Genomic DNA, 143,550 nt, shown 5'->3' with positions numbered 1-143,550 from the left:
GGAACAATGGCAAGGCCGGGGGATAAGGCAATGGCCCAGCTGAAGTGCATCTACACCAATGCACGCAGCATGGGTAACAAACAGGAGGAGCTGGAAGCCATTGTGCAGCAGGCAGGCTACGACTTGGTTGCCATCACAGAGACGTGGTGGGACCAGTCTCATGACTGGAGTGCTGCAATGCCTGGCTATAAGCTCTTTAGAAGGGACAGGCAGCACAGAAGGGGTGGTGGTGTGGCTCTCTATATTAGAGAGTCTTTCGAGGTTGTAGAACTCGAGGTTGGGAATGACAAGGTCGAGTCCCTTTGGGTTAGGATCGGCAGGGACAACAAGGCTAGTGTCCTGGTTGGGGTCTGCTATAGACCGCCAAACCAGGATGAGGAGACTGATGAGGAGTTCTACAGGCAGCTGACAGAAGTTGCGAAATCTTCAGCGCTTGTACTCGTGGGGGACTTCAACTTCCTTGACATATCCTGGAAGCACAACACAGCCCTGAGAAAGCAGTCTAGGAGATTTCTGGAGAGTGTGGAAGATAGCTTCCTGACGCAGCTGGTTAGTGAACCTACCAGGGGTGGTGCCCCGCTAGACCTTCTCTTCACAAACAGAGAAGGACTGGTGGAGGATGTGATTGTCGGGAGCTGTCTTGGGCAGAGTGACCACGAAATGGTGGAGTTCACTATTCTTGGCGAGGCCAGGAAGGGGACCAGTAAAACCACTGTATTGGACTTTCAGAGGGCTGACTTTGAGCTGCTCAGGACACTGGTTGGTAGAGTCCCTTGGGAGGCAGTTCTGAAGGGCAGAGGGGTCCAGGAAGGCTGGGCGCTCTTCAAGAGGGAAATCTTAATGGCGCAGGAACGGTCTGTCCCCACGTGCCCAAAGACGAGCTGGCGGGGAAGAAGACCAGCCTGGCTCAACAGAGAATTGTGGCTTGATCTTAGGAGAAAAAAGAGGGTTTATAATCTTTGGAAAAGTGGGCAGGCCACTAGGGAGGACTTTAAGGATGTAGCGAGGCTGTGCAGGGACAAAATTCGGAAGGCCAAAGCTCATCTGGAGCTCAATCTGGCTACTGCCGTTAAAGATAACAAAAAACGTTTCTATAAATACATCAACACAAAAAGGAGGACTAAGGAGAATCTCCATCCTTTACTGGATGCGGGGGGAAACTTAGTTACAAGAGATGAGGAAAAGGCAGAGGTGCTCAATGCCTTCTTTGCCTCAGTCTTTAGTGGCAATACCGGTTGTTCTCTGGATACTCAGTACCCTGAGCTGGTGGAAGGGGATGGGGAGCAGGATGTGGCCCTCACAATCCATGAAGAACTGGTTGGTGACCTGCTATGGCACTTGGATGTGCACAAGTCGATGGGGCCGGATGGGATCCACCCAAGGGTACTGAGAGAACTGGGAGAGGAGCTGGCCAAGCCACTATCCATCATTTATCAGCAGTCCTGGCTATCGGGGGAGGTCCCAGTTGACTGGCGGCTAGCAAATGTGACGCCCATCTACAAGAAGGGCCGGAGGACAGACCCGGGAAACTACAGGCCTGTCAGTTTGACCGCAGTGCCAGGGAAGCTCATGGAGCAGATCCTCCTGAGAGTCAACACGCAGCACTTGCAGGGCAAGCAGGCGATCAGGCCCAGTCAGCATGGGTTTATGAAAGGCAGATCCTGCTTGATGAACCTGATCTCCTTCTATGACAAAATGATCTGCTGGGTGGATGAGGGAAAGGCTGTGGATGTGGTCTACCTTGACTTCAGCAAGGCTTTTGACACCATCTCCCACAGCATTCTCCTCAAGAAACTGGCTGCTCTTGGCTTGGACTGGCGCACGCTTCGTTGGGTTAGAAACTGGCTGGATAGCCGGGCCCAAAGAGTCGTGGTGAATGGAGTCAAGTCCAGTTGGAGGCCAGTCACTAGTGGTGTTCCCCAGGGCTCGGTGCTGGGGCCGGTCCTCTTTAATATCTTCATCGATGATCTGGACGAGGGCATTGAGTGCACCCTCAGTAAGTTTGCAGATGACACCAAGCTAGGTGCGTGTGTCGATCTGCTTGAGGGTAGGAAAGCTCTGCAGGAGGATCTGGATAGGCTGCACCAATGGGCTGAGGTCAACTGCATGAAGTTCAACAAGGCAAGTGCCGGGTCCTCCACCTGGGGCACAATAACCCCAAGCAGAGCTACAGGCTGGGAGAGGAATGGTTGGAGAGCTGCCAGGCAGAGAAGGACCCGGGAGTGATGGTGGATAGTCGGCTGAATATGAGCCAGCAGTGTGCTCAGGTGGCCAAGAAGACCAACGGCATCCTGGCTTGTATCAGGAACAGTGTGACCAGCAGGGCTAGGGAGGTGATCGTCCCCCTGTACTCGGTTCTGGTGAGGCCGCACCTCGAGTACTGTGTTCAGTTTTGGGCCCCTCACTACAAGAAGGACATCAAGGTGCTTGAGCGGGTGCAGAGAAGGGCGACGAAGCTGGTGAGGGGCCTGGAGAACAAGTCCTACGAGGAGTGGCTGAGGGAGCTGGGCTTGTTCAGCCTGGAGAAGAGGAGGCTCAGGGGCGACCTTATTGCTCTCTATAGGTACCTCAAGGGAGGCTGTAGCGAGGTGGGGGTTGGTCTGTTCTCCCACGTGCCTGGTGACAGGACGAGGGGGAATGGGCTTAAGTTGAGCCAGGGGAGTTTTAGGTTAGATGTTAGGAAGAACTTCTTTACTGAAAAGGTTGTTAGACACTGGAACAGGCTGCCCAGGGAAGTGGTGGAGTCACCATCCCTGGAGGTCTTCAAAAGACGTTTAGATGTAGAGCTTAGGGATATGGTTTAGTGGGGACTGCTAGCGTTAGGTCAGAGGTTGGACTTGATGATCTTGAGGTCTCTTCCAACCTAGAAATTCTGTGATTCTGTGATATATCACTTGAATGCAGGCTGCTTTCTGTACTATTACAGCCAGGTCAGTTCCTGGTGTGGTGGTTAAAAATACTCCAAGTCTCCAAAAGCCTTCTACCTCTTCCTCACTCAACATCATTCGATCTCCTCCTTTAAGAGAAACTTGACACACATACTCAACTTCTGATCCCCCTGACCGCCTTGAGAACTTCTCCTGTATTTTAACCAATTCCGCCGGTGACCACGGAATTGTTTGCACAGTAGTGCGGATTTCATCATTATCACCAACAGCAGTCTCAGTCTTAACCAAAGGTCTCAAGGAAATCAAATGAGGTTCAGAATCAATCTCTTGGACATCGTCATCACTGTCAAACCAGATAGCACTGTCCCCGCTTTCAGGTTCTGCACTGTGCAGCGATCTACGACTCTGCTTGACCGGAGAGCAAGGCTGTACTTTATTTAACAGATGACTAACCCTCTCCAGAAATTGTTTAAGATGATTATTCTCACTCACAAGTCTATCATTTTCATCCAAAAGTTTAACCACTCTGATTCCTAATGTTTTTCCCGTCTCCCTTTCAAAGGCCAATGATGACTTCAATACCTCATTCTCTGATTTCAAAGCTGTATGTTCCGCATCAGAGATCAGTTTGGGAGCAGGAGTTTCCTTAGCTTCTTGCTGAGCACAAGACAAACAGGCTCCTAACATAGCACAAATTGCACCTTTATCCTTTCTTTGACCAATCTTTCGTGAAGCCTGACACTGCTCAATGCGCTCTACCACTTTCTCCTCATCTTTCCAAAACTTTTGGGCCCATTCCTTCCCTGCCTGGGAAGGGGCACATTTGTATTTTTGCAGCAGTTTATCCATAGCAATGCTGCCGACTACGCCAATTTTACTGTCTCATTAAGGGGTGTAGCTGATTAACCGTTATGGGCCCGGTCAGATTCAGGGTACTGAACCAGTTGGACATTCACCAACAACTCGTTAACCGTCTGGGGGTCTGTTCAGACATTCACCAACAACACATTAGCCGTCTGGGGGTCTGGTTGGATTCAGAACACTGAACTATCACGGATAACCACCCTTACCCTATAGTTGCACTTAATGAGAGATATCACAATGCAATCAAGTATGGTTTATTACAGCAACAGATAATTAGGTTCTTTTGGATTGCCGGTGATAGTGACTGTCTGCAAAAGCAAGCTAGTATGCATGAAATACACAGGTGTTACAGGTGCACAGCCTAGAAATAAACACGTTAAAAGGATCAAAGACTCTATAGAGATTTATAAGCAAGTATTCAGATCTCACCCAAAGGCGTCCCAATGGGGGGGGGAAGAGAGGCTCAGCCCGTCGACTGATCCCAGGAGTCAGGAGGTCCTAAGGATGTTGTATTTCCTCGGGATGGTATCTCCCCTGACAGTGGTATCTTCCCTGACATCCCCTCTCTCTTAGGCCAATTTATATTATTTTCTATCTTTTAGGTGGAGCTTGAGTGGCTCTAGTCAAGCATATCTTAGTCATGATTGGTGAAGAGTTCTCCCGTCTCCGTTTAGTAGGCTCCGAGAAATTCAGAGCGCATGCTCAGTGAGGTGTGGTCACACCTTGGAGGCAGGTAGCTTTTGGGATGGAGGTGTGTTTTGGTATTATAATGATATTATAATGAGCAAAAAGTACACTAGGGTACAGCATTTGTCAAAACATGACAGGTCTTTGGCTCAGGGTGGCAAAAAGTGCAGCTTTGTGCACAAGAACAATCGAGTCCCCACCTGGTTACAGAGCCTAGCCGTGGCGTCTCCACTCCACTCTATGCCCCGTGCTGTTCCTTAGGGCTAGCACACCAAGTTTCCCCAGCGTGATAGCATCTAAGGTTGGGAGCCTAGGGAATGCTCAGGTAATGCAGTTATGCCCTACCCTGAAAGCCTCTTCAATGCTGTACCTTTTCCTTAAAAATGTGAATGCTAGTTTTATTTTCCTAGTTACTTCAGGCAATTACACCACACACCTTTCTCAGGAACCACGCAGCATTCCAGCGACTTATCTTTCCTCCTGCTCTAAAGGCTATCTCAGCCCACCTTGTCTGTGGCACCTGATGAACAGGAGAGAAAGCAACCGCAGCAGCAAAAGCCACAGCACCCTTAGGACAGTTACTCTCATCCCCTCCTGTACCTCAGCCGCTCACCTGCCCCACGTGGCAGATGCTTCCATCTGTTCTCTTTACCCACTTAGAGGTGCTCTAAAAGAGAAACTGGAATTTTACTCTATTAGATGTAGGAAAATAACTGCAGTGACAACCACACCTCAAAAATTAACAGCTACCTCTGCTCATCACTCACCAGAGTCACTCCAGAGGCAGCTCGGGTCATGACATCTTGGACTGCACACTGCATTTCAGCCTGAACAAAGGAAAACACAGGCAGAAAATAAATATTCAGCTTCCAGAAGTGGCACTCAACAACATAAGCGACCCCATCTTTAGTTTTATCCTTTCAAAACAGCAGGCCACTTGCATCTGTACCTGCAAATGAGGTCCAAGCTTGAAAGGAGCAGCCAGCATCACCCACGCTACCTGGGAACACAAAAGGACAAAATGACCACTGTGCTTGCAAGCACCCACCTGCCATACTGCTCCTCTATCCCAAACAGCCTCACCTCCGACCCTCAGAGGGAAACACCTGAGCATCTTCCCTTCGCTTCGGATAAGGGATGACCAGGCTGACAACACTAACCTTCCCTCAGTGCTTCGTGACATGAGCATTTCCCTTCCCTGTCCACGACTGCACAAAGCACCTGCAAAGGCAAGAGGAAAGAATGCTTTGAGGCACCTCACAGCCACAGTGTACTTGCTGCAATACCTCTCTCTTCCCAGCTCCGGTACTTCAGCTGCTCACCAGCTCTAACTGAGATTCTTCGCTCACACTGCCACAGCAAACTCTGCCCAGGCCACACAACACACACTACACAAGCTATATTGATCAAGACACACAAGCTGGAACATTCCTGCCCAACAACCAGTCGCATCGCACAGGAAGGATGCCGCATATACCTAGAAACAAAACCTACCAGTCCTGAGCAGCTCCCCACCTCCTCCTGCCAACCACGCTCAGCACACACACTATTTGCCCCTCAAAAAAAACAAAAAGTTAGAACATACACACACACACAAAAAAAAAAAAAAAACAACTGAGCTCCACAAATGCCAAAAAGACGTGCACACACAGCAGCTCCGGCAGGGGTAATCAGACTTACCCTTTGCAGATGAAAGAGGTGACTCTGATACAACCCTGCTTAGTCTCTTGGTAATGCTGCATCTGTCCTGTCAAGCCACGTAGCATGTAATGAAGCTGGTTTTAGTCCTTTGGAGAATTACACAAGTGGATTTATACATCTAGAGATTAAAATACAGCTCAAAAATAGAAGAGTATCCCCCCCATCCCAAAAAACAGTGAGCCAGCAGCCTCTACTAAATATCCTTCTCTTAAGTGAATTCCAAGCACTTAGAAATCCAGAAATCCATACACTCCAGCCTGCCTAAAGAACCCTGCAGCTGACTGAAGGAAAATCAAAAGCACTTACCCCAAAGAGCAGCCCAGGCAGAAGGAGCTCTCTGATGCCATGCCTGGGGCTCATATAACTTTTGGCCCCGCTCAGCACCCAAACCCAATCACCTGGGAAAGGGGTGGGACAAAGCACAAGAAAGTAGGAAGAGGGCAGGCACAGCAGCAGCTGTTATGTTTTGGTTTTGTTTTTTTTTTTATTTTTTTTTTTTATTTTTTTTTTTGTTTTTTTTGGTTTGTTTCTTTCTTTTTTGTTTGTTTCTTTTTTTTAACCTGCTTTAGCTCAAAAGTATGCAGAGAGCAGACAAGAGACCTGGGGTGTTTCTAGAAGCATAAATCCCCGTGCTTTTGGTGCAGCTTTTAATATTGAACTGACAATATCAACAAGCAAGTATCTGAAACTTCTTCAACTGGAATTAATTTAAACAGGCCCACCATCATCTGCAAACACAGAGAACCAGCATTCACTAGTGTGCCAGCCCTAATACCCACCTCCTCCACAACACTCACTGCTACTGATACAGCATTCCGTTGTGCAATAACTTTCTGTTCCCAACTCCTTTACCTCACCTAGCTCCAGCTGAGAAACGTGCCTGGGTGGAGCCACGCTTTAAATGTGCCCAGGCGCATTATTTAGTGCCCATAACCCTAATCCTAACCCCTAACCCTAAACCTAACCCGTAAATAACTGACCAAAAATAAAACCCTAAGAACCTAACCCTAAGCCCTAACCCTTACTCCTAACCCTAACCCCAACCCTCACCCTAAACCCTAACTCTAGCCCCAGCCCTAGCCCCTAACTCGAACCCTAGTTCCCGAGAACTACATTTCCCGGCATTCTCTAGGCACTCAACATGGCCTCCCGGAAGTCCGGAGTCCCAGAACTTCATTTCCCGGCATGCTCTGGGCACGCAACATGGCCTCCCGGAAGCCTGGTGCCGGAAAACTACACCTACCAGCATTCCCCGGACAGCCGGCATGGCCAATTAGAGGCCGAGTTTTCGAGAACTACATTTAACAGCACTCACTGTAACCCTAGCCCTTACCGCCCTTACAAAAAAAAAGCCTCAAGCCATAACCCTAATTAACCTCGAAACCCCTACAGACCTAACCCAAACTATTTACCACACTAAACCTCTGAAGACCTATACCTAAAACCCCTAACCCACAAAATTAAGATGCTCAAATCCCAAACCCACAAAATTAAGACACTCAAATCCCAAACCCCAAAAAATAGGACGCTCAAAACCCAAACCCAAAAAATGAGGACGCTCCAAATGATTAAGGAGGCATTGGGGAGGCATTGGGGAGGCAAGGACAATCCCCAGACATGGACTGTATATCTCGAAACAAGACACTGAAACTCATGATAAGGAAGCGGCAGACGGACAGAGAAACAAACGTAAGGACTATAAATCTCAAAACTGGACATTGGAATTCATTATAAAGATACAACAAACGGAAGAATTGGCAACAACCAGCTCTCGCAATTAAGAAACCTGCCAATTCAGCAGATTCCTGACCAAAGGTGAAAAGTACACTGTGAGGAAGACTCGGGGTCTTCCTCCCAAAGACCCCTGCCCACGTCCCAAAGACCCCTGCCCACAATTCTTGGAAGGCTCTGCGCAGGCGCAAGGTGCCAAAAGACTAATTAGCATGAGAAGCGAGGGAAGGCGGGGATAGGTAATGCATATGTATAGGTGCTTGTAGAATATTGATAGATTGATTGTATAAATTCAAGACTGCTTTCTGCTTTGAGTATGCACGATAGGTGGAGAGATCCCCCGTGCATCCAGCGCTGCAATAAAGAATATACCACTTAAAGGAATTTCGGCTTCGATCTTTGAATCACAAACACTAACCCAAAATATTAGGATGCTCCAAATCCTAAAGCAAAACATTAGGAAACTCAAAACCCAAACCCAACCCAAAACATTAAGACGCTAAAAACCCTAACCCAAAAAATTAGGATACTCAAACCCAAACCCTGGAAAACCTAACTTAAAAAAAGAATTAAGATCTTAAAACCCTAACCGTAAATAACGGACCAAAAATAAAACCCTAAGGCCCTAACCCTAAAAAACCTATCAACACTACAACCCAAAAAACTCTAAAACCCTAACACGCTAACCCTGAAACCCTTAAAACCCTAACCCCCAAATCCCTAAAATCCTAACCCTTAAAACTCCAACCCTAAAAACCTTAAAATCCTAAACATAAACCCTGAAACCCCTTACCCTGAAACCCAACCCTAGTGCCCAATCCCTGAAACCTTAAAACCCTGAATCAATCTGTAGCCAATAACATAGGCTGAATCGAGGATCTCAGTACAGTAGCATTATTATTTGATATTACAATGTCAGGCGTCCCGCAAGCAGGAGGGTGCCTACTAATTCCATACACAGTTTATACACTTTTTTTTTCTGCCGAGGACCGGGACCCTCCCCTGTCTTTCCATTAACTGTGCTATTCAATCTAGCTGGTGCTTCACAGAAAATACACAGCTGCTGGCCTGTTACAAGTCACATTTCTTTTGAGGTTTTTACTCTTTGAGGTGGTAATGTTTCTTACGCCGTGATTTCCACCTAATTGCTGTAAGGATTCTGGTTGTCTGCGTTTTTCAAGGTTGTCTGTTATAATAAATAATAAAAGTCCCAAATAGGATTACAATCAAAGTTTACAATTCACTGAATGAATAGAGGTAAGCAAACAGTGCTGGGTACGCCGGGAGTCTCTGCTCCACCAAGACGCGCACCAGTTATACACCAGTTACCTCCCTTAAGGGATATAGAGAAGCTCTCTCAGATACGTCAGTCCTACTTCTCATGCATGCAGCCGGAGGTCGGTCTAATTCTGGTGCTGTTGGTGGTGGAAGCAGGGACAATGGTGATACTGGTGGAGATACCACAGCCACCGGAGGGGGAGCCGCCGGGGGTGGATTGTTAGGATACGGAGGTGGTAGCTTATCCAACGGCTCACGTTTATCTTCTTTTTCTTTTTCCCGTTCTTCTTGTTCTTCAAATTTCTTATCTGCTTTTAGTGTAAATATTGAGGCTGGAAAAGGACGTGAAGTCCTCCTGATCCATAATCCTGCATAATCACTTTCTTCCTGGCTAAAAGGTTCCTTTGAATTAACATGGATATTTAAGGCCCGGCAAATCCAGTCTTCAAAGGATCCCAAAACAGGCTGAAAGACGTGGTCTTAAAGGCTCCTTTGGCCATTCTATCACACAATACTGGACTATTTTTAATTTACTTCTTCCTTTTCTGGGGTCCCTATCGTTCCAATTTCTAATCATTATTCCTAATGGACTTTCTGGTGGTATGTCTGGTAATTTGCTCCCTTTCTTCTGGTTCCTGGTCTTCGATTTTGTCTGACCCATCTAGGAATTTTACTATGGCAATTCCCACAGCCCTTGGTTACCTTAGTAAGAGTGTCTTGCAGGGGGTTTAGGACTTATCACCCACCCACAAATCCTATAGGAATTGCTTCGGTCCTTCACCAGCCAAGTCCCTCACGGGAGATTGGAACCGCGGTTAGAAGACCTCCACAATTGCTTCGGAACTAAGTTCCATCTCAGTCACACTCTTACACACACAGGCAACCTAATCCCACCCAACCGAACGGAGAGACAGGTCCCAAACCCCCGCCCCGCCAAGACATGGTACGCAGAGGTGTACAACCAACTCCCAACTCCCTCCCCCTCAAAGGGAGGCCCCAAAGACCCCCAAATGGAGGACCCTAGAGTGTACAAGCACCTCCCAACTCCCCCAGGCACAGGCACCCACCCCACCCCCAAACACAGGCCACAAAGGTGTACAAACAGCCCAGACACCCCCTCTGAGGCCCAGGCCCCTAAAGTGTACAAGCAGCTCCCAACCACCCACAGATGCAGGCCCCAACCCCTCTCAAAAGGGAGGCACCTAGAATGTATGAGCAGCTCCCTACCCCCCTAAACATAGCTCCAAAAGTGTACAAGCAGATCCCAACCCCCCTCAAATACAGGCCCAAAAAGTGTACAAGTAGCTCCCCCCCCCCAGAGACAGTCCCCAAAGGTGTAGAACCAGTTCCCAACCCCTGCCAGGGAGGCCCGTAAACTGTACAAACTGCTCCCAATCCACCCCAATGCAGGCCCCTACAGTGTAAAAGCAGCTCCAAACCCCCCTACCTGTTATAAGTTGCCCCCTTAATTAATTTTCAGAGAGCATTGCATTAATAATAGAAAGGAATTTATTGAGTAAGCAACAGCAAGCAAAACAGTGCTGGGCGGCCGGGGAGTCTTGGCTCCACCAACTGCGCGCACCTCACCCCTGCCAGGGTCCCTTTTTATATCTTGGTAATTCTGGGATTACGCAGCACATCCTGGTATATTCTGTGACTGCGCGCACTGTTGCTAGGGGGTCGTCTCTTTCCCTCTGGTGGTCGTGAAGATGAAGGCCGTAGTCTTCCTCCGCGTTGTGGTTCAACTTCTTTTTTTTATTTGGTCATGTTGGCCCAGCGTGAGACAGGAATGCAGGATGTTGATACACTAGTTTAGCAACTTATCAGGAGATGGTTACATGAACTTTGCAGCAGTGTCTTTGAACAAAAGAGGCAACTGAGATGCAGAAGGAGAGAAGGGGAGGGGGTTCTCTTTTTTGTTACATTAAGCAAAAGAATTTTCATAGTGTCTAGCCAAGTATTATACATCTTACTTCAGCAGGGAGCTTTTGCAACTCCTGCTCCTCAAACGGAACTCCTCGTTTTATAATACAAAAGACAATGAACAAACATTTATTGTGTATTACACTACCCACCCCAGATACAGGCTCCAAAGGTACACAAAGAGCTCCCACCCTTCCCCCAGAAGCAGGCACCTACAGTGTACAAGCTGCTCCCAACCCCCCCAAGGCAGGCCCCTAATGTGTATTACCAGCTCCCAAACACCCCCAGATGTAGGCCCCAAATGACATGCAGAAAAGACTCCACAACCATAGGGTTGTAAAAGGTAAACTTTATTGCGGCGCACCAAGGGCACTGGGAATAGCTTCCCTCAAAAAGTGTGCACCTGCCCAGTTGTCTCTCACAATTTTATACACGAATACTGTTACATATCACATGAGTTCTAATACATATTCATTATTTTCTCCAAAAAGGTGGACCTCTTCCAAGTATTCATTTCCATACTCCCCACCCCTAGCTCCTTCCGGTTGCGCGTGCGCAATGTAGTTCGGTGGTCGTGGGCAGGGGTCTTTCAGGATGAAGGCAATAAGGAAGAGGAGGTTAAGCTCTCTTTTCCTTTGTGGACTTTGACCTTCTGTTGGACAGTTTAGGCCTTTTTTTGCTTTGTTTCCTGCCAACAAGTTGTTCATTCTTCCCTCATCCATTAGCCTTTGATTCAAAGATCAAAGCCAAAATTTCTTTAAGTGGTATATTCTTTATTGCAGCGCTGGATGCACAGGGGATCTCTCTGCCTATCGTGCATACCCGAAGCGGAGAGCAGTCTTGAACTTATACAATCAAGCTATTAATATTCTATAAGCACCTATACATATTCATAATCTATCCCCGCCTTCCCTCAATTATGATAATTAGCTCTTTGGCACCTTGCGCCTGCCCTCAATTATGATAATTAGCTCTTTGGCACCTTGCGCCTGCGCAAAGCCTCCCAAGAATTGTGGGCAGGGGTCTTCAAGACGTGGGCAGTGGTCTTTGGGAGGAAGATCCCAAGTCTTCCTCACAGTGTACTTTTCACCTTTGGTCAGGATTCTGCTGAGTTGGCCCGTTTCCTAATTGCAAGAGCTGGCTTTTGCTGATTCTTCTGTTTGTTGTTTCCTTGTCATGAATTCCAATGTCCTGTTTCAAGATATATATAGTTCTTACATCTGTTTCTCTGTCTGTTTGCTGCTTCCTTATCATGACTTTGGGGCTTGCATCTGTGGGGGTTTGGGGCCTGCATCTAAGGGGGTGGGGTTGGAAGCTGCTTGTGCACTGTAAGGGCCTGCGTTGGAGGGGATTGTGAGCTGGTTGTACACCTTTGGGGCTTGCATCTGGGGAGAGGTGGGAGCTGCTTATACATAGTAGGAGCCTGCCTTGCGGGGGTTGGGATCTACATGTACATGCTAGGGGCCTGCCTTATGGGGAGTGTTGGGAACTGCTTGTACACGCCAGGGGCCTGTGTTTGGGGTGGTGCTGGGAACTGCCTGTCCAATGTAGGGATCTGCATCTGGAGGGGCTTTGGAGCTGCTTGTACAACTTCCGGAGTTGCATCTGAGGGGTGGTTGGGAGCTGCTTGAACCCTGTAGGAGCCTGGGTTGGGGGGGAGGTTGGAGCAACTTGTACGCCTTTGGGGCCTGCATCTGGGGAGCTGGGAGCTCCATATACAATGTAGGGATCTGTGTCTGTGGGGGTTGGGAGCTTGGGAATTGCGTGTAAAATTTAGGGGCCTCTGGGGGGTGGTTGGGAGCTGGTCATACACAGTACCAACCTGCCTTGGAGGGGTTGGGAGCTGCTTGTATGCTGTAGGGGTCTGTGTTTGGAGTGGCTTGGGGTGTGTGTCTCAAGGGGGTTGGGAGCTGGTTGTACACCTTTGGGGCCTGTCTCTGGGGGGGGTGGGAAGCTCCTTTTACACTGTAGGGGCCTGTGTCTTGGGGGGATATGGGAGCTGCTTGTACACTGTAGGGGCCTGGGTCTTGGAGGGGGAATTGGGCTGTTTGTACACCTTTGGGGACTGTGTCTGTGGGGGGCGGGTGCCTGTGCCTGGGGGAGTTGGGTGGTGCTTGTACACTCTAGGGGCCTCCATCTGGGTTTTTTTTGGGGCCTCCCTTTGTGGGGGAGGGAGTTGGGATTTGGTTGTACACCTTTGCATCCCATGTTTTGGGGGGGGGGGGACCCGCCTCTGGGGGCAGGTTGTGAGCCGCTTGCACATCTTTGGGACGTGTGTCTGGCGGGGGGGGTTGGGGCCCAGGTCTGGGGCCTGTGTCTGTGTGGGGACCAGTTCTGGGGGGGGGGGATGGTTAGAGATTGACAGTGGACAGTTGGGGTCTGCATCTGGGTGTGGTTTGTACCTGCTTCTGTGGGCAGTTTGGGGCCTGCATCTGAGGTTTGGGGGCTTCTCTGTAGCATTTGGGGTCTGCATTTTGGCTGTGGGGTGCGTCTTGAGCTTTTGGGGCCTAGCTGTAGTGTTTGTGACTTGCGTCTGGGGCTTTTCTGTAGCGTTTTGGTCACATCATTGTGCTTTGGGGCCTATATCCAGGGTTTTGCCTCTTTTGTAGTTTGTGTCTGTGCGTTTGTTTCATTGTTGGTTGTCTGGGGTTAGGGGCAGTTTGGGGTTTGGATTAAGGTCAGTGTCATTAACGTTATGGGGTTGATAATAAGGGTTAGAGTTGTGGTTAGAGTTGTTAGGTTTAAGGGGAATACGGATTTTAGGGTAAGGGGATCAAGGTTGTGGGAATAAAAATGTTGTTTTTGTGCAGTTACATCGTTTAGAGGGAACGAAGGTGGTATTGAGGTCTGCTTGCAGTGATAAGAGAGCTTAACAGACAACCTTGTAAAATGCAGACAACCAGAATCCTTACAGCAATTAGGTGGAAATCATGGTGTAAGAAACATTACCACCTCAAAGAGTAAAAACCTCAAAAGAAATGTGACTTGTAACAGGCCAGCAGCTGTGTATTTTCTGTAAAGCACCAGATCGATTATGAACCTGGATTACCCAGTCAATGGGAAAACAGAGGAGGGCTGTGGTCCTTGAGAGGAAAAAAATAGTGTATAAACTGTGTGGAATTAGTAGGCACCCTCCTGCTTGTGGGACACCCGCCATTGCAATCACAAATAAAAAGGCTGCTTTACTGAGATCCTCGACTCAGCCTATGTTATTGGTTACAGAGTGTTTCTAACAGGGTATTACAGTTTTAAGGTTTCAGGGCTAGGGCAGTAGGGTTGAGTTTAGGGTTAGGGTTTTAAGGGTTTCGGGGTTTTGGGGGGGTTTAAGGGTTTGGCGGCCTTACATTTTTTTTTCATGTTAGGTTTGATATTGTATAAACTCACTTTAGGATAGAACAAATCTTGTAGTTAAAAATGTAATGAGAACAATATATACGACATCTTGTTATCTGTCGACCTTCTGTTATGTTGAAGCATCTTGTTAATTGAAACATCCCATTATCTTGTCGACCTTCAGTTATGCTGAAACTTGAGCTAACTTGAACCAACTCAGCATTCCTGCAACTTGGAAAACAACTGATTCAGCCAACTTGGCATTCTTTAGCAAAAGGTGAAAAGTACATCATGAGGAAGACCATAGGTCTTCCTCCCAAAGACCACTGCCCACGTCTTGAAGACCCCTGCCCACAATTCTTGTGAGGCTTCGCGCAAGTGCAAGGACTGATAAGCTAACTAGCATACAAAGCGAGAGGCGGGTTTAGGTAATGAATATGTATTGGCATTAATTGAATATTCATTGTTTTTCTGTATAAATATGAGATAGTTTGTTACTTTGAACATGCACGTTAGGTGGAAGGATCCCCCGTGCATCCAGCACTGACGATAAAGGATACTTCATCACTTAGAAATTTCGGCTTCGATCTTTGAATCAATGTGGCACCCCAGATGGGACACCCTCTCTGCTGGACTGCAGGACCCACTGGGAATAGGACTACCTAGGGTACCCCAGGGATTTCTCAGAGGGACTCCTTGACTCAGTGGATCACTGTGGAGGCAGACAAGGACCCCATCGCTGTAAGTGACAGTACTCTTTATTTTGTTTTTGTTTTGTTTGTTTGGTAGACCAGTCATTTGAAACTGCCCATAAGTCAGAAGAAACTTCTGCAGGGTGGTGTATACTTTTGTAGCTAGCACCTTAAGTATACGTTTGATTTTGTTGGCAATCAATTGCCGTTTGGAACCTGGCAAGTTTGCTTATAAGGTTCATTTGTTATAGTGTTACTTATTTCGGTTTTCTGACTTATTGCATATGGAATTTGACTCTGATTATTGTTATTGTGATTTTGGCTATATTCTTGGTAATAATAGTAGGTTCTTGGTGTTGCTATAGAAAGATACCTGCATGCTGCATTTTGTAAGTGTTAAGTGTATTCTGAAAATGTGAACTGGGAAAATGGGAGGAAGGCAAAATTTTAAAGGGAATCCCTTTAGGATGTGTTTTGAGTCATTGGAAGGATATTGGAGGATCTGCTGGTGGAAATGTGAACAGGAAAACATTGATAAAATATTGTAATCAATGGAATGTGGAGAAAAGTGGCCTTTTAATGGAACTTTAAACTGTAATACTTTGCTACAGTTAATGTTGTTCCTACGGGGAGAAGGAGAACAGGATGAAATGTTGTATATTGATGTTGTTTCAGCATCTTGGAGGGAAAAGGTACGGAATTAAGTTGGCCCCTGACTGAGCCTTCGATGTTGGCATTAGAAAAGTACAGGCTGGAGAAAGATGAAGGAAGTGTTAAAAGGGTTGTTGAAAGTGTTAAAGGTGTTTGAAGTTGAATGAGCAGGAAAAGAGGATGTAGGAATGGTAATAGTTCTGCCTCAGCCCAAAGCTGAGATCTCAAAATCACAGGTGTTAGCCCTCTGGGGCAAAGGGATCATGATGGGTCCGAGAGAGTTGTCATGGAAACAGAAAAGCAGTTAACTCTTAAAACAACCTGAGTTCATATGCGAGCTCCAATTGCCAATGGGACCACTCAGGGAACTGTGGACAACTGCATTCCCCTGACCGACCCCCACTGAGACCATAATCATTCTGAAAATTATGATCGGTTAATTAAATACTAAAATCTGGTTGAATTGGGAATTGAGAATATGCTTCCAACAAGGTCTAAAAGAAACCCCTATGGAATTTTTAGACCAACTCTGAAATGTAATGGAAGAAGAAAAAAAACTATTTGGACCTGGCTTCAGAGGACAAATTGACTAGCCTTTTCCTAGGGTAATCATTGGCCCCTGATTTCAACAGGAATAACGGGGACCTGGGGAATCTACCCTAGCGGATCCTTCACTGGTTATAATGAAAGTACGGGAGGAATGGAAGGAAGTACGGGAGGAACGGGAGGAAGGAGGAACGGAAGTGAAATTTCTTGTTGATATGGGGGCAACATATTCAGTTCTAAATCAAGCATTAATGCCTTTATGGAATGATTATGTTAGGGTAAAAGGTGCAACTGATCAACCTGAAAAGACTTATTTTTGTGAACCTTTGAAGTACTAGTTAGGGAAACTGCTCGATCTGCTTGAGGGTAGGAAAGCTCTGCAGGAGGATCTGGATAGGCTGCACCGATGGGCTGAGGTCAACTGCATGAAGTTCAACAAGGCCAAGTGCCGGGTCCTGCACCTGGGGCACAATAACCCCAGGCAGAGCTACAGGCTGGGAGAGGAATGGTTGGAGAGCTGCCAGGCAGAGAAGGATCTGGGAGTGATGGTGGATAGTCGGCTGAATATGAGCCAGCAGTGTGCTCAGGTGGCCAAGAAGGCCAACGGCATCCTGGCTTGTATCAGGAACAGTGTGACCAGCAGGGCTAGGGAGGTGATCGTCCCCCTGTACTCAGCTCTGGTGAGGCTGCACCTCGAGTACTGTGTTCAGTTTTGGGCCCCTCACTACAGGAAGGACATGGAGGTGCTTGAGCGGGTGCAGAGAAGGGCGACGAAGCTGGTGAGGGGCCTGGAGAACAAGTCCTACGAGGAGCGGCTGAGGGAGCTGGGCTTGTTCAGCCTGGAGAAGAGGAGGCTCAGGGGCGACCTTATCACTCTCTATAGGTACCTCAAGGGAGGCTGTAGCGAGGTGGGGGTTGGTCTGTTCTCCCACGTGCCTGGTGACAGGACGAGGGGGAATGGGCTTAAGTTGAGCCAGGGGAGTTTTAGGTTAGATGTTAGGAAGAACTTCTTTACTGAAAGGGTTGTTAGACACTGGAACAGGCTGCCCAGGGAAGTGGTGGAGTCACCATCCCTGGAAGTCTTCAAAAGACGTTTAGATGTAGAGCTTAGGGATATGGTTTAGTGGGGACTGCTAGCGTTAGGTCAGAGGTTGGACAGAGGATGATCTTGAGGTCTCTTCCAACCTAGAAATTCTGTGATTCTGTGAAATAATGGGGCATACACAGATTTTTATATATGGTTAACTCCCCATGGGCACTCTTAGGTAGAGATTTATTAGAGCAATTAGGAGCAGAAATTGTCTTTGAAAAAGGGAAAATGGAATTAAGAACAGGAGAAGAACAACTAATAAATGTGTTGAGCTTGGCGCTAATACAAACTGACCCTAAAAGTGAAATACCCTTAGAGATCACAGATCAAGTATATCCAGGAGTTTGGGCCACAGAAGGCCCTGAAAGAGCTAAAAATGTGACCCCAATAATTATTAAATTAAAGCCAGAAGAGAAACCCATTAAGGTTAAGCAATATCCTTTGAGGATAGAAGATAGGAAAGGAATTAAAGAGATAATTGATAAATTTCTACTGGTTGAATGCGAATCAGAATACAATGCACCCATATTGCCAATTAAAAAGGCAGATGGAAAAAGCTATAGGCTAGTTCAGGATCATAAATAAAATCACTGAGGATATACATCCAGTAGTGGCAAACCCTTATACTTTGCTGACTCTATTAAAGAATGGTCAAGTTTGGTTTACCGTACTGGATTTAAAAGACGCCTTCTTCTGCCTAGCCTTAGCCACAAAAAAACAAAACTGTTGAGGGATTTCTTGAAACAGCAAAAATCCCATGGCTTGCTGTAGCTGAGCAAACCAAGCTACCAGGGCAACTATGAGAAGTTCCCATGACAGTGTTCCCACATCGCCCAATTGAGGAATTCAGGAAAATATTGTTACCAGTAGCTGGCCTCAAGGACAAGGTCTATGTGACTGCTAATCACAAGGGGGTTGTTTTCTTGCAGGTGGGCTTGTTTTCTTGTAGCTGTTTGTCTGAGTGCTTTTGACCAATAATCTTGTGTGAAACACTGTCCACCCCTGTTAAGTTCTCTATAAAAGTTAGGCTATTCGGGCAATAAAATGGAGCATGATCTGACTCTACTGGTGTCTGTCGTGCTTTCGGCCGTGCTTCCTGCAACACAAAACCTATTCGCCTTTGAATGGGAAAACCCTGACTCAGGCAGAAAGACACAGTTTATGTGGACAGTACTACCTCAAGGATTCAAGAATAGCCTCACTATTTTTGGAAACCAATTAGCAAGGGAACTCGAGACTTGGATACCTCCGGACACTGAAGGTGCTTTGTTACAATATGTAGATGATCTCTTAATAGCTACCGAGACTAAAGAGAGTTGTATTCAATGGACTATAAGTCTCCTTAATTTTCTGGGTTTAAATGGATATTGAGTCTCTCAACAGAAAGCCCAGCTGGTTCAACAATGGTAATATCCAAACTGTATACACGAACCAAAAGCCAAATTATACAAAAGAAGACTTAAAACTAATTGAAGATTTGAAAGGTAAAATGAAACCAGATGGATGAGTATATTTAAAAGGTAACTGCGTAATAATACCCTCTAATTTGACAAGGCCCATAGTTCTTACAGAACACAGTAAGACACACTGGGGAGCTGACACATTGTATAAGAGCCTGAGTCAGACATTAGTGGGACAAAATTTATATACAATGATAAAACAAGTAACTCTACAATGTAGCATTTGCTTACACAATAACCCCAATACCAAGAATAGAATAAAATTTGGAATAATCAGTAAAGGAAATTATCTGGGGCAACAGTGGCAAATTGATTTTTCCAAACTCCCTAGAAAAGGGGGGTATCATTATTTACTGGTTCTGACTGACACATTTTCAGAATGGCCCAAAGCCTTTCCCTGTCGAACAAACAAAGCAAGAGAAGTGGTTAAAGTCTTGTTAAATGAAATAATACCATGCTTTGGGATTCTAGTAGCAATGTCTTCTGATAGAATTTCACATTTTTGTGCGCAAGTGGTACAACAGAGAAGTAAGATTCTAAAGATAGATTGGCAACTACATACTCCTTATAGGCCACAGGCAAGTGGACAGGTAGAAAAAATGAACCATTTAATTAAACAACAAATAGCTAAAATCGGACAAGAAGTTAATTTGTCATGGCCTCAATCCCTCCCTTTAGCATTACTTAGAATCAGAGTTAAACCTAGAATAAAAGAGAATTTGAGTCCCTTTGAAATCTTATATGGAAGGCCATATCAATTTTTATTTAGTAGAGAGGACCTAACACATTTAGGATCAGAATATTTATATGCTTATATAACTGAACTTCAGAAACAATTAAATAAAGTACATAAATTTGTTTTAGGGACCAGGGCTGGAGGGTTGGATCAACCAATCCATCCCTTTAAGCCCGGGGATTATATATATAAAGACTTTTTCAGGACAACCCCTACAGGAAAAATGGAATGGACCATATCAGGTGTTGCTGACAACTCATACTGCTATCAAGATTAGAGAACAAGCCTCTTGGATCCACCATTCCCGAGTGAAGAAAGCTCCAGAAGCCCCCTTGAAAGTAACGCCAGGTGACGATGAACTGAAACTAAAGCTTAGTCGAACAAAATGAGGACATTACAGTCGGGAGTATTTAGTAATATAGTTGGCAGAAATTTAGTTGATAGAATTGTTTTGTGTCTATGGCTTATAGTTGTAATTGTGATTCAAGAAGGTGCCTCTATGATAATAGAGAATGGTGAGTGGCCTTGGACCAAAGCCGTGACAACAGAGGATAAGAGCATTAATGGAAAGTTAGCAGTTATGGTCATCTGGTGAATAAATGGTAACCATTTATATACACCATCAGAATGGCAAAAACTAGGGGAAGAGTGGACACACCAAAGAACCATAGGGGATGAAATTAAAATAGGGTGCCAAATGATTAATGGAATGACCCACAAGAAAGTAACGGGGATTTTAGTAAAACTGATTTCCAAAAATGGCCATCAAGAAGGTTGTATCCGCCCAGGTAAATTAAATTGCTGGTATAATTTTACATTAATAATTTTACATTACATACATTTACATTTACATAATATAATTTTACATTATACCACCCCCAACCAAGCTGGAACCCAAAATTTATGAAACAGGCCCATATGTAGTAAGGAACACAGGACAACAACAATTGTTATTTAATCCAGAATGGTCTCTCACGCATGTTGAATTGCTAATACAAATTAACATCTCAGCAGTTCAACCAGCCTGCTCTCCTTTCCTAAAGACATCATTTGAAGACTGGACAATATGGTCACAAAAGCAAGCACACTGCAGGGGCAGGACACGAAGAGACTTAACTGGAATGCTAGGAACAGGGTTAGGAGTTTTAAACAGAATGGATTTGAGAGAACAAAATATACGACGTATGAGTGGGTGTTGCATATGGCAGCAGACACCCACCTCAGCGGCTAGTGACCCCTGGCAGGTCCCCCAGTGCGGCAGTGGCCCCCAGCTGGATACCCCAGGCAGGCCCCTGAGGGCTTTGGCACAGCCCTGCTGGCGACCCCCAGCAGGCCCCTGCGCAAGGCAGCACACCCCCACCAGCGACAGCCGGCGGGACCCTGGGCGCTTTGAGACACCCCCACCAGCAAGCCCCAGTGGGTCTCTGGGTGCGGCAGTGGACTCGCTGGGAATCGCAGGGGGTGTCTACCACCGGCGCACCCGGGTGGCCCGCTGGGGCTTGCCCGCCGCTGCTCCCGGGGGACTGCCAGGGTCGCGGGGTGGGGGGGGAGGCGCCACCGCGCCCAGGGTCCCACTGCTCTCTGGGTTCTCCCAGCAGTGGGTGTCTGCTGCTGCTCCTGGGGGCCCGCCAGCGCTCGCAGGGGTGTGTACATGGCTGTGCCCGTGGGCCTCCTGCTGCTCGCGGGGGGGGGGTCCACCACCATGACTGGGGGTCCGCCGGGGCTCACCGGGGGTTCCACTGCCCCACCCTGGGGCCCGTTAGGGCTTGAAGGGTGGGTTTCTGCCCATGCGTCTGGGTGTCCGCTGGGGCTTGAAGGGGAGGGGTCAGCAACCGCGCCCATGGGCCTGCTGGGGCTGGGGGGAGGGCCCACCGTCGCGGGTGGGGAACCGCCGGGCTCAAAGGGCCCACCGCCGCTCCCGGGGACCTGCCGGGGAGGGGGATCAACAGCTGCACCTGGTGGATGGCACAGCTCACCAGTGGGGGTGCGCTGCCGTGCGTCGGGGCCCACCAGGGCTCGAAGCGGGGGGTCTGCCGCTGCGTACGAGGGACCACTAGGGCACAAGGGGGGGGGGGGTCCTGCAGGCCCGCCGGTGGGTGTCCGCTCCCGCGGGCCTGCCAGGTCTCACGGGGGTGGGCCACCATCACGCCTGGGGGCCCGCCCCCGTTCCCAGGGGCCCGCCAGGCCTCGCGGGGGGGGCCTGCCGCTGTGCCCGGGGGCCAGCCACGGGTTGCTGGTGGCAGTTTGCTGCTGTGACTGGGGACCCACCGGGGGGCCCCGGCTGGTGGGGGCTGCCATGGTGCACGCTGGCCCGTCCAGGGTGGCCAGCTGGGGGGTCTGCCATGGTGCGCTGCAGCCCACTGGGGACTGGCCGGCTGGGGGGGGGGGGGGTCTGCTGTGGTGCTTGGGGACCCACTGGGAGTTGCCAGCCAGGGGGGTCCTCTACAACCCCCAGTGGCCCTCCTGAGGTTGCTGTCCTGGTGGGAACACCCAGGTGCCCAGCAGCCTGTCATGAGTTCACCATCTGGGAAGTCCACTGCGGCACCCAGCGGCCTGCCATGACTTGACCCACCAGGGGGGGTCATCCGGGACATCCAGCGGTCTTCCAGGGGGTGGCTGGCCGGAGGGGTCTGCCATGGCGCCTGGGGAACCACTGTGGCTCAGCAGCAGTGTCTGCCGCCACACCCGGGCACCTGCTGCAGGCCCCTAACCGGGGGGTCTGCCACCTTTGTCAGGGTCAGATGAGCAGGTCTGAGGAGCCAGTCTGGGGACCAGCTCTGGGCACCAACTCTGGGGAGCATATCTGGGCACCAGATCTGCTGAGCAGGTCTGGAGACCAGGTCTGGGGACATAACTGGGAGAGGGTGCCTGGGGTCAGCCGTGGGTCTTGGGGACCAGCGGCATCACTGCCCAGGGTCCACCATGGGGCGAGTGGGGCCTGGCACGAGTCGCCACCCTGGGATGGACCCGTTGCGGACCACAGGCAGTGACCCCCAGGGGGTCACCTGACCTGCTGCCCGGAGCTGGTACCAAGACCTGGTTCCCACACCTGCTCCCCTGGGCTGGTCCCCAGAGCTGGTTCCTAGATCTGGTCAAATGAACTGGTCACCAGGACTCGTCAGCAGATATGATCTCCCAGACTTGGTCCTGAGACCTGCTACCTACACCTGGTCTCCAGCTCTTCTCCCAACATCTGGTCCCCAGAGTTAGTCCCCAGAACTGGTTCTCGGACCTACATGTAGTTCACTCCAAAACTTGCTTGTAGGTCAGGGGACCAGATCTGTGGACCAGGTCTTTGGACCAGTTCTGGGGACCTGTCCTGGTTTCAGTTAGAACAGAATTAATTTTCTTCCTAGTAGCTGGTGGAATGCTGTGTTTTGGCTTAGGATGAGAAGAGTGCTGATAACACCCCGATGTTTTAATTGTTGCAGAGCAGTGCTTATACCAAGCCAAGGACATCTCAGCCTTTTGCTCTGTCCTGCCAACAGGCAGGCTGGGGGTGCAGTAAGAGCTGGGAGGGGACAGACCCAGGACAGGTGACCCAAACTAGCCAAAGGGGTATTCCATACCATATGACGTCATGCTAAACAATATATAGGGGTGGTTAGCCGGGGGGAGGGGGCCGGACTGCTCGGGGTTAAGCTGGGCATCGGTCAGCAGGTGGTGAGCAATTGCATTGTGCATCACTTGTTTGTACATATTATTATTACTTTCCTATTATCACCATTGTAACATTATTATTATTATTGTTATTATTATTTTGTTATTATTATTTTCCTGTCTTATTAAACTGTCTTTATCTCAACTCACGGGCTTCACTTTCCATTTCTCTCCCCCGTCCCAGAGAGGGAGGGGGGAGGGTGAGCGAACGGCTGCGTGGTATTTAGCTGCCAGCCGGGTTAAACCACGACAGTCTTTTTGGCGCCCAACGTGGGGCACGAAAGGTTGAGATAACGGCAGATCTGACCACAGTGTGTTAAACTAAAATTGGTGTAAGTATTAGACCTGCTTAATAGTCACTTGTCATAATGCTGATCGCTTTAATCTCAACTCTGCTGCGCCTGTTTTCCAAATTGAATATTATAGTACATTATTTTCCGTACTTGCTCTCTGTCATGTTGTTTATCCTCTCCGGGCCCTGGTTTCAGATCATTATGGTACTGAGTGTTGTAGCAATGGCTTATGAGACGATGAGATACCTGGTCATGACTCTAACTTGGTATTTGTACTCAGTAACATCGTCGACTCTGTATTTTGGAAACTGTATCTTGGAAACTATTAGCAATTATACCTATTGTTTTTTTCCATTAGTGAGTCAATCTGTGGAGGGGAAAGGGGAAGATATTTTTTCTTACTTGATTACTCTCCCTTTCTCCTTCACCACCCCTGTATCCTCCTGGATCACTATGCCTTCCTCCTTCACCACCCTCTTACCCTCCGAGCTTGCTACAATAGCTCTCCAAGATATTGAATATCCTTGGGATACTCAGACCAGCATAGTCTTGTTGTTCTGCCTCCTGAATGCACTTCAGGTTCTGCTTAAAGTTAAACAACTACTTAGGAAGCTCATCCGGAGATCTGCCCGGAGGCAGTATAGTTGTGGGTGGCAGGGAGTATGGGAGGATATGGGCAGGCATCTAGAGCAGTTGGCACCCCCAGTGTTTTGGAAATTCACCCCTGAACAACTGCAAAATCCTCAAAAACTGGCAGAATGCTTGAGAAAAAGGTGTCATGATTCTGGCAGTTCCAAAGTAACACAAATCATTGTAACATGCTGGGGCCTGGCTCATGCCTATCGAGCTGCCATTGATACTGCTATCAACTTAGTGACAGACCCTGCGGCCACTCCAAGCCCTGTGACAGATCCAACGGCCACTGTGACCCCTACGGTGGACTCTGCAGCCGCTCCAGTCCCAGCTCCTGCAGCCGCTCCAGTCCCAGCTCCTGCAGCCGCTCCAGTTCCAGCTCCTGCTGCTACTCCAGTCCCAGCTCCTGCAACTGCTCCAACTCCAGTTCCTGCAGCCACTCCAGCTCGGTCTGGAGAAATTAATTTTAATATTAAAATTTTAATTTTAATAACAGAAATTAATTCTGTTCTAACTGAAACCAGGACAGAACCAGATCTTGGTAGCAGGTCTGGGGCCCAGGTGAGAGGACTAGACTTGAGGACACGATGTGGGGAACAGATCTGGAACCAGGTTTGCGGACCAGGGCTGGGGAAAAGCTCTGGGGACTAGCTCTAGGAACCAGCTCTGGGGACCAACTATGGGGAGCAGGTCTGGGGAGCAGCCCTGGGCACCAACTCTGTCTTGGGACCAGGTCCGGGGAACAGGTGTGGGGACCAGGATTGGGAAGCAGGTCTAGGGACTTGATCTGGGGAGCAGGTCTGGGGACTCAGTCTGGGGACAAGGTCTGGGGACAAGGTCTGGGGACCAGCTCAGGACATCATGTCTTGGGATGAGCTCTGCAGACCAGGTCTGGGGACAGGTTCTTGGGAACAGGTTTGGGTACCGGATCTGGGCACCAGGTCTTGGGATCATGTCTGGGAACCAGATCTTGGGAAGAGCTTTGGGGGACCCTGTCTGGGGACAAGGAATGGGGAAGAGGTTTGGGGACCAGATCTGGGGAGGACATCTGGGGACCAGGTCTTTTGACCAGATCTGGTGAGAAGTTCTGGGGACCAGAACTGTGGAACACGTGTGGGTAGCAGTTGTGAGGAGCAGGTTTGGGTAGCAGCTCTGGGGACTAGCTCTGGGAACCAGCACTGGGGCCCAACCGCAGGGAGCATTTCTGTGGAGCAGGTGTGGGGACCAGGTCTCTGGGGAGCAGGTCTGAGGACAAGTTCTGGGGACCAGGTGTGGGGATCCAATCTGGGAACCAGGTCTTGGGACCAGCTCTGGGGACCAGACCTGTGGACCAAGTGTGGGGACAAGATCTGGGGAGCAGGTCTCGGATCCAGCTCTGGGGACCATCCCAGGGACCAGCTCTGGGTAGCAGGTCTGAGGAGCAGGTCTGGGGGACCCAATCTGGGGACCAGTTTGGGGGATCATGTCTGCGTACGATGTCTGGGGACCATGTCTTGGGACAAGCTCTGGAGACCAGGTGTGGGGATCAGGTCTGGGGACCAGGTTTGCGTATGAGGACTGGAGACAGCTTGGGGGACCAGCCTTGTGGACTACCTCTGAGAAGCAGAGCTGGGGACTAACTCTGGGGGGATTTTCTGTGGACCAGGTGTGGGTACCAGATCTGGGAACCAGTTGTGGGGACTATATCTGGGGATCAGATCAGGGTAGCAGGTCTGACCAGGTCTTGGGACCAGCCCTGGGGACAATTTCTGGGATTAAGTGTGTGTGTTCAACATGTGTGTGCGTGTTTCTAGGGGTAGGGGTGTGCAGCAAGGGTGGGGGTCTGTTTTTCTGGGGCTAGTGGCCACATGAGGCTTGCGTCTGGGGGGGAGAGGGGAGCTGTTTGTACACTGTAGGGGCCTGCGTTGGGGGGGGGTGGGAGCTGTTTGTACAGCTCTAGGGACCTCCCTCTGGGGGGCTTTGGGACCTCCCTTGGTGGGGGGAGAGTTGGGAGCTGCTCGTATACCTTTGGGGCCTGCATCTGGGGGGGTTGGAGTCTGGTTCTGGGGGGGGGATTTGGGAGCTGCTTGTGGACAGCTGGGGTCTGCATCTGGGTGTGTATCCTGGTTTCAGTTAGGATAGAGTTAATTTTCCTCCTAGTAGCTGGTAGGGTGCTATGTTTTGGATTAGGATGAGGAGAGTGCTGATAGCATGGTGATGTTTTAACTGTTACAGAGCAGTGCTTGTACTAAGCCAAGGACTTTTCATCTTCTTGCTCTGTCCTGCCAGCGGGCAGGCTGGGGGTGCAGCAGGAGCTGTGAGGGGACAGACCCAGGACAGCTGACCCAAACTGGCCACAGGGGTATTCCATAGCATCTGATGTCATGCTGAACAATATATAGGGGAGGTTGGCCGGGGTGGGGAGGCCAGCTGCTCAGGGATATGCTGGGCATCAGTCAGTGGGTGGTGAGCAATTGTATTGTGTATCACTTGTTTCATACACATTGTTTTTAGTAGTACGGAAGCCAGGGATAGAAGAATGTGACTCACAGAAAGCTGACTCCACAACCAGTAAGATTGTAAAGTAGGTGTGTTTATTCAGCGCTGGGCAGCACGGGGGGTAGTCCTACCAAAGTCATGCGCCCCTAACACAGCAACTTGCTTTAGTTATATGCAGTAAAGATTTACATATGCATGAGGTTTTCCAGTATGCCTATACATACTCATAACCTGTTCCCGCTTAGTATTAAAATTAGCTCCAAGAAGTCATTTCCATAAACTCCTCCAAACTCCTCCCCTCTGCGCTTGCGTGGTGCCTTCTGGTGGTGGACACTGAGGGTCATGAGGATGAAGTAAGATGTCTTCATCAGGGTTGAACTTTTAACCTTGTCTCCTTGCGCATGCTCTCTGAGCCCTTGGTCACAATCTGGGCCATAAGGTTGGTTTGGTCTGGTTCTTGTGGTCCCAGGGCCTCCTGTTATCTGGAGGCCTAAGCGCAGCACAGGCACATCACAAATGTAGCACATGTTAAGCAATCAGTGTTGCTTACATATTCATGCTTAATCAATCGCTCTCTAATTCCTAATCCCATGTTTCAAATGGGGGCTCGCTTAAAAGTATTAATGATTTCTAAATAAAACAATCATAATTATTAAAGCCAGGAATGAAAGAATGGGGGCTTGCTTAACTGCTTTAAAATAGATACTGCTGAGTTTCTTTGCTTACTACTGTGCAAATTAACACAGAACCCACACCGCAGAAGCAGCACTACAAGACAGATGGGAACTGTCCTGCTTGGCACATGCACTCATGCTACAAAATACCCCTGCTCCTTTTATTAGCCTGGTTGTGAGAAACACTCTGTAGCCAATAACTAAGGCTCAGGTGAGGATCTCAGTAAAGTAGTAATTTATTTGAGATTGCAATGGCAGGTGCCCCACAAGTAGGAGAGCGCACCTGCTAGTTCCAAAAGACAGTTTATATACTTTTTGATGACAGGACCCTCCCCTGTTTGCCCACTGAGTGGGTAATTCAGATTCACAATCTGATGCTTCACAGACAATGCATGGCCTTCAGTTGCCAGCCTGTTGAATTTCAAATTTCTTTTTACATTTTTACTGTTTAAAGTGGTAATGTTTCTTCACTTATCTGACTTAACACTGTGATTTTCACCTAATTGTCCTAAGGAGTCTGGTTGTCTGCATTTTACAAGGTCACCTGCTAAGCTTTCTTATCACTGTAAGCATATCTCAACACCACATTCCTTCCTTCTAAACAATGTAACTCTGCAAAAACAACATTTCAATTCCCGCAATTCCCCCCTTTTCTTCTTTATAAACTGTTGATTTTTGCAAAACTTTTCTCTAAGGTGTAATTTGGTAGATACCTTCCTCTTCTTCACTTTCTTTGTTTTCCATTTCCTCTAATATCATCATCTTATCTGAGTAGGGTGGTGGATCCATGGTCATTTGTTTCAATAGTGCAGTTTCAATTAACTGCTGGACAAGTCCCCTTACACAGGGGATAATGCAACAACTAATGGCTGTCAAAACTCCTGCTACTATGATCACGGCTGTAAATATGGACACTCCCATCCCTTTCCATTTACCAAACCAAGATTCCAATCGTCCACTGGTGGAAGTGTCTGTTCCTAAGTTTTCTGCCAATTCACTGGCAAGGGTGGTAAGCCCTTGCAATGCTATAGTTAACTGTGCAATTTGGAGCAGTATTGTTGGGTATAAAAGTGCAACAATGGTTACTCAGTATCACACACACACACCTCCTTCCTCTGCAAGCATCATATCTAATGCTATCCTGTTTTCCCAGGCCATTTTGCTGATGGCATCTAGTTGTTCAGTGATTCCTCTTATCGCATCGCTGGTATAATTAATGAATCTCTGCTGATTATAATAGATATAATTAATCCAATCCACATTTTTATTGATTGTTACCCACCAGAACAGTGACTCAAACCCTGCAGCAATTTCATTTCTGGCTTTATGTTCATCCGGAACTCCTCTAGGTACCCCAATAGAATCTATGTACACTCTATCATCAAATGATACTCCTAAGTGTCTTTTACTTCTTCTGGGTATTTGTGATGCTTCTCTTTCAAATGCCAGGGTGAAGGGTATAGCTGTTTGAACTGCACAAGTGCCTCCCCAGTTAGAGGGTAGGGTGGACTGTAAGATCTTCCCTCCACAGTACCACCAGAGATCTGCCCTGGGGATCTCTAGTCTTGAGCAGTTTCCCATCAAGTCCTTGGTAGCACAAGGCAAATTCTCCCAGATGCTGGGTAGCACTCACACCCTGCCGTGAGAGGCAAGCTGTATGGTTATCTATAGCTGTAGAGAATGCAGGGGGAGCTCTGATATTGATATCATGCAAGGAAGGGAATAGCAAAGAGAGAGACTTACAGGCATCACTTCCCCAGGCCGTCTTTTCTTGGTGCAATGCAATCATACATCACATCCCTTGGGAGTCTTTGGTCCACCCCCATGGGAAGGGCACTATCTGGGCAATTGGTCGTCCCGAGGCACAAGCATAGCAGTAGCTACAGTTGAGACTCTGGACCCATTCTATCCAGGCATTCACATCCCCATACTGATTCAAAGATCGAAGCCGAAATTCCTTTAAGTGGTATATTCTTTATTGCAGCGCTGGATGCACGGTGAATCTCTCCACCTATCGTGCATACCCAAAGCGGAAAGCAGTCTTGAATTTATACAATCAATCTATCAATATTCTACAAGTGCCTATACATATTCATTGCCTATCCCCGCCTTCCCTCGCTTCTCATGCTAATTAGCCTTTTGTCACCTTGTGCCTGCGTAGAGCCTCCCAAGAATTGTGGGCAGGGGTCTTTGGGACGTGGGCAGGGGTCTTTGGGAGGAAGACCCCGAGTCTTCCTCACAGTGTACTTTTCACCTTTGGTCAGGAATCTGCTGAATTGGCATGTTTCTTAATTGCAAGAGCTGGTTGTTGCTAATTCTTCCGTTTGTTGTATCTTTATAATGAATTCCAATGTCCAGTTTTGAGATTTATAGTCCTTACATTTGTTTCTCTGTCCGTCTGCCGCTTCCTTATCATGAGTTCCAGTGTCTTGTTTCGAGATATACAGTCCATGTCTGGGGATTGTCCTTGCCTCCCCAATACCTCCTTAATCAATCCCCCCTTTTCTTTTCCCATGCAAATTTTTTTGCATCAGATACTTTCATTATTTACAGTAACACAACAAAGCAGGCATCTAAACAACATGCACACAAATATTCCTAACACTACTAATGCGATTAGAGCAATAAACACTTGTTTCAACCATTGGAAATTGGGCAACCAGGAGGTTAACTTATTCCATAGTTCGCTAAAACTCCATGAAAGATCATCTTTACTGATCTCATGTAGGACCCTTGTCTGCTTCCATATTTCTTCCAGGTCGGTAGAGATCCTTCCACTCTGATCTACATACATACAACAACTTGTGTTTATTACTGTACAGACTCCCCCTTGAGCGGCCAGTAACAAGTCTAGGGCCATCCGATTTTGTAATACTACCTGTGATAAACTAGATACCTCTTCTTGCTGAGCCTTTATAGCATCCAGAGTCTTGTTTTCTAACTTCTCTGTAATTGCAGAAATATTAACTATCGCCTTTTCCAATTCACTCACTCCTAACCATGGGATAAACCATCGAACAAAACTATGAAAAGCAGTGTGTCTCTCTATCAATGGATTGTTAATTTTTCGTCTGATTCTCCAGGTATGATTTCTCAAGTAGGCTCGAGGCACTACATCATGTACTGTCATATTGGGGACTACCGCTCCAAGAGTGCAAGTTCCCTTCCAATTCTCAGGCAAGACCTTACGGGCTGTATCATTGCATAGCCAATACCACCCTTTTCCTTCTGGTACTGGCCAGCTGGTTGAATTTGCCCAACTGCTAGTTGTACTAATATCAATTGTTCGATTACAAGATGTCTGATTCCCCACATAAGTAGTACCTGTATTTATACAATCCTGTTTTCCCATACCCTTAGGCGGGTTACACCTTTGTACACATACATAGTAAGACTCCAATGGCACGAAGCTACTAACTTCTAGTTCCAAAACTTCTTCATATTTTCGACCCCAACATGTGTTTTCCCACTAATTAGTCCAAGATAAGTTTGCATGCAAGGGAATCCCGATTAACGATACACCCTTATTCCCATGCTGTGGCAGATGGGTGCATACCCAACAGTTCGTCTTATTAGTTACTTGAGAAATTGTTTGTATTAAGGTCAGGTGTAAGTTCTCATCCCAAGTTGCCCACCCCGAATCCGAGAACCGCACCCCTGCAATCATTAGGATCTGGAAAACCGTAATTTTGTTGGTCCAATTGGAGTGGTGGTCCATATCCTCGCCAGGGCCTTCTTCACCCTTGAATTGTGGATCCAAGCTGCTTGCTCCTTAGTTTTAATAGCGGTATGTGTTGTCAGTAATACTTGGTATGCTCCCATCCACTTTCCTTCCATTTTTCCTGCACGGGTTGTCCTGAAAAAGTCTTTATATATATATAATCCTCGAGCTTAAAGGGGTGGATTGGTTGATCCAACCCTCTAGCCCTGATCCCTAAAACAAATGTATGTACTTTATTTAATTGTTTCTGAAGTTCAGTTATATAAGCATATAAATATTCTGATCCTAACTGCGTTAGGTCCTCTCCACTAAATAGAAATTGCTACGGCCTTCCATATAAGATTTTGAAGGGACTCAAATTCCCTTTTATTCTAGGTTTAACTCTAATTCTAGGTAATGCTAAAGGGAGGGATTGAGGCCATGGCAAATTAGCTTCTTATCCAATTTTAGCTATTTATTGTTTAATTAAATGGTTCATTTTTTCTACCTGTCCACTTGCCTGTGGTCTATAAGGAGTATGCAGTTGCCAATCTATCTTTAGAATCTTACTTATCTGTTCTACCACTTGTGCACAAAAATGTGAAACTCTATCAGAAGACATTGCTACTAGAATCCCAAAGCATGGTATTATTTCATTTAACAAGACTTTAACCACTTCTCTTGCTTTCTTTGTTCGACAGGGAAAGGCTTCAGGCCTTCCTGAAAACGTGTCAGTCAGAACCAGTAAATAATGATACCCCCCTTTTCTAGGGAGTTTGGAAAAATCAATTTGCCACTGTTGCCCCAAATAATTTCCTTTACTGATTATTCCAAATTTTATTCTATTCTTGGTATTGGGGTTATTGTGTAAGCAAATGCTACATTGTTGAGTTACTTGTTTTATCATATCGTCCCACTAATGTCTGACTCAGGCTATTATGCAGTGTGCCAGCTCCCCAGTGCGTTTTATTGTGTTCTGTAAGAACTATGGGCCATGTCAAACTAGAGGGTATTACTATGTGGTTATCTTTTAAATATACTCATCCATCTGGTTTCATTTTACCTTTCAAATCTTCAATTAATTTTAAGTCTTCTTTTGTATAATTTGGATATAGTTTGGATTTTACCGTCTGGTATCAAAGACAATGCCTTCACCTCAGTTATTTCAGCTGCCTGCTTAGCCTCTGCCAATCGATTTCCAATGTCAAAATCGGTGTTCCCCTTTTGGTGTCCCTGACAATGCATGATAGCTACCTTTTCTGGTTGTTTTACAGCCTCTAACAATTTTAAAATTTCTTCAGCATACTTTATGTGTTTTCACTGAGCGGTCAGCAATCCATGTTCTTTCCAAATTGCTCCATGAGCATGTACCACGCCGAATGTATATTTAGAATCTGTCCAAATATTTACCCTTTTTCCCGCTGCCAGTTCCAATGCTCTCGTGAGAGCAACTATCTCCGCCTTTTGAGCTGATGTTCCAGGGGGTAAAGGCTTAGACTCAATTACCTGCTGAGTAGTTGTTATAGCATATCCAGCTTTACGTTGTCTTTGCGTAACAAAACTGCTCCCATCCGGGAACCAAGTTTCTTCCGCATCTTCCATGGGCTCCTCCTAAAGGTCTGGTCGGCTGGAATACACAGTCTCTATAGTTTCTAAACAATCGTGAATCACAGGTTGTGCCGGAGCATCACTAAGAAAAGAGGCTAGATTCACAATATGAATTATCACAATTTCCACGTCGTCCTGTTCTACCAATATTGCTTGATATTTCAAAATCATCAATTCTTGTTTAAGTTGTTTAAAGACTTTTTGTGCTTCTCCAGTCCAGACTAACTTTGACTGGTTAATCTTTATCAATTCACATAGAGGCTTTACCAATAGTCCATAATTATAAATCCAAAGGCGACACCAACCTGTCATTTCTAAAATGGTTTGTAGCTCCTTTACCATTTGAGGTTCTGGAGTCCGGCAAATGACTTCCTTATGTTCAGTTCCTAGTTCTCGTTGTCCTTCCGAAATTTCAAATCCCAGATAGGTCACACTTTGTTGAGCCAGCTGGACTTTCTGTCAAGAGACTTGATATCCATTTAAACCCAGAAAATTAAGACGACTTATAGTCCATTGAATCCAACTCCCTTTAGTCTCGGTAGCTATTAAGAGATCATCTACATATTGTAACAAAGCACCTTCAGTGTCCGGAGGTATCCATGTTTCGGGTTCCCTTGCTAGTTGGTTTCCAAAAATAGTGGGGCTATTCTTGAATCCTTGAGGTAGTAATGTCTACGTAAGCTTCGTCTTTCTGCCTGAATCGGGATTTCCCATTCAAAGGCGAATAGGTTTTGGCTTTCTGTGGCTAAGCCTAGGCAGAAGAAGGTGTCTTTTAAATCCAGTACGGTAAACCAGACTTGACTATTCTTTAATTTAGTCAGCAAAGTATAAGGGTTTGCCACTACTGGACGTATATCCTCAGTGATTTTATTTATGGCCCTCAAATCCTGAACTAGCCTATAGCTTTTTCATCTGCCTTTTTAATTGGCAATATGGGTGTATTGTATTCTGATTCGCATTCAATCAATAATCCATACTGTAAAAATTTATTAATTATCTCTTTAATTCCTTTCCTATCTTCTATCCTCAAAGGATATTACTTAACCTTAACGGGTTTCTCTCCTGGCTTTAATATAATAATTATTAAGATCACATTTTTAGCTCTTTCAGGGGTTTCAGTAGCCCAAACTCCTGGACATACTTGATCTGTGATCTCTAAAGGTATTTCACTTTTAGGGTCAGTTTGTATTAGTGCCAAGCTTAACACATTTGTTAGTTGTTCTTCTCCTATTCTTAATTCCATTTTCCCTTTTTCAAAGACAATTTCTGCTCCTACTTGCTCTAATAAATCTCTACCTAAGAGTGCCCATGAGGAGCTAGGCATAGATAAAAATCTGTGTATGCCCCATTGTTTCCCTAACTTGTACTTCAAAGGTTCACAAAAATAAGCCTTTTCGGTTACACCTTGTCCTGGTTTCAGTTAGAACAGAGTTAATTTTCTTCCTAGTAGCTGGGAGAATGCTATGTTTTGGCTTAGGATGAGAAGAGTGCTGATAACACCCCGATGTTTTAATTGTTGCAGAGCAGTGCTTATACCAAGCCAAGGACATCTCAGCTTCTTGCTCTGTCCTGCCAACAGGCAGGCTGGGGGTGCAGTAAGAGGACAGACCCAGGACAGGTGACCCAAACTAGCCAAAGGGGTATTCCATGCCATCTGGCGTCATGCTAAACAATACATAGGGGTGGCTAGCCAGGGGAGGGGGCCGGACTGCTCCGTTAGGCTGGGCATTGGTCAGCGGGTGGTGAGCAATTGCATTGTGCATCACTTGTTTGTACACATTATTATTATTATTATTATTATTATTATTATTATTATTATTATTATTATTATTATTATTATTATTATTATTTTGTCTTATTAAACTGTCTTTATCTCAACTCACGGGCTTCACTTTCCATTTCTCTCCCCCGTCCCAGAGAGGGAGGGGGAGGGTGAGCAAACAGCTGCGTGGTGTTTAGCTGCCGGCCGGGTTAAACCACGACACACCTTTTACCCTAACATAATAATTCTGTGAAGGCATTAATGCTTGATTTAGAACTGAATACGTTGCCCCATATCAATCAGAAATTTCACTTCCATTCCTCCCCTAGCTTCATTATAACCAGTGGAGGATCCACTAGGGTAGATTCCCCAGGTCCCCGTTATTCCTGTTGAAATCAGGGGTTGATTACCCTAGGAAAAGGCTAGTCAATTTGTCCTCCAAAGCCAGGTCCAAACCGTTTTGTTTTATTTATTTATTTATTTATTTATTTATTTATTTATTTTCATTACATTTCAGAGTTGGTCCAAAAATTCCATAGGGCTTTCTTTTAGACCTTGTTGGAAGCATATTCTCAATTCCCAATTCATCCAGGTTTTAGTATTTACTTAACTGTTCATAATTTTCAGGATGATTCGGGTCTTAGTGGGGGTCGGTCAGGGGAATGCAATTGTCCACAGTTCCCTGAGCGGTCCCATCAGCAATCTGAGCTCGCACATGAACTCAGGTTGTTTTAAGAGTTGACTGCTTTTCTGTTTCTGTGACAACTCTCTTGGACCCATCGTGGTCCCTTTGCCCTAAAGGGCTAACACCTGTGATTTTAAGATCTCTGCCTGTCTCGGGCTGAGGCAGAACTATTAACATTCCTACATTCCTCTTTCCCTGCTCATTCAACTTCAAAAACCTTTAACACTTTCAACAACCCTTTTAACATTTCCTTCATCTTTCTCCAGCCTGTACTTCTCTAATGCCATCATCAAAGGCTCAGTCAGGGGCCAACTTAATTCTGTACCTTTTCCCACCAAGATGCTGAAACAACATCAATATACAATATTTCATCCTGTTCTGCTTCTGAAAAAAAAAACATTAACTGTAGCAAAATATTATAGTTTAAAGTTCCATTTAGGGGCCACTTTTCTCCACATTCCAGCTTATAAAGCGGCCACCACTGATTACGATATTTTATCAATGTTTTCCTGTTCACACTTCCACCGGCAGATCCTCCAATATCCTTCCAGTGACTTAAAACACATCCTAACACACTTTTCTTTAAAATTTCACTGCTTGTTTGCCCCCCCATTTTCCAGTTCACACTTTCAGAATACACATGTTACTTACAAAAGCGTATCACAGAACGTATCACTCACAAAAATACAGGCACGCAATATCTTTCAGTAGCGATGTCACGAAACTATTACTATTACCAGCAATATTGCCAAAATCACAGTAACAATAGTCAGAGTCAAATTCCACATGCGATAAGTCAGAAAACCGAACTGTGTAACACCGTAACGATATCTTTCTTACAACAATGCCACGAACCTACTATTACCACCAGGAAAATAGCCAAAATCGCAGTAACAATAACCAGATTTATATACCATACTCCATGAGTCAGAAAACCGAAATAGACAACACAATTCCAGATGGACCTTAAAGCGAGCTCCTTCCTTAAGGTCCCCAAACATGTACTTATGGTGCTAACCACAAAGTATATACCAAACACTGCCTCGCAGAAGATCACCTTCTGACTTACAGACAGTTCCAGATGACCGGTCTACCAGAAAACCAAACCAGAATAAAGAATATACTCACTTACAATGATGGGGTCCTTGTCTGCCTCCGCAGTGATCCGGTGAGTCGAGGAGTCCCTCCGGGAAATCCCGGGGGTACCCTAGGGAGTCCTGTTCCCAGCGGGTCCTGCGGTCCGGCAGAGAGGTTGTCCCATCTGGGTCGCCAAATTGATTCAAAGATCGAAGCCGTAATTCCTTTAAGTGGTATATTCTTTATTGCAGCGCTGGATGCACGGGGAATCTCTCCACCTATCGTGCATACCCAAAGCGGAAAGCAGTCTTGAATTTATACAATCAATCTATCAATATTCTACAAGTGCCTATACATATTCATTACCTATCCCCGCCTTCCCTCGCTTCTCATGCTAATTAGCCTTTTGGCACCTTGCGCCTGCGCAGAGCCTTCCAAGAATTGTGGGCAGGGGTCTTTGGGACGTGGGCAGGGGTCTTTGGGAGGAAGACCCCGAGTCTTCCTCACAGTGTACTTTTCACCTTTGGTCAGGAATCTGCTGAATTGGCATGTTTCTTAATTGCAAGAGCTGGTTGTTGCTAATTCTTCCGTTTGTTGTATCTTTATAATGAATTCCAATGTCCAGTTTTGAGATTTATAGTCCTTACATTTGTTTCTCTGTCCGTCTGCCGCTTCCTTATCATGAGTTCCAGTGTCTTGTTTCGAGATATACAGTCCATGTCTGGGGATTGTCCTTGCCTCCCCAATACCTTCCCAATACTTCCTTAATCAATACCCTGTTTCAATCTCAGATGTTTGAACTATCACATTTCAAAGAGGGCCTCCTGTTATCTCTCCTTTTTTCTCCTTGAGTTTCTCCCTTTCTCTGATGGCAATAGAGGATTGTTTCCATACAGCTATTCTCAATCTGGCTGTTGGGTCTCTCCCAGTTATTTGTTCTCTCTTCTCAGTTGTCGTTGGCCATTTAAATCTCCACAAGCTAACACCTCACAAGCATCAAACGTGACAGATTGGGGTACATAACTCTCTGTCACAGTCATCCATATTTTGACGGGGTATCCCATCTTACTATTATCTGGTCATGCCTTTTCCAAGTTGCCAATTGACCAAGGCCTTCTCTAAGGCCAACAATTACTAGAAACAAAATTAACAGCTGAATTTTCCCTGTCATTATTTTTAACCTGTAGGTTTCCAAATAATTATCAATACAAAGAATAAGATATATGTACTGCTAGAACAAAAACCCCTTGGGAGCACTTTGATTTGCTATAGGCCAGTCCCTTCTCTCAGTCGCAAACCACACTCATTAGTTACCTGTGAAAATAAAAGTTTAGTTTACAACTGTAAGCTTTTATCCTGCTCAGAGTGCACTATGAGATTTTTCTCTTCGATTTCAACTTCCAACAAGTCTTCTGTAGGAACAGTTTCCCAGGTACTAGTGTCGACGGATGCCTTCACTCGAGTATAGCGAGTCCAACCTTTTTCTGCAGTTCTTACCGGTTGTTTCAGTTGTTAGTAATGGTCCTTCCATTCAGGCTGGAGTTGATTCTTTCCAGGTTAAAATCAGAAACCAATTTCCTGGGTGATGGTGCTGAATAGGGAATTCCAAAGGTGGGGTTTGAGCCACCAGACCATGGGTCCTGAGAGATGACAAAGAAGAGGACAACAGGAGCTGACCCTGAGCCTGAAACAGACCTCGGACACGACCCTGGAGCTAACCCCAAGCACCAAACCTGAGCCCCAATCCTGAGCACCAACCCCAGACCCTCGACCCCAAACCCTTGACCCCAGAAACACTACCCCAGAGCCCCCGACCCCCAGAGCTGGGCTCGGCCCCGAGGCCCAAACCTGAGCACCAACCCCAAGCCCCAATCCCAGACTCTCAACCACAGGGCTTGGAGTATAGGCTCAGGGTTGGGGCTTGGGTTTGGGTCTCCGGGTGTGAGCTCGGGGTTGGGGGTTTGAGGTTAGCTCCAGGTGCGGGGTCAGCTCCAGGGTTGGGGGCTCAGGGTCAGCTCCAGGGTCCAGCCTTGGGGCCACCTCCAGGTCAATCCAGGGCTTGGGGTCAAAGGTCTGGGTCTGAGGCTCAGGGCTGGGGCACCACAGTCAGGTCTGCAGTGGGGGCTCTGGGGTTGGGTGCTCCTTGGTCAAGAGTTTGGGGTGGGGGCTCGTTATTGGGGCTCAGGGTTGGGCCTGGGAGTTGAGTCCGGGTCAGGGGCTCTGGAGTCAGGTCTGGGGACAGGGGCTCTGTGGCCAGGTCCAAGTTGGGTGCTCCAGGGTCAAGGGTCCGGAGTCAAGGGTCCAGGGTTTGGGCTCAGTGTTGGGGCTCGGGTTTAGCTCCGGGTCCGGGGTCAGCTTCAGGTTTGGGGGCTTGGGGTCAGCTAAACTTTGGTGCTCTGGGTTGAGGCTTGGAGTCCAGGGTCTGGGGTCCAGGGTCTGGGGTTGGGGTCATCTCCAGGTCTGGGTTCTGTTCCGGCGGTCGCAGGTCAGGGTCAGCTCCGGGGTCCAGGGCTCAGGTCCAGGGCTTGGGGTTAGCTCCAGGGTCAAGGGTCCAGGATTGGGGCTCTGGGGTCGAGGGTCTGGAGTTGGGGCTTGGGCTTGGGCTTAGCTCCGGGGTCAAGGGTCTGTTTTGGGGGTTGGGGTTTGTGGTCTGTTTCAGGGGTCATTTGGGGGTTGGGGTCGTCGTCTGGGGTCAGGGGCTTGGGCTCAGCTCCAGGTCTGGGACTTTGGGTCAGGTCTGGGTCCGGGGCTCAGGGTCAACTCCGGGGTGGGAGCTCTGCGGTCGAGGGTCTGGGGTCAAGGGTCCAGTGTCAGTTGTCCCAGGCTGAGGCTCAGGATTTGGGCTCGGGGTTATCTCTGGTCCGGGGTCCACTCTGGGTGTTGGGGGTTCACGGCCCTGGGCTGTGGGCTCTCCACGAGCGCTCCAGGCAGCCGCCGCTGAGGGATGGCTGCGCGGGGGGGGGCGGGGTCCCCAGGGCCGGGACCGAGCGCTGCAGCTGAGCCGGGAGGTTCCACCGGAGCGGGGAAACGGCAGCCGTGGCCCGCGGCCAGCCGCCCCCGCGGGAGCCCAGCGCCGCGGCGAGGACTCCGCGAAGCCTCCGGGAGCCCGCCCCGAGCCGCGGAACCCACGCGAGGCGGAGGCGGAGCCCCGCCCCCACGGACGCCCCGCAGCTCTCTCAGGCCCTCACCGCCCGCCCCTCGGGCCGCCGGGCGTGCGCTCGGAGCACGCCGGGACTTGTAGTCCGGGCGCCCCGGCCGCGGCTCTGTCGGCTCCGCGCGTGCGCGGATCCCGCCCGACTTCGGAAAGTCGCTGCCTCGGATCGGGCCCGGACCGGCTGCCATCTTGGCCGAGGGTCGGAGGAGCCGCCGCGCCCGGTGAGGGGAGCAGGTTCCGCGCCGCGGGCAGCCCGGGAGGGCGGGGGCGAAGGCGGCGGGGAGGGGAACTGCGGGTGAGGCGGCCTTCGGGGGAGGCGCGGCGGCCGCGCCGCTCCCCGGGGCTCCGGGCGGCAGAGGCGGGGGGCGCGGGGACCCCGGCGGGCGCGGGCCTGGCTCCTTCAGGGGCTCCGGCCCCCCCCCCCCAGCGTCTCGCCGAGCGGCGGCCCCGCCGCGCTGCCTCCCCCCCCCCGGGCGCTGGGCGGTCGCTGCCGGGCCGGGGGCCGGCCGGGGCCGGCGGTGTCGTTCCGCCTCCCCAGGGCACGGGGCGGCGGTGCCGGGCCCCCGGCGCTTCCCTGCGGGACTGCCGGGCTGTGTGCGGGGCCCTTCCCGGCTTTTGCTGGTGGGGCCGCCCGAAGGCGGGCACCCCGGCTCCAGCGTTTGTTTCCCCTCCCCAGTCGTCCCCTGCCATCCTCTCCAGGCTCCCTGTGGCAGAGATCGGCCCGTGGACCTTCGCCCTTTCGGGGCCTTGGGGGTTGCTCCCGTCACAGGCTTTGCTTTCCAGCAGCCGCTCCGTAGCACAGCCCCTTCTGCAGGTTTTGTTTTTAGTCTCCTCTGAGGATCTCGTGCCCTCTCTTCTGGGTTGTTATCCAGCTAACGCTGCTGCAGCCAGTTCAGGAGGGTTTGATGTATTTGTCTCGTCAAGATACAGCCGTGCTATAAAGTAATGTTACCCAGTGATAAAGCACGAGTTTGGGTGGTGTTTATGGTGAACCTTGTTACCTCTTGCTGGTGCCACTGCTGTATTTTGGAAACATCGATAAGTTCTGGCTATTAACCCTCCTGTTGCCAGATAGGGGTTTTTGGTCTTGTGTGGTGATAATATCCAAGTGAAAGTCGAAAATGTTATTTGAGATTATGAATTGGCTCTGAAATCCAAGCATTCAGCTTGTTTTGATACGTGTAATTTGTGATGTTACATTGGTTAAAGAACTCTGTATTTGCATATAATGCAGAGAGAGAGGACCAAGCATAGCACTTAGCACTTATGAGTTGTCATTTGTGTAGTGTTCTTTACCATTGAAGATTTGGAAAACGTCCCTAGTGAAACTAATCTGTTTATCTTGGTTAGAATTAAAGACATCAGAAACCAGGGGGATTTAAACCATCTTTTCTCAATATGTGATTTTTTTTTTTTAAATGAGTTTCCCATTGCTTTGTTCCATCTCTGCTACCTTACTACTTGTACTTTTTGCAGAGGAAAGCAGAGAAATCTGCACCAATTCCAATGATGACAATCAGTATTGAGAGAATGACAATAGATCCGCCTATTGATTACTTGAATTGATCTGAACAAGGCATATAGAAGAACGAAAAATCAACTGCAGTCTGTCATCAGCTCAGAATTTTATTGCTTTAAAAATCATCTTGTTTGGAAAAAAAAATCACTTCTCCTTACAGTGAAGGACGAAAACAGTTCTGATTTAATTACAATTATATTGCTCTTTGCTACAGCTGTTTAAATCTGAACTTCATCTAGTGTGCATTCTTAGTTATGATTTGACGGAGAGTTTTAATCACTGTCCTGAATGTATTCACCTCAAGTGATCATCAGGGTAATATGCACGGTTCTGATCTAAAGTGAGTTTTCTTGTGTTTAAACAAAGAACTGATACAATACACATGAAAGATGATGTTGCAGTGGAAGATAACTGAGACTTCTGAGTGCTAACTCTGAAAGCTTCTTACAGATTACACAGTTATTTTGGGTCTTAAGAGAGGTTGAGAGAAGATTATTCATATGAATTTATCGGTTAAGCAACAGTATTTTCTGCAGTCAATTTTCTCTCCCTTTGTAAAGTTATGTTTGTTCTGTGATGAGGCAGGCCTGAAATATTAAGTTGTCTTGTTCCTTTGGATCTAAGTTTCAGAATAATTTGTGAAAGTTAACTACTGAATAGATAAGCTAATAGGAAGACAGGTGTTAAAGTAGTATTATATTTCTCATGTGGAGTTTACATTTGTCATCTCTAACAAAGCTTGCAAAAACGTTAAATGAGATTTTAAAAATTATTTTTCTTTTATTTTGTGGCACATACAGTAGTTAAGTCCGTTAACAACTTTATCTGTATAAGTCGATGACAACGTCTAAACAAACATCTGTAAATATGGACTGTATAACCAGAGTGGTAAACATTCAACCCTGGCAAAATGCTTCCTGTGCTGCAGCTGAAACAGTTTGATTTCTCCTTAAAAGCAAGGAAAAGGCATCTGTAGGGTTAGACCAGAATGAAAACCTTGGAAAGGATAATTATGAAGCTTCTGGGATTGCTATCACCAATGCTATTTATTTTTAAGGTTTTCTGTTTGGCTGTCCAGTTAAGTTCATATAATACTCCAATTTTTGTCAGTCTGCTCTGTTTATACATAATCGGAGGAACTGCTTTGTGCCCTTACAGCTAAGGAGAATGAACAGGCATGCATAACTTGGAGGAGAGCACTGGCCTCAGTTGCGTGCTGTAACTGCACTTTGCTCAACTGCTGATGCACTTTGAAGTGTGTGCTCACCTCAGAAGAGGAAGTAGACAAGCCATGATTACAGTCTAGCTTGGGAGCATTCTGTTTGTAAAGTTACTTTTTTACTGTCTCATATTTTTAAAGGTTTTAGCCAATCAACTTATTTGTTTGTATTCTTGGGCTGTGGTTTGTCTGTTACCAGAGCTAATTCTGCGCCCATGTTTTGGAGAGAGAAAGTTTGTTTTTCTTCTTCATCCCTCTTGCATGAAGAGTAAAGCAATAAGGATTGGAGAGTTTTCTGCAAGTGGCTGGCATTCAGCTTTTACTTATTGTGCAGAGTTCTTGCAGCTGAAAGATTGATCATTTTCTTCATCAGAATTGCAAATTGCACTTTGATGAAATGAAAATAGTGCATCAAACTGGGAAAGAACATTTTAAAGAAACCAAGGCTTCGTTTCTTATGACCAGTTTTTAAGTTATGCCTGGAATTCCTCTGTTTACTACAGTGGGGCATAGAACAAACTTCCTGATTAAAACATCAAGGACAGATTTTTTTTTTCTTTTTTTCCTCTCTGAGGAAACGTGATACTAGATGTTGTTGCACTGGTTATTCAAATATTTTTATTAAATAAAAAAAAAAACAACTGGCAGTATGTTAATACACTGTTTTTTTTTAATAATAAAAAAGATCCTCCTGTTTAGTAACTGATAATGCCTGCCTTCCACCCACCTGCCTGAGCTATTCTAAACTGTGCTCATAGAAGATGCCTATTGTTTCAGACGGCACAGAAGTACTTAACATCTTTGCGTTTAGATAATTGGTTTTGAAGTTCAGAGTTCGCGTTTAAAGAGTGTGGCCATTGAGCAGAAAAGACCTAATTTCTTCAGGTGGATTACTAAAGTATTACCATGTGCAGCCCTTCTTCTTTTCAAGAGAAGAGAATGGTAAGTGACTTAGCTTTTCTTGAGCTGCACAGATCTCAGGCTTTAGGTTAGGCAAATTATGGTAGGGAAACTGGAGTTGTCAAGGAGAGGCTGTTGATATTGGCCTCTGTAAAATCTTTGTGCTGTTTACTGTTGTTTATAGGTTCGGCTTTTTGTCAAGAGGACATACCTTTTTCTCTCTGTGTTACCTAGATACCTGGAAATCTTGTTAAAGTTTAATGTGAATCAAAAGAAAGACCAGTTAAGCTTTAAAGAGACCTTGGATAGAAAGAAAAAACAAAGTAAAGGCATGGGTGTATAATCTGGTTCTGATTTACTCATTGCATCATGAAATGGAAAGCCATTTGCAGTGAAGTACCCATCAAGAGCATAAATTTGTGACCAGGAGCGTATTAATTTACTTAAATGAAACAAGCTGTTTGATTTCTTAAGTTTCCCATGGTTGTGGTGGACCTTCTGCCTGTGCGAGGCGTTCATGTACTCTGCAGGATTATGTCTGAGTGGAGTGAAGCAGTTGCTGCCTTCCTGAACTTTGCTTCTTCCAGTACAGTGAAAAAAGCTCAGGAAGATTAGATGCTGGCTGAACAAGCTGAAGAGACAAAGAGTGGATTATGTTAATTTTCAACGTGCTTTTGGTCAGCAACCATTCCCAGTGCTTGTTGTTTTTTAATTAAATATTAATAATCATTGCTCTTGCTTGACAGTTAGAGTGGTCAGATATCCAGATTTTAATTTCTTCACTGCTGTCTTCATACACGTTTAAATAGATTAAGACCTGTTGCTTCAAATGCTATGTTTGTGCTTTGTTGACACTAATTTTTGCTCTGCCAGTGCCATGAGTTGCTCTTCTCTTTATTTGCAATGCAGTTAGATGGAATCAGCTCTTTATAAAGATTCAGTTACGAGTTTTTTTTCTTACTTTGGCTTGTCACAGCCTGAATTGTCCATTGTATCACGGAGTAATTTCTCTTCATCTAGCTTATTTTTACAAGTGTGTGTGTTTAGGTATCTGTGTACCTCGTACTGCTCTGACTATATCATTTCATAGACTGGATTGAAAATTAATGGTTAACATATAAAAATGTTCACAAGGTGATAATGTCTTTGACATGATCTTTAATCTGACCTGCTAAGTTATTGGAAAATGATTAACTCCTTATTTTCACTGGATTTTACTTGAACACCTCCCTTTTCTAGTTAAAGCTTACAGGGGTGATCCTGCATGTGAAGGACACTTCATTCTATAAAACAGTGGGGGGGGGGGGGGGGAAGGCATCACCCTTTTTTTATCTTCTATTTTCTTACTTGCCTTTTCATCGAAGAATAGCAAGGCTGTTCTTTTTCTAAATGTGTGTGGTTCCTACAGTGTGTGTTCTGTCCTCAATAATGCGGTCTTCAAATAAGCTTCTTATTCGAACTGTTTGAAGGGGAATAAAGTGCATCATGGTAACAGGAACAAGGAGGGAAATGCTGAAGGTAAAATGTTCATCACCTAAAGATGCAGAGGAAACCTTCTGATCAATGTGCAGATAACTGGCATGCTTGTTTCTGTGCTTGTTAAACTGAGTTTACTGATGAGTCATTGGAATATCTTTTTTTAATGCTACTTCAACATTTTTGTTATTAATCTCCCAGATTAGTATAAAAACATAGAGGCAGCCTGTGGAGTATTCTGAAATAACAGAATACTTATCCACACGAAATAAGTGGAATTATTTGCCTTTTTGCAAACGTGCCATGTGCTGTATATTACAATGACAATTTTCAGAGTAGAGCTGCATTTGTTAAACATTTGCCTGACCCAAATCCAGTTCACATCACTAAATAAGCTACCACAAGATGCAGGTTTTCTCACTGTTCTTCTCACTGTGCACCCCTAGAATCAATGTATTTAAGCCCTGATCTGAAATAAAGTTTGGACAGGTGGGTTGGTTCTTTGTGGAAACCTGTAGCTATTGTCAGTGGTTTCTTCGGGTATTCTCCATGGTTAATAGTTTGAAACAGGGTCCTGCAAAGCATGGTGTGCTATTCCTTTTTCCTTTCCCCCTCTATGAGGCCCTGAGCACTACAAGGCTTTTGTGGTGTTAGTGACAATTCAGGAGTTATTAAGCAGAAAATAACGTGTAAGGAAAGTCTTGCTTTGCTGTTTGTCTGGGATGTGAACATCTGAACAAAAAAATTACTATTCCTGATGCTGATATTAGAGGTGAAAATACACAGACTGCTTTGTATTCCCTTTGAAGCTATCAACTTCCCAGGGAGTTGTGTTGCTGAATGTCGAATTAATTCCCAGTTAAGCGCTGGGCGATGCAGGAGCTGAGGGTGGAGAGGCTGCAGCCAGTAACAGTGGGGACAGGGTCTGTTGGGAGAGAGAGCCTCAGTTGTAGTTGGAATTCCTTTCCTTTTTGGAATTTCATTTCGTATTTTTAAAATAGCAAATTCTGTACTTTGTATTTTGTATTTCTGCCATCACACCTTAAAATCAAATGCAGTAAAGTTCCTGTGCGTTCCAACTAAATAAAGAAGTGTCTTAAACTGTTAATAGTAGGACTGTTGCACCTCAGGTGACTTAGGGTTTGTGACTGGAAGAATGCCTTGATGGTTGAAGAGGTGATTACATAGCTTTAGGACCCTTTGGGTCTGTACTCGTACTCCAGTATGCGAGTAGCTTTTTTGTTTGCATGATAATGCAGGGAAAAGTAAGCTGCGAAGGGGTGTTGTGTAGTATTTCTGTATGGTGTAGTAATTGTGCTTATGCTGAATTATGCTCTCCATGTAACCTACCACCACCAAAGAAAACCTGTAACTATTGTTTTGCAGTTAATCAGGCTTTTTTTTTTTTTTTTTTTTTCTCCCCTGAGGATTTGCTGAATTGAGACAGGTCACTTAGTGTCAATCTAGTGCAAGAGCTGGCCCGAAAATGGATGCGAGCTTCAACATGGCTGGGAGGAGGAGAAGAGAAGGTGAGGGACAGCCACTCTGGGGACCGCTCCTCCAGCAGTATCAGGCTGCCCAGTGCCCCCAATAACTGCAGGAGCTGCCCTGGCACCACACTTACTGCATGGTTACCTCTAGCTCCCTCTAAAATTTTAGTGGGGGAGATGTTTCTAAGCTTCCTCACAGTTGTGTTTGTGTTGTACCCCTGTAGTGTGGTGATTCCCTTTAAACGATGGATGATGGATGTCATTCATGTTTATTGTTAGCAGATAGTCCTGTTCTTTTTTCAAATGTGTAATTTTCAGTTTTGTGTACAAAAGATCTGGGATGTAAAGACTGAAACTTCTATTAAATAATTTTATTTATTAATTAATGTATTACATAAATATTTACTACAGTCTTCTGGGTAACCCAAGATTTCAAAAGAGAAGTCTGCTTTGTTTTCCGATTGTTTTAGGGCTGCAACAGAATAAAACAGGAGGGCTGGGAATATTGTAATAATGGAGCAGTTCTAAGCCATTTTATTTTTCAGGGAGGCATGAGCTGGAATGTAGCAAACAGGAGCATTTTGCAAGTTTGAGATGGTTGCGTTGTCCGCTCCTGGGTATTTTTTCATGTTGCCACTGGCAAAAGGTTCCTAGGAAGCAGGTGACAGACATCTGTTGCAATTAGATAACATGAAGATATTTTTTCCGAAATTCAAGATTTTGCTAGCAGCAGTTCATAGTCTTCTGTAAGACAATGACCCAGAGCAGAATATCAGCTACCTCAGTGTTTGCTTAAATCATCTCAAAAATGTGGAAATTATCATTTCCATTACAGCCTTCTGATTTGCTTGCTTAATAATGCATAATTTAGGTTGGAAAAAATCAACCTTTATTTCTGTCTGGCACTGAATTTAGCACACAAGAATATTTAATTTTATTGTGTACAGTAGATTTCCAGTTCTTGTTTCTTCAGCCATTTGTAATGCTTCAGAGTATTCACAGAAGTTGTTTATTTTTCTTGTAGGACAATGCATGTGTGTTTTACCTTTGTAGTTAGATAGCTGTAAGAAATTCTGTGCATTGGCTACAGTAGCAGTCTCTGGTTCTTAGAGCTGGCTTTACTAAGAGGAAAAGTCCTGTGCTACCTCATTTGATAGAGCAGTTACAAGCAGCAAGTGATGAAACTTTCTCTTTCAAGAGATTTCAAATAATCAGCACATTTCAGATATTTCAGATTTGTGGTTATGTCAGTGGTGGCAGAGAATGATTCCTCATTTCTTGCCAACTTGAATTACTTGAATTGCAGATTTGCATAGTCTGGTTTGATTCACTTCATTGCTCAGGGACCTGCAGTGAAATCTGTTCTGCTAGGTAGTTTTTGTAAGGTGATGGATACTATTTGCCAGTATGTGTATGTTCATACTTCCATGGTCCACGTTGTCCACATTCATGAGAGCAACAAAACTGAGTTGTTTCTGGGGCTTTCTTCACTCTTACACCCCCAGAGAGAGGTGCCTTTGTATACATGTACACCTTCATCAGTGCTGTTTATGTAAGTCCTCAGAATTGTACAGATAACTATTAAAGCAGGTGTGCAGTGTGCTGTACAGGTTTGTACCGAACATAACTACATTAATGTAAAAATGAATCTTTGGTATCAGATTTATTACCTTTTTGAAAAATCTATCTATTACTTTTAAGTCCTGCAAGTGGCAGATATAGTTTTGGTTCTAGGTGTGTAGACTACTAATATACAACAGCATTTAAAAACACTACTTTTTAAAACAAGTGTAATAGTAAATTGTGATACTTAGTAATAATTTAAGGTAAGAGCATAATTTAATGGTCAAATTTTGTTTTTCATTCTCCCAAGAGTTAAAACCTTGGTTTGTAGGTATGAATAAATATGTATATGTACCATTGATAATGAAGCGTAGTGCTGAGAGTGGAGTGGGAAAATGCATTGAAACAGGCACTGATCAAAAAGAAAAACTAATGGACAGAAGTTACAAAATGCTCTGTAGATGCTGTCCTCTGCTATTAATGTCTGAATATGTAACTGCTTCTAAAGCAACTTAGTTAAAAACCGCAAAAGGTGGTGGTTTTGTATTTTGGTTTACTTTATAATATAGAGATAATGTATAATATTTAGATTCTTACTGGCGCATGAAAGGTAAGGCCTTTGAAATACATTTTCAAATAGCTGTAATACAAAAAACATTAGTTTGCTTCTGATGCCAAATCACAAAATAACCAATATTGTTAATGCTCAAGTGGTGCTTCATCATAGCTACTGATGCCAGCCTTTGTCTTCATCCCCGTGAGCATCAGATTGCATTCATTAGTGTTTCTGAAGTCTGCTTGTGAAGGTTAATGATTTCAGCCTTCTAATTGAAATAGATCATAAGACTAATCTAAACAGCAATGCTACATAGGTATGTTTGTAATAATGAGTTAAATGTATGCATGGGGAAATAAATGTATGTATCTTCTAAAAAACGTCTTGGACGTTTTGTAGAAGGCTGACTCAAGCTGCATGGTTTTGTTGTGTTTGTTTTTTTTTTTTTTTTCATAGTGATCAGTAAAAAGGTAAAAGGAGATACTCTTTAAAAGTGAGAATAAATACCTAGTGTAGGCTTGTGCACTGAATTTGAATACAGGCCTTGGGAAGAGCTGGAGAAACTAAAGTAGCTGACACTGAAAGTGAAGATTACTGAATCATAAGAAGGTGCCTATCTGTTTATGCGGACTGTGCCATTCTATTCAGACTGGTAATACTTAAGCTGTCATTAATAACTGGTCATTGAAAAGGAACTTCCCCTGAGGGGGGGGGGAAAACAAACACACACACACACACACACACACACACAAAAAAAAAAAAAGCCCAACTTGATAAATGTCTCTGTAGAGGAGGAATCAGCTGCAAGACAGAGACCTAAAGAGAACAGGCTGGAAGAACAGAACAGGTAAAAGAGGAATGATTGAGTTTATTTTGGGGAATTCAGAGAATCACAGAAAATGGAGGCTTTAAAAGAGTTCTGGAGATCACCTAGTCCAAACCCATCTGCTTAAAGCAACTTCAGTGAGCACAGATTGTTCAGGACCATGTTCAGTCAGGTTTGGAGTTTTTCTGAGGATGGAACACCATTGGCAAGAGCCTGACTACATCTTCTTTGCCCTCACCCCCTTCAGTTATTTATGCACACTGATAAGATCCTGCTGAGCCTTCTCTTTTCCAGGCTTAACAATCCCAAGTCTCAGACTGTCCTCATATGTCACATTCCCATATCTTTGTCATCTCCTACATCCCCTTTGGTGGGCTCACCCCAGTACGTTTGCATGCCTCTTGATTTGAGGGGCCCAGAAGTACACTCCCTGGTGGTGTGGTCTCACCAGTGCTGAGTAGAAGGGAGGGACCACCTCCCTGACCATGCTAGTGATGCTTGTCCTAATGCAGCCATGAGATGCTGTTGATGCTTTTTCTTTGCTGCAAGAAAACACTGCTAATTTGTCTTTAGCAGGACCAATGTTTTCTGCAAGCTACTGTCTAGCCAGCTGGCCCCTGGCCTTTACTGGTTCATGCGTTTATTCCTCTCCAGGTGCAGAATTCTGCACTTCGTTGAACTTCGTGAGGTTTCTGTGTGTTCATTCCTCCAGCCTATTGTGGTCCCTCTGAGTGGTAGCAACCTGTCTGGTGTATCAGCCACTCCAGTCAGCTTTGTGTCAGCATACATGTATTTGCTGAGGGTCAGCTTGGTCTTGTCCAGGTCATGAATGAAGAAGTTAAACAGTGCGGACCAAGGTGTATATACTGTAGGGTACACCAGTGATGGCCAGCCTCCAACTGGACTTTGTACTGCTCAGCGCAGCCCTTTGAGCATCACAGTGCTGCCAGCATTCAGCCCCTTCTCACAGACATGTAAAGTAGCCCAGACTTCTTCAGCTTGTCTGTATGTTACAGGAGACAGCCTTGAAAGCCTTACTGAAGGTAAACATCTGCTGCTTTCTTCTCACCCACAGAGCCAGCCGTAGAAGTTTGTCAGGTAGCTCAGACATGATTTCCCCATCCTAAATCCATGCTGACTAATCCCAGTCAACTTCTTGTCATTAATATATTTGGAAATGGCTCCTGTGAGCATCTGTTTCCTGACCTTCCTAGGGACTGAGATTAGGCCAACCAGCCTGTAGTTTCCTGGATCCTCCTTGTTCTTTTTGAAGATAGCAGTGACATTTGCTTTTTTTAGTTCCCAGGAACCTTTTAGGAACCTGCAGAGTCACGCAGAGGGAGCCGAGTGACCTTTCTGCTGCTGTGTGGCCCAGCATGGGCTTCACCGGGCTCAAACACCCCTCCAGAGAGCTAGCAGAAATTGAAATTTTGATGCATGATTTTTATCTGTTGTATATAGAATGAGTGGGAAAAGTACAGTTTTTCATCATCTCCATAGGTACTTTGTATTTGGAATTTATCTTCTTTACAAAGAAAAGGCATTTGTATTTACACCAGGAGTGCCACTCAGTTACTTGCTGCCTTTCATGTGGCACCAGTGGTCCTGCAGCCCAGCTGAGCGCAGTTGCCAGCTCCGGCCTCAGGAGAAATCCAGTCTCCTGCCTCTGTCAGGGCACAAGCACGTTGCTCATTGTCAGAGCTTTCTTTCACCTACAGCATTATTCATTCATGTGAAATAGAAACATGCTTTAAATGTGGCCTTAATCAGTTAGATCCTTATTTACTTAATTTTAACTGTGGTGGTAATGTCTTTCCAGTAGTTTCATAGAAATATTTTTTTTTAGCCTAGATAGCAAGCAGAAGAAAGGAGAGGTGGGGAGGATTCTGAAACTCAGTTCCTCCAGAATAGTCTCCACCATGGTGACAGCAAATTAATTTAATCTCTCTGAGCCTTAGTGTCCATACGTCAAATGGCTAGAGCAATATCCCAGAATCACAAAAAGCAACTCTATTCCTAATGATGGAGAATGGGAAACTTTGGGACTTAAAGCAAACATTTGTGAGAAAACATCTCCAAACTGAAAGGGAGCAACAGGTGCTTCTCAGTGCACTCAGGTGAACCTCTGAAACTGTCAAAACAAAGTGAAAGATAGAAATCTTTTGAAACAAAGTAACTAAACATACTAGTGCATGAAAATACTAACAGTCAAGTTCATAGAGTTGAAGAAAGAGAACAGAAGTCATGCCAAAGAATGAGCTTGAGTCAGCAGACATAACTTAAACCCGGTGAGGTACTCTGTATAGCCAGAGAGGAACAGATGAAGAAGAGAAAAAGAGGGAACGCACCTGTATTAGTGTTTTACTTTGGGCGAGGGGTGCACTTTGAAGTGAGTGTCCTGAGTGCAATCAGGCTGCTCTTGGGTTTGACTTATGAAACAAGCTTGGCTCCAAGAAACTAAGTTGCTTTTGGATTAAATGAAGCAGGAATGTGCAGTCTAGCTGCTGTCTGGCCATGAGATCATGGCAGATCTGCTCCAAAGTAAAGCTCCAGAAATGCATGCGGTGTTGGTACCAGGTCCACAGGCTGGCCCTGCTTTCCAGCTTCACTTCTGTGAGATTGCACTTTGTGTTGATGTGGGCAAAGCTGCAGCAAGGCAGAGCAAGGAAGACACAGTAAGAACTGATGAGTTATTGGCTTGAAAAAGATTTACAGTTCTAAAATGTGCTGTGACAAGGAGGCGGGCTTACTGGCACTTCTGAAAGGTGCATGCAAGGAAGTTCTTAGAAAGATTACAGCATGAGAGGTGAAAAACAGTTCTGCAATGAAATAATATATGTTAGGCAAATATTTCGCTCTGTGAAGCTTAGAAGCCATCAAAAGACACAATAAGCTGACACAAGCTAAAAAGCAGTAGGCCTATATTTAAATTCAACTTTAAAAAAGGAGCTATTTTAATTTGCCTTTAATGTGTACAATGTGATCAGTGTAGAAAATGAAGATGCAATAGAAGTCTTTAAGAAAAGGCACAAACTGAAAATAAATTCTTACTGATAGCTTGGTAGTGAAAGCACTTGTGTGGATTTTTATTAATGAAAGATGCAGGGAAACACAGAGCCTAACGTGTTGAGGGAATAGTTATTACAATTGTTAAACCCAAAATTATTTTTGGAAAGCAGTGAGTGCTTTATAAGGGGTTAGCTTAGAAGTTGTTCTCAGTCTTTCACTTGAGAACCAGATGAAATGAATGTGCAAATTTATATTGGAAAAAAATATCATAAATATTAAGAGGAAGAAAATTTCTGAGGAATGCATCTTTAAGCAACTTCATATTATAACTTCTGGGGAGTCTCTTGAAAGTTTCTCTTACGACATTTTATTAGTAGTATGGAAGAAACATACAACGGGCCCGAAATGTTAGGAGTGGAAGGCACTTGTGCCCATTTATACATTAGACAAATGAGATATGCATTTGTATAAAACCACAGAGACACTTACTTTGTGATATCTGGAAACTTGGTTCTTTCTCGAGATACAGTGATTACAGCTTGTAACTTGCTGCTAGGTTAGTGTACGGATTCAGAAGTGTTTTTCTCTGACTGAGTGCTGGGTCTCACTTTGGAGCTGGCCCTGTTTGGGAGGGTGTTGGGGTGGGTTACCTCCAGAGGCCCTTCCCAGCCTAAACCATTCCCCGCATGTATAGAACACATTTGCAAGGAAATGAGAAAGTGCTTCACAGAAGCATGTTCTCATTTTAAGATACATGTGTTTCCTCAAATGCTCTTCCAAATTAAAATCTGTCTAGGAAGGTTCTGAGATACAGATGCCGCTTAATAGTTGTTTAGGCTGCCTTCAGAAATGTCTGAGAGTAAAACCAAGTAAACTTGTCTTCTCAGTCAGTGTGAAATTTTTCCCAAGGCTTTGTATCACTGCTCTAAAGACACTACCTGTTCTACATATTTTGTCTTGTCCTTAATGTTCTGGGCAAAATTTCCTATGGTGTATTATTATAAGTTTTTTAAGACCTGTTTATGTGGACTAACACTTTATCCTTCAATATATTTGTTTTAAATATAGAAGTGTTACTTTTTGTTTCTCCTGACTATTATATTCCCTTCTTGCATTTCAGTAAAATTGTTAGAACTACTGAAAGACAGGTAAGGGAGAGGTGAGGAAAATCTCTTCCAGGCAATCACGAGTTAATAGACCTCAAGGAAGAAAATTGCTTGAAGGGGAAAAATAACTTCCGGTATGAGTTAATGTTTATGCTCTGGGTGATCACATTAAGATTATTTCATTGCCCTAATTAAAAATTAATTGCTTACCATGAGTAAGTAGCTTACGGCCTGTAGATTTGTGTGACCATCTCTTCTTGCTCCTGTGTCACATAGCTGAAGCAGTGATAAACAGAGGCCTCCAGAGAAAATTCTATCCTTCCTCTTCCTATAGCAAAAGGCAAGAGCTGAAGAAGTTCTTTGGAAAATTTGTTTATAATGCTTTCAGGGTAAGGTCCCAAACAATCTGCTGCTAATACAAACATTAATACTCAGCTGAGACACTTAGGATGAGGATTTTTGCTTTGTTGGAAGAACTGCTTAGCCTCAGAGCCAGCTGAAGCATAAATGTGTTGTAGGGCTAAATGAGATATATAGGGCAGCTAATGAAAGATATTGCTACTTTGGTAACTGTGCTTTGTAGCTGTCTTGAACTTGTTCTCTTCAGTAGTTGTTTGGTGCTCTAGGTTGTCTTTTTTGATGACATTTATTTAGAGTAGCATTGAGAAAAATAATCTCAGAATTACAAAATATATATGTGTATTTCTACAGTTAGAGTACAGTCTTACTTGGGTAAACTGTAACTAAGGCTGTATGTTGTAGTATATTATGTACACAAAACCACTGCTATTCAGAGAGAGCAGTGATGCTCTCAGCTGCTGGTGCTGTGGGTTCGCCCCAGTGGGCAGCTCAGCACCACGCAGTTGCTTGCCCACTTACCCCAAGTGGGATGGGGAAGGGAATTGGAAGAGTGAGGAAACTCAGGTCATGATAAAAGCAGTTCCCCAGGTAAAGCAGAAGCCACTTGCACCAGCAAAGGCAAACAAGGAATCCGTTCGCCACAGCCCCAGCAGGCAGGTGTTAAGTCACTTCAGGAGAGCAGGGCTCACCACACAGGACAGTTTCTTGGGAAGACAAATGCTGTAACGTCAAACATCCCCCCCTTCCTTCTCGTTTCCCCCAGATTTTTTTGCTGAGCTTTGCACCTTATGGCACGGGGTGTCCCTCTGGCCATTAGGGCCAGCTGTCCTGGCTGTGCCCCCCAGCTGCTTGTGCACCCCCAGTGCCTCACTGGCAGGACAGCACGAGGAGCTGAGAAGCCCTCGGCTCTGTGCAAGCACTGTACTGCAACAGCGAAAACATCTGTGTGTTATCAACACTGAGTCACAAACCCAAAACATAGCACCGTAGTAGCCCCTGTAAAGAAATGTATCCCAGCCCAAAGCAGGTATCCCTGGTCATCCCCTGGTAGTGCAGAGTTTATCAGTGACTGCGTGCTGCTGTCTGGGCACACTGTCTGTCTGTCCCCTGGGAAAATTCCTTTCCAGAGTTGCAACTGGAAAGCATTGTTTATACTTTATAGATATTTTCTTGTCAGAAACCTGGAAATACAATTATACTTACTTTTAAATTAAGAAATAAGAAAAGGCTTTGCTCATTAAGGTTCTGTCAATATATGTCTGTAGGTTATATTGTTTTACTCTTTGTAACCATCTTGCCTTCCTCGGAGAGGAAGTTACAGCACTGATTGATTTATTTTTGAGAGCTGTTATTTCCACAAAACTTCATACAGGAGAGAGTTCGCAGTGCAAGGAAGTGTAAGAATTAAAAACTGTAATTAATGTCTACAAGACACAACAATTCTGATTGTTAGGATGCAATTGGTGTTTTTTTTTGTTTGTTTTTGTCAGAGATCTGCAATAACAGTCAACGAGGAATTGTGCAAGTTGAGAGAAATTTAGGGATTTGGAGGTGCCTTTCTGTGAAGGAGGGGTATTGCTCGCTCTCAGAGCCTGGTTCACTGTGGGTCATTGGTCACCCCCAGTTCTGGATCCTGAAGCTCTGATGGGAGTATTGGCAGCTGGTGGGCTGCTGGTTGTGAGTTTGGTTTGTGTGTTGGCAGCAGAACTTTCTTTAAACCCTACTGAAAGACGTGATGCAACTAAACTGTGTGCAGTCACCATAGTCCAGCTGCTGTGGAGACAGGTTTGGGTCTAAATTTGTTTAGTCATCTTTGTTAAGTTACATAAAAGTGGTCTGTAGTCATGTGCTTAGGGATTTGTTTCTCCCTAAAGTGAAGTCAGGAAACGACGACTTAAAAAGCTTGACAAAGTAGGCTTGCTGAAAAGGGGGACTAGAAAAATAGTTTAGCCCATCATGAAATAGATAAAGGAATGCCAACCCTTACAAACAATCTCTTACTCTGCACACACAGAACCAGCCTGTGATAACACTTGAATACTTTAAGGCTTAAAAGGAATAAACTGGAATATTGGATTTGTGGAATGAAAAGCCATTTGCCTTGCCTGGCAGGCAGCCAGGTGTCTGTCCACCTTCTGTCCAGAAATTGTAACATTGCTCTGGTTGTGCACAGCCACTGAAATTGTCTCCTGAAACCTCAGCACAGGAATGATAAGAAAAGACGTAGGTTTGAGTCAGTGCAGCATTTTGTTGAAACTGCATTATTACAAGTACTTCTCTTAAAGAGTTAAAAAGGACAATGTGAATTACTAAAAGCCATAGTTTGTAAAATGCAGAAGTTAATCCAGTTAATGCCCAGTTAATAGCAGTGACTCCAGCATAGCTTAAAAGTCAGTTTTCTAAATTTTTGGTAATTACAAAGATACCATTTCATTGTCTCCTCTTCTGCCTTCCTAATAAGTTTAATGTTCTTTACTGTGGGTTAACGTGCTTGCCAAGTTTAATCTATTATGTTTTCTAACTGTGGTATTTAGGAACAAGCCATTTTAAGAATCGCTCTTTCTAAGATTACAGTAGTGAACCAGTTTTAGCTTAGTGGTTTGCATATATGAATTATTGTTCTTCCTTGGAATGGATTGTAGCATGACAAGCAAACAGCTAGAATAAAAATAGGCTGTCTTTGTTTTCACAAATAGTTTTATCTTGTGCAGCTCTGCAGTGGCTTTTCTTGCCAGGCTTTTTAGAATTAAGTAAAAGGCATATAATGTTCATTTACAGTTTTGTCCTTTTTTTTTTTTTTTCCTTTTATGAACATGTATTAAAAGTTAGTAAAAGCCAACATCCTTTTAGGTTAGGAAGGAAATTCATTGGCAAGTTATGACAGTTGGCAGCAAAACCAGTTTGTGCCATTTGTCCTGCCTGCCGCAGCTTCAGTCTGTTCCAAGAACAGCTTACGATAGGGGAATTACAAATGTACGACTGAAAGTGGAAACAGCTGTTGAATTACATTGCTTTATTTTCTTTCAATTTGGTGTAGTGCAGTACTGTTTCTTTGCGTATATTTTTTTCGTTTTCCAGTTCTCTTCTTCAGTACCAAATACTATATGTATTATAGAAAGCTCACAGGAACATCTTCTGCTGAGCTGTAGGTTCTCTAAGCAGGTCTTTGGTGCGCAGATATGGTAATGAACGAATTCTCTGTAATTTTGATGCAAGTCTTTGGTTTGGGATGCCTGAAGATGCTTTAATTTGGATTGCAAGCATTGTTGTTGAAAGCATCTTTCTCTGCAGGTGGAAGCTGATGGACCAGTTTTTCTAATCTGTGCCATTTGCATAAGGAGCACTGGTTATTCTGTAGTATTGGGGTAAAAGTTACAGTGTGAAAGTGTCACCGAATGTCTGCCCGCAACGTTTCGAGTGTTCTTTTGTCTTTCTCTTTGTCTAAAAAAAAAAAAAAGGTAGATATTTAGGAAAACGAGGGTTCAGGCATAAGGATTAGCCATGCATAAGTAATTGTCCAAGTGTGTTTAGGAAAGATGTTTAAGGCAGTTAAGGTTCTTTAAGGCTATTACTTATTCTTCTCTACTGTAATTTTTAATATGTCCGTGACAGTGAAGCCATCTCCTGCTCCTGTTGTAGGAAACTGGCATGGTAGCACTGGTTGCTGCTCCCTGGTGTGTATGAGGTTGCAGGAAGCTAACAAGTTCTGTGTGAGACTCTACAGAAGGGGAGTGTGCTATTTACTTTGACAGATCTGATGTTCATCTACCCCTTTGTGCTGATCTCACAGGGATTTCCCTGCTGTCTCTCCCTCATCTACCCAGGAGCAGCAGCACGTTTCTGTGCACAGGTGGCTCCTGGGTGCATCATGGGGGTCACCGATGGTCCCTGCTCATCATGCCCTGATGTCCCTGTAGTGACAAGATAATTCATAGGTATAGCATTCAAACACTTTGGGAGTCAACAGTTGTTTGAGGGCACTCCTTTGCCTCAGACTCTGGCTTACTTAAGCTTCCATAAATCTTAAGTGAATTTTAAAGCTACTTTGTTTTTTTCCTGGTGTGGAGTGTCTGTTGCCCCATAGCTACAACATGTTTTCCTGTTGGGTTAACATGAAAAAGAATGACAGAGGTGCTGTGCTGTCACCCTCTTATCATTCTCCTCTAAGCACATGCTCCTATGCTGGCTGCTCTGCTGTGGTCTTAACAGAGTGAAGGTGTCCTGGTCTTGACTGCTAGACAGTCCTCTGTTTTATTGCTGCAAGAAACACCTTTGTTTGACAGTGAAAGCTGTTCTTCTAACCTTTGCTCTGCTGTTTTTGCTGATTTATATATGTGTGTTTCTATTCTTTCTTTGTTCATACCAATCTTAATCTGTTACATTTCTCAACAGTGTTCATAATGTTATAAAATAAGTCTCAACTCTATCTGAATTTAGTAATATTTATAAAAGAAATATTTATAAAAGGTATGAAAGGCAAGTAAACAGCACTGGGTGTGCGGGCAGTCTACGCTCCACCAACACACACACACGAACATCAAACATTCTAAATATATAGAACATTGCTTTACATACTAAACTCAAGTACACCTATACATATGTACAATCAGAAAAGGTAACAAACAATCCTTTAAGTTCCATGACTTAAAAGTTTCCATTTTCCATTACTTTTGAACAATATGTCTCGCTTTAAGTTCAAAAGCAACTCTGTCTTCAGGCCTTATGCATCCCGTTCTTCCCAGATCGAAGGTAAACATATCCATCTCCTTTTCAAGGCCAATAGGGCCTGGGCCAAAAGGCATGTCCAGGGCACCAGGGGGTGTAACAGCAAAGGCCTGTGATGGCAGTAGCAGCAGGGGGGCCGATGGTGTAGCAGAAGGATCAGTAAACGAGCCCGCAGCTCCCTCACTGCCTGGCCAACCACACGTTTCTGACTGTGGTCCCACACGGCTCTTTAAGGTCTCAGAGACTGCTCGCAAGGTGCCAAGCAATCCCACTGCAACCTTGTCGTTTTTAGCTGCAGTCTCAAAAAAATAAGATGTACACTACTACTATAACAACCCCCCCCCTTGGGAGCACTGCAGTTCACTATAGGTCTGTCCTTTCTCTCAATCACAAGTCACACTCGTTAGTTACCTGTGAAAATAAAAGGTTAGTTTACAATTGTAAGCTCTTATCCTGCTCAGAGTCCACTATGAGATTTTTCTCTTCAATTTCAACTTCCAACAAGTCTTTTGTAGGAACAGCTTCCCAGGTACTAGCGTCGACGGATGCCTTCACTCGAGTATAGTGAGTCCAACCTTTTTCCGCAGTTCTTACGGCTGTTTCAGTGGTCAGTAATTGTCCTTCCCATTCAGGCTGGAGTTGACTCTTTCCAGGTCCGAGTCAGGACCCGGTTTCCTGGGTGATGGTGGTGAATGGGGAATTCCAAAGGTGGGATTTGAGCCAACAACCCACAGGTCTTGAGAGATGACAAAGAAGAGGACAACCCCAGAATACAGTTCTTAAGAAAACTCTCTTGTTTTGAATTGTGGTATCTCATCCCTTCTGCCCAGATAGGGCAATCTGAACAGCATCTCATATGGTGAAATTCCTATATCCTTTCTTGGTGCTGTTTAAACCTGTAGGAGTAAGCATTTTACCCAAGGAAGTTGCGTTTCTAACACTAGTTTAGTTAATTGCTTCTTTAATGTCTGATTCATTTGCTCCACCTTCCCAGAAGAGGAGGGGTGCCAGGGGCTGTGAAAATCCCACTCAATCTCTAAGGCCTGCTTTAACCCTTGCAGTAAAGCTTACACCCATCTAGTCACATGGTCAGTTAGGACAAACAAGTAACTCAGTAAAGTTAACCTGTATACTTTGGAAAGGTCAAACCCCTGGCTCCCATCCCCTTCTAGATGGGTTACAGAAGACCTTTTAATTTACCTTTTGACACATGGTACATCCTCTACATATGTGCTTCCCTAAAGTGTATATTCCTACACAGACATGCTTTCTTAGCACAATATCACACATTGCTTGCACCTCCCTATGACTCTTTTGATGTAAAACAGTTAATATTTGCCTCATTATCACTTTATTCAGCATTTCTCTCCCATCAGGGAGTATCCGTTTTCCTTCAGACTTCATGGCTCCTGATTCCTTAAAAAAATCATTCTTTTAAAACTTTTTAGTTCTTTCTTAATTTTCAACAATTCCCTGAATCCTCTCTGCATTTATTCTGTTTTCCTTCAGACATTAGATGCCTTAAATACCTGACTTCTCTTTCTCCATATTGTAATTATTATTTTTTTTTAATACTCCCAAGCCCTGCTTTCCCAAAAAGTTGAATAGCTTGTTAGTAGCTTTCTTCACAACTCTTTTCTCCTGTCCTGACAATAGAAAATGATCCACATATTTGTAACATTAATACCTCCTTGGGAGGTTGTAATTACTCCAAAATCTTTTTTAAAACTTACCCAAATAGATAGGTGGCCCTGTAAACCTCTGAGGTAAAATTGTCCACCTATATTGTTGCTTCCGCCCCCATTTCAGGGTCTTTCCAGTCAGAGGTGAATATACATGTATGTTTGCTCTCAGGGCCTGAGAGCACTCAATAACACTGTTATTCCAGTCAAACAATTTACTATTTGAATGCCCAAATAAGCATATCTCAATACCACATTCCTTCCTTCTAAACAATGTAACTGCAAAAACAACATTTCTATTCCCACAGTGCATTAAGGAAAATTATTGTTATTGCAAATTAGCGAATTCACTTTGCTTCGGTATACCTCTAAACAACAGTTGAGTTTCTTTTTTTTTAAATTAATAACTAAACAAACATAGTTTTTTCAGCTGCTGACTTTGCAATTACTTAATTATTTTTTGAATTGTAAAGAATATATGCCAGCGTACTTTCAAAGCTATGCTAGTATAAAATACAGTCAAAGTATTTCCTTATGTGACCAAGTTGTGTCTTCTGTAGTTTCAAATAAATATGAAATAACACGTCCTTTTTTAGTAAGTCAGTTCTTTAACAAATGAATCCCATCAATGAATGAAATTCCCCCCAAATTAAACTGGCATGACACTCCGAAGATCTTTGTAGCCTTCAATAGCATTTTTCTGCAATTTATATTCCCTATTTTTGGGGGGGAACAAAGTCTTTGCCTTTCTTCACTCCAGCCATGAAGCACTCAAGGCCGCTTTTCTTCCTACTCCTTCTCACGTTTTTTTTAAGGTAAAAGTAAATGAAGACCCATCCTTCCTGCCATCTATTTTCTGAATGTTTTGATAATATCTGGGCTGTGGCCCTCCAGAATTTCATCTTCTGCAACAAACAAATACAAGAGACGAATTTGGTGATGAACTTTGTTGTTTGTTATATATGGAGTAGTAATTTGTGTTGAGAAAATGGATGATATTAATAAAGAAAGGGGAGATTTGGGAGTGTGACCATGGGGGTCAGAAAGCCCCGTGGTTGAGATAACATTAGACTCTTAACAATGAGGCAATCAGGAATATAAAAGAGTTTAGACGGAACAAAAACGGATGATTCAGGAGACTCCATGCAGTCTCCAGGTTTCTTGTTCTCCAGATGGTTCTCTTGTTCTCCAGCCTTTAAGGAATGGATGTTTCTGGGCATTTGCTGTTGTTGTTACATTCAAAGTTTTTTGACCAATGAAAAGTTGTTTTGAAAAGAACTGCTGTGGAGAGAAGGGTGTAAGAGGGGAGCCTGCCCTCAAGAAAGAAGAAGAAAAAGAAAAAGAAAAAAAAGAAAAAGGAAAAAAAGCAACACGATGAAGTTACATCAATAAAGAAGCAGGAAAAATAAGTGAAGAGGAACAGGCTGGTAGAATGGAGACCAGGATGGGAACAGGCACTTTGATCGCCTCATGAAGACAGGCCAGATGCAGCAAACTGCTCAGAGAAGCTCGTACTGAAAGTTGCTGGTAACAGGCGCACTGGAGCTGGAGAGAAGCTCGAGCTGAGAGATGCAGACCTGTGCACACAACTGCCTCTCGCTGGTAAGCAGTTGTGCATTATGGGGAATCATACATCCTTAGGAACAAAGACTGTCCTGATAACCTTACAGCTTGTTCTCCTTATTAACAATCAGACAGTTTATGAGCCTGAAATGTGGGACCAAACTGAGGTCAAGGTGTGGGACTCTGCAAATAAAAACGACAAGGTTGCAGTGGGATTGCTCGGCACCTGGCGAGCAGTCTCTGATGCCTTAAAGAGCCGTGTGGGACCACAGTCAGAAACTTGTGCCAGTCTGCAACCTGTGCTACCTGCTGTGATATGTGGAGTAATAAATAATTCGTGTCAAGAAGATGCTAGATGTTAATACTGAAGTGGGAGATGTGGGATTGTGGCCATGGGGGTCAACACACCCCATGGTAGATGATAACATCAGACTCTTAATGATGAGGCCATCAGGAATGTAAAAGAGTTTAAAGGGAACAAAGAAGGGTGACTCAGGAGAGGCCATGCTGTCTGGGGTTGCTTGTTCTCCAGCCGTTAAGGCATGGAAGTTGCTGGGTGTTTGCTGTTGCCGGGCAAAGTTGTTTGACCAATGAAAAGTTGTTTTGAAAAGAACTGCTGTGGAGAGATGGGTATAAGAGGGGAGCCTGTCCTCGAGATGAAAAGGCAACACAATATAATGAAGTTATGCCATCAATAAAGAAGTAGAAAAAAGGAATGAACAGGAACAGGCTAGCAGAACAGGTACCAGGACAGGAACAGGCACATTGATCACCTCATGAGGGTAGGTTCGGCCAAAGTCAGCAAACCGCTTAAAGAAGCTTGTACTGAAAGTTTCTGGAAAGAAGCTCAAGCTGAGAGAAGCGGAGCTGCGCACACAACTGCCCCTTGCTGGTAAGCAGTTGTGCATTATGGGGAATTGTACGTCCTTAGTGTGAGAAACACTCCGTAGCCAATAACTTAGGCTCAGGCGAGGATCTCAGTGAAGTAGTAATTTATTCGCGATTGCAATGGCGGGCGCCCCACAAGCAGGAGAGAGCGCATCTACTAGTTCCAAAACACAGTTTATATACCTTTTGATGGCAGGACCCTCCCCTGTTTCCCCACTGAGTGGGTAATCCAGATTCACAATCTATCTGATGCTTCACAAACAATGCATGGCCTTCAGTCGCCGGCCTGTTAAATTTCAAATTTCTTTTGACATTTTTACTGCTTGAAGTGGTAATGTTTCTTCACTTATCTGACTTGACTTGACACCGTGATTTTCACCTAATTGTCCTAAGGAGTCTGATTGTCTGCATTTTACAAGGTCGCCTGCTAAACTTTCTTATCACTGTAAGCATATCTCAGTACCACATTCCCTCCTTCTAAACAATGTAACTCTGCAAAAACATTTCTATTCCCACATTAGGAACAAAGACTGTCCTGGTAATCTTACAGCTTATTCTCCTTATTAATAATCGGGCAGTTTATGAGCCAGAAACATGGGATCAAATGGAAGTCAAGGTGTGGGACTCTGCAGCTAAAAACGACGAGGTTCCAGTGGGATTGCTTGGCACCTTGCGAGCGGTCTCTGAGGCCTTAAAGAGCCGTGTGGGACCACAGTCAGAAACGTGTGGTTGGCCAGGCAGTGAGGGAGCTGCGGGCTCGTTTACTGATCCTTCTGCTACACCATCGGCCCCCCTGCTGCTACTGCCATCACAGGCCTTTGCTGTTACACCCCCTGGTGCCCTGGACATGCCTTTTGGCCCAGGCCCTATTGGCCTTGAAAAGGAGATGGATATGTTTACCTTCGATCTGGGAAGAACGGGATGCATAAGGCCTGAACATAGAGTTGCTTGACAACTTGAAGTGAGACATACTGTTCCCACAACTAGCCCTGGAATTCTACGGTGTTTGTAATCAAGAAAAGGAATGGAAAATGGAGACTGTTATATGATCTGAGAGAAATTAATGATATGGGAGCACTTCAACCAGGATTACCAACTTCAACTATGCTCCCCCAGTCATGGACTTTAATAGTAATAGACCTAAAGGATTGTTTGTTAAACACTTGCCAGAATTTGGAAAACTTTGCCATGTTTATATTTCAATTGATACCTTTTCTGATCGTACACATATATAGGCATAATCTGGTTTCTTATATGTAAAAGCAATGTTCTATATATTTAGAAAGTTCAATGTTAGTGTGTGCGTGTTGGTAGAGTGTAGACTCCCTGCACACCCAGCGCTGTTTACTTGCCTTTTTTAAATATTACTGAATTCCGATTGAGCTGTATCTTCATTTATACCACTGCTGATATCCAGTCCAGCTAAAAACTGATGGAGCTGGAGGTATCAAAGATGATAACATTTGTGAAAGTTATGAAAAATCTAGATAGAGTGTGTACATGCATGGCAAAGAAGAGACTGAAATCAGTGCCCAGCTGAGAGAAAAGCTGCGGTGTGAACTGAGTGTTTGCTCCTTGCTGGACACCTGGCATTGTGTGCGCATGGCTGGGATCCAGCTCTTGTGCTTCGCGTGCTGAGCCTTTTTCGGCTGGCAGAAGGGTAACAGAAAGGGTGCAGGGAGCAAGGTGTCCAAAAACACCAAGAGAAACAGGGCTGGTAAAATGTGCAGGGCATGGGGAAGGTGAACAAAGGGATAAAGACATGCCAGCTTGCTTGATGCTTGTCCTATAGACCTTTTTTTTTTTCTCCTACTTCCTTAGTTAACTAGTGAAGCTTGCTTTAACTGAAGAGCTTCTACATTTTAGGAAATGTTCAACATAGTAAGACTCCTCTTTCTCCTCAAGGAACTGGCTGCTCTTGGCTTGGACTGGCGTACGCTTCATTGGGTTAAAAACTGGCTGGATAGCCGGGCCCAAAGAGTCGTGGTGAACAGAGTTAAATCCAGTTTGAGGCCAGTCACTAGTGGCATTCCCCAGGGCAGAGTACTGGGGCCAGTACTCTTTAATATCTTTATCAATGATCTGGATGAGGGCATCGAGTGCACACTCAGTAAGTTTGCAGATGACACCAAGCTATGCACGTGTGTCGATCTGCTCGAGGGTAGGAAAGCTCTGCAGGAGGATCTGGATAGGCTGCACCGATGGGCTGAGGTCAACTGCATGAAGTTCAACAAGGCCAAGTGCTGGGTCCTGCACCTGGGGCGCAATAACCCCAAGCAGAGCTACAGGCTGGGAGATGAGTGGTTGGAAAGCTGCCAGGCAGAGAAGGATCTGGGAGTGATGGTTGATAGTCAGCTGAATATGAGTGTGCTCAGGTAGCCAAGAAGGCCAACAGCATCCTGGCTTGTGTAAGAAGCAGTGTGGCCAGCAGGGCTAGGGAAGTGATCGTCCCCCTGTACTCGGCTCTGGTGAGGCCGCACCTTGAGAACTGTGTTCAGTTTTGGGCCCCTCACTACAAGAAGGACATGGAAGTGCTCATGTGAGTCCAGAGAAAGGCGACGAAGCTGGTGAGGGGTCTGGAGAATGAGTCCTATGAGGAGCGGCTGAGGGAGCTGGGCTTGTTCAGCCTGGAGAAGAGGAGACTCAGAGGTGACCTTGTCACTCTCTTCAGGTACCTTAAAGGAGGCTGTAGCGAGGTGGGGGTTGGTCTGTTCTCCCATGTGCCTGGTGACAGGACGAGGGGGAATGGGCTAAAGTTGCATCAGGAGTGTTTTAGGTTGGATATTAGGAAGAATTTCTTTACCCGAAAGGGCTGTTAGGCATTGGAACAGGCTGCCCAGGGAAGTGGTGGAGTCACCATCCCTGGAGGTCTTTAAAAGATGTTTAGATGTAGAGCTTAGGGATATGGTTTAGTGGAGGACTTGTTAGTGTTAGGTCAGAGGTTGGACTCGATGACCTTGAGGTCTCTTCCAACCTAGACAATTCTGTGATTCTGTAATTCAATTTTATTGTTTGAACTGTAATTAGGAACTTTACAGTAGCTGAGAGAACTAAACAATGTGTGATATAACTTCTTAATTTTAGAAATATTGGGAGGCAGTAGGTTCTTGAAATTTGACTTAGGCTAATTAGTAAGAACTGCAGGTCTCATTGTGTAAGCACCTGCACATCTATGTGCTGATTCAGATGGATTAATGTGTTTTCGGGTTGTTCGTTTCACATGTGATTAAGCTATAGGATTTTTTTCTGTATTTTTTTAAAGAAAATGGTCAAATATTAATAAAATATTTTTAATAAGTGTAATCTGCAGGCTTAGAAATGAAAATAAGCTTTAACGTGCTTTTGCTGTATGTGCTTACTGTGTGACTTCAAATGTAAGTTAATTATCACCTTCAGTAATTGCATTTGTACTGTGTGCGGTGTTATTTCTCCATGTGGAAATAGCAGTTGTCCTGTAAATGCCAACTCCTTTAGGCTGTCTGGGATGTCTGTATTGGTCTAGACACTTTATTCAACTGCTTTCTTAAAGTGTAAAGGTTACTTAGCAAGTTTTGGTAGAACAGGATCAGCCTTAAGAATTGTCTTCTAAAATCTTGTACATTTGGATAACTTTCAAAAACATTAAAAGCTTTTCACTCAAGCTGAGTTTAGATTTGTGTGATTCGCATCTGGAATCTGGTAAAGATTTGTTGATATTCAAATCCAGACTCCTTTCTCAATCTCCATGTTGCATGGCATGCAGGTGATAAAGCCTGCACTTGTGGGGTAGACTGCTTGTGGCATTCCCATTGGGGAAATCCACACATGTTGCCCTTTGTACTCCAGATAAAGACAGCAGCATCTTAAACTAGCTTGATCCTTTAATTTCTGACAACAGCACTGTGCGCTGCAAATGACTGGTCCATGATGGTTGCTGGGCTGAGGGATTCAGGTTGGGTGGCAGACCAGAGACATGCCCAGCACCTGGGAGACTCGAAGGCACCGAGATGGGTAGGCTGTACATATGGGTCAGTGTCTCTGGCTGCAGGGAGCAGTGAAGACCTGGTGCCGAGGGGGGAGGATATGACAAGGGAGGGGGTGCAGGAGGAAGTCTGGAAGTCATGTTCAGCTGGTAATTTGGAATCTTCACTAACCCTTTTATTTTCCAGTGGGTAAAGCTATAAAGGACTTACAGCTACCCCCTCCCCCTCGTCCCCCCCCTTTTCTGACAAGGACAGGAGTGTTTACAGATCATGTTATGGCAGAGACAAAGCCGTTTGTGAACCATATTTGGTACTTCAGGGAAATGGAAAGAGAAGAGAAAATAAGAGTGCCAGTTTTGTTTGCCGCATAATGTATCTACATGTCAAAAAATAGATAATTTAATTTTTGAGTTTCCAGTGATTTAAATGTTTACATTCTCTTTATCCAGATTCAAGATCCAGCCCGTATTATGGCTGGCAGTGGATCCAAATCAGGATCATCTAGTGGGTTTTCCATGAAATCACAGCTTCAAGTCACTGGTAAGTCATTTGAAATTATATATCCTTTCTGGTTAAAAATGTAAAAGTAAAAAGCGTTTTTCCCATAATGAAAAAGTAATTACTAGTATGTTGCATTTCAGCAAGTTTTTAGTAGTTCAAAGCCAAGAGAAATAGCAGAATAAAACTAATAGTTTAATGCAATCATGAATTGGCAGAAAATCTTCTGTTTTATTCAGAATTTTATCTAAAATGCATTTCGAAATTATACATTTTCATGTAAGGAAGGAAGAAATTATTTTTGGATACTGTTAAGTCAATTGTACAGAACAGTTTTCTTTGAAATGTAAAAATGTAATACGATACTGCTTTCTGTTGCTAACACTTCACGTAACATCAAACCTAACAAGTTCACATAATTTTTTTACATCTCAAGCTAATTTGAACTACTGTTCATTAAATTTGACTTGCTACTTCTTTGTTAAATGTTTTCATGGCCACCATTATAAAAGTGTTTTTAGTAAGTATTGATGACAGTAATTGATGACAGTACTGTAATTGAGGACCTGTAGATTCCATGTGAATGGATTTACATGCCGTGCTTTTGCTTTTTGTAGTGTCCTACCAACAGAGCATCTGCTGAAACTTATTCATCAAGTTTTCTTCACTTTCTAACTGACAAATTTTACTGAAGTGTCAAAGCTGAAGCCTGAGAATGCAGTATTTGTGGATATATGCAGGTCTATGTTTAGAAGCATTGAGGGTAAACTTCATGCAGTAACTCTGCATATACCCACGGTTTCCACACTGAGGGTGCAAAGTTGATATTGTGGGGATGAGAAGAATTGACAAAAATACATGGAGAAACTTTAGTCTAAACAGAAGTTTGGAAATGAACAAATTATGTTGCCCTTAACTGTCACATTGAGGTCACAAGCTTGCTTTTTTTTTTTCTTAGTGGAGTATGAGACTTTAAGAAAACCCTTGTCTATACAGACTGATGTTGGTGAGAAGACTTGTAGAGGTTTCAAAGGAGGTACATACTCTGCATAGCTAAGGATTAAAGTGGTGATGCCTGTCTAAGGTTTGCTGCTTTAAAGGCTCCTATAACTCTCATAAAGAAAGCAGAGTTAAAGAAATGTCTCATGTTCAAATGGAGACTTTTATGATGGTTGATTTTTAATTTCTACAAAAGTTCAACCACAGTCTTCTAGAAAACCATTTCCCTTGCAGGCAGGCTTTATCTTTTTGTAGAAAGTTCTGTAACTAACAGTCCTCACCTGCCCTATTCTTACCTCTCCGCTCTGCTGTCTTTGTTAGGTTTAAATGAACTTCCAGATTGTCTGTGTAAGTAAAACCTTGAAAATAGGTACACAGCTGCTGATGTGTGGTGCCTCAAACTGGATCTTGATGTCTTTGAGGTAGATAGTGATGTTGAGGAATGAAATGCTGCAATACTGAAATAGTGGAGGCATTGGGAAAGGGAATTCATTAAATTAATTCTAGATAACTGAAGCTAATTTCTGAGTGCTCATATAAATAAAGAGTTCCATTGGGAACAGTTCACAGCACTTCATACTAAGCTACTTCTCTAAATCTCTAAAGGAGCATAGACTATAAAAGGAATCTAGGTAGATTAGCCATATGGACTTGAATTAGTTATCTTTTTTTAAGCATGTAGAATAGCTGAGATGGGTGATGAAAATACAAGAGACCAGGATGACATTTGTAGCAACAGAGCAGAGTTACTTGGCTGATTAGAAATATCATTTATTTGTTGTAAGTTTTGTTTTATGAGCTTAGTGCTGTCAACGAATCTAAGAACACATCTCATCAAAGTGTCAAACAGATGTTGGGGTAATGTCTGTTTCTTTGTCTAAATGGACGCAACACACAGTGTTTGGCAAGACAGGACCATTGCAGTAAATTATGTTGAATGTTAGAAAAAAATAATTACAAAAAATCCAGATTTCTGTTACTGTCCAGCCATTAATACAAAGAGTATATTTACTAACACGAGAAACGCTCTAGAGCTGCAAGTCCTATCCAGGTGTTGTTGTAGAACAGCAGGTAGTTATTGGAACTCCAAATTATGCCTTTAGTTAGCTTTTCTATAATTTTACTTTATTACAGAAAGCTTAACACAAAGTTCTTTCTGTTAAAGATCTTTTCATCAGAAGTTGTGGCAGTTGTCCAAGATTGCTTAATGAGAAAGATGGATTGAATTTTGAGCTTTTAACAAGCAACTGCAATAAATTCCAGGCATTTTTCTGGCTGCCGATAAGGAGGAGGAGGTTCTAGAGGATATTTTGTACTTTCAACACCAAAGTGCGTTTGGAATCTTACACTGATAATTATCAACGATAGTGTCTGATGGAATAGAAGTACTGTTGCATGTTTTAGGCTTTTGTTTGAGCTATAGCATTGGACAAAATGGTCTGAAATGCAAGAATATATTTGGAAAAAAAATGTGTTTTTCTCATGAGCATTACTGTCAGGTGTCAATGACCTGGTGCTTGAATACTGAAGTACCCAGCTGAAAAATACTATTAGCTGTTGAAATATGTAGTCTGCGTAGTCAATTGTGTTTTTTCTCTTTCTTAACAGTTATTTCAGCAAAACTGAAAGAAAAAAATAAATGGTTTGGACCTAGCCCTTATGTGGAAGTCTCGGTAGATGGACAGTCAAAGAAGACCGAAAAATGCAACAACACAAGTAGTCCGAAGTGGAAACAGCATCTTACAGTGTATGTTTGGTGGTTTTGTTTTCCAGTTTGAGCTAAATTAATGCTATGATAAATTTGATGATAAAACTGGCAGTGCCGTGCACATTTTTGTTGCCGCATTTAAGGTTACTTTTTCATGGTTGAAAATTGTTGCTGTTCCTTGTGCAGCACTGTGCGGTCTAACCTTCATCTTCCCCCATAAATTTGTTTCTCTGTCATAAGGCTTCTGAAAACTCGAGGGAATATGAGGGGCAGGTGAATATTTTACCTCTTAAAGTGACTTTCTAAAAGCAGTTTTGAGAGTCTATTCTTAATTGTAATATCATCAGCTATTTCATAATGCTCATCTTTCCGCTGTTGTCAGAATACTTCAGAGAAAGAAAAAGAAAAATCCCCAGGCTTTTAGGTTTTTCTTAGTACCAGGAGAGTTGCTTTATTCTCCAAGGTTTGCTGGCTTGCATACACCATCTCAGATGCAATCATCTTCCTGCACAATACCTAGTAAGATTTAGCAGTTCTGAAATGAGTGTGGGTTTGTTCAGTTTGTTTTGGGGGTAGAGGGAAGGGAGTAACTGCTCTGGTAAAAGTTACTTCTGTTAGCCTATGTTTCTTCTCCAGTGAGGGGCTCTCCCAGTATATAACTGCTGACAAGGGTTTAGGAGTGGAGGGCCTCACAGCATGGGTCATTGAGAGCAGCTCAGCTGACAGCTTCTCTAGGAACAGGTCCGCACCATCTCTGCCACAGGCTGACAAATTTGAACAGCTTATGTTTGGCAGAGGTTCCAAAATTGTGGTTCTATCACCTAGTCAGATAAAAAGATTCTTCACAGAGAACTTTGTTGGATGCCATCTTGTGTAACGTGCTCTAGGTGATCTTGCCTGGCAGGGGGGTTGGACCAGATGATCTTCAGAGGTCCCTTCCAAACTCAGCCATTCTGGGATTCTGTAATTTGTTAACTTGTGGAAGAATTGTAATGTTCTTTTTGTCTATCTCTATATGTTGTACAGCCAGAAATGTACTAGTAAAATGTTAGATCATCTTCTATAATTTTTTTTTCACATGATTCAAGTATATAGCAATTTGTCAGGAGAACATTGATCTTTGCAAAATACTTGAAATAGTTTAGAACAGTTTTGAGTACTCTCCTTTTTACAGGATGTACTAAAATTTTCAGATAACCTTTTCAGAAGGGAAATTTTGCTGTATTCCCTCTGTGTAGAAAATTCTCATGACAAGGTATACAGATGCTGAATATTCATGAAATGTGAACCTGCAAGAACCAGTCTTTTTTTCTACTCTCAGTTACACAAATGTTAATTACAAACTAGTAGTTTTTCTCTAAGTATTTCCCCTAATAATAAAAAACATAGTCTGTGAACAGTCTTGCAACACATTTGATTTATGTCTCTTTCCTATATGAAAAGAGAAGGTAACTGTGTACTAAAATGTCATAATTTAAAAGGGTTTAATATTATTACCATAATTTCTTTTTTGAAACTTAAATGTTATTTAAAAACAGTTGCTGTAGATTATTCAGTTCAGCCAACAAGTGCCTTTACATAGTATTCAACCTTTTCTTTTCAGAATCGTCACTCCTGTAAGTAAATTAACCTTTCGAGTCTGGAGCCATCAAACATTAAAATCTGATGTCCTTCTGGGAAGTGCTGCTCTGGATATTCATGAGACTTTGAAATCAAACAGTATGAAACGTAAGTGTAAATTTGAGTGCTGTGTGCAGCTCTCTAAAGACTAAAGTTCTGTGATTGTCTTCTTAAATCAAACGTACTCTTTCGTTATGTAGTAAGATAAACTCTCACTTTTTTCTGTACTTTTTCAGTTGAACAGGTAGTGGTGACATTGCATCTTCTTGGTGACAGAGAACCAGCAGAAGTGGTAGGAGATTTGTCTGTCTGTCTAGATGGGATGCAGGTAGATCCTGAACTCCTAACCAATGGTGATGCCTCAAGTACAAGGAGTAAGTTCAAATATACAATCTACATAGTGCCTGGTATACAAAGCTTTTTCTACTGGATGTTTTAACACAATATTATTGTAATGATGTTTTTTTTTTCACTTCATATTTGTAGAGACCAAAACTCCTGTGTGCTTTATTTTGAGGTGGAGTCATAGTCCACAGCAAAGATTATCAGCATTACTGTAATGCAAATAAGATCAGAACGTTTCTTTTCTGGACTTCACTAACTTTATCTAGGAACTCCAAACTCTTTTTATGCCTTGCTTTAATGAAAACCTTTAGTTTCCTTCAATTTTTCATAACATTGTAAGCAGAAAAGCAATATAAAGAAGGTTAGTTTAGTCTCATAAGTATTCCAATGGCTTCAATAGGAAACAATATTTTATATTATCTTTAAACATCTCATTTAATTTAAGTAAATGCTTTCATAGATTTTGTTACCTCTGGAGTGCTGCAGGGGGAGACTCAGAGATGACCTTGTCGCTCTCTTCAGGTACCTTAAAGGAGGCTGTAGCGAGGTGGGGGTTGGTCTGTTCTCCCACGTGCCTGGTGACAGGACGAGAGGGAATGGGCTAAAGCTGTACCAGGAGTGTTTTAGGTTAGATGTTAGGAAGAACTTCTTTACTGAAAGGGTTGTTAGGCATTGGAACAGGCTGCCCAGGGAAGTGGTGGAGTCACCATCCCTGGAGGTCTTTAAGAGACGTTTAGATGTAGAGCTTAGGGATATGGTTTAGTGGGGACTGCTAGCGTTAGGTCAGAGGTTGGACTCGATGATCTTGAGGTCTCTTCCAACCTAGAAATTCTGTGATTCTGTAAGTTGATATCTTCAGTCTCAGATAGCTAGTATGATAACTGAAAATCTTGAAGTAAAATGTGTAATTAGACTAAAATAAAAAGTAAGAGATTTCAGTTCCATTGGTGCAGGACAGGCAAAAGAGCATGTCTTGAGGGTAAATGTACAGTGCAGACTAGAAACATGTAAAGTGACTGTAGGTACAGCAGATAGCTTCTCCAATGCTGGAGGAATAAACTAGGCAGTTGATTGGCTTGTTCAGGAAAGGCAGTTTTTTGGGCTTCTGTTTTTTTCTTAGGTTTGTTTGTTTTAAAGGACTAAATGAGGTTAATTTCTGATTTCATCCAAGTATCACAGGAACACCAAGTTAGCACACTAGACTTTTAACAGTTATTTCTTAAGACATTTTTTTTTCTGTAAAGAAAAGCCAAATACTTGGATTGTGTGGGACTTGTAGAGCAGTGCTGAGGTATGTTGACAGAAGCACCTGGTGAAAGTAACAAATTTTCCTCAGATGCAATATTGGAAGAAGTAAAAGCATGGATGAAAACCATTTCCTTAAATTCATCTACTGAGAAAAACATGCTACAAAGAAGAAAAAGTCATGCAGTTAGTGGAACTGAGTACTATGTATAGTTTTGGGCTCTACAATACAAGGCAGATGTTGACATGCCAAGCAGAAAGAGTGAAATCTTAATCAAAAGTAGTCTAACAAATTCTTATTGTACAAAGCTAAAGGTACTGATAGGCAGATGCACTGTTTACTGACTAGCCTTTTAAGTTTTCTGTTTCTGTAAATAAAATCATCTCCTTGTACAGCACATTAACAGCATTATAAGCCTTTACATCATAGTCTTTATCTTAGATATGTAGTTAGTTCCCATCAGAACTGATAACTGATTCTCTTGTTAATTACATTCGTTTAATTCTGTGGAAATAAAGTGTTTGTGCTGTCTGTATGAATGAGTACTTCAGCGTTGTATATTCAAGCATTGTGAGTACTGGCACAAAAGGCAAATATTTGCAAGGTAGCTGAATAAGCAGTTGCAAAACATTTGCAGATCTAGGCTGAGCTGCTGTAATTCTGTTAGGACAGCAGCCAAATTCTCTACCTGCTTGAATGCCTTTATGCTAAACAATTTACAGAGAAAGGGAAGGGTCCAGGCTGGATAGCCCCAGATAGTAAAGTCCCTGCTGTTGTTTGTTAGCCAGTCAGAGAGATTTTAAAGAAGTTGTTTCCCTAACTGCTCTACATATCAGCAAAACAGGGTAGAGAATATGAAAAGGAAGCTCCACTTGAAAAATTGAGAATGCTACTTGATACAGGGACCTCTTTGCATTTAGCAATATTCATATAGTGGGATGAAGTAGTATTTTAACTTCCAGAAAGTGGAAATATTGCTGTTTTCATGCTTCACAGCAGCAGTGCATTAAAAATCATATAAAGAGAGAGAGATGAAAAATATATACAGTCTTGAAATAAGACAGTAGATAAATAACACTTGTAGTGCATCACCTCCACATTTGAGAAAAATTTGAGCATTAAAGACTGTTTTGTTTTGTATTCTTGGAAATGATTTAAAGTGTTGCTTATGCTACTGTTGCCTTTTTCTTTCTGTTATTTAAGGTCCTATACAGAATGATAGCTCCAGAGCAAGGAGTGATACATGGTAAGATTTTCTTTTCCTATTTTTTGTACTGCCTTAGCGTTTGCATTTCTGAATGAGGAATTGTCTGTTTTACCTACATGATGACTGAAGAATTTCTGAGTGTGGACTGCAACAGTATCTGTTAAGATCTGAGCATATCCTTAAATAAAAATACTATACAATTGTACATTCAAATATTAATTTTTTTCTGTATGAACCACATCTAGCTTCAGTTTGCCTCCATACCTGACTGATCTTTTGTGCTTTTATCCCTTTGTGTTCCTCATCTCCTCAAAAAGCTTTGTTCCATGAAAAAGTGTGCTACAGACATAACATATTCTTCAGCCTTATAAAGTCCTTAAAAGAAATGCCTTATGGATTTATTTAGTGTTGTTAATATGTATCTTTATAAACAATATATTGCTGGCTTTGAGTTTGGCCGTTACTCTTTGAAGATCTTTTCTGTGTTTATCTGTTTCATTTAAAATATTGTAAAATTGCATGGACATCTTTGGCATCAGAACAAATGCTTTGCTTTGGTTGTATCCACTAGCAAATCTAGATACCCTGTTTTTACGATTAATCCCAGTAATAGTTCATTCTCTGCTTACCCTGAGCCACACCAAAATTGCTGAAGGGGTATGTGCTGGCTTTAATTGTTCTTCACTAGGCACTTTGAGCTTTTGCTGTAAGGTGCATGCATATTCTGTTGTCTCTTCTGGGAGTGTGGCACCTTGAGTTAAGGGAGCTAACAGCTACAGGACCAGTGATGTTTTAGCTGCCACAGTGGCTTACTTTGTACATTTCTGCCTTAAAGAGGACTGAAGTACATCTGATGTTATACTGACTCTCATACATCAGTTTGCATTTGTAGTTCAAAAAGTGTGAATCTTTTCACATACATTATTCTTGGATTTATAACTCTTGTGAAAATTCTCAAGCTCAGTGTAATTTTTCAGTATCACAGGCAAATTCTGTTCTGTTTTGAGGACATGTGGTTGAGTGTCTGAGCTTGACTGGCCCCACTGTGAGAAACTAGTTCAGAGTATAGTAACAGTATACTTTAATTTTTTCAAGAAAAACTAGCAAGCTGCAGTTTAGAACTAGTCTAAAAAGGAGTTGTCTTACTCCAACGTCCAGACTATTTCTGCTTTTAATGTGTGCTGAGTGTCACCTCCATTTTTAAGACAAGGGTCCCTCTTATGTACTGAAGTAAAAAGTTTTCTTTGAGATATATTTAATCTCCCAGTGATTAATCAAATTGTTTCAAAATAAATCATGCATCTGTGGGATTTTTTTTTATTATTATTATAAATACCACTATTTTTTTTTTACACAGTTTTCTTTTACAACATGGAGGTACCAGAATTATATTTAGGCTTTTTAAGAAGATTCCAAAAGCTGTCTAATAACTGCAGTGTTTTATGGTTGATACAGGATTATGTACCATGCTAGTTGGTAGGATAAGTGTGACCATACTCAGTGGATTAACCTGCAATGAGAGCACCAAGCCACTTTAATTAGTTTTCAGTACTACAAGTATTTTAAGTATTTGTACAGTGCACAACATTCTTGGATGACCTCTAGAGAAGCTAAGTTAAATTCCACTATTCTTTTATAGATTATAACTCACTGAACTGTGTACTCTAGAGTCTTTCCCTAACGGTTTTATTTTCTATTTTTTATGCCCAGAAGAATGTTTTCATGCTTGAGTATTCCAAATGTCTGAGTGTATAATAGTATACTAATAGTAGTAACATGTGCATAGTTTTACTACTAACCAGTGGGGTTTCTGGTGTTCATGAAAGGTTTATTTTCAGGATCATGTAAATGATCTGGAATATGTTTAGCAGTGCTTATTGCTATATGCATAACAATGCTTGCTGCCTGTTCCAGGTACATGAAAAATAAAAGGTTATACTTGACTTTATTATTCAAACAGTGGCAGTATGTTTTCTGGACTGAGGAAAAGCTAGGTGGTAGTTCTTTCAAATTTCATGTCTCTAACAATTTATACGTACTTTCATAGTATGGTATAAATTGTCATATGTACCACACCTGCTATAGACCAAAAGTGTGTTTGATACTGAGGTCAGATATATATGGTTCTGCTTGATCCTCTATGACTCTGTGATTTAATTGGGCCTACCTACTGATATTTGTGTGTACTTAAAAGTATGTGATTTTAGAGGTATTGGGTTGAAACCATAAGATGCGTTTTTGTTACTAATGGCCTATGTATTTGACTTGTCAGTCCACTAGAATTTTAATAAATCTTTTTATTTTGCTCAACATATTAATTCTGAAAATAAAATGTTTTAGATGTAAAGACGTGGATATGTTTAACTCTGCTCAAAGAGGCATAAATATATCAGAATATATAAGTGAACAGTACAGAATGGATGGGGACTGGTATTTAAAGTTAAGTGCTTGAAAAGTTGAGAAGCTTATATTCATTCACAGCAGCTGCATTTCACGTTCAGAATGTGAATGCTTAGTCATAAATTCTCTAGCCATTTCCAGAACTGAGTTAAGGGAGAAATCTGTGTATACATAGTTAAGTCTTCTAAAATTATCAAGCATTCTTTGTATTCTGAGCATGTGCTCACCCTTTGGAACCAATGCACACAGGCTGTTCTCTGGTCTTAATCAGCTTCCTGTCTTAGAGATGAATGGCATTCATTGGAACAGCTGAGCAGCAAAATGTAGAAGGCCCAAAGGCAATTGTATTGAGTTGGATGAGGAAAAAGGAGATTTCAGCAACAGATGTTAATACATCTGTTGCACTATCTTTTCATCTGTTGATACCTTTGTACCATCAGAAGATAAACTATCAATATCAAATGTCAAACTGTCAATATCAAATGTTTCTAAAAATACATAGACTTTTATAATCCTTGAGTGTAAAAACCTCATCCAGTAGTAACTACTACATTCTTAGTTCTTTTATAAAGCTTGGTGTAATCACAGACTATCAGTATAATTCTCCTTTCTGTCTTTTCCTGCAAAGGACCAACTCAAATGGCCTTGAAAACTCTGATGATGCTGCTCCCAATGAAAACAAGACTGTTAATGGCAGTGATTCTCCATCACTCACAAATGGAAGCTGTAAACCTTCTAGACCTCCCAGGCCTTCCAGACCACCTCCACCGACTCCGCGCAGGCCTACTTCAGTAGTTGGTATGTATTCTAGGAGCAGGCATTCATTTCAAAGCTATCAAAAAGCCACACAGTTTTAGAATGAACACAGCGATTGCTGAGGCATGTTTTTAACTACTCCATTATGTCATGGCAAAGTCTTCGGCAGTGAAGTTCTAAAGGATTATTTTTTCAGCTTGCATTCAATATATACTGTTTAGTCATTGTTTGTATTATTAGAAATTTCTTGCCTCCATGTGTGATATACGATGATTGTAGTGATGCTTCTAAATGTAACAGAGATGGTGGCAAAAGAACACAAAGGAAAGCTACTATTGCATTCCATTAAATTTAGTAAGTCTTGGAAAGCAATCTACATAAGGACTCATTAAACTCCCTCCAGTAGATAATACTGGATTTTGAAAGACTATTGACTTGTTTTTACAATTCTACTTAAGTTCTTTGAAATAGCAGCACTTAAAACATTGATTACTCTTTTGCACGGAAACAGATAAAAGTGTTTTATTTTGTCCGATCATTTAAAAATTACAAAACTGAGATGTGGTCCTGAGAAGTTAGTTGATAGATGTTTTCAGGTTAACTGTTCTACACCCGTACACTGCCGTCTGTTTCAGTGATCCCATTATCACAGTTGATAAATACCTATTTGGGACTGGAAAATGGACTATAGTAATTACTTCAAAAGCTAAATCCAGTGTCGTTCAGTAATAAGGCCTGACTTACAGCTTTTAATATCACCCAGCAAATGGCATCCAGAAAAGAAAATAAAGAAAAGCTGAAAGCAGTTAAAGAATGCATGTATTTTCCGTCCCACATCCTTAATTTTTCCACATCATGTCAATCTTTCCTTGAAAATATTAATGCTTATTATCCCTTATAATATTATTGCAAACAATAAATTCAAAATTAATAAATGCAAACAAGTAGCTTTTTGTTTATAATCATTTAGTGTTTACAGAATGCAGACAACTTGCTTTGGTAAACATATTTTAACAGTAATGTCAAAATTGTGCAGCTGATTGGCCGTTCTTGGATTAAAGCATTTTTACAAACTGAGATGAAGATGCGTTTTTAGTTCTTGTGTAAAGTGTGAAATGTGGCTATATGCAGACTCTTCAAAATACATGTTTTTGCGTGTTTACTTTTGTGATTCAGAACTTCTGAAATAGGTTGCTGATAAGTAGAGAAATACCAATTAGTGTTTTTTTTCCCTTCCTGTCTTTTGATCTTTGACATTATAGCAAGTGTAAATGGTCCTTCATCCACATCTACAGAAAATGATGGGGCCAGTGCAGGATCACTGGCAGGTCCGGCTGCAAGTACATCTTCAGAACAGAGCCCTGAGGGGGCAACAGCTGCAACAACAGCTCCTGCAACTGCTGCACTCACCACGCCTCCAGTATCAAGACAAGTCCAGCCAGGAAATCCTCCAGCTCAGGCACTTACTACAGTCAGTCAAGGTCCTCTTCCACCTGGGTATGAGTTTAAAGACTTTTTGTGCTGATTTTTCTCATTTTATTTTCTGGCAGTAGGCATACTGAAACATAACATCTACCTTTTACTGTGTAACAAAAATTCCCCAAAATGCTTGAAGTGGAAGTTCTCTGTTTGATCTAGTATATCTTCAAGCATAGTTTATTCAAGAAAGAATTTGAACTTTCAAGTATTTCTGATGCTTTTCATATACTGCCGAGTCAGTGAAACATGGAAGTTTTAAATCACAAGGCAGCTTGCTGTCTTCAAATTGAAATGAAGTCAGGTAGTAAAATACTGGAATGGATAAGTAAAAGAAAAGGTATTATTGCAGGACATAATTTGCTGTCTTCCATATTTTGGAGGTTGCAGCTCCTCGGAGTAGTGCAGGCATAATGTGGTATTTTACGTGCATGTGGAATTTGCCAGGTGATTGGTCTGTTGCCTCAAAGCTCTGATTTAGATTCTTAATTTTTTCTTAAAAAAAATAAATGTTTCTGGACTCTTTGAGTGAGGGAAAGCAAAAGCTTCCTGATGTGAATGGTATAATTGGTGATCATAACTGCCTGCAAATTAAGTCAGGTAATAAGCAGTGAGAGAAATCTGAATAACCTTACAGGACAACTGTGAAACATAAAAGCACTCTTGAAAATATCAGTTTTTGCTTAACCACTTTTTGTTAGAAATGACAAATTAGTATGCTTCCTTCCCATGTTATATTTGATACAAATACAAGAGTAAGTATCCCAAATGCTGCATATTCAGAAATCAGTGCTCTTATGATGAATTCCACATATACGTGATCTGTGCGAAATTTGCATAATTTGGGGATTTAAATTGAATGAAATTTATTCTAATAGGATTATGCTCCTCAAATGATACTGTTCAACACATAACTGAACACATATTTAATACTGAATACAAAGCATTACTTCATTGCTTGAGAAGACTGCATGCATATATATGCATTTTAGCTTCAGTTTTCCAGAAACTGGAGGTGGTCATGTGGAAAGTTTTAAAAATATTTTTCATTTTTTATTTTTTTGTTCTAGTTAACATAGAATTACTGCTAATATGGACATTGTACCACTGTATATTGTACAGCGTTTTGGTGCATACCATGTACCAAAATGGTCAGGTGTTTTACATAGAAATAAGCATTTTATGAAAACAAACATTTCTCCTCTTTATACTGTATGCTTTATACTACAGATGAATGGTTGGAGTACATTCATCTTAAGAAAAATAAAAGTATTGTTTTATTTTCAGTTGGGAGCAAAGAGTAGACCAACATGGTCGAATATACTATGTAGATCATGTTGAAAAACGAACTACGTGGGATCGGCCAGAGCCTCTTCCTCCAAGGTGAGCCATGCAAAATCATCTCCTTGCCTAGGATATGTTTGGATTGGTTGTATCAGAAATTGACTGACACTTTACTGAAGCTAAAGAGCAGGTTTGTAAATAGCATTGAGCTCAAACAATTGCTCCAGGTTATCTCCAAATAGTTCAGGGATCTCCTGGAAGGAGTCCAGCAGAGGGCCACAAAGATGATACGGGGCCTGGAGCATCTTCCCTATGAGGAAAGGCTGAGAGACCTGGGTCTGTTCAGCCTGGAGAAAAGAATGATTGAGAGGGGATCTCATCAATGTGTTTAAATACCTGAGATGTGGGAGACAGAGGGATTTGGCCAATCTCTTTTAAGTGGTTTGCGGGGACAGGACAAGGGGTAATGGCCACAAGACAGAGCACAACAAGTTCTGCACCAACATGTGAAAGAACTTCTTCATGGTGAGGGTGACGGAGCACTGGAACAGGCTGCCCAGGGAGGTTGTGGAGTCTTCTTCTCTGGAGGCTTCAAGGCCTGTCTGGACGCCTACCTGGGCAGCCTGCTCTGAGGAACCTGCTTTGGCAGGGGGTTGGACCCTATGATCTTTTGAGGTCCCTTCCAATCCCTTCAATTCTGTGATTCTGCAGTAATGCATAATATACAGTGTGGAAAAGAGTTGAATGTTAAAGATAACAGAATTGGAATTTCCTGTCAAAGCATAAGTGTGTGTGTGTATACTGAAAAATGGGTTAAAGCTAAAGACAGCAAACACCCCTGACAGTAGAAGAGAACCAAAACCACAGAAAGGTATTTTGGGATTAAGGTAACTATTAGCTTGAGCAAAAATGCCCTTGGTTACTTCTTTATCCTGAGGTTACTGTTTACACTCTTTTGATCCTGCCTCAGGGTTCCCAGCTGCTAATTTACTGTGCTCTTATAAATTATCTTTGGTTATTAGGCTTTTCCAGCTCTTAGAACAGCCAGTAATGTTAGTCTTTACATGGAAGTTGTATTCTTATTTGTTCTTTGTTTTTATTTTCTCCTGAAGTGAAAGGAAAATCAATTGTTTTATTGCACTTCATTCATACTCAGGTGGCTCAAATGTTATGCAGAATTACAAAGTAAAAACACGTGGGACCCTAAAGAGAACTTGATTTGAAAGAAGAAGCAAGCTGGCAGACTGTCTCATAAAAAGGAGCCTACCTGTTGTACTCAACTTGTTTTAAATTCTAAGATGATTTACTAATTTTGTAAATAGTATTGACTTTATATGAACTGAAAATAAATAAAAACACACACACACCACCACCAAAACTTCATTTTCTGCCCAAACCGACTGATCTTGTCAGAAAGAGAATGAGGAAATCTTGCATTGTACAGCCAAACTGTCTGAGCTTTTGTTATCTTTTTAGGACAAACATGTAGACTTGTGAATTGAGTGGGATAAATGCCATAATAACAGTATACCATTGATAGTGGTTCGTGTAGCATTTAAAAAAATAGGTTTAAACCTTTCAGTGTTAAAAATGAAAGTACAGTAAATAGAATGAGTTTGACTTCTGAGCCCTTAAAGTTGTCAGCTATTGAGAACTGATGCTTCTAATTTATTTTTTTTTCATTCTTTTTAAAGCTGGGAGCGACGAGTTGACAACATGGGTAGAATTTACTATGTTGACCACTTCACCAGAACCACAACATGGCAGAGACCAACATTAGAGTCTGTCCGAAATTATGAGCAGTGGCAGCTTCAACGCAGTCAGCTTCAAGGAGCCATGCAGCAATTTAATCAGAGATTTATATATGGGGTAAGGAGTACAATGCTTACTAATGCTGATAAAAGATACTTCTCTTATCTTTTCTACATATTGGAACTATATATGTACTTGTGTTTTGAGAATGCTTGTAGGTGACTTTTCCCAGCAAAGACACAAGTTTTTGTTATGGTTTATTCTTTGTGATATATAGTATCTTTACATTTGTTAGCATGGCATGAGCCTTGGTTCAGTAACCTTAATTCATGTCCTTGCAATGACTGCAGGCAGTGTGATACATTTTGTTCGTCAGCTGAATATATACGGTGTTCTTTGGTAAAATGTATGTATAATATTAACAAAAGCCAGTAGTTCAAAGCAAACTGCAGCATAGTAATAAGCTGTTTTATTTAAATTGTGCCTTGCAATGACCTAAAAGGAAGGCAGGCTCATAGGACATGTTTCAGCTCTGGGTAAAATACATGCTATGAAGGTAGAAGAAAATAACTCTTCCAAAATTTCAAATGTATTGTTTACCTCTGAATAATAGACTTCAGATAACTCCTTATAATGCTACTAGTTTGTTAAAAACAGCATAGGTGCTAGATTTGCTGTATATATGCAGAAAAAACACTTCATAAATGGTGGTAGGGAGAACAGTACTAAATGCAGGACTGAAGTGATTTACTTCCCAATTGTTTTGGGTACTGTGGTACTAATTTCCCTTCTGTGCAGGCAGGGACACTTCACAAAGAATAATTATTTTCTTGGCACTGCAGTTAATTAAGTATGCCAAGGGCTATAAAATTAGCAAACAGAAGAGCTGTGAATCCTTAGTACAAGGAAGAAAGAGAGCTTAAATAAAAGACGAATTTGTAATACAACATATGCCATCTCTGGAATAAAAAAAAAAAAATGTTGGCCTCTGATATATGTAAAAATATATATATGTAAAATTAACAAAAATGCATTTACTTTAATAACTTATGATGGCTATGTTAGAGCATTGGGAAGGCAAATGGATGGAGGCTAGTCACTAATGAACCATTTGTTTGTGTGACTTGCAGAACCAGGACTTTTCTTCCATGCAAAGCAAAGAGTTTGATCCTCTTGGCCCTCTGCCACCTGGATGGGGTAAGACTGACTTGAAACAGTGTTTTGTAATGCAGTGTAATTAGACATTAGAGCATATTTCTGCCAAATTATCTTGTCAGCTGTTCTAGGCTAATTTTATGTAAGAGAAAATCTAGATTATTTTAAAAATAAATTAAATCTAATCAAATATGCTGTTAAAGTGTCAAATCCTGACAAGAATGTGTAGTTCCAAAGTAGATTGGGAACAAAACAGAATAGTTTGTAGTTTCCAGTAATTGTCATGTCATAATAGCTTTTTTCACACTATCATCCCGTTTTTCACCGCTTTCATTAGGCAGGATTTACCCCTTAACCTTCTTCTGGGTGTGTAGCCAATTCATGGAGAACTCTGTAGCACTGAAAAGCTTTTATGACAACAACTAATCATTCCTTAACTTGTTCCCTCTCTCTGGAGTGAATTTGTTTGGTTTTGTAATTCGCAGGGATAACCTTTTACAATAAATAGATTTTTGTGTGTGCGTCTATGTACAAAAATGTAAGTGTAGAACTTTATTTCTGCTGTGACTACGAAGCTGCTGTAAGAATTCAGGGTTCATGGTACATAGGCAGTGTTCTCAGAGTTGTTTAGTCTTAAAGTGAGTGACTATACACGTCAGAACTAGAGCTGGGTTTGTATTTTGCTTTTCAAATATAACCGTCAGGATTTTTAGTTCTGGTATTGATTTGATGTCATGCTATAAGATCATTGTGCCCACACTTGTGCTTTGTTGTACTACGTATGTAGCATTTCAAGTAATGTTTTTGAGGCTGACTTTGCCCAGGAAGCAACAAAACTGAATTTCAACGTCATGTTGAATTCTTCTCTAGTATAACTCCTATAGACAAGTGTCTGCTTCCAGACTTTCCTTCTTAACTGGAGCTTTTTACTTCTGATAGTCAGAATATAGCCTGTTTTTGTAGTTTGTATTCTACATTTTGTGTGCTTGTTAGAACACTCTAAATAAAAATTGCATGAAGGACTGCAGATTGATCTAGAAGACCAAATCCTGGCATTTATCATCAAACATTTTTCAGTTGTAGGCATAGGTTTATTTGATTGAAAATATATTTTTTGGAAACCATGTTGTTACATATATATATATATATATATATATATATATATATATATATATATTCCCTGCTGATAATACAAATATGAAAGATTTTACTACTGTTCACATACCTTTTAGTACTTTCTTGATATTTTTGTATACCTCTGTAACATATCTTATGTTTATTGTCTATATTGTTTGTAAAGCACATAGCAGAAATTGAAGCTAGCTGGGATTTCCTACGGGGAAAACTGTTTATGTTTTTGCTTTCTTCCAATTATTTGTTCCCTATAATAGGGGGGAAAAAAAAAAAAGCAGAGTAAAGGATCTTTAGATGGAAATTTCAATTTCATCTGTATTTTAATCCATATGCATTTTAACTTCCAAAAAACACCGGAAAAAGCTTTTTAAGAAGTACAAACTGTAGGCCAATATACTTAGTGAAGGTAAATTTCCTGTGATGAACAATTTCCTTCACAACTGTTTATATTTCTGCTATAATGCCCAGAATCTTGACTTATAGTTAAGATTTCGTCATTTTTATAAGCGGCATACATAGATATCTGAACTTTTCAGGGTAAGAATTGAGATACTAAGAAACAATGCAAAACCATCCTAAGTGCAGCTTTTCACTGAGGGTAGGTGATGATGCACTTTCACATAATTGTTAGCAGTCAGTAGTATTAAAATAGATTCCTGTTGGTGAGTTGACTCCTTAATTACTCCTTAATGAGTAATGCCAATGAAAGTGAAAAGATGTTGAGTCAAAGGATGTACAGAGAACCTTGAAGACAGGTGAAACTGTAGCAGGCACTGATTGCTTACATTAATTTAATTTGTAGTCTCAGCAACACAGTAAAGAGGTATTGAAATTTGTTTTCATTTTGTATCTTTTCAGAAAAGAGAACTGACAGCAATGGCAGAGTATATTTTGTCAATCACAACACACGTATCACTCAGTGGGAAGATCCCAGGAGTCAAGGGTAAGAAATCAGTTGCAGCTTCATGTAAATCTGAAATGAAAATATAACAAAGTATATAAGATAGATATATATATATCTTATATATATAAGATATATATCTATATATCTATATCTATCTATCTATATATATATAAGTATATATATATAAGAGATTGAGACTTTGGAGATGGTGCTTACAGCTAAAACACAGGCTGTCCTATACGTGCTATCAGGCAGTCCTGTAAAAGGTACCAGCTGAAACAGAAACTGTCAAAATAACACTTGATAATAATACAGTTATCAGGAAAGTCTTTGTCAACAGCAGTAAGTTCATTCCCAGAACAGTTCATGCTCTTTTTATAGAATAATAGAAACTTGTATCGTTGCAGGAGGGAGGAGAGTGTTTGTTTCAACTGATGTGTTAGTGCATAATTTGATCCTGCATAATTTGATTATTTATTAGACTGGCAATAGCTAAGAGACAGAAGACAAACTCCAAAAGTTGCAGCACCTCTACTTTACCACTTTAAAACAAACAATAAAAAAGAAACAGAACTTGGGTACTCTACAAGTATTGGATTAATAGATTACTGTTTAGTTTGGGATCCAGTTACTTTGACTCTGAGGTAGGAAATGTAGGCAGGAAATTGAGGGTGAAGGGTATGCTGTGTTTGAGATGAAAATTTGCACTTGGTGAAGCAAATTCATCTGTAATGAAATGGAGTAAGATGAGGGAGAGTGGAAGGGTTAATAGCCATAGCCAGAGATGACAGCCTTTCAACAGCTTTCAGTGACTTGAAAGTCACTGCAGCAGTTAACTGTATGGAAAGCACTGTTATTTTTAATAACAACCCAACAACCAAAAGTTCTGATTTAATAGCTTGAAAACATTTTCCTGAAGTATATTTCCATAGAGGGAAGTCACTTTGAGAGCACTTGGATGGAGTGATAATACTCAGGTTTTCCAAACATACCAAGATACGCTTATATCGATACGAAAATTGAGTTGGAAGTTGTCAAAAAAAATTGCTTAAGATCAGTATTTTTATTTTCTTGATATTTTTGTCATTCTGAAACTCTTTAAGCTTTTAGCTATTGTGATTATATGTGAGGTACCAAAAGCTAGTTATTAGGGCAATGTCATCTTGAGAGTAAAAATCTAACAAAAAATAGATTTTAGTTGCTGCTGCTTAAGTGGATGAAACATAGAAACTTACAGAAAAATACAAGAATGTTTACCAATTTGCTGTTCTTCTTGATAGTGCAACTGAAGGTGCTATTGTTGAAATAAACATTTCATTTTGGTTAAAATGAGAGGTGATGTGAAAATTGGAGGAAAAAAAGGCGGAATAAATGTTGAAATGAAAGCGTCTCTGTCTGTAGTTTTCTAGATCTGCTAAATTTTTTGCTGTCTCAAGTACTGATCAATTGACTTCATGTATTAAGTGCATAATTTACTATGTATTTGCTTGTATCTATAGTCAATTAAATGAGAAACCCTTACCTGAAGGCTGGGAAATGCGATTTACTGTGGAAGGTATTCCATATTTTGTGGATCACAACAGAAGAACCACTACATACATAGATCCCCGCACGGGCAAGTCTGCTCTGTAAGTGTTTTATTAAACCATTTCTAAGCTCCTAAAAGTGAAGTTGAACATTCATAAGTTGCTTTTTTTTTTTTCTTTTTCCTGTTTTGTGTGCAGAAAGTTTTATGTGTATTAAAGTCTCTGAATTTATTTATTTTTATCCATGGATAAGTGTCCCTGAAGATGACTGAATACTTAAGAATCTGACTCACCAAGTAGTAGATAAGATAGAGGGACCATCAACACTTCTGATGACCAGATCCCTTCCTTCCACTTACTGGTCTTAATTTTTACAAGTATACTCTTTCTTTCTTTGATTTTTAGGAACCAGAATGGAGTTAAAAGCAGAACTTAGCTGCAAGTTTAAATTACCTGAATGTCATCCTACCTTATTGTTAGTATCTTTTTTACACCAAATCACAGAATGGCTGAGTTTGGAAGGGACCTCTGAAGATCATCTGGTCCAACCCCCCTGCCAGGCAAGATCACCTAGAGCACGTTACACAGGATGGCATCCAGGCAGTGTTTGAATATCTCCAGAAAAGGAGATTATCCACAACCTCTCTGGGCAACCTGTCCCAGTGCTCTGTCACCCTCCCAGTCAAGAATTGCCCCCTCATATTGAGCCAGAACCTCCTGTCCTTCAGTTTGTGCCCGCTGCCTCTCATCCTGTCGCTGGTCACCACTGAAAGGAGAGTCTCCATCCTCTCAAAACCCTCCCCCCAGATATTTGTACCCATTAACAAGGTCTCCCCTCAGTCTTCTCTTTTCCAGGCTAAACAGGCCCAGCTCTCTCAGCCTGTCCTCATACGACAGGTGCTCCAGTCCTCTCATCATCTCTGTAGCCCTCCTCTGAACTCGCTCCAGGAGCTCCATGTCCCTCTTGTACTGGGGAGCCCAGATCTGAACACAGTGCTTCAGGTGTGGTCTCACCAGGGCTGAGCAGAGGGGTGGGATCACCTCCCTTGACCTGCTGCCAACACACTTCTGAATGCATCCCAGGAGACCATTGGGGCCAAGCAGGCCACAAGGGCACATTGCTGGCTCATGGTCAGTCTGCTGTCCACCAGGACTCCCAGGTCCCTCTATGCAGAGCTGCTCTCCATTGGGTCAGCTCCCAGCCTGTACTGGTGCTTGGGGGTTATTCCTCCCTAGGTGCAGGACCCTGCGTTTGCCCTTGTTGAACTTCATGATGTTCCTCTCGGCCCAACCCTCTAGCCTGTCGAGGTCCCTCTGCATGGCAGCACAGCCGCCTGGGGTATCAGCCACTCCTCCCAGCTTTGTGTCATCAGCAAACCTGCTGAGGGTGCAGTCTGTTCCATTGTCCAGGTTGTTGATGAATATGTTGAACAACACTGGACCCAGTACTGACCCCAGCGGGACACCACTAGTTTACAGGCCTCCAACGAGACTGCACTGCTGACCACAACCCTCTGAGCTCTGCCTCCAGCCAATTACCAATCCACCTCACTGTTCACTCATCTAGGCTGCACTTCCTGAGCTTGTCTATGAGGAAGTTATGGGAGACAGTGTCAAAAGCCATGCTGAAGTCAAGGCAGACTACATCCACCGCTCTCCCCTCATCTACCCAGCTAGTCATCTGACCATAGAAGGATGTGAGATTGGTTAAACATGATTTCCCCTTGGTGTACCCATGCTTACTACTCCTGATCACCTTCTTATCCTCCACATGCTTGGAGATGACCTCCAGAATGAGCTGTTCTATCACCTGTCCAGGGATGGAGGTGAGGCTGACTGGCTTGTAGTTTCCTGGGTCCTCCTTCTTGCCCTTTTTGAAGACTGGCATGACATTGACTTTCTTCCAGTTCCCTCAGGCACCTCTCCTGTTCTCCATGAGCTTTCAAAGATGATTGAGAGTGGTCTAGCAATAACATCAGCCAGCTACTTCAGCATCCATGGGTACGTTTCCATTGGGGCCCATGGATTTGTGGGTGTCAAGTTCGCTTAGATGATCTCTGACCTGATCCTTTTCGATCAAGGGAAAGTCCTCCTTTCTCTGGACTTTTTCTCTCTTGTCTCCAGGGTCTGAGATTCCTAAGGGCTGGTCTTAACAGTAAAGACTGAAGCAAAAAAGGCATTCAGCAACTCTGCCTTCTCCATATCATTTGCCACAAGGGCACCCACCCCATTCAGCAGTGGACTGACTGAAGAGGCCAAAGTTTTCTCTCCTGAAGTCCAGGGCTGCAATCCTACATTTTGCCCTGCTTCCTCTTTGCAAGATCCTGAACTCCACCATTATCATGGTCACTGCAGCCAAGGCTGCCCCCTACCCTCACATCTCCAACTAGTCCTTCCTCATTCATTAATACAAGGTTCAGCAGCACACCTCTCCTTGTTGGCTTCTCCACCACCTGTGTCAAAAAAGTGTTATCAGTGCACTGCAAGAACCTCCTGCCTGGACTGTTTGTGTCATCTGAGTGGTCTTCCCGGCAGATAATCAGTGTGGTTGAAGTCCCCTATGAGAACCTGGGCTGATGCCTGAGAGGCTACTTTGAGCTGTCTGAAGAAGGTTTCATCTACCTCCTCTTCCTGATAATTAATTAAATTACAGTGAAGTAGATACTGTTGGGAAAAGTACTGGATATGCACTCCACAATTAACAAAACAGATTTTTTTAGTTAAAAAACAAAAACAGTTATACCCCAAAAGCAGACTAAGTGCATAAGAATCTTCCAGCTGGATAGCCTACTAAACCATGTAACTACACAACAAATAATTTTTCATACTGTTTTTTAAATTACAAAAACGCTTTGGAAATTAATTTTTCTCCCTTTGGTTCCAGAGACAATGGGCCCCAGATAGCTTATGTACGCGATTTCAAGGCAAAGGTCCATTATTTCCGATTCTGGTGTCAGGTACAAATTTATTTCTTGAGAACATTTGTTTGCATTATCATTTTCTGTTTACTTTCTGTAAATTAACTATTCAGTGCCCTGCAAGTAAAATTAATCAACCCACTTAAAGTGAGTATAACCAGGAGCGAGCAAATACTGGGTTTGTATAAGCTGATGCAAGTTGTAGGGTAACTTTAAAACTTCTTAGAGTGAAAGAAAACCCGAATTTCTTTACAGTTTATTTAAGAAAGTACTAGGTTTCAGAATGTTGTTCTTTTTCTGCTCTTAATAAGTGAATATATGAAAATGTAGTAGTTTTAAATATAATTAATATATAAGATCTAGTTTCTATACAAATAAATACTTCTGGAAGAAACTGCAGGGCATTTGACACAGACCATATGTGTCTAAACACTGAAAACTATATTGGGTTGTACTTCAGTACGTCCTAACATAATAGCATATTGCATTGTCACTCTTGGTCTTTTAAACTCTATGGATATCAAAAGAATATGTAACTTGGTATCTAGGAAAATGTACTAGGTTTAAATGTTCCAGTGTTCAAGTGTCAATGAATTATACTTTGAAAAATAGCAGAGAAGAGCCTGATTTTTCACTTTTACAGAATAACCTAAATTTTCTTTTTTTATTATTATTGAATGTTGGAGTAAAAGGCCTTACTGATTTAGAATGTTACTTATCTTATTTTTTTCTAGTGTTTTGTAAGAATACAGTATTTGAACCTGTTCAAATCAGGATATGGAGGTCTGTATACCTTTGCTGCAGATCTCAGTATCAGAATAGATTTTTTCTTGGAGTAAATTAAAATTCAAGTATCTCGATTACTGACTGTTTTATGTGCATTATTGAAATTTACCTGTACCTCTTAAAACAACATATTCAACAAATAACAGTTAAAACAATACGAGAAATATTAAGTATTTGTAGATCTTACCTCTGAAAAATTTCATTTCAGCAACTGGCAATGCCACAACACATAAAGATTACAGTGAGCAGAAAAACATTATTTGAAGACTCATTTCAACAGGTACTGTATTAAAACATATTAGTAGACATGAAAAGTTGGATCAAATAAATTTGTCACTTGTCTTTCTTGATCCTGTGACATTTTAATAAGGTTATTTTACTAGAGACTAACAAAAACACATAGTTAGGATACAGTCATGCTTATATATAAAAAGATCATGCTAAAATGTTAAGTTCTGTCTCTACTGGCTGATTAATTGTGGGGAGAGCAGTGGCAGAGCAATTCCCCATTTACAGGAAGTTAGCGTGTTTTGCTAGGTTTGTTCGCATGTCCTCCCCTGCCAGTTTTGTTATATAAGCATGGTTATGTACCAAAATATATTAAGTTGCACTTACTCTTACTGTAGATGTTACAGGTCTTTAAATAAGTAATTAAATGGTTAAAAGAAAACAAAAACTAATAATTATACTTAGATTATTAGCAGCAAAATTCTTAAGAATGCTAAGAGACCTAAATCGTGCTTGAAATTTATTTCTATACACTATTTTTAAGTGTTTTCATATTCTACCTTTTTTTTTTTTAATGTTCACTGTGGCAATAAATTACTCCCCTTGCCAGTTAAATAGATGGTGAGAGCTACAGGGAACAATATGAAATTTGTATTGGCCACTTCTGTGCTTTTCTGATTTGAAAGAAATTAAGATGCAAACCTTATTCAAGAAGATAGGAACTTCTACCTTCCTCTGTTCCTTGCTGATCTTTATGTTCCTGTGTATCTTCTGGTTTCATTTCTTGTAGGAGTTATCAGTTTGTCAAGCCAAGAAGTTAGAACATGTTGAATAAGATGTTTTGAGACAAGAATATATATTCTTAAATAAGGTTTAATGCTTACTTATTCAAGTTACTGTAAACTGTCTTAGCAGAAGCAGCAAATGCTAGTGCAGCTGGCTACTCTTTTCTTTTGGAACACTCTTGTCTTCAAATAGAGTGGGTTAGAAGTAGATGAAATAAGTCCTGGAACTGAAAATTGGTTCCACCATTATTTCTAAAATTGTACTTTGTCCTTTCATAGTAATGACAAAGGTAACAATATTATATTATAGTAGAAATAGTTGAGAGAGATTATGTAATCACGTAAATGTCAACAAACCGAGGTGTATTTAGGAAAATACGGCGCTTTGTCAATAATGTAGACTATAACTCAATTGCACATATCTGACTTTTTTTTTTTTATACTGATTCTTGGGTCATTTGTAGATATCTATGTTGGAGATACAAAATCTATTGTGATGATAACTTCAGACATCTAGCACAGATTTTAAAATTTTTGATCCAAATTCTGTGCCTGTTATTACAGACAAAAACTTAATGATCTCACACATATATGTTCTGTGAAATTTCTCTAAGTAAATGTCTGACATTTGAACAAAACAGCATTACTAAAATTCTTTAGCTTCTAAAAAAGCTAGATTTTTATTATCCCCTTTAGGAGATGAAGCTGTAAAATGAAAATATTTTATATATAATATTTATTTATTTATTTATTTATTTGAGATCTTAGACATGTCTCTTCATTGCCTGTAACTTGGGTACCTTTCAGATATCATTCACTACAGTATTTTAGAAATCCTGAATTTACGTACTTTGAGCCCCTGTTATTTATTGGCTTGATTTTTGTCATAAACTTTTATATAGGCTGCTGGCGTAATTATAGGTCTTAAATTTTAAAATTATTATTTATTTTTCTTTTACATCTTTTACTTGTTAATCTGTGGAAATAGGTTGCCATTAACCCCTCAAATTCCATGAAAGTTATGTAAGCGGGTACTTCGTGTACTTATAGCACGTTTTATGTTCTGATTGAAAATGCTATATGGCTTGATACAGGAAATAGTTTTATATGATTTTCTTGAAATAAATTGTCTGTTTTTCTTTCACTTAGATAATGAGCTTCAGTTCTCAGGATCTACGGAGACGTTTATGGGTTATTTTCCCTGGTGAAGAAGGCTTAGATTATGGAGGAGTTGCAAGGTAAACTATAGTAAAATGGCAAATGATTTCTTTTTCCTGTTTTTTGTTGTGAAAATTTTCCCAAGGTAGATAATTGAACTGCAATGATTTCAGAATACTAGTGAAGCGTATTCCTCGTTTTTCCTTAGAACATCAGTGCATGTTTTAGAACTGTATAGAAGTATTTTCAGTACACTTTAGGAATTACTTTAATCTGTCTTAGTGATTAGTGAAAACACATGCACAGTTTATTGACTTCAGCATGACCATTACCACCAAAGTAGAGGTTTCCTGAAAATGAACAAAAATGTAATTTCATGTCAGAAGTCCGTACATGAATGTAACTAGGAAAGGCATATATATTTATTAGTGTTCCCTAAAAGTCTAATGTTTAAATCAATGGTAGTGTTTTAATTACCTCCGTAAGATAAGGGATCTTTTTCCAAATCACTGACAGCTGTATAACATTTTAACCTTGCAGACTAAATCCTAACTTACATTAGTTTCAGTTTGATGTAACCATACTTTCTAGAAAAGTCAGGTTGACTAGCTATGTGCCAACAAGTTCCTAAGTGGATTTTCAGCATATCCGTTAGCTGAAGTCATTTTTAATGTTTTGAAATGTGTTTTTTGTTGTTGTTGCTTGTGTAATTTCAGGGAATGGTTCTTTCTATTGTCACATGAAGTTCTGAACCCAATGTATTGCCTGTTTGAATATGCAGGGAAAGATAACTACTGCTTACAAATAAACCCAGCCTCCTATATTAACCCAGATCATCTGAAATACTTCCGTTTTATTGGAAGATTCATTGCCATGGTAAGTTAAAAATAGAAAAAAGTTACCTCCTGTAATTTTTCATGTAAATAAATACAGTACTATAGAATCATAGAATATCAAGAGTTGGAGGGGACCCACAAAGATCATTGAGTCCAACTCCTGGGTCCCCAAAGACCACCCATATATCAGACCATGTGTCAGAGAGCGTTGTCTAAATGGTTCTTGAACTCTGGCAGGTTCAGTGCCCTGGGGAGCCTGTTCCACTGCCCAACCACCCTCTTGGTGAAGAACCTTTTCCTGATACCCAACCTGAACCTCCCCTGTTGTAGCTCCATTCGGTTCTATTGGTTCCTGTCACTAATTACCAGAGAGCAGAGATTAGCGCCTGCCCCTCTGCTCCCCTTGTGAGGAAGCTGTGGACTGTGCTGAGGCTTCCCATCAGTCTCCTCTTCTCCAGGCTCAACAAACTGCTGACTTCAGCTGCTTTTCATACATATTCCCCTCCAGACCCCTCACCATCTGCGTAGCCCTTCGTACCATCAAATGGATTACTAAACACTTCATCTTTGAGCTGAAATTTTCATCAGCATACATAGTTTTTATTATGTATAAATAGATAAAGCATATTTACAGTTATGATATATCTTACTTTAATTCTTTGGGCATCAAGCTCCATTGGTACGCTGTACAAATGTTGTCATATTGAGTAATCAATCATCCTTTGCATTATTTTTTGTCTATTTTCATGTTCTTCAGGCTTTATTCCATGGGAAATTCATTGACACTGGTTTCTCTCTGCCGTTCTATAAGCGTATCCTAAACAAGCCAGTAGGACTCAAGGATTTAGAATCTGTTGACCCAGAGTTTTACAACTCTCTCATCTGGGTAAAGTGAGTTCGTCTTGATTTTGTTCTTGAAATAGCAATAAAATGTTTTTGTTTTTCACTTATGCCAGAAAGTAAGTGTAAAACTACTACTACTAACAAACTGACCAGTAGAGTATGTCAATTACAAAGTAGTATTGGAATTTTAATGGAATATTAGATACACAAATGATTTGATAATGCAAAAATTAATTGCATTTTTAGGTCACTGAATATTCTGCGCAGTATCGTGCATTCCATTTTTACTATTTTTTGAATAAATCTTGCTAGACATTATACAAATGTGGTACTCATGCACAAAGTTACAAATAAAATGACTCAAGTAAATTCCACTGAAACTTTTTAAATAACCAATTAAAAAAAATAGCAATAAATCCTTTCAATATCTGGTTTAATTAGAAAACACAGTATAGTGCTACAATAATTTGGAGTTAGCAAATGTAACTTATATACTGTCACATAACTCTTCTGTCAGTCATACCTGAAATTTATCTAAGGAGTTAAAGTAAAAGATTTAAAGTTAATTCTCATACATTTTCATAGCTGCTATTGTTTTTTTTGCTCCAACCTGGATGATTTAAGACCATTTCTACATAGGGCCTTCCATGTATGCATTGTCAGTCATCTGTAAGCTCTACATTCATAATCCTGTTGAGTCCTCCTTCTCCACTCCTTTACAGATTCCTCTCTAGAGAGCAGAAAGTAAATAGGTTCTGGAGTTTATAGACCAGAAATTTCATTATTTTAGAAATGCATTAAAACTATTTTAAGTTATAATTAAAAACAAAACAAAACAAAAACAAAAACAAAACCTTTCCATTCAAGGTAATTTGGTACTTCTTTTATAATAGCAAGATTTCAAGACATTGTAATCTATGGTGGTTGTGCACCATTTGTTTCAGTAACTGGTTATTTTCTTTTCCCGAGAGTATTTTTTAAAAAAAAAAAAGTGTGTGTGGGGGGTGCTTAGAAGAGATGGATAGTCAATTTAAACTTTTTTTTTGGTTTCTGCTATAAGGAAATTTAGCAGAAAATTTAGTCTTTGTTACGTGTCTAGAGAGATACAGCATACATTAGTCAAGAATCATACACAAAGTAGATTAGAAAAGCCTTGAGGACTTCATAAAGATGGGGATAGTTTGTTTTTAAAAGCTGAAATAAATATAAAAGACAAGAATGTCATTTCCTGTAGTGGTGAATCTTGGAAGCATTATCTTGGATAATGAGGAAGTGATGAGACGTTTCAGATGTTTACAACGTAAGATAAGCATTTTGATGAGTCTTTGATGAGTAGTATGTTCTGTACTGAATGATTTGCTACTAAAGGTGTAACAAACATTCTAGTAGGAAATGTCAGTAGTGGACATCTGAGTAAAGATACTGTGAATTTGAGACTTGAAAGTTGTAGGGCTGGATACCTGTACTTATATTACACGAATCTTGTAATCCGTTTTGTAGTCAGAAGGTGCGTGTTTTTTATTTTCTTTAGAAGAAGAGTGTTTTTTGTCATCCTGTGATTTACTGACTTTTAGAAAACAAGTAAATGTGATAGTGAAAAGAGCGGGTTAGTGGAAAGAAATTTGCGTTAATTGGTCTTTAATCATGGGCGAAGCTATTACTGGTGAATGATCTTGTGCAACTCATTACAATTCAGTCACGTGTAACATTTACCTTGTGAACAGTATCAGCCCATTAATTTTGTGTGGAAAGTCTAGAGTAGAAGGGTATTGTTTTTAAGCCATTATCTGCAGACACAGACACATCTTTGCATTTGACAACACGTAAGCTGGGCACTTACTCAGCACTATCCTTTGTACATCACAAAGGAATGTGTTTTTTTAGACCTGATATTTGAAAGGTCTTTCAATACTGCAGAGGCGTGTTATATTTGTTCTTCACACGGTTCTTTAGGTGCGTGTGTTACACTTACAGTGGTCCATAAGAGAGCACAGAAGCTTCTGAATATTAATATTAGGCTTCTCTATGGCAGTATAATGGCACTTGCAGACACTGCAGACTATTTTTTTCTCCTTCATCTTTACTTCAAAGTGTGCCAGATACCGTTCAGTTGATTGCTCTTGTGAGCTTTCCAACTAGGATAAGTTTTGGGTACCAGCAGTCCCTAACAAGGCAATTTTGTCAAAGACAGGAGAAACTTATATCTGAAGTAAAGAACTAGAACACTCAAAACTTAGTGACAAGAACAACCATTACATCTCACTCTGTAAGTGAGGGTTTCAGATGGCTTCTTTGTGGTGGCTACCTACGCTTTTATTAAATTTAACTTTGTAATTTGAGGGGTTTATTGAGTTGGTTACTCATGTATGCACATCAGTGAAATGAAGTCAGTAAGTCTTGCAAAATCACAATTATTGTGTAAGTAACATTTCCTTAGCTTGATTCTTGAACTCCAAACAATTAAAAAAAAAATGCTTAAGGTTCTCCATACCCATCCCCTCTCCTGAGTACATAGTTCTTACCCAGTTATTTAAAATTACATTTTCTTTCATACAGAGAGAATGATATTGAAGAATGTGGCTTGGAAATGTTTTTCTCAGTTGATAAAGAAATCCTAGGTGAAATCAAAAGCCATGATTTGAAGCCAAATGGTAGTAACATTCTAGTGACAGAAGAAAATAAAGAAGAATATATTAGGTAAGAATAAATGAAAATTTTAAAATAGTCTTATGTCATTTTCTTTCTTCAGTTCTAGCAATACCATCAAACTATGTAATCAGAAGCACTATTGAAATTCTATCTATGAATAATTGCTGATGTTGGCAACAAGTGGCAATTGTTTGGATTTCATATTTGAAAGAAAACTACTGATAGAAATAATTTTTTAAAATCCACTTTCCAAAAAGGTTACACTTAGTAGAAGCTTTACTTTTTTACCTCCTAGAGATGATTAAATTTATCAGAACATCATGACAAGAAATGTGAACTTCGGGTATTTTACCAGATTACTGCATGCATTTATTATTTGATTTGTGTGGCTTCATAATAATTCTCTGCTGATAATTCTTCCCAGTCATTTTTTTGCTTGTTTTAAACAGAAGAAAATTTTTGGAATCTTTTGTGATGAACCTTAGTTTTTAAAGATACATAGGATTGCTACTAGTTTCATCTGAACTGGCCTTACAGTATAATTAGGTCTTAGCATTCCTAACCAGATTGTTATGAATTATGACAGTACATGTCATTGCATCGATGAAGGATTAGGACTGCAGTACCAGAACGTTTTAAAGCAATAAGCAATAGATTGAGAGGGAAGGAACCTAAAAGAGTTTTGTTTTTTTTTTTTTAAAAAAAAGAACAATGAGTTGATTTGTCTCAAAATATCCCTTTCTTGTCTCAAAATATCCTCATTGTGTAGCAGTACATAAGCTCTGCTTTGAGGCTTCAAAAACAACAACAACACAAAACAATACCATCTCACATCACAGGTAGAAAATAAATTGAATCATAGAATTTTCCTATTTCTTTTAATATGTTTTACGAACACTTTTTTGGGGGTGGGGGAAGGAATAAAGCAGTAGAATTTGTTTTTGTCACATGACTAATCTGAAAGCATTTCACAGAAATGATAATATTTGCAGAAGAAACATAATGGCATTTTGCAGTTTCCCAAAATGCTAATATTGGGGTACAAAATAGGGAGTATCTGCAGAAAACCATTCTCTCCTAATTTCCAGGAACCCAGGGAGATCTCAGATTCCAGCTTAAGTCATATTCTTCTGTCTTACTCTGGGTCCTGCTTTAAGTCCCCCCAAAGTTTTCATCTCCCCTTTAGGTTCCAGTTCTCCTGACAGGTTAGGCTTGAATTCAGCATAATATCTGCTTCTCCCTGGGTTCAGGTTCTTCGGGTCTCCTGCCTGCTTTTCACCCTTTTATTAATGGAGAGTGGAGTTTCTGCCACAGAGCAAAGTTTCATGATTAACAGAAACAAATATGGAACTTTCCAAATGGACATAGTCGTTTCTTGGTAAGCTAGCAGTCCTACTTATCTTCACCAGTACAACGTAACCTAGTTTTTACCTTTTCATTGATAATGACTGAGATTTCTGGGGAGAATATTAGATGTACACAGCTCTGCATTTTTTTTCTTTCTCCAAATACTTAGGGACTGCTGTGCTCCCATTAATATAATCAGTGAATAGATACTGCCTCCTCTTTGAGCCTAAAGCACTTTCTATAGCAGAGTGTTTGGAATTGTAGGGTTTTAATTAAAAAACAAACAACCAAACAACAACAACAAACTGTTTGCGCAGTGAAGGTTGCAAATAAAATTATAGAATGCTCTATCCCCAGAACTTTCCAGACTTCACTTTTTTTTTTTTTTTTTTTTTTTTTTTAACATAGCTTACAGTTCATTTCAGTAGGCTAAAAAAGATGTAAACTTGAGTTAGCATAGGCCAGATCAAGTTATCTTTCTGTATCCTATTTTACAGGCTAGTAGCAGAATGGCGACTTTCCCGGGGTGTTGAAGAACAGACACAGGCTTTCTTTGAAGGCTTCAATGAAATTTTGCCACAACAGTATTTGCAGTATTTTGATGCTAAGGAACTGGAGGTAAAGGATTGTTTGGGTATTGCTAGATCTAGTTTTTTACACATAATACCAGAATGTTAGTCATTGTCTGAAGAACAAGCTTCACTAAGGCTGACAGTTCTGTTTTATAGGGTGTTTGAAGGAAACTTTATGGAGTAATACTTGGTTAGTGTGTTCTTCACTTTCGTCTTTGCAGCTTTCTTACACATTTCTAAAGGCTAAGATTCTGCCTGTAGAATTTTTTTTGACTAAGTGCTTTTGTAATCCTCAAAAATTTGATTTGCCTGTGTCTGAAGAATGAGTAACTTGACAGAAACGGTATTAGAACCAGATATGTAATGGATGATAGAGTGCATCAGGCTTTAGATGCTTTTGATCTCTCAAAATTATACCTTATTAGAGTTTTTGAAGGAAAACATCCTATTTCTAGCACAGAATCATATTGTTGGGCAGTGATCAAGTATGTGTTCCTGGTTTGAACATCTAAATGCAAACAGCTATTCCATTTTTCATGAATGTATTGATTTCTATCTTGTGGCCTCTCCAAATGTTCTTTGTGAGCAGTCGTTATTATGTGCTGTGGAAGTTTAAAAATGGTTTAAAATTGAGTATACTGTCATTGCAGATGCTTTTAAGTACAATGGAGTTGATCTCTTTTGCTGTAGAAGCAAGTGATAGCTTGTAGTTTAATGTTTATTTCCCTTTTTCTCCCCTGAAGGTGCTTCTATGTGGAATGCAAGAAATTGATCTGAATGACTGGCAGAGGCATACTATCTACCGGCATTATACCAGGACCAGCAGACAGATATTATGGTTCTGGCAGGTCCGTAGACTTTTTTCAGAAGAACAAAACACAGCAGAGCACAGCAACAGCTTAGTTAGCACTAGTCAGAATTACTGAACAGATTTGTCATGTGTAAATACAAATCTACAGCTAATCTACGTATTTGTAACATCTGTGCAATTTGCTAAACTATGGATGATGATGTGAATATATGAATACTAAATAATACATCAATGTTTATTTCAATTATTTTTCAGTTTGTGAAAGAAATAGATAATGAGAAGAGAATGAGACTTCTGCAGTTTGTTACTGGAACATGCAGATTACCAGTGGGAGGATTTGCTGACCTCATGGGTATGCATAACAACACACACAAAGCATTTTTGAAAAGGATCAAGCTACATGTTTAAGGATGCTCTTTATGAATTTTATATTGAATATATGTTGAATACTGTTTTTAAGTCCTGAATATACTAGACTATGAGAGAAAAATGGATGGAAGGAAAATTAATATCTATTGTATGATTGATATGATACATGATCTGGACATGGTCCTGGGCAACCTGCTTCTAGGACTACCTGCTTAAGCAGGGGAGTTCGATCAGATGGCTTCCAACCAGGTTGCTTCCAACCTCATCCATTCTGTGATTCTGATTGTGTCTCTTTCAGCATCACTTCAAATTTATTCATTTCACCAGATGCATGCTTTAATCTGGACAGAGTTGTATAGTGAAAGACAGATGTCTTTGTTCGGTTTAAATAATGGTATCTTGCCTTCAAGTCTTTCATGCTGTGTTGTCATCTGTTACCTACTGATGATGCAAAGGCAGCTAGACCTATGGCAGTTTTATTTCAATTTGTTACAGGGAGCAATGGACCACAAAAATTTTGTATTGAAAAAGTTGGAAAGGAAAACTGGTTACCTAGAAGTCATACCTGGTAAGTACATAAAACAAAATGCTACTATGGCTCTGTGTCTGCTGATGGCAATCTTATTTTGAGATTTTAGTAAATAGGTAATATACTTAAATGGACTGTGTGACCGCAAACACCAAGTTATGCCAATAAGCTTTGTTGTTGGATAATAGTTAAGCTTCAGAAAAACGGATTTGTGTCATGGACTAGATTCCATTGTAAATTCCATGGATTTGCACACTACTGAAAACCTAAAGTAATAAACATTACTTTCTAAAGAAGTTGGGACTGATCTTCTATTATCACCACACTCAATCTTGATAGTGAAATAAATAGCCGCATTCAGACTTCCTCTTCCCGAAAAAAAAACATAGCTTCTACTCAGTTCCATTAGTGCTTGGTAAAAATATACAAACGTAACATTTCAAATATAAAACTTACTGATTACAGTGCATTTCTGGAAAGCTATTACTGTTGAACACAGCTGCTTGTATGTTAACTTTCGCTCTAATAAATAGATAAATTTGTGTCAGAAGTCAGCTTATCACCGGGTGTAAATCCAGGTATCCATCTACACAGGAAAGTTAACACATCCATAATGGATTTTTTTTGGTGATGTTTAAATTATTCTCAAGTACTTAAGGTTTTTCTTTATTTTCAGTTTCAATCGCTTAGACCTTCCACCCTATAAGAATTATGAGCAGTTGAAGGAAAAGCTGTTGTTTGCAATTGAAGAAACAGAAGGATTTGGGCAGGAATAGCTAAGATTTGCACCTTGAAGAACGTGAACTTGATGTATGTTCTTCACTTCTTCTGCTTGTTGCACACTTCATTGTAAAGTAGACATGACTTGGATTTATTTAATGATACTAGCGTGTAAGTAAATGGGTGTTATCCTGAGGTTTTATCCATGTTAACTCTGGATTTCTGCTGAGCACTTTCAGAGATCAAAAGAGCAATCAGATACAGCTACAAATTAATTATGACCTAAGTAGAAATTTAATACAGCTTTGGGCGCTCATTCATTCCTTAGAATGTGTCCTTAATGACTGACAGATTTTTTTAAAATAGTTTTGTCTTTCCTTTTTAGTAGCATATTTTGCTACTGATGCACTGGGAAGTTCATTGGTAGCTGCAATGCTGCAGCAGCATCGTAACCTCTTTACAGCAATGTTACCAGAGCCAACTCTTAACCATCCTCTGCCTACTGTGAGCAAATTTATTGCTTAAGCTCTTTTTTGTAACTCAAGTGGCTGGACTGTTTTTTTCCCTGCCTGGAGTCTGCTCACATGCCAGTTGGACTCAGACTGCTGTTAAGGGAATTTCAAACTGTGGCACAGATCTGAGGCATAGCTTTGCTTTTTTTTTTGTTTGTTTGTTTGTTTGTTCACAATCCTGCTAATTTCAGCAAAATAGTTGCCTGCCCAAAGTTGCTGTAATGTTTCTGTGTGCCCTCAGAAGAATTCTGACTTTTTTCTGTGTAAAACAACTAACTTTTAAAACTGTATTAACACTGTGGTACTTCACTTGTTTTGCAAAAGACAAGACCACCTGGAATTGCACTGATTCCATTTAGATTCCTGTTTGCAGACTGATATTTCTTGTCAAAAGTGTTAATGGACATTATACTAAGTGTTATTCTTACATGTTGCAAGCATTTTTCTCTGAAGACTTCATTGGGTTCTCAGGAAGAGGTACAAAGGAACTGGATTTAAATGGTGATGAACTAATGCAATATTGGCTAAGACTAAGAGGACTAGAAAGTTCATATGTGGATTACAGATTTTTGAAAAGTTGGAGCATCAGAAAACAATTCAATTAGAATTGAAGTTTCTGGGGGAGGTTTTTAAGCTAGGTCACCCTAAGATGCTTACATAGCTAGTAGCTTTTGTAGCAAGTTCTTACTGGATTAATAACATCTTTTTCTTCCTTTTAGAATCTGTCAATGTTCAATTCTCTTCTGGTTTACAAAAACATTTTACTGCTCCTTTAGACTGAATGTACTTTTTGGGTATGGTTGGCTCTTTCCTTATCTGAAGTGAGGAAAGCAAACTTCAATGAGACAAGCTGTTAGCCATAGTAAGAAACATGACACTCGACATACCATGTAGCACAAGTTAAAGCATAACAGTAGCTCAAAGCGTTGGGACAGCAGCTGTTTTTAAGATGCTTCTATAAACTGGAGCTGAAACAGGACAATGGGGAACAGTAAAATTGAACTTCCAGTCTCACAAAGAGTATTTCTTTCCTGCTGTCCCTTCTGTATAAACTACAAGATGGAAAAAATGATTCAGGCGTAAGAAAACCTAAGATACTACTGACTCAAGATTTTCAGGTCAAAGTGATACAACCTGCTTGGAAAGCAGAATTAGACCTTAGAGTGAATTTTGTTATGCATATTCTAATAAAAGCAACAGAAAAGAGTTTCTGATGGTACAGGAATCACCCACTTTTACATTTTCACTGATGGAGAGAACTAACCTGGCTTTGTGGTTTTACTAGCAGGAAAATCTGCCAACTTCAAAACATTTGATGGATATTTTACAGCATACAGCTCATAAGGAGAAAAAAGCCTTATAAATATTCTGTTTATGTTAATTCTTACACTGAAATCTAGTTATCTAACATATTTACAAGAGAGATTAAATTAAGCAAGATAATACAAGATTAAAAATAGTTTTTGTTCTGCATAACACTTCATGATTTGTGTAGGAAACCTAGAAATGCTGTTAATGTATAAATATCACCCAAAAGGCTTTCAGCCCTATATTTTTAAAATAAAGAATAGTTATAATTGAAATAGCCTTAGCCCTAGTTCTATAGGGTATGGCTGTTTAATATTTTTATGGTTGAAATGTTTAGTTCAGGAAAAAGGTAAATGCTTGTATATATTTTTGCAGTCCAGGATTCCACTTGCTCCATTTTTCTTTCTTTAATTTAAATGGCATGTTTATATGTCTTTTCTGCTGTATTAGGGAGGGGGGAAAGGGGGCTGGATATCCCAAGCACCAGAAATTATTTTAAAATACTGCAAAGAAAGAATCAGCTGGGGGGGGGGGGGGGGAAATATCTGTGAAACATTGGATTTAGCCAAAATTTAAAGTCTACTACTGTGTTTAATTGGCAGTATTTCTGAAGCCGGAAGTAGAGACTACTTAGACATTTTTATTTGTAAGCATTGTAAATGCTAACAAGTCTGTTAATTTTTTTTTCACAGCATGTTGTGTAGAAATAAAAAGCTGTTAATATGAACTGCTGGTGCACTTCTCTGTTCTTTATGGGAATTTGGTGGAAACATGTGAATAAGCCCACAGTGTCTGGTATCCCAGATAATAGACAATTATAAATTGGACTTTCAGCAGAGGTTAATGAATTTGTCTCTCATTACTCCAACTGCTTGAGCAGCCTGAGCTGCATAAATTCATAGTATATAACAAATGTATATTCATAAGCAACTGCCAATTGATCCCAATTATGAAGTATTAAAACAGCTTCTGTTTACAATTTTGCCTTATAATAATGATATGAGAAAGGTAATTAAATGATGACTGGCTGATCTAAAAATTAACAAAGCCTCATTGTTCTGGGTAGCTCAAGAAATGTTAGTATATTGAAGTACACAGTAGATGTGTCATGTCTTCATCTGACCTAGTATGGAAGATTATTTTTTAATCTGTTTGTTTGTGTTTTTTTTTTGTTTTGTTTTAAATAAATTACTCAAAGTAAAACAAAAAAAAATGCCTAAATTTTCGGTTTGTGCTTCTATTACATGCTGCACTGAATTTGCAATCTCAGCTCATTGTTGTCTTGGCATCTCCAGCCTCCTTTTTTTGTGGTGTCTCTTAATTTTCTCCAAAAATCATTGTTTGTGTATATGTGCTCTAGTGAACTAGTAAATAAACTGGAATCAGCAGCACTGGATTGTAAAATACTGTACTGAAAGTCATTGTTGAAATTTCCTTGCATTGTAATTTCAAATACTCAGGTAACTGTAACAGTATCTCAGTAAGTCAAATACTTTTATAAACTACTTAAAAGAGATGGTAGTCTTGTTATTCCTTCTGTGTTACGAAGCACCTGTGTGGAAATAAACTTGTCTGTCTGCTCTTGGGGGGCAGGAGTGGGTGTGTAGGCTGGCTTTGTGTGTTCAGAGATCTCTGTCTTCTGCCTGTTTCTCCAGCCTTTCAAGGTTCCTTAGAATGACTGCACAGTCATGTAGTCACCTGGTATATCGGCCCCTTCTCACGGTTTTACATCTCCAGAGCTGCTGAGGGCACACTCTGTCCCATTTCCTGCTCACTGGTGAAGGGATTAAACAGTCCCTCACCAGTATTGCCCTTGGGGCATCCCACTAGTGACTGGCTTCCAGCTGTGCCACTGGTCACAGCACTTCCTAGCCCACCTCACAGCCCTCTCTCTAATTTAGTTGGTATTTCATCAGCTTGCCCACATTACATGAGACAGTGCTGAAAGCCTTACTTAAGTAGAGAGAAACAACATTCACTGCTGTTTCCTTCCCCCACCGAGCTGGTCACCTCGTTGTTGAAGGTTATTGCATCAGTAAGGAGTGATTTCCTCTTTGCAAATCCACGCTGACTGTTCCCAATCATCGTGTTTTCCTTAATGTTTTTGGAAATGGCTTCTATGAGGAGGTGTTCCCTGATCTTCCAGGGACTGCACTGAGACAGGCAAGCCTCTCCTTCCCTGGATCCCTCCTCTTGAAGGCAGAAGTGACAGTTGCATTCTTCCTGTCCTCGGGAGCCCTTCCTGATCACCATGCAGATTATCTGCATGGCAGGTAATGGAGATTTGCCTTGCAGCAACTTGTGCTTTTAGGTACATCCTCTCAGATCCCATGAACTCGTTTATGTCCAATTTGTTCGAATGTTCCTCAACTGATCCTACCACACTGGAGGTAACCTGCCTTGCTATGGTCTTTTCCATTGGGTTTTCACTCTGCCTGTGACTTGCGGAAAACGGACTCCACAATCAGTAAGATTGTAAAGTAGGTATGTTTATTCAGTGCTGGGCAGCATGGGGGGTAGTCCCACCAAAATTGTAGGCACGCGACACAACAACTTGCCACGGTTATATGCAGTAAAGAGTTACATGTGCATAAAGTTTCACAATGCACCTATACATATGCCTAACCTGTCCCTGCTTCAGATTAAAATTAGTTCAGTAAGTCACTTCCATAAGCTCCTCCTATCTGCACTTGAGCAGTGTTACCTGGTGGTCATTGGGCGTCGTGGGGATGAAGGTTGGTGACTCTTCCTTGTCACTGCTAGTTGACCAGATTCAGTCGCTCCTTGGCTCTTGTCCATCTGCAGGACCAGTTTCTTAAGATAGGCTCACACTCTTATCAAGAGACTAACCTTGGTAAGGGGCCCAGGGCTTCTTATTTTTAAGTAATTTGCACCATAGTCAGCAAAGACAGTAAGTAGTATTCACTAGTTTAAAACTGTCAGCGCTCTATTTGAAAAGATTCTCCTAATTCCCCCTCTCACTTGCTTTCCCACATCTTCATACAGCCTTAATAAATAAAACTTTGTTAGCAGCAATTCGTCCCTGTTATGTTTTTCTGTGCCTGGTAAATGTTTACAATAGGAAGTGCCATTTTTTGTACAGTAGGGACAGTGATCCCTACTGTACAAAATCTGGATATGATCGCTTAAAAACATACTAACAAATTGCATCAACCCTAACTTCGGTAGTGCTATGGGGGAGGTTAAGTTAGTACAGCTGTGATGTTATTTTCACTATTTCATGATTTATTTGTTTATTTATTTATTTTTGGAGTGGAGAAAAGCCACCGTTCAGCGTTGCTATAACCACACAACTTGGTCGTGGCGTTCAGTCACTTCCCAGCTCCGTGACCCTCTCAGGGTCGCTGGTGCCGGCTCCAGGTCGGGGCAGGGGGCAGGGGTCGCGCTGAGGGGCCCTGCGGCGGGAGGAGCTTTGCGACGCCTGCCGCCCGGCCTGCTGAAGGGCCGGCCTTCTGCTACGCCAATCCCCGCCGTGTTTTTTTTTTTTGTTTTTTTTTTTTGTTTTTTTTTTGCTGTTGGTTTTTCCTCAGGGTATGCCGGGGCCGGCTGCGCCTCCCTGAGGCCACTTCCCTGCCCGGTGGTGCCGTCACCGCCGCACCGGCCCAGGGGCCGCGCACGCGCGTGGCCCGGCCCTGCCGCCGGTGAAGTGCCGCGGATTGGTCGAGCGGGGCGCGCATGCGCGCAAGGCCGTGACTGGCGACGGGGCGGTGGCGGCGGCTCGCGATGGTGGGTGAGGCAGCGGGGGGGGGCGCGCTTAGGCCGGGCCGCGGCTGGGGAGCCCGGGGAGCGTCCTGGGGCTTCCGCTGGGCCGGGCCGGGCCGGGCCGGTGGGGCTCGGGGCTCAGGGTTCAGGGCCGTGCGGTCCTGAGGCTGGGGCGGCTGGGGAAGGCGAATCGGCCTGCGTGAAGGCCGCCGGCTTCTTCGGTCTCGTGTTCCACAGAACCCGGAGCTTGTTTGTTTTGCTGTAACCGCACAAAAGGCTGTTTCCTGGTGAAACGTGTGGCCAGGTAGCTGACGGTAATAAAACCCCACACCGTGCGTGGGAAACTTTTAAAGGAACAAATACTGGCGTCGATGGTAGATAGAAAACTGGCGTGTGCTGTTAAGACGCCTTTGTTAGGTGAGCGTGGGAGTTAAGGCCTCCTGGACCTCCGGGGGGATGAAGGCTGCCACTGTACAGACAGTTGAGCGTTTGTATGAGCTGGTTGCTGGCAGGAAGGGGTTTTATTCTCCTCCCCAGTGCATCTCTGCTTTCCCGTGTACAGTCTCTTGTAGTTTTTTGGTCCTTTATTAAGATGAAGTTTTTGTTTGGTTAACAAGTTCAACAATTTTTTTTTTTTTATTTCTGGGTAGTGCCTCTGTAGCTGTGGTGAGTGGAGCTGGGTGAGCCCCGAGGCTCCTGTGTGTCAGCAGGGCTCCCATGTGTCAGGCAGTAAGAGCACTTGGTCAGCATCAAGCTGCTAGAGCAGTTCACCCCTCAGTGAGTTAGGTTATCTGCTGGTTGTTAGAAGAATTTCAACATGGCGTAGTAGGTTTACGTGGCAAGGTTTTGGTAGCAGGGGGCCATAGGGGTGGCTTCTGTGAGAAGGATCTAGAAGCTGTTTGGTAAGGCCCGTGTTTGGTAAGGGCCCCACTGCTGACCAGAGCTGAGCCAATAAGCGATGTTGTTTTGCACCTCTGTGAGAGCACATTTAAGACAGGAAAAAAAAAATGCTGCGCCGCACAGCAGCTGGGAGAGTGAGGGGTGAGAAACAGCCTTGCAGGTGCCAAAATCAGGGAAGGAGGAAGGGGAGAGGTGCCAGAGCAGAAGTCCTCTGCTGTGAGGACCATGGTGAAGCAGGCTGTCCCCCTGAAGCCCAAGGAGTACCACAGTGGAGCAGGGTTCCACACTGCAGCCCGCGGAGGAGACCACACAGGAGCAGGTGGACCTGCACCAATGGAGGCTGTGGCCTGTAGAAGATCCCTGCTGGAGTAGATTCTGGGCTGGACCTGTAGCCTGTGGAGAGGAGCCCACGCAGGAGCAGGTGATCTGGCAGGAGCTGCTGCCTGTGGAGGATCCAGGTTGGAGCAGTTTGCTCCTGAGGGATGGACCCCGTGGTACGGACCCATATCTGGAGCAGTTCTGGAAGAGCTGCTGCCTGTGGGAAGACCATGCCGGATCAGTTCAGCAAGGACTGCATCCCGTGGGTGGGACCCCACAGCACAGGGGAAGAGAATGACTGAGAAGGAGAGGTGGAGAAGAAGCACTATGGACTGACCATAACCCCCGTTCTTCTGCGCTGCTTGGGGTGGTGGTGGGGGGGAAGAGGTGGAAGAGGGTGGTTGGGGCGGAAGGTGCTTTTGGTTTCTTTCCTTTGTTTCTCGCTTCTCTAGCTTGCTAGTAATAAGCAATAAATCTTACTATCTCCATGTGCTGAGTCTGTTTTGCCCGTCACGATAATTACTGTGCAATCTCCTTGTCCTTATCTCAACCCTTGAGCGCTTTTCATCGTATTTTCTCCCTGTTCCTCTTTGAAGAGGGGGAGTGAGAGAGCAGGTGCGGTGGAGCTTGGTCACCTGCCCGAGTAAAACCACCACACATGGGTACAGTTCTGTCGGGATGCTTGTTTGCATCCAAATAGGCATGTTAAGGCCTGATGAAGTATTTGATTAATTAGGACTTGGAATCCAGCTAGTAAGAAATCAGGAAATTATTTCAAACTGAGCAGTGTGCCACCATATATCGCTCAGCATTTGTGCACATTGTAGGTTTTTTTTTCCTCTTTCATTGTCTTCTATGTGGAAACAGTCTGGCATTCAAAAATTACCAAGGGCTTTGTCAAAGTGATTAAACTCAAATGTTTCTCTCAAGTATGTGACAAAAAACCTCTTTGTGAAGACATATTCCAGTGGTACCACGCTTGTAGCAGGGGGTTGTCTTAACTACATATGCTAGCAGACCCTGCAGAAAGGTTGCCAAGAGCTCCGAAGCAGAAGCTGTCTTGTGATAGAATAAGTGGTTGGTTTGACAGAGGGTGGAGGTGGAGAGAGGGTTCCTTGCAGTGCCTAACAAATGTGGCATCTTGGCCAAGTGTCCTGTGTGGATCTCACCTTTACCCTGAGCTTAGATTACCCTTTTCTTCTGATCTGAATTGCTTCTTTCAGGATCTGAAAGATGCTGCATGCCTCTGTTTCCTTTAGTGAGAATCAGATATAACAAATGCCTTTTGAAGGGGATTCACCCAGCTGTGAAATGCTATAGTGGTCAGATCTTAGGGTTGTGCTGGAGAGCCCACAGACAGGTTTGGATTGATGGCTTGTAGCAGTGTAAGATGTGCAGAATGGGCTGAAAGCTCTCCTGAAGTTGATGGTGATTTTTACAGAGAAGGCAGTGGAACTAATGCCTTGCCTTTTTTTTTTTTTTTTTTTTTAAGTTGGTTTTCCAAAGTAGTAAATCGGTGATAGCTATACTAGCACGAATCATAATTGCAAATGCATAGCATTGTTCTTTTTCCTTTCACTTTTCTGATTTTCAATTGCTCTTAGCATTCATATAATAAATGGGAAGGTAGTCTTTTACTTAGGATATGTATTTTTGTGGTTTGTTCATACGTTCCATGTGTGTTTTCATACATGGTTTTTGCTTGGCACCTAAACTGTCACAGACTGAGCCAACTTCCAGCTATGAGGTTGAGGAGGGAGAGAAAGATTAGAAGGGAGTTCAAGTTTATATAAACACTATCATAATCACAAATGAGTGAAGACAGATGGAAAGCAACTGATAAGGTCATGCAGAAAAGGTAGTACCAAAGCACACTTTGCTTTATAGAGAGGTGTAGGTAGTGCCTGTTTGAATTATATTTGGGTGGTTTTACTTTCAGACTTGTTATTACAAAGCATTAGTTTAAGCCAAACAGAAGCTGTGATCTTTTGATTTGTGCTTTGTTTTTGCAGGCTGAGGTGGAAGAAACACTGAAGCGAATTCAGAGCCAAAAAGGAGTGCAAGGAATCATTGTTGTTAATTCTGAAGGTATTGTGTCAGTCTGCTTCCTGAGGTTTTAACTTATTCTGAGCATGTAGTTTAAGGACCACTGGTTGTACTACTTGCAGTTAAAGTCTCACCTTTGCACTTTACTGTAGTCAAAGTAGATAACTGGCTACAAGAGAAAATGAATTTCCTTTTCTGGTTTTCTGCAAGCTCGCTTTATTATTTCAGGAGATAAATGAAGCTGAAATCACAAAATCTTGTACATGCCATGCCAGTGTTGGGGACTGGTCTGTCAGAGCCTCACCTTTTTGAGACACTTTTATGGGTAGCACTGCAAGTTCTCATCACATCTGAAATGTTGCTGCTGTCCATGTCCAGAATGCCTTGGCAGACATGAGGAGCACAGCTGCTGTCTCCTGCTGATGGCCTCATGGGACTCATAAGCTAGTTGCCTCTTTTTGGAGCCACTGAAGGGTGGAATGCAGCAGACTTGTTCAGAGCACTCCAAATACACTGTGGGCAGCCCAGCTTGTTAAAATCATGCGAGTATCAATTTAAAATGAATATTTCTTAGAAGTAATCCTTAGAAAAAATGACGAGTAGCAGCTATCTGTGAATATACCGAAGATTGGACCGGTGCATACTTAGCCCTTGGTTATACAGTTTGTGCTCCTGCTTGCTGCTTTTTCATGATGATTAATAATGGTTTGTGCTCTTCAGGCTGAAGTATGCTTACTTGAACATACACCTGCTGTGGTTTTTCTGCCATGATAGTATTTGGTAGTAGGCTATTGCATCAACTTTTTGATATTTGAGCTGGATTTTTGGCTGGCTTTTTATGAGGAAATGCATCTGATGGGTGGCAGCAGCATAAAGGAGGGAAGGCTCTGGCCAAACAGTGTGCATTGTGTCTGCATTCTTGGCTGGTGCACAGCAGTTGAACCTTGCAGGACTGCATGAGCTGTTATGGTTGTGCCTAAAAGCTTCAGCTTTGTATCTGTGGGATGCAGCTACTCACGTTCTCTAGAATCAACGCCTATCCCAGCCTAGCTTATGTGACTGTAGTTTAGCTGTGATATTCAGGAATCTGTCTGAAAAGATGAGCTGTTCCTCATCAGGAAACAAACTTGAAATGTTGATATTTCCACTCTCCCCCTAAAATACTTGGTTTTGTTTTTATTTATTTCTAATTTTACACCTCAAGTGAATAACTGAAAAAGCAAAAGTAAATCACTGATACGACTAGAGGTAAACAGTACTTTTCATCTGCAGCCATGGTTACAGAATGTAGCCTCTGCACATCTTATTTCTGTTCACATTCTTCTTTTAAACCTTAAAAAGAACACTCCTAATCCCGTTGCCTTGTTACAGCTGTAACACATGCATAGGTTCAATGGCCGCAACAATTGGACATGGTGATACCCAAAGGAGAGGTAATTCTGGAGTTTTGTTACTGACCCTTGCTGTCCCTGTGGTGGCTTCTTGCAGGTATTCCTATAAAAAGTACTATGGACAACTCCACAACGATTCAATATGCGGGCCTAATGCACAGTTTCATCATGAAGGCAAGGAGCACTGTGCGAGACATTGATCCCCAAAATGACCTCACATTCTTGCGGATTCGCTCCAAGAAAAATGAAATCATGGTTGCACCAGGTAAGAGTGAGTGGGGTGAACTCAGGCATCAGAGAATCCAGCAGAATGCTTTTCTTGTGGGATTTGCCATAGTTCGGTGTTGCTTGTTTTGTGGTGTAGAGTCTGAGCCTGAGAAATGAGTTCTGCATGCTGCTGTTCTTTATAATATATACTCTACTCTATTCCAAAGGGTTTGTTTACTTTCTTCAGTTGAAGACTTTTATCATTGACCCTAAGTTTGCTTTTTAATATTTTAAGGTGGGAAATAAGTTTTCATTTCATTTTCATAACAGTAGAAAGGATTAAATAGCATTTCGGAGCATGCAAAACAGCTTGGAGCTTCTCATGCTTTGTGTTTTTCAATATGAAACCATGAGAACCAGAAAGGAATATTTTTTTAAATTTGAGAGCAATTTCAGTTCAGCAGTGACTGAGCAATAAAACAAACCAGTCTAATAGATATTCTGATCAAGAATTCTGAATTAGAATTGTTCAGTTGGAAGGTATCTACAAAGATCTCTGAATCCAACTGCCTGACTTCTTCAGGGCTATCCAAAAGCTAAAGCATGTTGTCGAGGGCATTATCCGAATGCCTCTTGAACACTGACAGGCACTGGGCATCAACAACCTTGCTAGAAAGCCTCTTCCAACCTTTGACCACCCTCACAGTCCAGAATATTTTCCCAATGCCAGGTCGGACCCTCCCCTGGCACAGCTCTGTGCCCTTCCAGCACATCCTGCCATCGGTCCCCAGGGGGCAGGGATCAGCGTCTCCTTGGGAAGCTGCAGAGAGCGCCTATTGGCCTACTTTCTTCCAGACTGGACCACCAAGGTGCACTCACCCTCTCCTCACAGGACAGGCCTTCCAGCCCTTTTTCCAGCTTTGTTGCCCTCCTCTGGACACTTTTAAGGACCTTAACATCTTCTTCACACTGTGGGGCCCAGAACTGCACACAGTATTCCAGGCAAGGCCCCACCAACAGAAAACAGACAATCACCTCATTTGTCCGGCTGGCTGTGCTGTGTTTAATGCACCCCAAAATGCATTTTTTTTCCCCCTTGGCTGCGAGGCCTCGTGCTGAGCTGCTGTCCCCAGCACCCCCAGGCCCCATCCTGCTGAGCTGCTCTCCAGCCATGCATCTCCCAGGCTGTGCCCGTGTCCGGCACTGCTCTGTCCCAGGGGCAGCACCCGGCCTTTCCCTTTGTTGACTGCCCAGTGCTCCCATCTATCCAGATCCCTGTGCAAGGCGTCTGCAGGGAGTCAGCAGCACCTCCCAGTTCAGTGCCATCACCAAACTTGCTGAGAATGTGTCCCACTCCTGCCTGTTTATCACTGATAAAGATGCTGAACAGGCCTAGCCCTAGAAATGAGCCCTGGGGACCACCAGTTACACTGACAGGCTGTTGCTTCCTGGGTCTTCTCTCATGCCCTTGTAGATGTGTGTGACATTGGCTACCTTCCAGTCAGCAGGGATCTCCGCTGGTTCCCACAGCCTTTGGTAAATTGTTGGAAGGGGTCCAGCTATAATGTTGACTAATTCCTTCAGCACTGTGGGGTGAATCCTGTCAAGCCCCATGGACTCGAGTACTGAAATATAGTACTGAAATATAATACTAGTTGGCTGAATATGAGCCAGCAGTGTGCTCAGGTGGCCAAGAAGGCCAACGGCATCCTGGCTTGTATCAGGAACAGTGTGACCAGCAGGGCTAGGGAGGTGATCGTCCCCCTGTACTCGGCTCTGGTGAGGCCGCACCTCGAGTACTGTGTTCAGTTTTGGGCCCCTCGCTACAAGAAGGACGTGGAGGTGCTTGAGCGGGTGCAGAGAAGGGCGACGAAGCTGGTGAGGGGCCTGGAGAACAAGTCCTACGAGGAGCGGCTGAGGGAGCTGGGCTTGTTCAGCCTGGAGAAGAGGAGGCTCAGGGGCGACCTTATCGCTCTCTATAGGTACCTCAAGGGAGGCTGTAGCGAGGTGGGGGTTGGTCTGTTCTCCCACGTGCCTGGTGACAGGACGAGGGGGAATGGGCTTAAGTTGCGCCAGGGGAGTTTTAGGTTAGATGTTAGGAAGAACTTCTTTACTGAAAGGGTCGTGAGGCATTGGAACAGGCTGCCCAGGGAAGTGGTGGAGTCACCATCCCTGGAGGTCTTTAAGAGACGTTTAGATGTAGAGCTTAGGGATATGGTTTAGTGGGGACTGCTAGCGTTAGGTCAGAGGTTGGACTTGATGATCTTGAGGTCTCTTCCAACCTAGAAATTCTGTGATTCTGTGAAATTGTAAGGGACCAGTTGTATCAGCTGGTGAGTCTAAGGTGTATCATTACTATCAAAGACAGAGGCAAAAAAGGCATTAGATGCCTCCACCTTTTCCATCATTCTTACTAGTTTAGGTGATCATCATCATCAAGTATTAGTACAATGTTTTCCTTAGATTCCTCTTGCTGTTGATATTCTTAAAAAAGCCTATTTTGTTGTTTCACACCATGCTGTCCAGCATCAACCCAGGCAGAGCTTTGGCTTTTCTCGTTTTTCTCCCTGTAGTTTTGAACTGCAGCTTTGTCATCTCACTGTGAAGCCTAACTATGCTTCCAGTGGTCATGTATTTTCTTTTTCTGCCCAACTTCCAAGAGGAGTTCCCTGTTCAGCCAAGTCTTCTGCCCCCCTTACTTGACGTGACACAATGGGATTGCCTGCTTCTGGGCTTTTAAAAGGTGGTTCTTAAAAAGTGACCAGCTCTCATGGACACCTAACCCCACTGAAGCACATTCCTGGGGAATGTGCTACTAACAGGCATTACTAACTAGTGCCTGGAGGAACTTCAAGTCTGCTCTCTTAAAGTCCAGGCTGGCAACTCTGCCGACCTTTTACTTCATTACAGCAAAAATTTTGGATTCACCTAATTCATGAACACTATGGCAAAGACAGCCCACATACTGTCACAGTTCCCATAAGGCCTTCCCTGTTGTCCTTTCCAACTTGGCTCACACAGTACTTGTGGCAGGAAGTTATCTTTAACATGCTTTAGGAATGTCCCAGACTTGCTTCTCAGTTTGTATGGGAAGTTGAAGTCTCCCATACGGACAAGGTCAACTGATCGCAAGATTTCCCCCTATTGCCTATAGGGCTCATCCATGCCTGGATGGACAGTCAGTAGTAGAACCCCCTGATGACATCTGCTTTGCCATTCATCCCCTTAATTCTCAACCAGAGGTTCTGTGCCGTGTTATCCCCAGCAGCAAGGGTTGGGTCTCATCCCTGCTGCATGTACGGTGCAACACCCCTGCCCTGCCTGTCGCTCCCAAACAGCCGAGCACACCCATCCCAGCATGCTGGCTGTGAGACACATCCCGCCGCTTTGGCTTAAAAGAGGGAAGGTAGCATGGGACAGGTGTACTCCTGAGTCATGGAGCATAGCTGCCTTTTCTTCAGGAGGTGCCCTCAGTATTTAATTAAATTATGAAATCAGTAAATCAGTGCTCTCAGTATTTCATCAAATTATGAAATGGGAAGCAATGAAATGAGTGTGGCTCATTAATGTGGCAAGAATGCAGCTTTGTTCCTTTCATACTGCATCTGCTCTGTTGTGGGATTGTGCTGATGGGGGGGCAAAGAAGAGGACTGCAGCTCCGTCAGGCTGCTCCGTGGGGAGAAGGCAGCACTTGAGAATGAGAGGCTGTGGGGTTTATGCTGGTGCAGCTTCCAATATGCAGCTTTCCATATGGAAGAAGATCAGAGGAATAACCATTGCTCCAGAACAAATACATCTATAACTGCTTCAGCCTAGCAGTCTGCCTGTGAGATATGGAAAATCATTAGCTTGTAACACCTATTTTAGCTAAATTATTTTATTTGCTAGTTACGGTTATTCCTTAGGCACACGTTAAGTTACCTTCAAATGGCTTGTGAACATGAAGTTTCTGAAGTTGAGACTTCTCCTTTCTAAAAGTTGAAATAAGTGCTCTGACATGTCAAACATGTTCTGCTCATTGACGATAAATGTCAAAACTCAGTAGTTCCAACTGCATATTGGTGGGATATGGAAAAATGCTGAAAGTTACTTTTGCTAAATGCAGGAATGTTTTTCTTTGGCTGTGAACAAATACCAGCAATGAAAGAATATTCTTTTTCTTTTCCATTCCAGATAAGGACTACTTCCTGATTGTCATCCAGAATCCTACTGAATGATTACACTAACTTGATCTGGTTTTTCCCCCCTTTGCCCAACTATTTTTTAATTTAATGGTAAAGAGTAGAACATTAGTGTTAACTTGGCTGTGCCACTTCTGTAATATCTGAAAAAAACAAAAGCAAATGTTTCTGTTGTTTACAAATAGAAAAAAAGTGGTTTCTTCTGTTATCACAAGTCATTTTGAGAAGAAGTTGGTGAATTAGAATCAAGTGACTTAAACAGTAAAAAATGCAACAGATTCTTTTTAACAGTTAAGAAGATAATATAAAAAAATCTAATAAGGTTCTAAAAATTATTCTTTGTACATTTCCATGTTCCTGTTACAGCTATTTGAGTTAAACTTTTACACTATTACTTTTGAATTACTGTAAATATGAAACCTGCCTATCCTCTTGTTCTCTCTGCTGGTTTTGCAAGTTACTTTGGAAAAGTAACTGGTTGTATTAAATTAAAAAGTGTCATCAGTGATTGTTTTTGTCTTGTTTCCCTTTTCTTGTAAGGATTTTAATTGTCGTGATTGACTGAGATTTTTCTTCAAGAAGTAGAACCTTCATAGGACTATTTTTACCAATCTGTTGTTTTCTCTGAGTGATTTATTTGAAGTACATGTGCTATGTATTTATAATTGCCTCATATGTTGGAGCATTTTCGCGTCAATTCCTTTTTTGTCTCAGAACAGAGATGTGCGGTGACTGAGTGAGGTCATTAATGCTGCCTGTGGGTGCTCTTGGGCTATCACATTTCAGTAGCTGATTCAATCTGATATCTCGCTTTGGTATTTTTTTTGTTAATGGCTGTTAAAAACAAAAATGCTCATCTGGTTCCTCCAAAATAATAAAGGGGTTATTTTTTGTAGCCTTGAAAAAGTCTTGAATTTGCATGCAGAGCTCAAGGATTTGTGCAAAACGTGTACATTGAAGATGTATGCCACGTGTGACAGACACAACTCTGCCTTGTACTGAAATTGTCTTAATGATGTGCAGAACATCATAGCCCAGATTAAAAAATCATGCATATTGTATTGTGCTGCTTTTTTTTTTTCCCTGTGTCCCCGAGTAGCTCAATACTGGGAACTGCTTCAGCAGGGAGCAGTGCCCAGGCAGCCCCCTCATTCCCAAGGCTCCTTCATCCCATGGGAGCAGGAGGGGCTTTCTGCTCTTCTGCCTGCTTGGGCAGCAGCCTCCTCGCACACATGGCCGCAACTAGAAGTGATGGGATGGGAGGTTTTGTCAGCATGAAAAGTAATTTCCCCTAAGGTGCACCTGAGCAAAGAGGGGCAGCCTATGTGTGTGAAACATGCTGTATAATTAGGGAGAGAACCTAAACTGAGTAACTGCAGTATTATTAGGGAATGCTGTTTCTTGTGCTGGTGAGGGATCACTCCTGACTGATGTATCTGTATTAGCAAAAGTGTGTATCCTGGGTTTACCCCTGTGTTCTGAAAATTGTGAGCAGTACTTGGGAATGTGTGATAACTGTCCAATTCTACACAAAGGAACAAACTTGGAATTTATGGCTGAGCTCAGCAGGTTGGGGAATATTCCAGGCGATTGGTTGCGGTGTGATTTTTGGAGACTAGTAAAAATGTTGGTGTTGACCTGTATGTTTTTCTGGATTTCAGAGCACAAAGTATGGTGTGTGTATGTGGTGACTCAAACAGCTAAGGTAACCTGAGTGTTCTGCATTTTTCAGTGTGTTTTCAGACTTGGCCATTAATTTTAAACTGCTCCTATTTTTTTTCAGTTAATGTTTATGACCATGATGTCTATAAATGCTTTTTGGAAGAGAACCACATTTTTAACTTATAATTATGTAAAGTGGTCAGTCTTGCAGCACCTGGTTGTGGGCACTTGTCAGTATTTTGGGCATCTCAGCTGTCATCATGATGATTCAGTGTCGGCTGTTGCACTGTGTTTATGAACCATTTCTCCCATTAGCAGATGTCTGACCACACTAAATTGGTGTAGCCCTGCAATCACATTTTATGCCAAGAAGTGACTAATGTAAATAACTATCTCCTAGTCTTAGAAATCTGACAGATAACTCACATAGCACATATTTACTGGCACTTCTATTACTGAATCATGGTTTGAGCCATATCATCTAATCAGTGAATAGAGTCTGAAATCACACTCTGTATTTGGAGTAGTTCCTGATATACAGCAGCTTGTTTAAAGCGTGTTATCTGCTATGATTTAATTGAATGTTGTCTTCAAAAAATGATCTCCAGCAAGCTGAAACCTTTGGATAATAATTGAATAGTGAAGCAGTGCAGAATAAAAATGTGACTTCGGTTGTCTCCTTTATCTTCTGTTGATCATAGCCAGAGAAATGTTTCCCTGGAGGTGGTGACCAGCTGATGTGCTTTGACTTCCCCTAGCAGGTGGCAATGTTGCTCTTTTCAAAATGGGAGAATTTCTGCAGTGTCCTGCATTCTTTTGGACACTTCCTTAAGGGTAGCTATCCTCCTAATGGTTCCATATCACATCTGAGTTAAGGATAGAGTGTTGAGTTTTTGTCCTCCCCCTCCCCCCTTTTAACAATCTGTAATAAATAACCTTATTACAAAACAAAGATGCACGCTTTCTGCATTGCATTTAGATCATAAACTTCTAGTGAAATCACAGAGTTTCTGCCATAACTCTGGATTTTTTTTCCTCTCCAAGGACTGGTAGCAATCTGACTAAAATATACTCACGGACTTGAGTAAAAGGGTCTTGAAGCTTGTTTTGGACTCTCTGGAGGTGTGTCATATCCAACTGGTGAGGGCAGGGCCTTGCTAATGCTGTGCTTGTGCCACCTGTCATTACAAGTTCATTCATTTTATTTCATTATTTTAAAGGAAAGGTTGTGGATCAAGTTGAAGAGCAACTACCCCCATTTAGGTAGTCATTATGGAGAAAAAGTGTCTTACTTGGATCAGGAGCATCAAAGACAAAACGGTCTGGCTGGAAGCAGTTCCTCTACAAGCAAATTAGAGGTAGACTTCGCTTATCCTAAGTTACCTTAATGAGGTCAAAGAAGGAGATTGGGTGACATTTTGCTTGTCCTGTATTTGCTGAGTTTGGGCCTAGTCATTCATATGGTAAAAGTACTGACAAGAGCAAATTGAAGACAGAGGGATAAGCTGTTCTAGTCTTTTATTCCTATCCAGAAGTGGTGATTCAGAGGAGGGCTTGAATAACTTTTGTGCTCTGTGCCTTTGAGCTGCTTTGTGTTAATGGTTGGAGACTGGCCTAGTTTGCTGTCTTTGAGAAGTGAATTTTCATGGGTCCCTATCTGAAGGCAGAGGAAGCACCTGTTGTGAAGACAGAAGAAGAAAAAAAAAATAAAACTAATGCATTAACAAGTCAATGAAAAGTTTGGGAAGCTTGAGGTATGGCTCTGGGCTGTGAGCAGCAGCACTTACTGCCTCCATTCCTCTACTAGAGGCCTCAACATTTTAGGACCACAAAAGCTAGACTTGCAGAAATTAATCTTCTGTGGATCTTCAGACAAGTTGTGTGCAAGATTTTTCAGGAAAGCTGAGGCTGGAAGGAATAAAAACCCTCCTTCAACCATGTCCCATTTATGTAAGTACAATAACATGCTGAGAAGCTCCAGAGCTTCCGTGCATGTGTCTTCTCCCACTCAAGGCGTATAAATAATGTTTTGTGGAATTATGGCCCTAGTCCTGTAAGCTGGTCTGCATGGATAAAATCAGAGATCGAATCACTAAAATAGAAAGTGTTCCTTGTGCCTTCAAAAAGGGGTTAGCACTTTATAACAATAGTAATAAATCCTTCACCTGAGCATGCAGTCTGTAAAGTTAATCAGCTTGCCCTAAGTCAACATCACTACTTCTGCTTATATATTTTCTGGTTAGATTTGGGTGTATTTTGGAAATGAACGTCTTTACCTGTGTCTTTCTTACAGCAGTGAACTGAAGACTTTACATTTGTTCATCAATATCCAATTTTGTGTGAGCAGGAAGTACCCATTACTTTAGCCCTGAAAATAATTTGTTTCCTTTGTCGGGTAAACCCTACAAGGAGAAAGTACTTTGTTAGGTTTTAGTTAAATATTTTTTAATAAAGTAAGTAGGTGACAATGATCAGCATTAAAAAATAAAATTTAAAAATAAAAAAACATGCTTCTGTGTCTTTTTTATAACTGATGGTGCTCGCTCCTTTACCGTTCTGTGCCCGCCCGTGCTTCCCACCGCAGACGATGAGGCGCTGTGAGCAGAGCACAGCTTGCGCCGCAGCGTGCGTTCAGGAGGCACGCGAAGCGCCGTTCCCCCGCGGCGCGCTGCCGTCCCGTTCCCTGCCGGCTTTGATTGGCTCGCGGCAGCTCCGCGCGGAGGCCGCGGTGGCTGCCGCCGCCCCGTGCCCTGCCGCCGCCCCGTGCCCTGCCGCCGCCCCGTGCCCTGCCGCCGCCCCGTGCCCTGCCGCCGCCCCGTGCCCTGCCGCCGCCCCGTGCCCTGCCGCCGCCCCGTGCCCTGCCGCCGCCCCGTGCCCTGCCGCCGCCCCGCCCTCCGGGGCGCAGAGGCCCCGCCCCTCAGGCGTGCCGCGGTGACGTCACCGCCCCGCTCCGCCGCAGCGCCCGCCGCACGGAGCCGCCGCTGGCACTCGCGCTCCGGCCCGGCCCCGCCATGCCCTCGGACCGGCCCTTCAAGCAGCGCCGCGCCTTCGGTGAGCCCCGCCCGGGCCCTGAGCCGTGGGGACGGCTCCGCGAGGGGCGGCCGGGCGGCGCCGGGCCGCGGTGCCCGGTCACGCGCGGTGGGAGGCGGCCGCCTGGGGAGCGGGGCAGGGGCTGGGGCTGAGCTCGGGGGACCCACGGCCACCGGGCCTCCGGGCTGGCCCCGGGGGGTGAGCAGGGCGGGGAGGGCCTGGCCTGGGGCTCGGGGACGAAGGGAAGGGAAGGGAAGGGAAGGGAAGGGAAGGGAAGGGAAGGGAAGGGAAGGGAAGGGAAGGGAAGGGAAACCTGCGCCGCACCGTGCCCCGCAGCCCCCCGGGGAGCTGCTTTTCGCCCCGGCCGCCCGGCGCGGGGGCGGCTCCCCGGAGCTCTGAGCCCTGCGGGTTCCTCCCTCGCCTCCCGGGCGCTGTTCGCTCAAGCGCGCGGCGTTGTGCAGGGGCAGGCGGCGCCTGCCGTGGAAGGCGCCGGGCCTGGTTGCCGAACCGATGGTGAAACCGGGTGGAACACCAGCTGCTGCTTCTCCTGACCTCTGCCAGCTGACGCTGGGGAACACGCGTGTTTCTGGCGGTCACGTCCCGAGCAGGGAGGGATCATCTGGGCGTTACTGCTAGGTGATGCCCAAACGAGGGCTATTGGTGCCAAACAGGAACTTGGGTGTCAGGTGCTGGCCAGGTGCTGGTTAGGGCATGTTTCCTACGCGAGGCTTTAAAACTGGAGCTTTTTCCTCCCAAAGTGCTGAGCCAGCCCCTCACTGCTTTTCTCTTGGACACTGTAACTATTTGGCAACTTATTGTCACAACCCTTCCAGCCTTGAGCAGTTACCCAGCCTCCTCAGGCTGCAGCGACCCATCCAAGTAAACGTGCACTAACAAAAATCAGGTCTGCTGCCTAGGGGATGCTTGCTTTGCTCACTGCTGTCTTATACTCTACTCTCCTAAGCTCTTTGTTAAAAGCAATAAAGTCCTAAATCAAACCCTTGGTAAGTACCTACTGCCAAACTGGTGAGAATCAGCTTATCACAGTCAGGAGGAGTCTGGCTTGTGCCTTTCCACATTGCTCAGACTTCACGCAAACCTGAAGGAAAACAAAATCCAAGTCTCAGAGCAGTTAAAAGAAAGCAGGATTAAAATAGCCTGACAGGGAAAGAGGGGGATGAGGGAGTTTGGTGCTGGCAACTGCCTGTGCTGCCTGTTTCTGTGTATTTTCCTCTGCCCTTTTGCTCCCTCAGCTGACTGTTTTGCAGAGCTTGGCCAGGGGGAGGGGAAGGAGGTGGAGGCCTGGCAGCCCACGCAGTTGCTTTGGGTCAGGGCTGGAATTGCTTCGTTGGAGAAAGTAAATACAGCTTGTTTTCATCGTCAAATCATTACACAACAGGAGCAGGAAGTGACTGTTTACAATGCAGTTGGAGAGGGCTGATGGAAAATATTTCCAGGGACACTGTACCCTCAGAATGGCTTAATTTTTAAGGCTTCAAAACTTTAGAGAAGTGGAACAGTTCCAAAAAAACAGAAAATGGAGAGTCAGGAATATGGTTGTTCACAAAAGCTGCCCAGGCTCTGGCTTGCTTGCTTTCACAGCAAGTGGCTTTCTTAGGTCTTGGTCTGCCACCTCTTAGTGAGGATCCTGCTTTTCTCCGTGCCCGTTTTCCCCTTGTAGTTTTGATAGCGAGATTTATTTTTCCATTGAGTTTCTTCTGTTTGTCCATCTGCTTTATCTTGTGTCTATTCTGAATAAATTTTCCAGATTCCTGCCCATTGTGGTTGAGGACTTGAAAAAGGAACTGTATGAGAAACACCAAAGGTTGGAGATGAGGCATGCTGAGGGCACAGAGTCTGGCTTTCCCTGTGATCCAAAGCACAGTGAGAGAGTGAGGTGCCATGAGCTGCTTCAGCCCTTGGCACATCTGCAGCAGGGAATCTTTGGTCTGGATGCATGGGGGTAAAATCTGGTGGTGACCCTCAGCTCCCCCATCCTAATCCTTTCTGGGGATGCTGAGGCTGCCGTGTTCTGCTTAGTCAGGCCCATTGCAGGAGTCCAAAACAGTTTCCAGAACAAAGCTGTGGTCTGTGGCAAAGAAACAGGGTGTGTCCTGGCTGCAGCTGCATGTGCGCTGCCCGATGACACCGTCGCACATCCTGTGAGGAGCATGAGTCCTCCAGCGGGTTAGGTGGCAATGATGCCTCCCGCTGCTCTCAGAGGGATTGTTTTGCAGTGTCAGTCCTGCTGTTGAGAGACTGCCAGCAAGCTTCAGGCTTTGTTTTCGCTGCGGTGTGTAACTGGTGTGAGTATGGACATGGACCTTACACCTCACCGGCCGGTCAGCCGAGCTCAGGTCTCGTAGTGAGCCAGCCTTGTGCCCTGGTGTCCTGTTGAAATTGAGGCACTTTGTGAGGAGACATGTACGTGTGTGTCCTGGAGCCCCTGGCTAGGTGACAGACTGAGGTTTGACCTCAGCCTCTATACACTGAATATTCCCATTCTGTATTCAGTTCCCTGGGAGACTTGCCTTCAGGTCTGCGAATGCACTTCTCTTTACAGAAAAGGCAGCAATAGGTGAGAGCAGCATGTAGAACTGAATTCCCTCTCCTCTTGGCTCCAGGGAAAAATAAAGCATTGCCTTCTCTGGGGACTCACCTAGTATAAGCTGGCCAAGCTTGTATCAGTTGAAAGACCACCAGTGGACAAACTGTCTCTGCCACGTGCCATCCTGTGCTTGTCATACCTGTTTTGCGTAATGGTCACTTGGAAAAATATCCTGGTCTTGTTCTGAGGTTGATTGCAGGGTCAGCTTGTCCTCATGCGCTGTGCTTTGAGCGCTCACGCTCTTGCAGCTGTGCTTTAACAGACAGGGCTCCTTGAAGTGAGGTTTGCTGTTTCACCTTGATGCCTGGTGGCCTCTACCTGCTTGTATTAATCGCTGAGGATGTTCTGTGACGTGATTTGATGTGGGGTTAATTAACAGCATTGACAAAAATATTTGTACAAGAGGAGTTATGTTGAAAACAAATGCCAGTGAGATGTACAGACTGCAAATATTTATTTTATATAGTGTGTATATATATATATATATATATATATATATACACACACTATATATATATATAATGAAAGCTCCCAACTGGCAGACAGGAATAATAAGGCCTGTGTGTCTCTCGGTCCTTACTTGATACTTTTTTCACTACAAAAAATGAAGATAACCCCTCCAACCAGAAGGGCAGAGGTTCCAATGAGTCCTGGACTGGTGAATTCGCCTCTGCCACTGCTGAGTTGTGGCCACAGCCTGGTCATCGCCCTTGGCCTCAGCCTGCCTTCTGCTGCCAGTCGTGGCGGGACCGCTGCCACCAGGGCCCTGCCGGAGGTCTCCCAGGACATCACCGTGCTTGTGCCACCACCTGTGGCCGACCACTGCGTGTACACACCACTAACTGGTTGGGGCATTGTTCGATGCCTTTTGTCTTGAAGGCAGTTTGAGAATAGGTTTTGAGGGAAAACAAAGGAATATATCCGAGTCTCTCCTGCCTGGCATGTCTCCCCAAATAGGCCCTGCAAATCTCTGCGTGTCCAAGCATGCTTGTGTGCAAACAGCAATGACCTGTGGTGGTTTTACCGTGCTGGGCAGCTAAACCCCACAACCGCTCTCTCACTCCCCCTCCTTTAGATGAGGAGGGGGAGAAGTAAAGCAAAGAACAACTCACGGGTTGAGATAAGGATAATTTAATTAAAGGGAAATAATTATAATAATTAAATAAAGACTACCATGAACTAAACAATTTAACTAAGGGGAAGTAAAAGGGAAAAGGGGAAAAAGGGAGGAAAACAAACAAACAAAATAAATGAAAGCTATATGGAAGTGCAGAGGAAAGAAATTACTCTCTACTTCCCACAAATGAGCGATGATTGACCACGTCCTTGAAGCAAGGCCTCAACGCACGCAGCCAGTGTTCGAGAGGAGGACCGACGTCTTCTCAACGAGAGCCCACCCCTCCCCTCTTCTTCCTGTTTCCACCTTTTATTGCTGAGTGTGACACCACATGGTATGGAATATCCCTTTGATTGGTTTAGGTCAGCTGCCCTAGTGATGTTTCTCTCCTCACTTTTTGCCCACCCCCTAGGAGGGTTAGAGAAAGGCCCAATGCTGTGCCACTGCTGCTCAGCAGTAGACACAACACTGATGTGATAACACTGCTGTTCCAGCTACAAGTACAGAGTACGGCACTGTATGGGCTGCTGTCGGGAAAGTTAACATTCCAGCCAGACCCAGTACCTGACCCAACCTCTGTACATGTGCAGATGTGTTCTGCCTTGTCGTTGTCAGGAGCGCCAGTCCTTTGTTTGAACAACTTGAAGCATCCTGAGTGGTTCTGAGAAATGTGAGTACATTCCTGCTATCCTGGAAGCTCGGGAGTGCGGAGAACAAACAAAAGGCAGAGGGAAGCCCTTGCAGAGGACAGCCTTCTGGCTGTTCATAAGAAAGGAACTTGTTCTTTTTCCAGGGTTAGTGAAACTGTGACTAAACATTGAGCAAAAAAAGATGGTTCTTTATCTGGAGCACTGATGTAAACACAGTGTGTACAATCCAGACATGGCACAGAAGGTATGGACTTGTTTGCCCCCCATGCTCAGGGGAGGAGCTTTCAACATCTGCTTTCTCCTTCTCTTTTTCTTGTCCTTTATACACAGTCCCTGTCTCTGGAAGCAGAGCCATTGGCTCCTCAGTGCCATTTTGTAGCAAGGGTGCACTAAAGCTTGTTGAGAAACAACAGCCTTTACTTGGTTAACTTCATCTGAGGGGAAGAGAAAACATCTGGTCTGATGTAACAAGACAGTGATTTCTTCTCCTGACTGAGTACACTACATCCATCCTCTCTGTGGCATCCAGGCTGATGCATCCAGCTGCCCTTGGGCTGTAAGTGAAGAGGGGAGGTCGAGGGTCCAAACCCCTGCAGTGCCGTTCAGTGTAGCAGGGCCCCTTCTCTTGGCCTGCATGCAGCTTCTCAAGGGTGGGCTCAACAAGGAAGTACAGGAGCATCTTCCACTGGTCCCCTGTGCCAGGCCCACTGCAAAGCTGTCTGTGTGCATGGAGCAGAGCTGTATCTTCCTCATAACGCCCCCCGTCACGTCACAATGATGTGACTCCAGACTTCTCCATCTCTCTTCATTTCGCTGTGTGTGCTGGAGCATACAGCGCCTGCACTGCTGCGTTGGGGATGTCCCTGGGCAGGTGCAGAGAGGAGAAGCCCTGAATTGCCCCATCTGAATGATGGAGGCCTGGTGTTCCCCTTGTGTGTTCCATGGCAGGGGGACACAGAGCTGTGCGACCAGAAATCAAGTCTCTTGGCGTGAGTTTAGACTTAGCAGCTGCTGCGTGGCTCTGCTTGGCGACGAGCTGAGCCCTTACCACAGATGTGACAGATACAAATGCTCCTCCCTGGAGGTAGGCTCAAAATCGTGCTCACATTGTGAAACCACTAAGAAAATGGAGCATGATTCCTGTTTAATCTATTTGTAAGCTCTACCTCTGATACCTTTCTGTGACAGCAGAGCATAACCCTCTACCTGTACCATATCTCAGAGATACACTTTGTGTTGGACAGCAAGTTCAAAACAGTGTGTTTTGTCCTGAGTCCTCCTACCCATCCAGAGGCCCCCAGCTTTGCAGACAAAAGAAGAAGGCTAGGAACAGTGATCACAATCTTTGCCAAGTTGCAGTCATGCTGCTGTCCCATGTGGCCTGGGACAATGGCCCTTTCTCAGCAGCAAGGACTGCCTTCCTGGGGCAGGGCTGGCCTCACCAGCTTCATCCTCCTGTCCTGGATGTGGGAGTGTCTCCTTGCGCCTCCTGCAGTGCCGTGGGCCTGAGACTGAGCTCTCCAGCACCAGACAGGGACAGGCAGGTTAGCCGTGGTGTGAGCAGATAAACAGGGATGTATTTCCTGGTAGGCAGAGGTGTCAGGCCTTAGGGCAGCATGTTACATAAATATTTATTGACATTCATCTGGAATGACCTGCATAACTTGCCCATGTCTTTGGCAGGTGCCAGCTCATCCCAGATGCATCCTTATTTCAGACTATCCAATTCCTCCTTCCTTGCAGAAGATCTCTTGGCGGGAGGACCATGCTCCAGCAACACTCTGCAGTGGGACTGAGCACAGCAGCTACTTGGGGAAACGTGTTGGTTTTCTGCAGCTTCTTTGGATGTGAGGCAGACTCAGCCTCATGCTGGCTGGCAGAGCACCTAGCAGGTGGCAGAGACAGCTCCAGGGCTTCCTGAGTGCTCTTGCTCAGCTCGGGTGCTGTTGACCTTGCAGCATGTTGATAGCATGTGCAGGTGGTGTTTTCAAATGCAAGTTGCAGTGTTGCTGTTGGTCACAGGCAGTAGAGCTGGTCACTGAGTCCATCTGCTGCCCCAGGGCAGTACCAGTGCCTGACCAGCATTTGTCTGCTGTCCCCTGAAAAATGCTTCCCCTTGTGCAACTGCTGTTGGAGACTTTGCCACGTGTTTGCCTTATGTTCCACCATCTGTATCTTTTGTCCAATTAAGCTCTTGTGCACCCAGGGCTGTCCTTTCATCCTGTGTCTGCATGGTGTTCGGCACAGCCAAGCCCTGTGTCCCATAGCCAGAGTTCCTGGGCGCTTCTGACAAACAGGTTCATGCTCTGAAAGTTGTAAAATTTTCCACTGTTGTCCTTAACTGGCATAATGATATCATCCTATATTGCCATTGGAGATGTTGTATGTCCACATTTTTGGGAGAGCAGCTCGGGAAGGACCTCAGTCAAGAAAATAGCAGAGATCCCTGTGCTTGGGACAATTTGCAAGCTTTGCTGTTCGTGCTTAACAGCTGAAACAGCAGTTGGAGGAGAGAGAGGCAATTTTCTTGGCATATGCACTGCTACAAAAATACTCCCGTCTTTCAATAGGCCCTAGCAGTGAAGTGTTTTTTGTTTTTTTTTTTTTTTTCAGGAACAGCCAATAAAAAAACGTGGTTTTTATCTTACTGCCATTTTGAGCTTTTGCATCCTGGCAGTAGAAGCCTGGCTCCCCTCGTGGCTGATGAATGGTGCCCACACCTGGGAGCAGAGGCAGTGCTTCTCCCTCTGGTGTGTGTCTGCAGTTTATTCACCTTTGCTCGGCCCTTTTGAAATAATGGTCTTATTTCCGTTGTTGTCATCCCCCCCAGCTGGAGTCCCTGAGCTGCCAAAGTGCAGGGAGGTGTTTGGCTTGTCCTTGTGGTGGGGAAGGACCAGAGGAAAAATGAGGGTATGGGCTGGGTCCTGTAAACAGCTCTTGGAGGGACCAGAGGAAAAATGAGGGTATGGGCTGGGTCCTGTAAACAGCTCTCATTCACCGATCAGCCAAGACCTGACTGTAGCCAGGTGCTGCAGCAAAGGGGAAAGTCTTAACCTCAACTAGCACAACTATAATTCAGGAGAAGAACAAGGTTTGTAAGATCGGATCTGCAGCATGTGAAGCATGACTGCAGACACTGCTGGCAGAAGGGGAGGGAAGCTGCCTACTGGCAGTGCCCTGCATGGCCTGGGGCTGGGCTGTCCCCTATCAACAGCCGCTGCACGCTCCTGATCCCTGTTCCATCCCTTCTTACTGTTTTCTCTTTATTCCTGTGATTTACTTAATTAGACCACATGTGAGCTAAATTAAAGATAGTAGTATATAGCTATTCTTTGCTGCAGGGTGTTGAGGATGCTTTCTTGAGGCAGAGGATTCACATCCACCTCTGTTGTGCACATAGAAATGACCCCGTTGTGCAGGGCTTGGTGCAGGATGGCTTCTCCCGATTCCCAGCCCTACTTGGGCAGGAGATAGTCGTGGAAGTAATTGGTACACTAAGACTAAGAGGGGACTGCACGTGATCCTTAGGAGATCTTTGGATGTCCTGGAGACTTCTGCCTGAATCTTCAGGCACCTGGACAGCTTAGGTCGGGTTGCCCTGAACGGCTTTCCTGAAGGTAGACTCTGAAACGGACAGCCCCTGGAGCCGAAGCAGCAGCACATTCTGCCGTTGCTTTGTGATAATGCCAAGCTGCTGGGTCCCACAGGGTCCTATGGGATGAGAGAGGCTGAAAAAGCTCCAACCCCTGTGAGCAGAAGGACCAGATTCTGGGTGCGTGGCAGGTCTCAGAGGGTGTGAATAGGCAGCTGTTGCTCCAACTAGTGAGAACTTCAGAGCTGATGGCTCATGCCCTGAATTCCTGCTGGCTTTGAGGAGGCTCATCCACATGGCAACACCTCTATAGAGATGGCAGAGAGATGCAGGACAGCGTGGATACTGAAGCTGGAAAAACACAAAGCACTCTGCAGGCTATGTTAGTCCCCAGCAGATCTGAGTCAACAGCAGTCAGGTTGTCTAAGTATGTGTGCCAATATGCTGTCTGCTCCTGCTTCGGGCTTGTAGGCTTTGGGATGTGCTGTGGAGTGCATTGAGCAGTAGGAGCAGGGCTCTGCAGGGAGGCAGGCATATGCTGCAGGCTGGCTGCTCTCTCTTGGTGCCCTACATTCCCAATGGGTTGCCATCATACCAGCATCACCTGTGCTGATTTCTGTGTAACTCCTCAGTGACTGAGACCTTGGGAAAGTTGGCTCCTTCATGGGATAACTCTGTATGCCCCAGATCATTGGATAGGGTGAAATGGAAGCATTAAGAAACACATATCCAGTCATGAGAGCCGAAACAAGTATGCTCAAATTTTTCATTCAGTCCAAATAATCTTGCTGTCTTGCTAGCCCATGAAGCACTATAGAAGGAAGGTCTGGCTGTTCCTAGTAGAGGGATGTTTTCCTCTCAGGGGAGGCAAAAATAATGCTCGAAAACTTCTGTGATATGGTGATTTTGTAGCCTTGTTGCCTCTAAAGAGTTCCAGGCTGTTCCCAAAGTAGTATCTGCAAGCAACAAGGTTTTATTGAGTAGTTAGAGGAGAAATGCTCAAAACTTATGGGTAGAAAATACATGTACAATACAGTCACCTGCACTTGCCCTTACCTCAGGTAAGAGGCACTTGGAGGCAGGTCAGGAGGCACTTGGGCTGCCTGAGGAAGGCAGCCAGGCTTGGGGCAGGTGCTGTGGGCGGCAGGGTAATCTAGGACAGGTCCTGTGACATCAAGATCTTCTACGAGATGTTTGCATGTCTGGGCAGCCTGTAGTTATCGGCCATAACCCATGGCTCACACACTGTGATCTGTGACACTGATTCTCCAGTGCACTTCAAAGTCTCTGCAGGCTGTGCGGTGCCTCCCAGGAGGAGGCCGGGGGCCGCCGTGTCCCTGTGCGGGACACACAGCCTGCTGGCACCCTGCTCGGCTTCCCCACCCTCCAGTTTTGAATTGGGGCAAAAAGTAGAGGTTCCTCTGGCAGATCAATGGGGGGGGGGGGGGATTGAAATTCTCCTGTCAGCTCAAAAAGCATGCATACTTTCATGTGCTGCCTGCTGTATGTATCAGTGAGTGTGAACTCTGGAGGAAGATGTGTTAGAATGTTTGGGAGTAACTGCAGGAAAAAAACCCTACAGCGTATGGGTCCTTCTCCTTGCTTAACTTTGTTCCCCTGTTTCCACTGCAGGTCTAGAAATACTATCTCTCAGGCCAAGAGCGGTTGTAGCTGCAGATCTGTGATGGTGAAGGAGTCCTAGTTGACAAGGTGTATCTCTTTAGGACTGAGGCACTCTGCCAAGTAGTGCTTGCAAGTACACAGCAGGCAGAAGGAAATGGCTAAAACCTAGTCCCAGATGGAGAATCATCTGGGGAAGCAGCCAGGAGACATGAGGAGCCTGAGCTTCCAGAGCTGAGACCCTAAAGCTGCTGCTGCTACCTGGCACTGATGGTTATGAACTCTGCTCACATGGATTTAGGAATACAGATTTATAATCCTTACAGTTTTATTTCAGTCACTTTGTTTCCACATGTTTTGGCCAGTTTTACCAGGCAGGGTGGCACTTCCCATCTTTGGGGGGCGATTTGGGTGGTGAGAAGCCATAAGGGTCTGCTCACTGAAGCTGAGATTGTGCTGACAATCTCACTGCTGCAAGATATGAAGCAGTGGCCCAGAGAACAGAATTTGTATTACTTTTGCCATATCCCTCCTGTCAGTTTGTAGCTTGTAGGTTGGCTGCTTCGTTTTGACTTGAATTATCACAGCCAGATGTTCCTAACTTCCTTGTTTTACTTTTTTCCTTCCAGCGGATCGTTGTAAAGAAGTACAGCAGATACGAGAGCAGCATCCAAACAAAATCCCAGTAAGTGCTGATTCTTGCTCTTCTCGTAATTAACTGTTAAAGTAACTTCACTTGTGTTGCTGGGGCTTCCTATGCATTGGAATAAGCAAAAGGGTTTGAGCCTGCAGCTCTATGAGATTGGGAGAAGATGGCCCAGATGGAGAGGGCTCACGTCACACCCTTCCTGCTAGCAGGACTCACAGCAAGCTGTGTTGCAGCTGCTGCCCTCTTCCTGCATCTCCGGTTTCTACTCTAGGCCTTTGGGTGAGTCCCCTTTTGCTTTTACAGAGGGCCTGGAGGATTTGCAGCATGTGTGGCTTGACTTTGTGCCCAGGGAAAGACAAATCTCTCCATGAGAGTGCTTCCTGAGGGGGTGAGGAAGGGGTGCAGGTGTGGGGGACTGCATGGGAAGAGCACTGTTGATGTGTTTGTCTCTGCCCAATAGAGACAGAGGAGTAGATAACCTGAACTCTACCTGAAGGAAGGAGTTTTCTGCTTGTGTTTGAAGGAAAATCACATTGTAGAATGATGCCTGCCTGTGCTTAAGATTTTCTGACACATCTCATAAGGAGATAGGCAGGAGCTGGGGGCTGTCCTGTGTTTTCCTATCCACCTTATGCCAGGGGCTAGTTTTCTGTCTCCGCATTTCCTGAAGCTGACTACATTTCCATGGCAAGAAATGCTGACTGCAGGAACACACAGCTCCTACTGAGGAGGCTGTGGGTGTGTGTCGAGGGGTGCTGCTTCCACTTAGTTCTGCTGGGAAGGAACCTCCAGCTGAGGCTGGCAGGCAGCTGTGGGGTGACTCCGCCTCAGCTTCATGCCTCCTTGCTGGGAGCTCTAGCTAGAGCCTGCAGCAGATGCTTTAGAAACCCATCCTCTGCCCCATTAGAGGATGGGCTGAGCTTATGCCTGCCCATTGCCCTCACCAGCTATTGGCTCCAGCACTCTCCTTCTGGAGCCCATTGAAGTTGGACCTTTGAAGAGCAGCTGCAAGCTTCAAACCAGCTTTGTTGAGTTGAAGGGTCTAAAATCAAAGAGGAACAATCCTGTTCAACCCAGCTTGCACTGGGGGTAGCAACAGGAGCAAGCCCAGAGCACTTTAATTCTCAGCTAAACGAGATCTGGTGACTCATGGACAGCAGTGCTGCAGAGGGAAAGCCAAGGCTGTGTTTGTGCTTTGAAAAGAAATATCTGCCAGGTTATAGGGTTAAACAAACAAACACATCTGCACATTCACAGAGGAGCACAGAGATGCAATGTCAGTTAGGGGACCCAAAATAATACCTGGTCTCAGGACAGTGGTGGATGGAAACTTGAGTTATGTACTCAGAGGAAGGGACAGCCTTCCCTGGGCTCCTGCCAGGGCTGTGCCAGGGACCCTCAGCTCCAGTGTCCAAGGCCAACAGACCTTGATATGAGTAAATGCCGGAGTGCCTTTGAGACTGAGGGGACATTGTACCTATTCCCACTGAGGGACTTCCACCCTACTCAGCTGGACAGGGGGAGGCTGTTGATGATGGTAGCATTCACAGGAGTGTTGATCTGTGTGGCTGGCTGTGTATGGAGATCTGTATGTGTTATATACGTGCATTGCTGTGTGTGCACATGCCTCCTGGGAATACATCCTTAGCCTTGCTACACGGAGCCACAGCAGCCTTGCCTATGTCAGGTTGTAACATCTGTTCCCATTCCCTAACAAAATCCCTTCCATCTCTTCAGTCTGGGCCCCACAACAAGAGTTGAGTTTGTGAATGCTGCCCAGGCCCCTGCTGCAGTGGGACCGTGTCTCCCCAGGCTCTGCCCTAAGCCTTCCCATCTGTGCCGAGCTCGCTTTATGTCTGAGGAGGGTTCCTACCACGAGAGGGGGTTGTCCCATGCTGAGGAACCCCTGGGCTGGGGCAGCAGCTTGAGAGAGGTAGTTCTGTATACAAGCCCAGTGGTTTCAGGGATGTAATATTAGCATTTGATCATGCATTTAACTCCAGAGCTACGCAAGAACTTGTTATCCATTGGCCACGTGTTCCTTAGCTGTTACCGAAATAGCAGCTCATGCTCTGGCAATAGAAACTCTTGGAGCTGTTCTACATGATGGACCCTGTGTTTACTCAAGGCACAATGTAGCTGTTGCTTTACCAGCTGGGACATCCTCATCAGCCCGTTCTTGGATTAATTCAAAGGCTTTTCTTGGTGGGATGGAACTGTCTGGTAATTAGAGATAGCTACCTGTCTTTGATACACGAGTGAGAAATGAGGCACAGCCCAGGTGTACAGGGCCCTCTACAGCTGAAGGTGTACGTGCAAGCAGTTGCTGCGTTGCTGTCCCTTTGTGCACACTCCTGTTAAAATTCTGAGCTCCAGGTGTTGCCTCTGTGTCTCCCAGTGGCCCGAGCTTTATCCCTGTATGTGGCTGTTGTGAGAGTCCAGCCCCTTGAGACTGTTCCAAAATACTGGACTGTTCCAAACCTGTAGCCAAAATACTCATTTGTGAAAGTGAAACTCAAATTGAACAGGATAGGATAGCTTTGTTTGTGCTTGCCTCTCATTCTGCAGGGAGTAAGGGAAGTTAGGAGGTATGTAAATACATAAAATCATTCTTTTAGCAGGACCCTATATGGCAAAAGGGAGCAATATCTGTTTTTTCATGGTCTTTTGCTCTGGAAAAAGAGGAGACACATGGCTAGTGTGAGTACATGGGTGTATTGAGGGACCCTTCATATGTTGGTTGTCCTGTTTCTTTGGCTTCTGGGTTTACCTTGTGTGACCTTTTGGGGATGGGCTCTTCGAGAGGTGTTTAGGTGCCTTGTGCCACTCCCTTGTCTGGGCACTGCTTAGGGTGCAGGCTCTGTGCTAGAGCACACTCCTGTGCTAGGGGACACTTCCTCCTGTTACACCTGAGGAGGAAGCTCTGCAAGTGGTGAGCAGGCTGTGGAAGGAGCTGAGCCACCTCTCTGCTGTCTCCTGGGGGAACCAAGCTTGGCTTGAGTGCAATGTCCTGCAGTCCCCTGCCTTCTGCTGGCTGCTGTGACTGGCAAGGTGCCTCTCTCCAGCACTGTTACCAGCTGGGCTTCAATCTGTTCCAGGCCAACACCCTTGGAGATTCCTTTCTCCAGGGGAGAAATGAGTCTCAGTAGCCAGTGGTAAATAAAGGCTGCAGTGGTGTCACCCTGCAAGACAGAGAAAGCTGAGAGTGGTGTCTGGGAATACCACCTTGTTCTCACTCCAGACTTTTCCCTTGCTGCTTCTGCTTGTGTTTAGCTTCACCTCCGCAATCCTTCCGCCACAGCAGGGGCTGAGAGGCAGTGAAGGCAAATCCCAGTTGGCATCCTTGCCCTTGGCCCCACTGTTCCCCACAGCTCTGCATGGGGCATATGGCATTGCATGCGCTGTGTATGTGGTGCTGCTCCTGATGAAGGTGCAGCCACACAAATGGTGTGTTGTCCTGTGATTCCTTCCTGTCTGGTACTGTTCAGGACTCTTCTGGCTGTCTGGGAACAGCTCTCCTTCCCAGCAAGACAAGCGCTGGTGAGGGGACCCTTCTCCAGGGCAGCCTCTGCTGCAGAGGGAGAGAGTAGGAGTGGGAATGGGGTGCGCAGGAGACCTTCTGCACTGGGAAGGGATCTGGATGTTCTTCCACTGCACTTCTGACTGGGTCTGCAGGGACCCCAGAGATGCTCAGTGCTTTTATTTGTGGTCAGGCAGCAGGAGCTGCCTTGCTGCTGCTGACAGAAGCTGGTGTGCCACCAAACAGTTAAGAGAAAGGCAAATCAAGCAGTATTCCCAAAGGCAAATCCCAGTGTTCCCTGTTCCTTCTGGATCCATGGAGCCATCTTTTGGGCAGCATGATTTATGCATGCTGCTCCGTGAGTGTAGGTGTGGTAAGAACTTTGCCAAGCAAGATCTCTTGAAAGTCAAGGAGGACAGGCTGGGCTGTTCCCTTGGTGGCACTGTGCTGAAGTGCCATGGAAGCTCCCTGCCACCAGACAAATGGCCATGGGTTCTGATGCATTTTGGAGTCAGTGTGGCTGACTGTTATCATGAGGCAAGGAACTGGCAAAATCCAACCCCACCTTTCTGAAGGATTATGTTGGTGTGACTTTGCAGTTATTTATGACAACTTTGCTTATTTGGGAATACCCACAGCTTTTCCTAAACAAGCAGGGTAATGCTGAACTGCAGCAGCTCAGCTTCATGGCACAGAAGGGATGGAAAATGTCTCCTGTTATGTAGAGGCTGTCTGGTCAGGACTGATCAGGTTGAGCAAGCTCCTCTTTCTCTCCCCCCGTCCTCTCCGCCATGTGTATGGGGAGTTGGACCCTTAGCTCAGTTTTTGGTAAGTCTGAAAGTGATGTTAAAATACACTTTGCTGCTATTACAGATCTCCTGCATGTTAGGGGAGGCATCAGTCCACTAGAGCATCCTGTTTCTCAGTCAGCCAGAGCAGTTGATATTTAGTTCGCTTATCTTGGATGCTCTCCACTGTTTGGCTCTGGCAGGCAGGCTTGGGAATGACTTCTTGCTGAAGAGCTGTCTGCAGCCAACCTGGCGGTCACTGCTTGTGTCCTTTTTTGTTTCTCTGCAGGGAGAAACAAGGAGGGCCTTACCTCAACTTCTCCACTTATATGACCTTGAGGCTATGGCTTGGGGCACTGTAAACTGAGGCTAACCCTGCTGTTGACTTTCTCCCCAGGTCATCATTGAACGCTATAAAGGGGAGAAACAGCTGCCAGTGCTGGACAAGACCAAGTTCCTTGTCCCAGACCATGTCAACATGAGTGAATTGGTCAAAATAATCCGGTGAGTAGGGTGGCCCTGACTGACGTGCTGTGAACACAGAGAAGTGGGGTGAGGGTGAGGCAAAGGCAGCTGCTGAGGGTGAGGATAGAGGACAGAAAAAACACAGCAACATTTTGTTGTAGTATGGACAAGTTATGTCTGTGAGGGATACCCAGCACCTGATGAAGGACTATGACCTCTCCCTTACTTCATGAGCTGACAAAGGGGACTCCGGTTCCCTTCCTTTATCCTTCAGCTCCGATGGAAGAGTCCCCTCTGCTTTGCCCAACGCAGCAGTGTTTGGAGAAAGGAGCTTTGCAGAGCCCCAACTCCTGATGCCTTAGAACCCCTAGGAGCTCAGCATGGCTCACCAGCAGCATGTCCTGAGCATATGGGAGGAGGTCCTGGTTGTGCTGGCCCAGTCCTATGTGAACAGCATCGTGGGGGGAGGCAGAACTTGCTCTCACAGTGAGTTGACCCAGGTCCTCCTGCCATTGCCCCTCCAGGCGCCGCTTGCAGCTGAATCCCACCCAGGCTTTCTTCCTGCTGGTGAACCAGCACAGCATGGTGAGCGTGTCCACCCCCATCTCAGAGATCTATGAGCAGGAGAAGGATGAGGATGGCTTCCTCTACATGGTCTATGCTTCCCAGGAGACTTTTGGCTACTGAGGCCTGCCGAGAGGTGGCATGTGGAGACGGATGAACTGTGGTGCACAGGCCCCTGGCCTTGGGAAACCGCACAACCAGGGGCTCGCAAGAGGGGACCTGTGCTGACTTCCTTCTTCTCCCTTCCTCCCCTTCCTTTCACCCTCTCACCAAAGAGGCTCGTCACGTGTATTGGACTCACACAACCCTTCAGCTCTGTGTAGATAGTTCTGTTCCCTCCATGCGCATGCACATGTGTGCGTGTAGACCTATAGACACCCAGGCACACAAATTGGGCCTCAGCTTCCTGTTCCATCCCCTTAGCATAACCCCTGCTGCTCTCACTGTGTGTATGTGTTTCTAGCCTACTGCCAGAATGGTTTGGCCAGTGGTGGAGAGAGGTGTCCTGGGACACTGAAGAGGACACTGTCACCTTCGCTTTCAGCACAGGGAGAGCTGCCTCCTTCTCCCAGACACTAATAAAGGGCAGGAAGTCTGCAAAAGCAGCAAACAAATGTTATCATTGCTCCTGAGTTTTAATTGATTTTAATTATACCCGTATCAGATTCTTGGTGCTACTGAGTAGATGTAAGTGTCTCTATAGGACTGTGGATAATGTATATTCTTTAGTTGTTTTTGTTTTGTTTTGTTTTGTTTGAGGGAAAGGTTGGAATAGGGAGAGGGGGTAATTTTTCCTGTTTTCTGTAGGTAAATAAGGCTTTGTTGCACTTTAAGTCATAGTAGATGTCAGAGTGAAATTTACTTTTAATTTATACAGGTTTGCTATATATAGTGCTGCTCCTCTGTTGACAGTTGTACCTAGATTGTATTTGCTTCTTTTTTTTTTTTTTTTTTTTTAAATAGAACTTATTTCCCTTCTCTATGTCTCCCCATTGCATGCAATTTTTCAGTGTCAATGTGGCAAAGAGTTTGTTCAAGGAATGTAATGATTTGTATTTGCTACATTCCCATTCCTGTTTTGTATGTATTATACCAAAAAATATATACGATAAAATTCCACCCAGTTTAATCTATACAAAGGTACATATATAAATATATATATATATATAATAAATATAAATTCAAGTTGTGTCTTGTAGGAATGTTCTGTTTCCATCTCATTTGTCTATGCTAACTTGTCAGGTAAGAGTGCATGCTCCCCATGTTTGCTACTGCGTTGTATGCCCAGTCCTTGGAGCTGATTAGTCCAAGCTATGGCAAGAGTTGCTGGCTTGGGTTGATGGACTAGGTTAAAGGTAGAAGCTTGGTCTGGAGGACAGAGCACTAGATAGTGGTGTGGGAAACATGGTTATCTTTAACCTGCTTGTGACAAAGTGTTAGGTAAGTCTCTTGTGACTGAGTTTACTCATCTGGGTAAAAAATGGAGATGGAGGGATTTGCATGGTCTCTGTGTTTTTAAAGGAAGCTGAGCAGTGCTGGAAACCTTCCTGAGTACTCAGTCAAAAACATTTTCCAGCCAAAGGCAGGAACTGAAGGGCATTTAGCATTTCAGTGTGTTTTCCTTCCTTTGCACTGCCTAGCAGAGAAGAGTTTTCCTGAGTTGCAGCTGACAGTTTTGTTCATGTCCTTTGCCTACAGGGAACTTTCTGTCCAGGGAGGGTCCCAGTGTAAGGGACAGACTCAGAAGAGCTCACACAGGTGGGTAAATGCTGAAGAAAGACTGTGGGAAGCCAGCTTGAAGCACTGAACCCAGCAGAGTATAGATGAGAACAGTTGCCCACTGCTCCTGGCAGCTGGAGCAGCAATGGGAGCTTACCCCTTGTTAAGCGTCAAACTCAGGTCTTTAAACTCTGGTGCCGAAGCTGAAGTCCTCTCCCACCCATCTCCCTGTGGGATGTGCTCCTGCAGGTGAGGGGGCTGTACCTTGCTTCAGCATTCTCACAGCAGAGTAGTTTCAGGTGAGGTTTTTCCCTCAGGGAACTGGTAAAGGAGTAGCAGACATGGTTAAACACAGTGGGCTGGAGCCCTTGGTGGGGTGGAGCAGTGGAGCTCAGCTGTCTCACTGTGTCCACCACAAACAGTCACCTGGAGATGTGCTGATTCCCTTCACAGCTGTGGCTCTCTGCTGCAAGTGACACGGAAAGTATGTTTTCAGAAGACAAAACTATGGAAGAAGTAAAACAGCACTGCCAGTGTCAGCAGGTCTTGAATGATTTTAGTGCACTGTATTAAAATTTTAGTGCACTGTATTAAAAGGGGAAGAAAGGTTACTGAAGAAAGGGCGGCTCCCCTTTAGGATAGCCTGGAGATGCTGCTACTCTCTTTCCCTTTTGCCTCCCACATAATATTGCCTTCAAGGTTCAACCACTTCCAGGGTCCCTCCTTTTTTTCAGGCAGTTCATTGCTGTTGTCCTTTCCCCCACACTGCCCTTAATTCCTTGTGACTCTTAAATAATGGTAAGTAATAATTTGAGAACATTCTCATAGCTCTGGGAGCACAGGACAGCCCTGTTCATTCATGCACTGGCGTTATCTTATGCACTTCGCTGGGATCAGTGCTGGCCTGGTCAGTTATTATTAGAATAACTTCAGCTTCTCATAGGTCTCTGGAAATGCCACTGCCTTCCCTATGTCCCACAGGGCAACCTCCTCCTTATGTGGGACATGAAAGCAGATCCTTGCCTTGCCCTGCCTTTCTGCAACCCTTTCACTAGTAAAATTCAGGAAAATCTGCATGTTTGATGCAAGCAACTGCTTGTGCATGAGGAACTGCATGGGCTTTACATAGTCTGATGCCTTTAGGCATTGCTTGAATAGTGAATAATGTTCCTCATGCGAGACTGGCTAAAGGGCTAACCAGAACAGGCCTAGCCAGCCAGCCTGACCCAGAGCTGAGTCAGTGAGCCAAGGCAGAGCTTGCAGCACACATCTGTGCTGGCTGACAACAAACTAGCAAAACATCAGGGTAGGAGGAAGGAGAATTTTCTCTGGAGGCAGTGTGAGGCTGGGGTAAGGCACCCAGCAAGCAAAGATACAAACACAATGCTGGTTGTTTTGCTCACAATACAAAAGGGGGTGAAAACCCAGAGATGATCATGACAGTTCTAGAGGACACTTTTAGTCCCCTTTTATGTCATCTGCCTTATCATAGATGTGTGTCTTAATGTCTGTTCCACCTCTAGATTAACAAGCTGGTGTGAGACTTTGCACTAGAACATCATTAGTACAATATTTTAACATAAACCCTAGTGCTGCAATAGTGCTGCAATTTTCTGAATATTACCTTTGACCCATGAGCAAACCCACCCATAGGACTGGTACAGATGATGTGGTGACTGCTAACAATGTAGGCTGCAGCTGATGATTTGGTAGGCAACACACTGTCTTCTTGTACAATCACAACCTATAATGCTGAGAATTACAATCCAGGGAGCCCCTGTTCTTGTTTAACAAATAATACCCTGAGTTGATGGCCATATCAAGTAATGGAAAAATACAATTCACATGATCTTAAAAAATAGGAAAACTCAGAAATTCATAAAGCTGTGAAAGTGGTAGCTGCCATATGGTTTAAAAAAAAAAAAAAAAGACAGGACACTATGCAATAGGGATGCTTCTTTGCCAAAAGGTGTGAGAGTGCAAGGCAAAGGAGTCACAGGAAACAATGCGTGCAAGTAGAGTTCTGGGTGTCTCAAGCTCCACTAAACCAGTAGCATTCTGCCCAACTAGATTGAGTTACGGATGTGAGAGTAACTCACATCCAGAAGGCTAGAAAGTGGAAATCTGAGGTGTTAATGTAACATCCAGAGCATGAGTTTGAAAATGGGAAAACAGCTAGAAAACTTAATAGCTGGCATGGGTGGTGTGGGGACATTTGGAGTAATTCCATCACCATGAGACTTTGAGCTGTTAACCCACAACCAAAGTTATAAAAATGCTGACAGCAGCAGGTCTTACGTGACCACTGACTCACAGGGGCAGGGAAGGAAGAAGAGCTGGAAGACAACAGCCTGAGAAACTCCTCCTTCTCCCCTGAGCGCAGTGAAAATTGCTTGGCTGATTTTCTAAATGGTTTAAATAAAGACAATCTCCAGTTAGGAGAAATGGAGAAATGAGCATAAATTAAAACCACATGAGGTTCTTTTAAATCACGTTACTTAGAGAGCATGTTCACCACCTCCCTCCCCATCTGTATCTGCTGCTGTGACCTGTCCCACCTGCTCCAAGGATTCATGGGCCAGCTCAGAAACAGCCAGGCCCAGCTGCACAACAGCAGCTCCTATTGCTAAAAAAAGCCCAGTGTTGTGAGGGAAGGTGTGATGAGGAGAAAGCCTGCAGAGAGCTAAGGGAGACACACCTTGGGTGCCCTACCAGCAATGGTAGCCTCACAAACATGCACTCATAACACAGATGGTGTGTTGGCTAGCTGTCAGAAGCCCACCCAGCCAACCTGTCACTCCCCCTCCTCAGAAACACATGGAGAACACAAGGTGAAAAAAATCACAGGTCAAGATAAAAAGAGATAAATGCCAGTTAACCTGACACACAACACAGCCTTAACCTGGGGAAAACTGACTTAAATTTATTGTCAATTAAAACAGCTTTGGATGGTGACAAACAAAGACAACAATTAAAACACTTTCCCCTTTGTCTTTTACCTGGGTACAAGTTCAGTCATAGAATCACAGAATGGTTTGGGCTGGAAGGGACCCCAAATCCCATCTAGTTCCAACTCCCTGCCATAGGGATGCCACCCGCTAGATCAGGTTGCACAGGGCCTCATCCAACCTGGCCTTGAACTCCTCCAGGGATGGGGCATCCACATCTTTGGGCAGCCTGTGCCAGGGCCTCACCACCCTCTCTCTGAGTGAAGAATTTCCTTCTAACCTCTAGTCTAAATCTCCCCTTTTTTAGTTTAAAACCATTCCCCCTTGTCCTAACATTATCTACGTGAGTAGAGTCTGTCTCCATCCTTTTTATAAGAACCCTTTAAGTATGAATGGCCGAAATGAAGTCTCCCCGGAGCCTTCTCTTCTCCAGGCTGAACAACCCCAGTTCTCAGTCTTTCTCCATAGGAGAGATGCTCTAACCCTCTGATCATCTTTGTAGCCCACTTCTGGACTCGCTCTCACTGATCAATGAACCTCTTTGGCAGTCTTTGGACCACTATGGGCCTCTTTGGCCCTCTGTTACCCTCAAAGACTCTCCAGGACACAAGGACATTTAATGATTCTTGGACTTTCTAAGACACTCTATGAAAATCACTCTGTGATGCTCTAGGTTGCTCTGTGACACTTGATAACTCTTGAGGATGCTCAGTGACATGCCATGGTTCTCTGTGGCTCTCTGTGACAGTTTAAGAATCCCAGGGACACCTTAGAAGGCTCTGTGACACTGACACAGTGACTTATTTTACTGTGTGACACTATTCTTTTCTATCACACTGTGATGCGCTGTGAAAAATCTCTGACACTATGACACTATGAAACTTTGAATCCAAGAATCTTTGGCAGTATTCCTCTGTGAGACTCTGTGACATTCTATAACCTATGTGCCTGTGACGCTCGATAACTCTGTCACTCTGAGACACTTGAGGACACTGTGAGTCTCTACAACACATTGAGACTCTGACTGTGGTAGTCTGCGTCTATTACAATCACTGACACTCTGCAATGGTTTGCCACTTTATCACACTGTGACTGACACGCTAAGACACACTAAGACATATATGATTGACTCTCTGACATAAGAACCTATGGCAACCCATATCATTGTGACGCTCTATGTCTCTTTTTGGGCTCTCCAAGGCTTTCTATGACAATCTTCACAACTTTATGGCACTGTGACACTATGGGATGCTAATGAAACTCTGTGATACTGGCATTCTGTGGTTCCCTTTGACTCTTAATTAACCCCAAAGGTTAATTTCCTGCTTTCTTCCACCAGACTAGCAGTTGCTGCTACAGCTTTAATGCATTCAGGCTATCCTCTGGAAACTGGGCCCAGCAGTTTAAACAAATAAGCCCCTGGTTGCTGCTTATCCCCCAATCCTGGGTCAGTACTCCCAGTGCTGCTCCCCGATCCACAGTAGCGAAGAGATAAAAGGCTTCTTTAATGTGGGAAGAGCTAAGATTGGTGCTCTCATTAAGCTCTGCTTCAATTTTTCTATTAACTCCTTTTCCTTTTCTGTCCAATCATGTATATAAGGCTCCCCCCCAATAACTTAAGATACAGCCCTTTTGTTTTCTGAGCATATGCTTCTATCCATAATTGACAATACTGCATTAACCCCACAAAACTTTCTTAGTTCTTTCTTAGTTTTACGGTAGGGGTAGCTCAACAATTTCCTGAAACCTCTCTGGATTTATTCTTCGTTTTTCCTCAGACACTTAGAAGCTGTAAATACTTGTCTTCTTTTTCCACATATTGTGATTTATTTTTCAATACTCTCAAGCTCTGTTTTCCCAGAAAGTGTAATGTTTTGTTATTGGCTTCTTTCACAACTGTTTTCTCCTGTTCTGACAATAAAAGCTCACCTGCATATTGTAACATATACACCCCCTCCAGAGGCTGGAATTGCTCCAAAATCTGTTCAGTGACTCTGTAAACCCTGGAGGTAAAACTGTCCATTGTATTGTTGCCTCCACCCCGTTTCAAAGTCTTTCCAATCAAAGGCAGATATAACTTTTCTCTCAGGGTCTGAGCACACCCTGTTAATAACACTGTTATTCCAGTCTAAAAACTTACTATTTGAATGCCCAATCTTGTAATCAAATCCCTTCCCAACAAGTTAGTCCCTGCCTTGGATACATACAATAATTGCTCTGTGATTGCTTAATCCCCTAGTCTCAGCATGGTATCCCCCTAAAATAGCACTGTTATTCCAGTCCCTATCACCTTTAGAGTTTCATTAGTTAATTTAAGCCCTGATACTTTAAGGGCCAGTGATGACCCAGCTACCCCAGGTTTATGTGGCAAGGGCCACAAGGGTGCCGTTATGTTGCTGGGCCACCAGGTGCAGGGTGGGTGTCAGGAAAAGGGTTTGGTGTTGGGCTGAAGGGGCTATGTGGGCTGATCCAGCTCTGATGGCTGCTACCTGTGCCTGTGTCACGGCTCCCCAGCTCCTCCATCTCTGTGACACTCTGCGATGGAGCCATCCTGGGACACAACCACGGCAGGTGTCAATGCCACAGGGCAGTCATGCTGCTGTACACATCTGGGAACATCAGTGTCCAGCAGAGAGCCCAGCTGGCTGTGAATGTGGCAATATGTTCACTATCATCCAGGTATCACAAGAAGATGGGGGTGCTTATGCCTGCTGGGAATAAATCTGACCCCAGCAGGTCGGACCCAGGAGGTGTTTTTGGTTTGTTTTCTGTTTCTTACTTCCCTAGCTTGTTAGCAATAGGCAATAAATTTCTTTAATCTCCCTCTAATGAGTCTGTTTTGCCCGTGATTATAATTGTTGAGTGATCTCCCCATCCTTATCTCAACCCTTGAGTCTTTGTCATTGTATTTTCATCCCATTTTCCTTTGAGGAATGAGAGAACAGTTGTGGTGGAGCTCAGCTGCCCACCTGAGTAAAACCACCACATCCAGAGCATTCAGTTTTACTTCTGGAGAGACTGGGAGCTGGTAGGGGTTGTACAGCCAGGAGGCAGTGTGGCCACCTTTGTGCCAGTCCATGTGATAAGGCAGCATAGAGGCACATATCATCCCTGGCAAAGTCATGCACCTTGGCACAGTCCAGCAGCATCTGGCTGAGGGACAGCTCCACGTTCCTGGCATCTTCCTCGTCCTCAGTGCCAGGACACACTGGGTTGGATGGCAGGTCAGAAATTGTGAGTAGGAGGATTTCCCAGCAAGCAGGGGCATGGGAAGTGGAGGTAGATAGGAGCCCTTGGGGGTTCCCTTTGTTCCCTGTCATTTT

The 143,550-nt window shown here is 43.5% G+C and overlaps 3 protein-coding genes across 10 annotated transcripts; all 3 read left to right on the top strand.

Annotated features, from left to right (window-relative positions):
- Positions 1-39,400: 39,400 nt before the first annotated feature.
- Positions 39,401-104,113, top strand: ITCH (itchy E3 ubiquitin protein ligase). 7 transcript variants are annotated; one of them, XR_014318598.1, is made up of 25 exons: positions 60,508-61,337; positions 66,598-66,688; positions 69,254-69,392; positions 70,957-71,081; positions 71,210-71,347; positions 73,768-73,810; positions 76,800-76,969; positions 78,190-78,424; positions 79,691-79,786; positions 81,382-81,556; positions 82,570-82,636; positions 84,587-84,671; positions 86,132-86,260; positions 89,043-89,115; positions 90,071-90,142; positions 92,025-92,113; positions 92,750-92,909; positions 93,627-93,760; positions 96,269-96,409; positions 98,206-98,326; positions 99,024-99,128; positions 99,347-99,443; positions 99,956-100,028; positions 100,666-100,880; positions 101,941-103,032. XR_014318598.1 is itself a non-coding variant. In XM_082773116.1 (25 exons), the coding sequence occupies exons 1-24, from the start codon at positions 61,305-61,307 to the stop codon at positions 100,763-100,765; spliced, it is 2,691 nt and encodes an 896-aa protein (XP_082629242.1). In that variant the 5' UTR covers positions 60,508-61,304; the 3' UTR covers positions 100,766-100,799; positions 103,222-104,113. The 7 variants fall into 7 exon arrangements, 5 of the variants coding, with proteins under 5 accessions (XP_082629245.1, XP_082629244.1, XP_082629242.1 ...); XM_082773116.1 differs by lacking the exon at positions 101,941-103,032 and adding an exon at positions 103,222-104,113 and having other exon boundaries at positions 100,666-100,799; XM_082773117.1 differs by having other exon boundaries at positions 100,666-100,799.
- Positions 104,114-106,199: 2,086 nt separating this feature from the next.
- Positions 106,200-116,351, top strand: DYNLRB1 (dynein light chain roadblock-type 1). Its single transcript, XM_082773290.1, has 4 exons — positions 106,200-106,276; positions 109,483-109,558; positions 111,005-111,172; positions 115,288-116,351. The coding sequence occupies exons 1-4, from the start codon at positions 106,274-106,276 to the stop codon at positions 115,329-115,331; spliced, it is 291 nt and encodes a 96-aa protein (XP_082629416.1). The 5' UTR covers positions 106,200-106,273; the 3' UTR covers positions 115,332-116,351.
- Positions 116,352-119,873: 3,522 nt separating this feature from the next.
- Positions 119,874-136,520, top strand: MAP1LC3A (microtubule associated protein 1 light chain 3 alpha). Of its 2 annotated transcripts, none has more exons than XM_082773287.1 (4): positions 119,874-120,008; positions 130,204-130,259; positions 134,929-135,035; positions 136,024-136,520. In XM_082773287.1, the coding sequence occupies exons 1-4, from the start codon at positions 119,969-119,971 to the stop codon at positions 136,190-136,192; spliced, it is 372 nt and encodes a 123-aa protein (XP_082629413.1). In that variant the 5' UTR covers positions 119,874-119,968; the 3' UTR covers positions 136,193-136,520. The 2 variants fall into 2 exon arrangements, with proteins under 2 accessions (XP_082629413.1, XP_082629414.1); XM_082773288.1 differs by having other exon boundaries at positions 135,521-136,520.
- Positions 136,521-143,550: the final 7,030 nt, after the last annotated feature.

This window comes from Aythya marila, assembly GCF_965140915.1.
Source record: "Aythya marila genome assembly, chromosome: 16".
Taxonomy (NCBI): domain Eukaryota; kingdom Metazoa; phylum Chordata; class Aves; order Anseriformes; family Anatidae; genus Aythya; species Aythya marila.
The sequence above is the reverse complement of the archived record's forward strand: the minus strand, read 5'-3'. Positions and strand labels throughout refer to the sequence as shown.

Coding starts and splice junctions, on each gene's coding strand:
- MAP1LC3A (XM_082773287.1), top strand. CDS start 119,969: ATGCCCTCGGACCGGCCCTTCAAGCAGCGCCGCGCCTTCG. Junction 120,009..130,203: donor CAAGCAGCGCCGCGCCTTCG/GTGAGCCCCGCC, acceptor TTTTCCTTCCAG/CGGATCGTTGTAAAGAAGTA. Junction 130,260..134,928: donor AGCATCCAAACAAAATCCCA/GTAAGTGCTGAT, acceptor CTTTCTCCCCAG/GTCATCATTGAACGCTATAA.
- ITCH (XM_082773116.1), top strand. CDS start 61,305: ATGCAGACCTGTGCACACAACTGCCTCTCGCTG. Junction 66,689..69,253: donor ATCACAGCTTCAAGTCACTG/GTAAGTCATTTG, acceptor CTTTCTTAACAG/TTATTTCAGCAAAACTGAAA. Junction 100,029..100,665: donor TTACCTAGAAGTCATACCTG/GTAAGTACATAA, acceptor CTTTATTTTCAG/TTTCAATCGCTTAGACCTTC.
- DYNLRB1 (XM_082773290.1), top strand. Junction 109,559..111,004: donor CATTGTTGTTAATTCTGAAG/GTATTGTGTCAG, acceptor GGCTTCTTGCAG/GTATTCCTATAAAAAGTACT. Junction 111,173..115,287: donor TGAAATCATGGTTGCACCAG/GTAAGAGTGAGT, acceptor TTTCCATTCCAG/ATAAGGACTACTTCCTGATT.